The following is a 144,179-nucleotide window of genomic DNA, read 5'->3' as shown; positions in this document are numbered from 1 at the left end:
AAGGCTGCAGCCAAACAAGGAAGTCTCCCTTCGACCACTTAATAACAGACCGGAGGCTTTTTGGTACTTCCTGGTTACGACGTTTGACGTACTACTGTGTAATGAACCTTTTTATCAAATTTGCTAAAACCCAAGTCCACGTCGACGGTGAAAGTACATTTATACACATAAAACAACAGCGAGGGGGTATTACTTGTACGTACTATACGTGTTTTCGTGTAGGTTGTAATTGTACAAATGCACGTTTTATTGAAGCAGGGGTCAAAAAATCCATTCAATCGCCAACTGCTCATTTATTGACCAAAATCACCAACAATGGCTCACGTGTGTGTCCGTTTTTCTGTATTAAATAATACCCTTCAAATTGATCATCTCTTTTGACGCGGAAATTCTTTATTTTTACTTCGCTTCCCTCATTTTTTTCCATTTTTTGCTCCTGTGTTTCGTTTACGTGCTGTATAATCGCGTTTGTGTTCGTTATCGCCGCTGGGACGTAATCGATGTTATGGTGGGTATTTTTTAAAATCATTTTGTATTCGAGATTATGAATTGAAATATCAACGGGTGATAATGGTGCAATTTGTTGTATTGGGAGGTTTTTTTTTCAGATCTTTACCTATAGTTTGTAAGCATCTCGTACTTATTGGTATTTTTTAAAGTCTGATCAAAAATTTCAATCAGATTGATGAGGTACATTTTTCCCCAAATGTCGCGAAATACTAACGAAAATTTCAAAGTCATTCTATACTCGTCCTTATGCCTCTTCGCTGTGTATACTTGAATTTCTCAAATCCCTTCCCTTCCCTTCTTTGCCTTATCCATTCCATTTTACTCGTCATCAGTACCTTGAAAAAATATCGGAAATCCGGTTTACTCCCCATTTGTGATTTTAAGTTATCGACAAATTTACAATATTGACCCGACTGTGACCTTCATGACCGATACGTCGTATCTGAAAAAAATAATAAAAATCGCGAATTACCGCATTTCGAACCATCACTTCGATGACCTGTAGGTTAAAAAAGACAGACGTTGCGTCGCTGCTCCGGGTTCCCACGAAAGGGACTATTTATTCTTATATGTTTGTTATTTTATCGTTCAGTGTACTTAGAAGTGTCATTTTTCAAAAAGAGGGATAAAAAAGAAAGAAACAGGGAAGTAAGTATAAGTAAAAAAAAAAAACTCTCCCTCTGTGGTCATAATATACTCGAAGGATGTCCGGTACATGTAGAAAATGATACTTCATCTTCATGTGTACTTGTGTAAAAGCGTTAAAGCAGAAGAAGCTATCGGATTTTCGACAAAATAGCCCTAGGCTAAGTGTCCTTTTTTTCGCAGTGCATTTTTTTTTCATTTGTAAATTTCATTATCTTTACTCGTGTGTACTCTTCTCGTATTTCGGATCAATATAATCGATGAAAAAAAATTTTCTTATACGAAGAAATACGTGTTTCAGCGTAATGTGATACCGTGAATTACCAGAAAAAGTAATTTAAAACTTGGCATATAGGAAAAAGTCTCCAGTTATTAAGCTACCTTTAGATAAGCCTCTTTAAACCACACGAAAAGGTATTACATACTGAGAGAAGTGAGAAAGGAGTCAATTTGAAATTTAATACCGAAAAAGAAACGTAGACGAGGTGAATAAAAATGGTAGCACGTTGGACGTGTTATTTGAAAATTTGATGATTTTTGTTTGCTGCTGAATCACAACTGTCTGTTCAAATTGATTTACGTGAAAAATTTTTTGAAAAAGTAATTCTTAATGATTACATAAATTATAGGCCTTAATTTAAAATGTTTGCATCAAATCCGGATTTTCCCCTTATAATTTATTAAGCGTATAGGTGAGAAAAAAATAATTAGGCATAATTATATTTGATAATCGGTTAATTTCGGAAGAATATAACTTTTTAACCCTTGACATTCGCTTTTCAATTTTATTTTCTCATTTTGAAGTAATTTTTGAGTGGTAATAAGAAGAGTACGCCGATTGTCAGAAAAATGTTAGCACCAGGAAAAGAAATATCGAAAGAGCATCATTCTTATTAAATACATCCACCAGGCAAAATTTCAGGCGCTGAATTTCACTTTTCAATTTTTGATCATCGCATCCCTCTCTAAAGAGAAAAAAATCAATTCTTCGTACCTACTTGAATTATAATCACATAGTAGGCTAAAATACAGGAAAAATTGTCGCCGATTTTATGTATCATGATTCAATCTTGAGTGTCATTTGTCAATTTTGCTGGGCAATAGCAAATAGGTTAGCTGATAATCTTATGTATTATGGACTCGTATACTGGCGACACAACTCGAGTGTAAAGTTCACTAATGTAGGTAAATGGTAGGTATTACATTTACATTTAACTAAGTCGTGACCCGATACGACGATAAAAATTACGATAAATTGATAAATTCGTTACAAAAGTAATTGTAAACCCATTGAAATTTCCCAGTGTCCGATAAGTTTAGTAAAAATTCCGTGAAAATTTACACGTTTGGTATCAGCTTGACAGGAAATTGGTAAATGTATATACAAATATTCAAAGATCAACTGGAGGACGTAAACCTGTCGTAAACAATAGAATAACGTATAGCTCTGTTGGACAACAATATGATCTAAATATAAAGAGTACATAGACATACGTATTTTTCAAAGGTAGGTATAGAAAAAAAAAGACGAACATTGAATACGCGATTTTCATCTATAATAAACCAATAGGTCTCATCGCTTCCGAATAATGTCGCAAATCGTAAATTTATGCAGATTTTTATACGTCAATGCAACGCTTTAATAAAATCGATTAAAAATTATCGAAATATCGACCGGGGTTATCTGTAGGTATACTTTTTTTTTCAGGATGAATTCAAGCATATGGTCAGTTTTGCTGAAAAACACACGGCTATTGAAAAACCAAATAGGCTTACAGGTTAAAGGTGAAATTGCATTGTGAGTGTATAGGGAGAGAGCGCTACAGTGCAGGACGCCAGGGTGAACCGGTAATAGATTTGCATCCCTTGCTAATGCTGCGACGCAGATACACGCATCGTGTAAAAACCTAGTAACTGTTTTAAATATAAAAGACCATCGGTCTTCTCAATCCAGGACGTCCGCGTCCGGCATAAAAACCCTCGATTTTGGTGTTTTATCCGATCAATGTAATATTTTATTATTCGCACTGGGTGTAATATTTCCCATTATCATCAATTTTATTCATAATTTTTGCATTTACTCGCGACCTACGTGGACTGCCAGCAGAAAAAAAAGATCACACTCCCTAAATGCGGTCTGTCGTGTTTCGTCCACCTCCCTTCGCCTTTCTTCCTTTGTTGCTAGGTCGCTAGCCTTTTTGTGCGATTTTTACGCGTTTTTGCGCGCACATTAAACGATTTAGATTGTTTGCCTTTAAACGATGCGACTCGGTGTAACTCGGCCCAGACAATTCACTATGATGTTAAATGTAAAAAATCTACTCTGCGAAGGTGGTCATTTTTTTCACCCGAGAACAGACTAACCCAACCCTTTAACGTTCTACAGATGAATATCGCCAGGTGAAGTAAGTGGAATGGCTCTATCCTCAAATTTTGAAGCTATAACCGAAGAAAGGTGTTCCTTATATGATCTAAAATCCTCTTGAATACATTTTTAAATCGCCCTTGTCCCCCAATTCCTCCAGAAAAGGATTGAAATTCAACCATCTTTGGCCGTTTTCAACCAAATTTTTTCAAACTTGCAGGAATGTTAGAGCGGATTCTTCAACTTTTTTAGGTGAGTACTAATTGTAAGTACACAGATGGAAGACCTTCAAAATTATAAAAAACTGTGGTCAGCTTTGGCCAAACTTGTTTTTCTTGCAATTGGTACCTAAATTATATGTGTGATCAGAGGTACCCAACTACACTACTAGCACGAGTTTTTCTTTTTTTTTTAGAATTCTGATTTATTTTTATTTTTTGATTTGGAATTGTAAGAAAATTTGGTAGAACACTACAATAATTTGTAACCCTCTTCCTTCCTTTAAAAAATTGATATTAAAATATTCGATTTTTTTTATGTTTTATGATTTTTATTTTAAAAAATTGAATCGAACCATTTTCAGAACACCCGGCTCCTCTTTAGGATGATCTACTAGTCCAAAATTCATGTCTTTGATCTCTCAGAGGTGGAGAGGAGGAGTAAAATGTGTTCACAATGTCAATTTTTCGCGAATAAAGAGAAAATGCCAATGTTATTTTACGAAAAAAAACTGTTGCACTAAAAAAAATTCTCAATGAGATTTTTTATAATTTGAACTTGAACGCCAGCACAATGATGAAAAATGATGAAAGCATAGGTAGCTGTTGACGATTGATGTTTGTATTGTTTTTTTGGGGGGGGGATCTGCGGTCACCAAATCACCCTTCTTCCCCTCGCCAACCATCCTTCGACATCTCAATGCTTTCTCCTGTTTAATGTAGAACCAATTTTTTTCTTAAGGTTCTCTGAAGAATTTATTACTTAAGTACAACTTGTCTTCATCTCCTTGCGAGTCTGAAGTTTCCACCTATTAAAAAAATATAATTTAATCTGGAAACTTTTCTTTCAGTTTTAGGATAAAAATTCTCAATAGTAACGATACCTAATTCAAAGTTGTAAACACGTTTGATTTCACGCCTCCCCTTCACCAGCCTTTCTGCAGCGTTATCTATTCAATTTTCATCAATCATACCATTTTTGAGATTTTTCTCCCATTTTACAGGTACCCAGCCTCATCAATTTTTTTATAAATCATATTCGATTAACTTCTTTGATAACAATTTTCCGAATTTATCCGTTGGCTTATTTTAAGGCGTTAAAGAGCTAATCTAAACATGGCATGCTCTAAAATCTAAACTGAAGCAAAAAATTCACGAACAGCTGCGTACATTCAAATATAGGTAGGTAAGCTAAAATATTATACAAAAAATATGAAAAAATGAGAAAAAAATCTTCGTGAATATCGTATTATTTATGATTCGCAATAAATAACCGCTAATCCAACGAAGACTAATTTTGGTCAAGAAGTTTACAATAACTGTCACAACAAAAGGCAAAGGATAACACTGCAGGGTTTCGTCTCGCAGCGTTCTCGCGTAATCAGGAAATAGGAATTTATTTAGCTTTTTTTTTAATTCAAATCCTCGACGAACTTGTACACTATGGGCACAAGTATATTCTTATCAGGCTGTGTGAAATATGGAGGATGATGAAGGAAAAAAACCTCCAACCTTATAACGGATAAACTTTTTAAATTATTTATAACGCGTATAATCGTCGGTAGATATTCAAAGTTTTTAACGAGTAATTGTTGTTTAACCGCAAAACTCTTACTTGTTTTTTAATTATTGGTCGCTTTGTGGATTTTCAACCATTTTCTCCGACCTAATAATGATAATTTGTATGACCTTAGGAGTTTTAACAATGACCTAATAATTCAAAGCTTCCCGTCTTACGAGTGCTTTAATTAATCGTAGAATATTTTTTTCCTTCCATAATGTTTCAATATCTTATCACGGTCTTTCCCTTCTGATGCCCGGGGGGGCGGGGGGGGGGGTTCGAAAAGTAAAATAACTGTCAATCATCTTACTATACTTATTTCGACTTTTCATATGAAATATTTTCATTTTGGAAAAGACAGGACAAGAGAGCATTTCCACATCTAACTGGAAGATTCGGGCAATAAAGTGAAGTTCTGAAGATTACATATGAGAGGAGATGGATCAATACAGATTTTCAAACACGAAGTTTGATTTTTATTTCAAAGTAACGGATGGTGAAGGAGAAGGGATTGTTCTAAAATTAATTTTCATTTTTATTTTTTGAATTATTTGGGCTTTAAATTACTCGTATATCTTGAAGAATTTTAAGCAATATTCGTACAATTTTTGAAAATTCATCTTTTGAGATCTACATGTGTAGGTATATTAATTTTTACCAGCTTCCCTTCAGCACCATTCTCCCAACCCATCAGAAATAGAATATGTACTTTCTCCACTTGAATTTAAAAGAGACTGCTGAAATTCTAGCATACCTAATCCAAGACTATGGTTGTAAAATGATGTCTGAAAATTGGGCGCATACAGCTTCCCTTCACCTTTTTTTTACACTGACTTTCTTCCGACCTAATTCTCTGAAAAACCATTTCGCACACACATTTTGCAAAAGCCATTCGTAAAGGACGCCATAAACGACACAATTACGCGTATATGGTATAGATATTTATACTATACCGTGGTACGCCAAAATTGAAACTTTTGTTCGGCCAATAAAAACGTTACTAGATGGCAGCTTTCCAAGCAACGAAAGATTGGCGAATAGAAGCCGATGAGCCGAGAGCAGCGTGTAAAAAAGATCATTAACTGCGGGCGAGCGGAATTTCGCTAATGACAATTTGACTATAACGAAAGGAAAATTTCATCCGCGACCCTAACGGTTTTCGGATGAAAATCAATTATCATTTTTTTAATACGCTGGACTCGCTCATTAGCAAAATGAATGTATACCAAGTATGCGATGCAATCCTGAGCCTAAGCCTGTGCATGTATAAAAAAACGTTATGAAATACCCTGGCAGTATATGGGGTGGGTATACAGAGACGAACAGTGTGATAGGTCGAGTTCTTTTTATCACCCTTGACTATTTGTGTACTGTAAGTGTATGGAAGTATGAAAAAAAAACCGAATTGTTATATACGCAACGATTACACTAACAATGAATGGGTGCGTAAAAAATCAACCCTCTGGGGATATTCGGAATACGTAATGGTGTATTTTTTTATACGAGTATTTTTTTTTACGCGATGCGTTAGAGTAAAAAACGAGTTTTTTCAGGTACCTCGAAGCCCTGCTACCTGTGGGAATGTCGATAAAAAATTCGCATAGGTGTATGCGAAATAAACAATATCCAAATTATTGACAAGTATAATCGATAGGTCTTTCTCGGAAGGGAGTCGCAAAGCCTGCAAATTAGTGAGAATTTACGTACCTAAACCGTCATCAAGCGGTCACCAAACGTGTGAATAAAGGTACCTACTACCTAGCAAACAAAATCTCAACAAGGCATTTCTGCAGTTTGATGGCTTTTTTTAAAGATTTCAGTCAAATGTCCTGTTTTTTTTTGTCAGATCACACGATTGCTGCAATACATTTGTACCTATTTATTATTTATTAACGTTGTGAAATTCTCAAATTATTCATTCTGAATACAATTCTGATTTCATTCTTTAAAAAAACGATAGTCGATATCACTCAACTGTCATCAAATCTCGTAATCTAATACTCCTGTAAAAATTCAGCTCCGTCAATTACAAAGTAATTAAACTGTAATAAGTTACTATCGATCGTTATCTTTAATATATTCGCGTCTGTAGATAACGAACTATGTAATTTTTTTACTACCGAATGGACGATTTTTTTTTCTTCAGGGGACCCATTTTTTGTGATAGTTTTTATCGCAAGTTTAACCTGTTTGAGGTATTTTTTTTTGCTATCCCTCGGAACAAAGAAATTATGGGTGAACCACATAAGAGTACTTGATGTACCACATCTCGGTGGTGTCGCCTTAGACACATTAGTTGGTGTTTTTTTTTAATAAAAAAAATGCTCCAGATTGTATTAGTCCGGAAGTACGTAAATTTTTAACGGTTTTTCTTTCTAAGACGTTAACCTGGTAAAAAATACTGCCTCTGGGATAGGTCTGCTTTTTAATCCAAGTTATAACAAAAGGGATAAAAATACCTAAAAAAATTCAAATCGCCAATTATCTCTGCGTAGTTGGTTAATTATAACGTATTTTTCATTAAGTGAGGACTTCGTTCTTATTCATTATGGTTTATTTTATTTTTATATGAACACGTCATTCATGGATATCTAGGGAAGAAAATCAAATGCGTAGAGTACACAAAAAATATTATTCCGAGCATATTCTGATTACATAATTAATAGGTGTATGGATATTTGAATAACATAGGGCAAGGCTCGATGTGCAGCAATAGCCAATGATGCCAAGAAACGAGTAGGTATAATTCGGAAGACGAAAGCGAAGGCTTTCCGGTGAATGTTTCTAATAATTTAGCATCAGGTTCGGGTCGAGATACTTAGTATGGCGAAGATTGAGGAAACGATTTTTTTGAATGTAACTGCATTATAGATTGATTTATTTAATTGTTTTACAAATTTTAGATTTTTTTATCACGGTCAATTTTTTTTTAATGGTAAGATTTTATGTTCTATGTTCATAAAAAAATATGTTTATTAAAAATGGGCTAAGATAGGAAAATTCATTTCAGACTATCTGCGAGTAGGAAAAAAAAACAAAACGCTTGGTTTTTATGTTGGTTTCGTTTCTGAGCATTACATTCACTCCCTTCCTCAATCTATCTTATATCTACATACCTACTATTGCGCTGAAATCCATTCAAAAATTATGCGACCTCAAAAAAAACGAATAATTTTGAAATACGAGGTACTCGCAATGTTTTGAAAATTCACTGAAAATGATTCAGGGGAGGGCTTGAAAAGTTGAGTTGAGGTGAAAATTTTCACGCCATTAGTCAATTTTTTACGGTTTTGGTTAATTCAATTTTCACGCCCTTCCCTCTCCTTTCTCCTGTCCATCGTATGTACTTAATTTTCACCCAAAAATCATACAAATACACATTCTAGAAATTAAAAAATATATAGATATGCACCGAGAGTCAGAACGAGCCCATTGGGGGGGGGGGTTATTTTATCCTTCTTCTCCCCTACATCAAGTTTTAGAAAATTTGATAAGTTGCGTTTCGATATACAATTTTTTCTATTTACTTTTCGGGTGATCGCGGCTTGAAAAAAATTCTCTCATTTCCCTTCCTGTTCTGCGTTCCTTTTGATAATCTCCTGAAAGAAAAATTGCAGGCATCACCCATGTAGGTCTACTTACTCGATTCAAAAAATGTTGAAGCGTTGATGAACTTTTAATATGATTGAAAAATATGGGCCTAATTTCATTAATAACAAATTGTTTCCAAGATCTCCCTTTTTTTGTCGGGTAAAATTTTTTGCGTGAATTTCATCATTTTTTGATTTTTTGCATCAAATTTGATTAGAAATCTAAAGAAAATAATATACGTAAACAATTATGTTTTGTTTCTTTAAACAACTCAATTTTGAAAATTTTCTGCATTTAGAATGCTTTTTTTCGATGTACACCTAGGCATTGATCGCGAGGCCAACTTGAAAAAAAATCCAACTTCTATTCCTTTATGCAATATTTTGTTTGCGATTTGCAAACATTTTTCCATTTGCTCCGCTGGTTTATTTTTATTTTCTCATTCATACGTAAAAAAAAACATAGATTGCAACGTATCGATAAGTTATAACCTGAAAAATACTTATTATTTGTATGCGATAAAGGTAATGATGGTAAGTACCTATTTAAAGTGTCTAGCCAGTTCTTTTCTTTTTTATCTCATTGTAGTGTCCATGTCAACGGCATTTGACAATTGAAATAGATGTTCGATAAAATAAAATACTGAATTTTAAGAAATTCATTCATTCTTGAAAACATTAGATAAGTACATGTACGTACATTACCTATACATACCAATTACCTACCTTAACGCAAAGTTCAATTTTGCCTATCAGGTCTGAATGGAGTCAAATGCCCTCTTCCCTCTGTAGATTTGTTTATGTTAATTATTGGATTAGAGGTATGTACTTTCATGTGTCATTAATTTATGCTGATTTTTCCCTAAAAAGTCACTTTGATTAATGCTTGTCTTATATTCGTAGGTATTTTACAGATTTCTTTCTAAAGTCGTCGAAATAGCCGAAAAAAGTGTACGTTTAAGCCACGAACTAACTATCGATAAAACAAGCAAGGCTCTGCTATCCGGAATGGATTGATTTCCCAAACTAAACTCAGGTAATTTTTCTGCAATAATGGTTTCACAAATAGAATATATGTACTTGGGAGAATAAGTAAATACAGGGTGGTGGAATCCGGACCAGCGAATAGTTTGGATTGTGTAAAACGATCAATGAACCGTTAGCGATTAAAGTGTATTTTTTTTTGTTCCTCAAATACGTCCTCGTACTAGAATGTATAGCTAATCCTGGGTAATGCAACTAATCGCAAACTGCATCTCATGGTGTACCCTTTACAAGTACACTATTGAATTTTTCAAAGGGTTTCGACAAAATTCCAAAAGGTTTTTGTGTATGTGTCGCAGATTAGGATGGCTTTTTTCCATCATCATCCTGTGTTGGCAGAACACAGGTTTCAATTGTACCGGATTTGGTGCTGGTATAATTAAGATGAAGGGGTGATAGGCATATATGTACGAGGAGGAGTATGTCCCGATGTATTTCTCGTCATACAAGTGGTCCATTCTGTAGGATGATTTTTTTTTGCACCAGGACCTGCTACTGATGGTGCTGTTGATTTTTATAAGAAACAGAAAGAGAATGGCAGAGTGAAGGATAAAAAAGGTAAAGGCGAAGACGGTAGCCTTAACGCATATTTGTGTAAAAAGATGGTGTTCCTGACTAGACATACATTTGTTAGCTAAGGCGAAATCATTCATCTTTTGTAGACAGTAAGCTGTTTCGTAAGTTTACCCGATCCACTTTTAGTGTATTCAAACTTGGCTGTAATGCTCGATTTCCTGTAAACAGAGATCGGTCGTTTTGTGGTATTACGTGGATGATTCGACCACCCTGTGCGTGCCAGAAAACCGTATTATTATTATTATTTTAAACGTCCGTCGTCGTAGTTGTACGTACGAGTAGAGAGTGTTTTGTTGTGAGAGTAGAGTGTCGGTCTGTTCACCGGGTATGAAGATGGGTCTTAAGTGCATATATTGTAGATCGATTTATGTTTCAATGATATCGATGTTTTTGGCTGTTTTTCAGTTCCAAATGGTACCAAATGGTACGAAAAATAAAGAGGAGCTTTTCTCAATTTTTCCAATTTATATATCAAATCGGAAATTTTTGTCATTTACTACAATACTTATCTGCGTTTTCGATCAATTTTGCAATAAACTACTATGGAATCAGTCGGCTCTCTCAGTCTCTTTTTTCTTTCCTTACTTTAAATTTGTATTCTCTTGGTCCTAAGTAAGTAATTATGTTTTTGTTTTCGGTAGAGCTATTAAACTTTTGAGTAGGTAGTTAGGTGCCAAATTTTTAAACAATGATGATTTTTGCGATATTTTTCTCATATAGTATAGGTAAGTTGCACAAAAATGTATTTGAGAAAAATAAAATAGAGATCTATGGAACCTGGCTCAGTATTCGTATCACTATACTCTGTAGGTACTTAGTACCTACTTTGTATTGGAAAATGTTTCTCCATATATGCACAGTGGTCTAGTTTATGCTACTGCCTTTGCAGTTATTACAATTCGCTTATGTAATTTTCTTTTTACATGGGTCGTGATCGGTGCTGGCGCTGGGTATAGTGGACTTAGCATACGGATATTTTGAAATCGTGCGCCTGAAACGTTCAACGTGCGATATTCTCATGCTTTATTTCCATTCGACCATACTGTCCTTATTTGCAAATACAAGAAACGTCTTCATCACGCTTTTACCACCTTACACGTAATGCATGTGGATGTTACGTTACACATTTTTAATTTTGTATCTTCGGGGCTCGACGCGGCGACATCGCCATTCGCTATCGCGGACTCGATGTTTTTTTTTTTTTCGTATTTAACGGTACTGGTTTATGGGATCTTTCCCTGGAAAAAATACATATATATGGATGAGAATTATAATGCACACTACAGTTAGCCTTGGAACTTCACGGCCGAGCCGCATTTGTTTCGGAGCATAAGGCGCTAAAAGTTAAAATTGCGTAATAAATTACGCGCACATTAATTAAACACACTAGATTAAGAAAACCCGCGTAGACGTGTTGATGTTCGGTGGGTTAATTTAAATAGTCAATATAGACGAAGAGACCAGTGGCGATTATGTTACATAATGCGGGTAATTATATCCAGATCGTGTTAGGCAAGGTCTGGGATATGTATAAAATTTTTTCACTTTTTAACATTTAATAATATCTAAGTTTAGAGAAATGTTGGAATATTATCGATTAGGTTAGTGGAGCTGGAATCCGGTAAGATAGTTTACACGATGCAACCATAACTTGCATCAAGAGAATAAGATCATGCGATGAAAAGAATGAAATGGCAGCCCATGGAAGTTATGAGATACTTACGTACCTTATAATAAAATTTTATTTAAAAAGTAAAATTTCTTGCTGATAAATGGCTTTGAATTCACAGTTTTCAACACTGAATGTTGGCAAATCAGAGTGGGTTTATCTCATGGAACGATTGACAAGCATTTTTCGTTTATGTAACTAGAAAGGGTAACAAGAGAGGTACCTATCCCAACCAGTAAAAACATTTTTGAACCGGATGCGTACAACTGAATCGAAAAAGCATACCTACAAAAATATGTATGTCACCATCCAAAATTTTAAGTGCTGATGCTTATGATTATTCGGTATTTAGTGAATTTTTAAAAATCAAAAATTTTGACCAAAAATGTTTGTGGAAAAAATTGAAATTCCATATTTTGGGCCATCCGAGTCGATTGGAAACAATTTTGAACAGTTTTGAGTAATTTCGAAGACCCCAGTAGATTTTTGAAACTTGAAATTTTCAATCTTTATTCCTTTTATTATGTTGAAATCAGAGTGAGTATGAATGAAGTAAATTTTAGCTGTTCAACTTCATTTTGTAAAATGTTGTGAAAATTTCAATTTTCAAAAATCTTTTTCAGACTGTACAAGTAAGTAAGTAGGTAAGTACTCAAAGCAGTTCGAAACCGTTCCTGGTCAACGGGAATCGAAAACTGTTCTTTGGCTCCTGAAAATTTGACTTATGGTGTACCTATTTTTCCTTGTTTTGATTTGGTTTTGTCCGATTCAAAGTTGTTTCTGTCAGTGAGTATGTGATAGGTACTTACCTCCCTTCGTGAGAGTCTGTTTTGGGTAGGCTACTTTCAGGTTCTTTCTTCTCTAATAAAATTTACTTGTATTTATTCGCATAAAATTTTTATTTAATCATTAAAACGTGAAAAAAATTGTTATCAAAACTGATTCTGCCGCAAATAAGCTGAAGCTGATTTTTGAATAATTTTCAAATCCATAGGTACCTACTTTGGTTGGCAGGTACTTCGTTGAAAATGAAAGTAATACAATCTTGAAAATTTGGTTGGTAATTTTGTAAGTATAAAAACACACTATGCATCAAATACCTACCTTAGAAAAGCTGTTTTTGATTTATTTAGATTAGGTATATACTTACTCAATAGTTTTTTTTGGTGTGTTTGCAATGTTTTGAAAATGTTCGTTTTTTTGAAAACTGCTTTTAAGGAAATGAAGCAATGCTCAGATTTAGTTTATATTTTTTTTTAAATTTTAAAATCTTCTCACTGATGAAAATTTTTAATTTTCAATACCTATTTGAATTTTAGAGAGAAATGAAAATTTAATTTGTTCATTCTTTTGTGTTTGCTTACCTACCTACCTATATGTATATATATATTTTTTTTTGTCAAATTCGATGAAAATTTTTGAAATGTTGCAAAAAGTTGTTCAAACAATACTCAAAATGTTTTCAATTTTCACATCTTTTTTTTTCACAATGAATTGGAAGTGCTATTTTCAGACTCATTGCAGATATGTATTACTGTTTTATACAAAGTGGTCTGCCTATAGGTGAAAAGGTGCTGATTATTTTTTTAAAAAATATTCTTGATTTTTTGTGTTTTTAAATAGGTAGGAAAAATTAAGAAATTGAATTACAGTAAGTACCTAACAGTATTTTGTGAGATTTTTAGAAACTCTACGCTCAAGTTCTTGGAAAATTTCCTTTGCAGTTTTTCAAAATCGAAATTTTCTCAACATTTCCCCATAATTTTAATTTTATTAAGTTATATAATGTAAATCTATGGGTATTTCATTCAACTTTAATAAAATTTTTTGGTATTTTGAAGAACTGTTGTGATGGCCTATTTTATAATATCTGAACTTGGGTACTAATATTTACGAGTTTGTAGAAGTTTCGTATTGGTCAGCGACTCACTTTTGACCCTTCCTTGTTAAAAGAAGTTGTCATATAAATCTATCTACGTACTCGTAAATAATAAAATGAGAATTTTCAATAATTCAAGTCCCGAATTCAATGATATGCAAACACGAATAGCTAGAATTTTGGCAAAGAGGTATGTTTTAGATCGTAAACTTGAAAATGTAGTAAGGGTCTAGATTAGCGTGTATAGCTAGGCTAGATGTAGGTAGAGGTACATGCTATAAAGTATAACCTCGTGTAAGAAAACCTTATTGTTACTATGTTTGGTTGAGACGACTGATGATACCGATGGAGTTAACAGAGTGTCATCAAATTATTACCGTCTTATCTGGCAGTAAAACACCGTAAGATTCGTTATAATTACCCGTGTACAGATTACAGACACGGGCCGCGATGCCGCCGCGAAGCCAGGTGCTATTTCACAGTCGTCTCTTCTCTTCGCGTTCAGTCTCAGTGCCCGCCCGGTGTGTCTTTCGACGAAAAGTACTTTACGACAAGTACGCGTACAAACACGTGCTTCCGCCGCGCCGCCATCCCACCGCCGCCGTCGTTGTTTCATAATACGTACACACTGCACACAGTGCACACCTCAAGAAGAGGTAAACGTAATTACGCCAATGACCAGCTTCGCAGATTGAAATTGCGACAGCGAATTTTGTCGCAGAGTTGTTGAAAGAAAAAGAAAAAAAGAAACCACCAAGAAATGAAAAAATACGGGAGTTGATTTCATACGTGTTTTTTTTCCTTCTTCACCTCTTCTCACATCTCTTGTTCTTGTACTCTCCGCAGTGTATTCTAAACCCGCTGTAATTAGTCCATGTGCGACAAACTGCGCCGGAAATAAGCCTGTCCGACCGTAAACCTCCTTATAAATCAGTACACCGAGGGAAGTTGTACTTGAGACGAGCCATTCAAACCGTAGCCGTAGAGTACACGTAATTGGTCGCCAAAATTTACATCTTAATTATGTATCGTTCATTTGCACCAAATACAATTCTACTACTGTATTATAGTGTATGGTGCAGGCAGCAAAGGCAGCAACCAACACGCCTCAATTGATACATTACGCTTTGTTAACTACGCAATTTATCGATAAAGAAAAGTAACTAAAGTTAATGCTGAATTTTCGAATCCAGGCTAGCTGAAAGTTTCTCAAGGTCTATTCAGCTTTATTTTTACACCAGTTGAAAAAAAATCGATTCTGTGTTGAACATTTTCACGTCTTTTGTGTCGAAAAAATTAATTTTAATATACCTACTAATTTCCATTTTATTGTTTCTTTTTTTAATCTATCGCTTCAAAGTATTTCAATAAACAGAGAAAATGGATCAGGACGAGTAGATGAGGGCGAATTTCACGTAGGTGTTTTGAGGTTATGGAATTTTCGCCGCGTGTATTGTGTTGACGAATTTATTGCGAAGGTGAGATCATCTTTTCAGGTATCCCCTATTTTTGTAAAATTTCTTTGGAAAAGATTCCAACATTTTGAATAATTACTACCGGATTTTGTGGGAGGAACAAAAGAGAAATTGAATGAATTTCAGATTTCAGTTATTCATCGCATCGCTTGGATCGCTGTTGTTATTGTCTGAAAAGGGGGAACTGGAGACCATTGACCAATCACATTACAATTCACAACGCAAAAATTAATAATTTAGTGGCCAACAATTTTTTTCTTTACTCAAAGACATCAAAACGACTCCTTTTGCTGATACACGATTTTCTCATTTTTGTTTAAAATACAGGGGTCGGCATAAGTTAGTATTCATATTCAAAAACGGATACGTTCTTTTTAACACCCTGTTGTGTGTAATGAGTAGATGGAAGGTCTTGTAGGTAGTGCGTTGTGTTCGTGGAAGTCCCACCAACATTTTGGTAATAATAGTTTCATTCCCCGCTATGTCACTACAGAAAAAAATTCATTTTTATTTGAAAAAAATTTCGTTCGTGCAAATCGGAATACTAACTTATGCCGACCCCTGTATGTACGTTTGCAAATGAGTTCTGGCACCATAAATTTCTTCAATTACTCAAATTCGAAGCATTTAGTTGCAAATTTGAGTTGAAAAATATTCACAATATAAAAATGTCTTATCACAATTTTGCACGGTTCCCCCTTTTCAGAAGTTATGCGAAAATCCGCCAGATGTCAGCCACTTTGCGTGAATTCGCGAATTGAAAAATGGTGATTGGATTTCTCTTGCTCCTATAGCTCAACTTATTGCAACGACAGTTTTTTCAATGTGATAATGTAAAAATTAAATTCACCTGGAGAAGTGAAGAAATTTTAAAATGATCGATAATTAGAATTTGAGTAGCTCAAAATTAAACCTTCGCGATAAAATTTCATTTTTTCCTTATGAGTAGGTACCTACATACTCGTACGACAGTTAAAAATCTATAGGTATGTATACCATGCAAAAATTTGAAAAAATAACAGTGAAGATTTTTTATTACTTTATTTAAATTTTCAAAATGACTCATTTTTACAATCTAAATCCTTATTGATCCTTCCATTAGGGTTCTTGAACATGGTCAAAGGATAAAAAAAAATTGAAAATAACTTGTGACACATTGTTTATTCTGTTTCCGAGGTTCATTGATCACCCCTCCATCACCACATTTTGATGAGTAAAAATTTTTCAAATGAGACGAGGCATGTTTTTACGTAGTTTAGTACTCGTATCTTAATTCGAGGGTACTGGCCAGTTGGCCACTGATTTTAAATATGCATTCATTTTTCGCATTCAAGTCCTCAGCCTTCCACCTCTCCCTTTATTATTTTTGAATTATGAAACTACAAATATCTTGACATTTTTTCAATCTGTAACAAATATTTTTCAAATGGAGGGGAAGGGGGAAAATTTACTTTGAAATAATTTAAGTTCAGAAAGGTTTGATGAAGGTTGCAAATTTAAATTTAAACTGGTGTAGAGTTTTATAAGAATACTTTCACAAATTTTTGAAAATGACAAAAATTGCTTATTGGTTCATTAGGTAAAGTCCACCCTCCCCCCACATCGATTTTCACCATTTTCGAGCTGATCTAGAGTCTACATAGCAGAAGCTGAAAAATTAATATTACAATTTGTAAAAAAAAAGATACATTTTTTAACTTGTCATTTAGAATTTGTGATAATTTGATAATATGACAAAATTGAACTTTCAGTTAGGAAAAAGTCAGTTTTTGCTAGAGACTTTAGATGGGCTCGAAAATGGCGGAAATTAGTTTGAAGGGGGAGGAAGGGACTTATGAGGTAGAAGAAGTTTTGAGTACGAAAATACTTTTTTTGAATTTATTGCCACCTCGGATTTGCTATTCACTTGCCCTAATCAATTTGAAGTGGTCTGCAAAAAAACGTTTAATATCAGCTTTTAATGTTTTTTTTTTCGAGAACTTGGTTAATTTTTAAGCTCTTTTGAATCCGCATGAGTTGAAAAACACATAAAAAATTGATGTGATTTCAAACCATGAGTGTAAAAAAATTATACTACAAAATTTCACTTGAAAATGTACAAAAGTACAATATGGCTATTTCGATACTTTACAATTTAATTCATTTAAAATTGATAAATGTGTTAATGACTCCATCACAGACTCATCTACCTGCCTATATTTCTACAAGGTCGAGCATTGATTATGGTTGAAATACTTATATACTTTTTTTTTTCCAAATTTTCTCTAAAACGGACTGCAGTTGTTCAAGACTCAATCTCAGAGAAGCGAAAATTAATTAAAATCACATCGGGTTATAAGCATCAATTTTTTAGAATAGGTATCTATGTTTTGAAATAAAAATAACTTTATCAAATCACAAAATAATATTTTTCATTCATTATAAAATTTAGGAATATTTGTATTATTTTTCTACATTCTCGGACACTTCAGGCCTGAATTGGGCAAAGGTCACGATGTGAATTTTCAGTATTCACTTTCTCCAAGGTAAATTGGATATCGATTCAACTGGTTTAATAGGCGAATTATACCATAGTGGGTGTTGGTGTGAAGATTTTGTCACCTATATGATTGCATTCGATGTCCAACATCCTCTCTCATCGGTTATTGACTTACAACGACAAAATATTCCCGATTATAATGGCACTACTTTTTTTTTTTTTTTTTTTTTTTTTTGTTGAAAGATGTTCAAGTATCTAAGAGAAGCTGAGAAAAGAAGAAAAAAGCCGCAGCCCTGGCGTTCTATATAAACTTGTATGTTTACTCGTTATTACATATAATTCCCATGCTACCATGCACTCTAATCAAGATCACACCCACATATCAAGAATTAAACATGTGTTAGTAACTACATTTGCCATTGCCGGTACCTAAGTAGACTGTACGAGTACATATAAAAAGATATCCTCTTATAAGCGTTAAAGCGCGATAGTTATTTATCAATGAAATTTATACACTTATAACAATGCCAGCATCATCTCAAGTTACTAACAAATAAGCTATCATTTATAATTATATTCAAAATGTATTCGGCGTTATAAACTCGCAGACGTCAAACGAGTATGAGTATGTACGACAGTCGACAATGTATGTGCATTGTGGTCAAATTACACCACAAGTGGGCATGAAGCATGAAATTCTGTGGGTCATGAATTTGCGCGTGGACTTTGGTCTGATTATAGGACTCTCTGGTATTTTTTTTTTCAATTTTTTTTTTACATAATACGAGAGCTCTTGTAGAGGTAATATAGGTATGTAATGTATCTAGAGTCAGAGTCACGCCGAGCGTTGGCGTTTTCCACATTGCTCTTTTATTTTTAAATAATTAATCGCTTTCCATCATTTACATTCGTTATTTCTCTAATTCTTCTTAGTCTTTGTGCTCGTCTCACGTTTATGTTACGTTTACACCTTATAACTAGTAAACATGCTCTGTTAATGCTAGTTTGCAAGTCTCTATTCTTCAATACCTATATGTGTAATGTTACATCTTCAATGCACAAGTGAGAGCTTTTCAAATAAACCCTTCCAATCTGTAGAAATAATAATCGTAGCATTTGCGTAATTCTTATAGCTAATCATCGTTCGTGTCTCGACTTTCAGAAGAAAGACACGCGGTAGAGGAGGTGGATCTATTGATGAAGCTGTACCAGTACCAGTGTACCTCTACCTACAGAAGTAATTGAAATTGGTACCTACGATCAATTTGATTAATTTTTTCTATTCTCTCCTATGTAAATGAAAAGACAAGGTGTACTTTTCAATCTCAAGAAATCGAATAAGAGTGAAGGGAAAAGAGATGTATAAAAACACCTCGACTACCTAAAATTCGTAAATTAAACTCTCGAATCGATTAGAAAGATTTAACAATAAGAAAACCTCGATTACTTTGCGTGTACCAAGCAGAATGAGTCATCATAATAAACGGTACGAGTGCTCACTATAGTTTGGCCTAATAAAGCGTTATCAGTTGTTCAACTCTTGTATACCTAAATTGCCTTACCTATATGTACGTGCTACGTGAGAAACTGAGGAGCCTGATATCGTGGTATACTGTAGGTAGAGATACTGTATAATGTATAGGTACTACAGGTGTTGCTGTGGTATCATGGTTCATGGCTTTAATTTCCGTCGGTAGCACGTGGATATATGCGCAGGTGGTTGCATAAGTTTTTGTTGAATTTTCAAAGGTATTTTATTGGATTTGTTGTTTAAGTAAGGTATTGGAAATTGGATTGAATCGATAGATGCAGGGTGAAGAAGAATATGAGTGATTAATTTGAAAGTAGTGGATAGAGTTCGTTTTAATCCATGGCTGAAAATGACTTGGCCATTCACAGCCAGAAAAATGATCTAGCTCGTAGGATTTTTCACTGGATTTTTTTTTTTTTTAATGGTGGAAGGAGGCGATTCAAGAGTAGGTTAATTCATTAAACAGATTGGTAATAAGCCACCGGGGCCCATGACTATTTTTTGCTACCCAAACCAGTGGCGTAGCCAGGATTTTCTCAAGGAGGGGGCAAAACCAGATTTTTAGGCATGAAAAATCGAAATGAGGGGTAATTTTCTGGAAGTCTGTTGTAATGTGTGGTGGTTTTATGAAAATGAAGGCAAAATCACTGCTCGAGCGAAGCGAGAGCGAAAATTTTTGGGAAAAATGGGTCCAAACAACGAAAAAACGTCCATTTTTGCATGTTTTCTTTCAAATTTTCGCTCGCAAGGGGGGGGGGCATGGCCCCCTTCGCCCCCCCCTTGGCTACGCCACTGACCCAAACCACTTTCTGTGTCTGCTTGAAAAATTCAAAAATATTGGAAAAATTTAAAATCGTGCTGAAAGCTTTAAAATGGTTGAAAATAACTGAAGAAATTTGGTTTGTGGTAGTTGATTTTATTTCCAGGTCAATTTTTTTTTAACCAAATAGATTGGGTAATAGGTACTCGTAAAATCAAAGATTTTTTCAGAATTTTAAAAATTTTTCCACAAAGCGTAGAAATCAACCAGGGCAGCTAAAAATTGATTCTCGACCGCCTTAAAGAATTTATCCGAATTCAACTCCATGTCCAGGTGAACAACTTGAATTCCTATCTTTGACAAGCATACCTATTTATGAGGGAAAACTTCAAAAAAATCAAAACGTTTCTTTTCGAAGGGAAATCCTTGAAATTCACCTAAATGACCGTTCCTTAATGTTTATGTTTAACCCTCGAATCCAAATTTCACCATTCCAAGCCATTCTGAATCCTCCATCTGCGATTTAAAATTTCTCTAGAATTTTAAAACTTCAGAAAGCAAGGAAATCAATCTGCTCACCTAATCTATCCGATGAATGAATTTGTACACACCAGGTCTAATTTTCTGGCAAACACCTCGAGTGTTTTTTTGACCAGCAATCCAGCATTCTTAGTTAAAGAAACGAACTCAAGGAGTCTGCCTGGAAATGGAGTCAAATGTTGAGAAATCCTTTAAATGGGTCTAGAATAAGCCATATAACTCGATTTTAAACAGACCAAATTGACCATGCCTTCTGGAGAAATTTTAAAATTCTGGAGAATTCAAAAATTGCGCTGGATGCTCCAGAATGTCCAGAAATGGAAATTCGGTTCGAGAGAGTTGATATTAGTTTCAAGATTAATTTTTATAATTTCTTCCGAATGTAATGCATTTTTCAAAAAAATAAATTTTCAAAAGTTCGCTAAAAATCCAAAAACTAGTTTTCCACTGGAATCCGAATTTTTCTCTGCATGTCCCTTTGTAATCGTATTACATCTACCACGATATTTTGAGGGCCACTTCGAACATGAGTTACAATGTACCTAATTGTTTTTGCGCAAGTGTAGTTTCTTTGAAAATTGAAGCTCAAAAAATAGGTACGTACAATTTTTCTCACTCATAATTATGTCACGTAAGCCATGACGAAGAAAATATTGTTCGTGTTCAAGCTACATAAACTAAACACATTTTTAAAGATTTTCACATCTTTTTGAAAAATTTGATCTGATCCTCTCTCATTCCATATTAAATGTCTTCTCAAATAGTGAGCCATGTAATCCTCGAATGCGGGACACTTTTTGGATTTTTACACGTAATATAGTCTTCAACTCCTATACCCTCTTCTTCCTGCAGCCACCATCTTCCCCCATGTACCTGTTTCGACGTGATACTGGACCTATTACCTAATTACACGTAAGAAAATGAGCCAATTATTTTAGTTTGCCCAGCTTGAAACAATATTTCCAATCGAATATGTATTCTTTAAAAGAAGATAAAAATGGTAAAGCTGCGCATCTTGGCGCTGACGGTGCCATAAAATATGCTGGAAACCTAAATTCATACGGGTGGGCACATCGTGTTCGTTACATATACGTACAAGTGCGCGGATAAGGTGTATTCACTCGTTTATGTAATTATCTTTATTTGAATAAAACCATGTCATAATATGTTACCCCGCGTCGCCTTGTGCCTCACTCGTATCCTCACTTTACTCGAGCGTACGAGCGACGTACGAAATATGTACATCACAATAATTACGATTATAATAGGAATTTGCGTCTCGTGTAATTATCGCATGTACGACAACGTGCACCTTAAAAGTGTACACAAGTACATGGTAGAGTGTATTGTACGTGTATGTTGATTTATTAGCATAATGCGAGTACTAATAGCCAGAACATCGCGGAATTGGGATTGAATTGCGATACCTACCAACCTTATTATGAAAAAAAAAAGCAAGCGAGTAAAGAAATGAACTACAATTTTATTTTTTTCTCTTTTTCGAAATGTTGATAGATTAATAAAATCCTTGGAGCGATGAGGCTGCTGCGGCCAGTTAAATCAATAAAAATCTCGTATTCGTACAATGGAAACATCAGGATGGAGTCTTTCTCATAGTTAAAATCTCTACATTTCCAATTAATAAACGCTTCAAGATGACACAAATGTAGTAGTTACAAATTATTACCTAGCGTATCTTCTTCGTCTTCGTATATTAAGTATTATTATAATTTGTGTAAAAAGTATACGAAATGTAGATACGTGTATAAGCTGTTTGATATATACGCGCGCTTATCTTGTGTAAACAGGATGAGGGTCATTTTGAATGGACAAGTTTTATGCACGAATGTTGTCGAACCGGTGGCATCTCGAGATGTCCACCAGATCGTCGCTGATGTATGTGAGAAATATTATAACTATGTGTACGTTCCATTTCCAAGTCCGAGTCATCGTATTCGCGCAATAGTGACCGATGTAGGTATACCTATACCTATTGGTATCTACAACTACATACACGTACAAAATTCACTCGTTCTACCGGCAAGTCCACCTCCGAATGCACGATAATCGATGCGAAACATCTCGATTAAACGCTATGTGAAAATCGCTTTGGGAAAAAAAATGCACGTTCGTGTTCGAGTTATTTAGCGTAATCGCTAATCGACCGACCTCTGGTCCGAGGAATTATTTGTAAATATTATGCATTGGTTCGCGATCACCGCTAGAGCAAATAAATGTTTTTAATTATTCGAGTGCTTGCCATTTAAGAGCAGGGACGCTGCACACTGCGTGAAAAACAGACGCTGCCTACTAGTGCCTGTGCCTGTGCCTATACCAATACCAACCTACTTTCCCCTTTTATTCGCTTCGTTGCAGAATTTTCGGTGTCAAGTTGAAAATTCTGAGTAGGTATTCCATTCAAATAGGTCGAATATTGGTCGCGATGTGGTGTTTATTTGTTTTAATTTTTTTGCTCTATAATTTTTAATATACTGAAATTGCGTTGAAATGTGGATGAAAAAAGGCTAGGTAGTTTTGTTTTTTCTTGACACTTTCGATTTTTTGACAAATTAAAATTATCTAACTATACGTAGAAAATGTTGGTCGTCATCTCATCATCGATGTTTATTTTTTAATGAAAAAATAGTTCAAACGGGCTGCTTATCTCGTTTTCCCTTTTTTGTCCTATTTTTTCTTTTGGGCTTGCTATCCAAATATTGGTATCGTTTTTTACCGAAATTATAAAAAATGACTACTTGTTTGCCATACTATTTTTTTTCTCAATCAAGCTTTTTTGTTTCATTTTTTAATATTTCACTTTGTGTCCTTGAAAGTGGTAAAATTTAATTATGAATAAAATTTGACCCAACCGCTCCTAGAAATTAAAGTCCCATAAGGGCGTGACTGAATTTTTCCAAATTTTCGAGTTGGTTTTGGGCATATGTAGAGCCTTGGTTTGTTACACAAAACGCAATCAACCGGAATTGAGAATCTGAATCTCGATTTCTAGCGTAATTGTTTGATGACACCATCTTACCTTCCCTTTTCAGCAGATCCCATTTAATTTTTTGGTAAATTGAGGCAAAAACGAAATACATACAAAAAAGATCAAAAACATATTTGAAAGCACAACACAGGGACAATTTTTTTTTAAGAATTTCAGTTTGGGATCAGCCACTTGAAGACATCTCTTTTCATTTTTTTCATACGTATTTTCACCCTCCTCGTCCTTCTCTTTGTAAAATTCACCTTTTCATATTCGTGTAGGAGAGAAATAAAAGCAAGGTAGAGACAAATTGAAAAATTCCGTTGTACGTATTTACTAATTTTTCCACACTCACAATGGATTTTCAAAAATAAAATACAGGCCAAAAAATGTACCTACATAAAAAACCAAAATCTCATCAAACACATCCATAAAGTTGAATATTGAATACATTTATTCATTTTTCGACCCCCAGTTTAGATTTATATAAAATTCAACCCCATGAAGTTGGAGAGCTAAAATTTACTTCATAAATATGTATACTTGCCCCAATTTTGACATGCTGAGTCCAATTGAAGATGGTTTTCAAGCCATTCTAGAACCTTCAACTATGTTGTGGAAATTCCAGATTTTTAAAAAGCGCCTTTTTATTTTTCATGTTTCTTTCCTCCCCCAGTAATTTATTTTTTCATATTCGTGTGGGAGATGAACGGGAGGGGGTGGAAAAATTTGAAAATATCATTGTTCTAGTCTTTCCATATTCAGTCGGTATCGAGTTCATCCCCCTCAAATCTTACACATTACCCTCGAAAAGAGGCCAATGCTCCAGAACTCGATCTCCAAAATATTCTCCCTCTCCTTTGATAACTTTACTTCACTGAAGGTAAAGGTGGAAAATCCTTTGCTTCGAACAATAATTTCAGTAACTCTTTTTCATTCCTTTGCAGAAGATTTTTTCCACAATGGTTTCAATGAACAAGAGTTTCTTTCATTGACCTTTCGTTCTTGCCTTCCTCGCCTCCTCTAATACACTATACAATGATAAAACAAATTGAATCATTTCACGGCGCAATTTGTTCTTGTTGGCGCTTTCCAATCAGTTAATCCGCAATTATCCCTACCATTCCCTTTCTTCACTTGTTCACCACCTACTCGACCAATGAGTGAAAGTATTCATCTTTCGGACACCTGAAAAAAGAAGCGTGATAAATATACAAAACGATGCGCGCGTAATTACGGAAGGAATGGAATTCTTTGAAAATTAGCTATATCTATTCGGCAGCATTGGCTTATTAAAATGTTGCAATTTATTCGCGAAATGGTTCGAACTTGACCTTAGAAAGAATTCAACTTCACTGATCTCTGGTTGAACCGCTTTTTCAGAAGCTCGAACGTATAAGATTTTAACACCGTGGCGGCGTTAATCGAAATAAAAAAAAGCGCGAATTGTCAATGTAGATACGCGGCGGTGGCGGCGGCGGCGATGGCGAGCGAGGTGGATAACGGGTTACAAAATGGCGAGCTGATTTTAATTTTAAATCAGCGCAAAATGCGTTTGTATCCGGTTTGGCAATTTTAATTGTGTAATTTTCGATGCTGTTGTTAAGGTTAATCGGTGAGATGCGGAGGCCGTGAGCCTTGTCCACGTATACAGATTTTTTTGCGGTGCGAAACTGACGTCCTCAAAATATCTAGTAATAAATTCTTTTATTTATATTTTTTGACAAAAGACGGAAGTAATACGTTGGTGTTTGGAATTTCTTCTTCTTCTTTTTTGCACATGCTAAAGAAGACGTGTACAAAATTCAATTAAAAAAAAATTTCCGTAGGCATTTTTTTATAGATAAATAAATAGTTATAGAGCGGGAAAATAACGTAAAAAAGCAGCGGCAAAAAGGAAAAAATTGGCACATCAATTTTTTCTTCGGGAATGTGTTCGGATGGACCCTCTGAACCACCAAAAAAAAGCCGACTCTCCTATCCCTGGAGGAAAATTTTTTAGGGGGCTGAAACCGGTTCCGATTCACGTTTTTTGCGTTTTTCTCCGTAAATATTAGGTTTTTGAGAAAAACTACCATGACGAAAAATGTTCCCCTTTCAATTCTCGACAATTTGATGCTACGCTCGATACCCATTGCTCAAGGGGGGTGTCCAAAAAAAGGGGTGGAAAGAGTAGGTGTTTCAAAAAAGGTCAGTCCAATAAATTAATCAAAATTACCACTTAAAATCATTCGTTTTGGCTCAAATTTTTTTTACAAAGTCTACTCACCCAACTACTAATCAAACTATCATTGGTTTGTCTTCAACCCTCCTCGGGGGTTCGTGAGGGTTGCTTGATTTTTCAAGTAACACACTACTGAATCATATATTTGAAAAACAAATCTGGACGTGCGATACATCGAATAGTATGTTTTCGAGGTCGCTGAATACGAATATGAACTCATTTTTTGCATACAACCCCTGAAAGCCCTTCTGTGCCCCAAAATGGGGGTCAAAATTTTGAAAAATCGTGAAAAATCGAGTGATATATCGAATGGTACGTTTTCGAGGTCGCCGAGTGCGAATATGAACTTATTTTTTGGGTCCCACCCCCCAATGTCCCTCTGTGCCCCAAAATGAGGGTGAAAATGTTGAAAAATCGTGAAAAGTCGAGTGATATATCGAATTGCATGTTTTAAAAGTCGCTGAGCACGAATATGGACTTATTTTCTGGGCCCAACCCCGCACAGCTCCCAACTGCCCCAAAAAAAGGCCAAAATTTTGAAAAAATATGAAAAGTCGAGTGACATATTGAATGGTATGTTTTTGAAATCGCTGAGTACGAATATGAACTTATTTTTGCCTACAGCCCCTCAAAGCCCCTCTGTGCCTCAAAATTAAGGTCAAAATTTTGAAAAATCGTGAATAGTCGAGTGATATATCGATTTGTATGTTTTCGAGACACTGAACTGGAATATGCACTTTTTTCCTGCTCTACTTACGATCCCTCAAAATCCCCTTACGCCCCCTAAATAGGATAAAATTTCGAAAAGTCACCAAAAAACGTGTAATACGTCGAATAGTATGTTTTCAAGATCGCTGAATACGACTACAGACTCATTTTTATTATTTCACTCATTTTACTATTCAAACGTCCTACTAACGCCACAAAACTATCCTCAATGTCTTTAGTACATAGGTAAGATGTGAATCTTCTTGTCTATCTCAGTGTTTTCTCATTTCGATTGTTTTCCTGTAAAGTTTTCGATTTCATTTTTCCAATTATCCGACTTTCAGGTTATCCGGTACGAATTTATCCGACTTACTTTTCGCATTATCCGACCCACCAAGGTCGGATAATCCAAAAAACATCTAATTTTTGATTTTGGAGTGTAAATAATAATGCAGTATTCAGCATTTTGTATTCTAACGGTGTTATTTTCCTTGAAATTGATCCAACTTATCTCCAAAAATTATAATTTGAGTCAGTATTTCATTGTTTTTTATGTACAAAAGTACATTATTTTTGTTCATTAGTTATTTTTTCGATTCTTTGTTCCTGTTTTGAGCCAAAACTTGATTTTCTGAATGAAAGCTTGTCGTCTCAAGCTTATGCACTTCATTTTTACGATTAAAACATCAATTTTGGATTATCTGACTTTTTTGATATCCGACCCACCTTACACCCCCGATTAGGTCGGATAATCGGGAGTCTACTGTATTGGCTACCAATCGAAAACAAAATGAAATCATTTTTTTTTTATGGAAGAAAACATCGAAAATCAGTAGTTCGTATTTTTTAAAAAAAAAACATACCATTCGATATATCAGTCGACTTTTCACGAGTCAAAATTTTGACCTTAATTTTGAGGCACAGAGGGGCTTTGAGGGCTGTAGGCAAAAAATAAGTTCATATTCGTACTCAGCGATTTCAAAAACATACCATTCAATATGTCACTCGACTTTTCATATTTTTTCAAAATTTTGGCCTTTTTTTGGGGCAGTTGGGAGCTGTGCGGGGTTGGGCCCAGAAAATAAGTCCATATTCGTGCTCAGCGACTTTTAAAACATGCAATTCGATATATCACTCGACTTTTCACGATTTTTCAACATTTTCACCCTCATTTTGGGGCACAGAAAGACATTGGGGGGTGGGACCCAAAAAATAAGTTCATATTCGCACTCGGCGACCTCGAAAACGTACCATTCGATATATCACTCGATTTTTCACGATTTTTCAAAATTTTGACCCTCATTTTGGGGCACAGAAGGGCTTTCAGGGGTTGTATGCAAAAAATGAGTTCATATTCGTATTCAGCGACCTCGAAAACATACTATTCGATGTATCGCACGTCCAGATTTGTTTTTCAAATATATGATTCAGTAGTGTGTTACTTGAAAAATCAAGCAACCCTCACGAACCCCCGAGGAGGGTTGAAGACAAACCAATGATAGTTTGATTAGTAGTTGGGTGAGTAGACTTTGTAAAAAAAATTTGAGCCAAAACGAATGATTTTAAGTGGTAATTTTGATTAATTTATTGGACTGACCTTTTTTGAAACACCTACTCTTTCCACCCCTTTTTTTGGACACCCCCCTTGAGCAATGGGTATCGAGCGTAGCATCAAATTGTCGAGAATTGAAAGGGGAACATTTTTCGTCATGGTAGTTTTTCTCAAAAACCTAATATTTACGGAGAAAAACGCAAAAAACGTGAATCGGAACCGGTTTCAGCCCCCTAAAAAATTTTCCTCCAGGGATAGGAGAGTCGGCTTTTTTTTGGTGGTTCAGAGGGTCCATCCGAACACATTCCCGAAGAAAAAATTGATGTGCCAATTTTTTCCTTTTTAAAACCGCTATTTGCCCGCTCTATTATGCAAAATGAGTGTGATATAGACACATTTCTGTATGCCTCAGATGAAAGATCGGGATTTAATTTATCTACACGTCGCAAAAAATTGTTTATGAGAAAGTAAGTAAGACATTTTTCTGGATGTACAAAAAGTTCGAATTCAACCAGTATAGATACAATAAAGTTGTTGTAAAATGACCACATCTGTCAAGAGTTTAATCAAAGTCACTCGGTAAAACCCTACCCTCCCACCCCCCCCCCCTGAAAAAATTATCAATCTTGTGGGAAAATGATGAAATTATCAAGTTGATAACAATATCTTCATTTATTTTGCTCGCGACTCGAGAAGAATTGCCTTTCTTGCTTTCTCTTTCACTCTTTGTACGGACTTGAAAATGATCATGCACAAAATCCTTCGATACAAATTTGAGCCATTCAGGTTTATGTTTAATCCTTCTTCCATTTACTGGCAAAAGCTCAGTTCAAAATCTTGCATATTTTCAAAATTAAGTACGGAAAATTTAGATATAGGTAGCTGTTTTTAAAACAAAAAATCCTCGCAAAACCGTCGATTATTGAATTTCAAAAAAAAAAGATAAATGTTCAAAAATTTTAAAAATTACCATGCCTGAGACAAACTTTAATTTTAAAATAAATTCTTCAAAACAAAGAATTTTTCTTATTTTTGAATAAATTTTATTTTACAAGGGAGCTTTTTGAATTGGCACATTCTGGTTTGAACGAAACTAAGATAGATCAAAAGGACAAGTCCAAAAACCCTTGTAACCTAATTTTTAAATACTCAAGTTCATTTCTGGATTGTCAGTACGTGAATTTTGAATTAAAAAAAAAAAAAACTGTTTTGGAGACAATTTTCAATTTTTTTTACGAAAAGTAACTTTTTTGATAAAAGTGAACCAATGTGAATAGCTCCTTCAATTCAACTCCTACACATCAATTACTACTAGTTTTGGACCATTCTAGAGTTTCAGACGACTTTTTAATGTTCTCCGAAAATTTTAAGTCGCTGTGGAAAAGCCAAAAATGAACTTTAGCATTTGTAACTTAGGTCGATGCTTATTGGTCACCCTCTCGACCGTTTTAAGTGATTGGTGCGAAATTTAAGGCGTAGGTACGACTTTAAAAGTAAATTTTAAACCTATTTATAAGTTTCAAAAAAAAATTATGAATCGTTGGATGCTCTATGAATGCCCAAAAGTTAGTACTTTGTTATTGATGTAATGGAAGTTGAATTGAAAGAGTTATTCTCATTAGTTCACTGCCTATTTCTTTAAGAACATAGCTGGAGAAGGAGATGACCGTATCCTTGGATTTTGAAACTAATCAGTGAAATATGGTCTATAACTTCCGTGATACAATTTCCAGATTTGCTATTCCTCATCCCTATTAACGGCAGCGTCTTCAAAACGGCGAAATTGCAATTTCAGCAGCTTCCAACCGAATTTTTTCAAATTTGCAGAGATATCCATACATCCAGCTCAACCAGGATTATTCGTAAGAAATTTTGAAAGTATTTTTTAACTTATCGTCAATTCGTCATGTTTGATTTTTTTTTAGCCATTATAAGTTTATATTTTTCCAAAGGGGAAAAAATGGTTACCTACGAAAAAATGCGACACAATTTTTGTCTAATGTTTAAAAGTGATCGGCGTGCCTTGAAAAAATCCATAAAAATCAAGATGAATGATGCCCCTTAAAAGTTGCATGAAATTGTCCCCTTCTCTACACACTTCGATCTTCCCTGCAAAGAACTTGAGCACGATTTTCGAAGAAGGCACCTATACGATTAAAACATTATCAAGATGTAGAAGCTGACGATGGTGTCGATGTACTTGTACAAGTTATAGGTTATGTATTGACATTGTGATGAGAATATACAAATGCTTCAGTTCAAAGTGTTCGAGTACACGTTCGTCGTTCATATAGCCGCAAACTGACCCTTTAATGAATATATCTCAGCGTGATTAGAGATGCAAAGGATGAGAGGTTATGGCGTACTCGTACGTAGATGGCGCCGCATAACTATCGCCTTATACTTCGACGGTTTAAGTCTTCCTTATTAATATTATCTCCACGATATCTATTGTTACTTTAGATACAATAGCTAACGCCTTTCTTGGTCTACTTTCAAATATTTCACGCCTCGTTTGTAAATAATATATACATAGTCGTATGCTATAGGTACGTACGTACTACGTACGTAGTTGCATCTCTTACTATGTACTATACTTAGTACGATCTTCTATAACAATTCATTGAAACTGTATGGTACGATACGAGATTCTCTGTATGATATCGAATACGATAAAAACATGGCTTTTGTCTTATTCGCTCGTGCCTGCGTTAGGCTTCGGCGTCCTCTGTAGGTACCATAGCGCCGATTATTATAGGTACCTAAACATATTTCAAAATATAAGATCGTTTTCTCGTGTAGGATGTGTATTGATTTAACTAGGATTAATGTATACTCGTATGTATGTATCTACTTCTATTTACCGAAGCATTATAGCGTAATATGTTGTCGTGTTCGTGATATGCCCATCTTGCAGGCAAATAGGTACGCGGAAGCGTGTAATCGAGCGGACATCTGTGTAATCGATTGTGATATGGATGATTAAAACTTATTAGCTGGATAATTTTCCAACACATTGACACACACATACGCGATGATATTATTGGCTGTCAAAAACAAATCATAATCGCGTTTTATTTTCAATTCGAAATAAAAAATGCCTACATGGGTCTTATCGTATCATCCCTATGAGTGCCTTTCATTTATCAATTTATAGGTATACAATTGATCGTTTGAAAACGTAGGCTACTATTACCAATTAAAAACTTTTCGAAAATCAGGTCAAATGATAATGCTCCGCAGGGGGTATGTGGAAAACGTTAATTATACTTTCTATAGGACCTTTTCTAATTAACGCCTCGGTCACACCTCCGTTACACTTGAATTAATTCCAAAGTTGCAGGTAATAGATATAGACTTATATTCCAAGCACCAGTAGGTATAGTCAAAGGTACTTAGATATATATAGTTGCCTACCTGAAATTATTCTAAAGACGATGTACCGAGCTACGCTATAGCAGAGCATCGATTATTAAACAAGGCGACCGTCAACGGAAACAAATCTCCATCTCCCATTTCCCGGTATTTTTCTGGTCAATATGAACTTGTTATATGATCGAAAATTTTACTACATTAAGCGTGAGAACGGAAAAATTAATTTTCGAATAGTGTCTTTTCGAAGGTGAGCTAGTTTGCAGCGGCGCGGCGGTATCTCTTCGAGGAGATTTCATATCAATTAAACGATTCAAACTAATCCGCGCATCACATCTTTCCGCAGGATGTGCTGTTGTGGAAACTTGTTAGCAGAAGAGTTTCCGTTCTTCTTGATTTTTGTTCGATTTCAAGAGATCGTTAATCTTGCATCTTTGTAGTCTTACATACTTACCTAAGTATAATTTTGTAATCGTATATGGACACGCGGGCGATGGGCGAATTTATCGTATCGCGAAAAAAAGTAGATAAATACTGGATTGGGTTTTTTCTGGTTACGAAAAAAGAATACACACTGGCTGCTTTTATATTCCATTAAATTTTCAGATTAACGTAGTATTGAGTCGTGATTGAATGTATAAATAAGTAGAAAGTCTTCCTGGTTTTGTAAGGAAAAAAATCTTCAACTCGAACCGTATTCGTACCTACGAGTAGTAAGAAACTCGTATAGTTCGTGAACATTCTAAAATGGACATTAGATTAGCCATTAAACTAATTTATGCCCTGTATTCTCTTAAACAACTTTTAAAGCTAATGGTTCATCTTATGTACACTTATGTACTATACGTATGAAAAAGAATTATGAAAAAGCTTATAAATTAGGTTTTCACGCTAGTAAGTGCTTCGCCAATAAAATGACCAATTTCAACGAAATTCTATCTTTACGCTTAAATAATAATTAATCATCGTATTCGCATCCATAGTTCCGCACCACCGTCTTGATCGTCAGCGGATTTAAATCTGCAACGAAATTTTTATTTAATAGTCTGACTAACCTAACACTGCATGCGTAGCCAAATAATTTATATTCTAATTTGAATCCGTGAGTCGCTACAGTCCCAAGTACAAGATTTTTTGTGTGATTTTAAAGCAGCCACGATGTGGTACTTTCGATAGGGAGGGAGGTAGAGGTAGAGGTAGAGGTATACACCAGCGTACCTACAATATCTATGCATGGTGAAGAGAGCGTACAAGTTTGTAGTATTAATGCAGTCCACTCTTTAATAATGATGACATCGGATGCGGGTTTTTTAATACATAAAAACGCATCTGTTATGCATTACTTTCTGACTTTGTTGATGTAGCTTTTCTGACGGTGAGAAGATAAGCATTTGAATATGAAAATAAATAAATAAAAATATACTACCTATATTTATGTGTGCATATGCTTGAAATAACGGGGTATCAACAAGTGATTGGAGATAGTGGGATGGACATACACATAGATTGAATTTCGGCGTATGAAAACTGATGGTTACAACAGAAGGATTTATAACGATTTGTGGTGAAATCAACATCAAAAGCCCGCTAGATTTTTGAGAAAATAAGAAAGAACACTGTATGAAAAAATATGGGTTTGTTACTGCTCATTTTATTAAAAAAAAAAAAAAAAAAAAAAAAAAAAAATGTATGGAGACAATTACAAAAACGAGTTAATAACATATTTTGTATACTTACTAAAAATGTCAAAAATTGAAACAACGCTTCTAGTTTCAAAGAAAATCGTCGAGTACATCAGGTGAAATTTCCCTATTTTTGGATATTAAAACTAACCAGTGAAAGTTGTTCTGTCTAAAACTCCCGTGATAAAAATTTAAAATCACCATCTCACCTCTAACCTCTCTTGAAAAATTGATCAAAATGATCACAAAAATAAAAAGTGTTTATTGGGGTATCTTTTTTGATGAAAGAAATTTTCAATAGCGAAAAAAAATACTACAAAGTTGATAGGAAGCTATATTTTTTTGCGATTCCCCTTCTTCAAGTGTCTTACCTATAGAGGCTATTCAGTGACCTAAATTAATTTTTTTGATTTTCGTGCGAATTTTTGAAAGTTCAAAATTGACGATTTTTGAGGATTCACGTTGTTGTTTAAAAAAAAAAATCAATTCAATTGTTTGCAGTCATTTTAGAGCCCCCAGCGCGATTTTAAATTTCTGCAGAAGATTTGGAAGTTGATTTTGGGTGACTAAAAATTGAGTTATGGCATATTGTAGCATCTAGGTCCATATAAAGAGTTATTTCACGACGATGTGCCTAAAAAACAGTAAAATATTGATTTTCATCACATCAAGCCTCAAAAAGTCATACAGGGTCCATAGAATATTTTTTAAGGCGAAAATTTTTGAAAAATTGCCCGAAAATGCTTCTTGAATTTGAGCACGGTTTCGAGATGCACCCAAGAACTTTTTTACGCTTGAAATATACGATTAGGTAGATTCAGTATTTTACTGTTCTAGACAAATTTTGCCATTTTTGTTTTTTTCCTACAAAATGGGCCAAAAATTGCGAAATTTTGAGATTTTGGATCTTTTTTTTGGTGGAATTGGCCAAAAATCGCGAAATTTTGAGACATTTTGACCTCAGTATGGAATTTGTATAGTTTTGAGATTGGGCACTGGGAAGTTACAAATTTTCTGGTAGACTACCTAAGAGGTCCTCTACCTTCGAAAAAAAAATGGGTAAAATCAGCTGCTGCACATTCATAGATTCCCTTGCAAGCTACAACTTAATTTTTAGCAGCCAAAATTGATTTTCACGTAGCTTTTAGAGAAATTGAAAATCAATCTAGAGATTTCAGAATGGTTCAGAAATGCTGAAGTTTGAATTAGGGGAACGGGGTTGGTTTCAGGTAAAATTCCACTTGAGGCTCCAGAATGACCGGAAACGGTGAAATTTCGTTCTAGTAAGGTGATACCTACCTATTAGTTTCAGGACGACTTTTTATAATTTTTTCTGAACATTGAATATCTAATATTATTAGGTAATATATGTTTTCAAAAAAACATAAAATCGTCGAAAATGACCAATTTTGAATTTTTAGGTGAATACCTAGTTACCAAAAATCGAAACACCAATTTAGGTAGCTGAACTTTTGGTTATAGAGGTTTCAGATCATGCTCTTTTCAAAATCGCCGTCCCATTCAAATCAGAGCTGGACACATCGGTAGGTTTCCTTGTCAGATCGCAACTTTTCAAGAGTTCGCGGAGGTATTGGATAAACTACACTGCCCAAAACTGGCAAAACCACGGGTTTCTTTTCAAAAATGACCTCACTTTGAGGACATTTGGTTCAGTCCCCTGTTCGGCTTGAGGACTTATAAGTTTTCATGGGTAGTCTATTACTTAAAGCGAAGTTCCTCTGCAATTTTCATCAAAATCTAGAAAATGTTTTCCCCCACTCCACCTTACTGTACCTGGAGTTTAGATCACCAATCAGTTTTACAGAATTGTTTCTTATTAGCATGTTATCACTCTACTTTTGTGTACTCTTCAGATGAAAATTTACTTAAATTTTACTCTCTATGCGTAGGTATGAGTATTTTTCCTGTGTTCAAGTTTCACTTCGTGAGAATGGAAAAGCTGTCTAAAAATGCCATCCAATATTCGAAATTACGTTCAAAAATTTCCTACAACTGTCGAGCCTTATTTGGCAAAATGTCACGTTTTCTTCTCTTGCGTACGGTACCGCCATACGAGTACGCTCATTCGGGCGCGCTTTCAAAGCGAACACAATCGTATACACTTTCTGCGAAGTAAATTAATTGGGAATAATAATTTTACACGATATGCAGAAAATGTTCAAACACGTTCGTTCCAACAACAATGTATGTATTTCCTTTGCGAAACGACAGCATGTATTGTATAAGTAACTCGCGGTTATTTTTAGACAATTTGAATTCAGTGTAAAGGTTCATTTGAGGAACCTTGAAGCTATAAGGGTCAGGCTCAGGCGGTACATCGCGATACACATAGATTTACCTACACCTACCCAAGTTACGTATGAAATTTTTAAAAAGAGAACATTGTAAATCCTCTGAAACGCTAATTACTGTTAATCCGTAACTAATGAAAAAAGGAAAAAAAAAGAATATAGACGAGCAGGTCGAAAGCCATCGACGGTATAGACAAATCTTTTACCTAGAAGTTGGAGTGTATAACTTCCTCTGCTGAAGCAGCTGTTATACGGATGGTCAGACAAGGAATTGATTTTTTTTACGGCCTAAATGCAGATAGGTAGTTTTTTTTCTTCAGTTGTACAATACGAGAAGGCACAGGATATACAGAATAATACGTTATACAAGGATTTTCAATTGGAAATCTTATTTCCTTTGATTTTATGCTAATCATTTGTCTGATTGAAAGTTACGTAGATGTGATTAATTAATGAAGAAAAAAAAACAATCCGTAGATCAATGGTCGATTTCATTCGCCATTTTGTTTGTTTTGGTTAATTAGTCGCGACTTGGCGTTTCGCTAGGTACTGGTTGTGTGCGCTATCATACGCTTATCAGTGCAATTTCTCTTCTCGTTAACGTGGTTTTTTTCTTTTTTTTTTCGACAGCTAAGCAAGCAAGCAGGTAGGCAGGTATAGGTAAACTCGAAAACGATTAATTGTCGAGTAATATTACGATCGTAGTTTTTACCTATATAGCAATAAATTCGCGTAGTTTAGGTAAAAATCCTTTATTTTAATTGTATCCTGTGAGGCGAGTTTTTTTCCTCGACGTCTTTGAAAGCAATTTCCTCCGCAATGATTTTGAATAATTTATGGGCAAGTAGCTCAATCCGACGGCGACGCGTACCACGTAATGAAATCACATAGTCAATTTCGACTCGCTCACTTTTGCACCTGGTCTTTGATTATAGATACGGTCGACATTGACGGTTTATCTCCAGCGATGATATTGGAAATCGGACCTGTGTAATGAGTCTAGAGATCTTATGATCTCGCAGTTAGTCGTCTTGTGGTTACGTATCTCGTACCTGCAGTTGTGTAAAATGTTGTACAAGTACAGCTGATGTGGCTTGGCGACGCAAGGTGTTTGTGGCACGCTTCAAGTGATATTCGGTGTATTCGAGGTCGTATGACCGTATACTCGAGAAAGACATTTTTCAAGAGTGCCATCGATTAACTATAAAATTAGAATTATCTATGGGTAATAGGTAAATATTCACAAAGAGTAACGCTCGCGACGATGGTACGTTTAGTCAATTTATTATTTCGTCTTGTGTCATTGATCGAGAAGATGTGTAAGGTGTTTCCATAGAGTATCTGATCTAATAGCTGCAGGTTGCACGTGTGATGTTGTACCTAATTTGCCATCGTAATGGTGGTAGATTACCGAGGAAAATAGGATGTGGGTGGTGACACCATGGTTCAATTTTTTGTCATCTCGAACGATTATTTCGAGCAAATCAGTCTTGAGCAACAACGAAGGAACCATTAGAAGTGTCCGGTTCAAATTTCAAGGAAAATTTAAACTTCTGTAAGGTGCGTATTTCAGGAATACCTATAACTCCAAAAAGAATGATCCTTATTAAGTTCTTGATGATCTCTAAAAATCCATATCGTTCATCGATGAGCTAGTGAAATTTTCCTTTCAAAGTGTTGAAAGAGAGAGCCATCAAAAGATCACAGAGACAAATAGGTAATAGCTTGGATCATGGCATCGCACCCATATATCGGAAGTCACGGCTGCGCTGGATGCCCTTCAAACGAGAAATTCAAAGCCAGAACCACTTTATCGCCACCGCCGACCGTTTTGGGATGAACATAAAAAAGACGTCCGACCGGAAACCAGGTCGATATACATAAATCTCTTAGTATGAGAAATTCACGCCAATCTAATGAAAGGATTAATAAATCCACCTACTAAAAATTATTAATTAAGATTAATTAGAGTCTGTTTAAGCTGAAGCAGGCGTTTGGCTGTACTGATAATGACTCAGTCCTTTAAACGTTAATTGACGTGCTACCTGTCGTTACCATGTTCTACTTTAAAAAGCCGCAAGAATTGCGATCGATTTACTCGAAGAGAACCGAGAACAACTAAGAGTAAGTCAATATTGACGCTGCCGTCGAACCAATATATGTACGATTCCTCAAGTGAAATGTCATCGGATTAGTTCACTCGTCGGTAATCCGGTTCGTATAACGCGGCGATCTCGCAAATCCATATTACACCTTGGTCCACTGCGCCGAGCTGTCTCGTAAAAGTAATTCCCGACGCTCCGATACCTCCGCTGAAGCAAATTATTACCGTATAATACTGAATTTTCTTTGCAATCTATAAAGACGATAGCGAGTGGATGTCGCGGAATAATAAAAAAAATGAAAATTTCAGTGCGAAATAATGAGAGGTAAACCTGCCGCGCGTTTGGTATTTTGACCGATACTGGTTACAAGATAATTAACAATACTGATTTTTTTGTCTCTCTCTTACTTATTATTATTAATAACCGTGGACTTATTTTTCTATAACACAATGAAAGCATTAATTTTTCAACACGTCGCTCTCGTAAACACGTAAAAATTTCCGGGAGTGTGCATAATTTATCGACTTGAATCTTGTAGCCAACGGGCGACTGGACGTACAAATTTTGATTTTTTCTTTCTCGCTGGGTATATCGCATACGTCATTTTACTGAAATGAAATGTTTCGATGCATATAGTCGACTAAAATAAGGAACGATTTTTGTATCAGATTTTTTTTGTAGAATATTTTTTCCAAAGTGAAAATAGATGGACAGAGAGGGAGGAGGAGGAGGAGGATGAAACCACCTCCCATCGTTAACGCGTGGAAAAAATAGTATTTCTGAAGAACTCAAATTTTTCAAAAACTGGTAAGAAAACCTCTCAATCGTTCATCATTTTGTCAACTTTGGTTTTTTTTCTTTTTTTTTTTTTACAAAAGTATGAGAATCTGCTGGACAGCTCTCGAAAAATATCTCAGCTATCCGAACAAAAAATTGAGAGTCCTACGAAGATTTAAATTTTCCAAAATAGGCTAAAAATGACTTGAATCAATAAAATGAACAGTTATGATCCAGGAAAAACACAATTATGGCTATTACATCTGGGACCTTTTTCCAAAAAAATGATCTAAAATCTACTGAAATTCATTTTAAAACCTGCTGAAGCAAAATTGAAAGAGTAGTACATTACCAACTAAAATGTCAGGGGATAAAATGCATTTTTCAATTGTTGGTAAATTTTTTGGGCTATAATATGTATAGTAAGGCAAAAAAAAAGAAATTTCACCAAACTGATATAGAAAGTCGAAATTCGGTGTACTATAGCTACCGCATTTTTGACCCCCCCCCCGAACTTAATTAATTGGAAGCGATTCCAAACCGTTTTCAATATACTTACTTCTAGAACCTATTATATACTTCAAAAAGTGCTGCAAAAACTGATTGTGAGTGACTCATTTATCCAATTACTCGACATTTTTTCAAAATCACTTTCTGCAGGTTTGAAACCAATTGGTGTGTACTGTGTAATTTGTCAAGCAGGTGACTAAAAATCATCAATCGTATTTATATGTACGTGCTATAAAGTTGATTTGCATAGTTTTTGTGGCATTTTTTGAAAATCTGGAATTCTCAAAATATGGCTGAAGGCTTTCGAATGGCCTTAAACCAACTCCAACCGACTGCGACTCAGCGTATTGAAATTAAGTTATAAAATGAATTTCAGCTATTCAACTCCATTGAGTAAAATTTGGTGGAAATTTCTTCTCTAAAAATTATGCTAGAGGCTCCAAAACTACTCAAAACGGTTCGAAATCGTTTCTAACCGATTCTATGATTCAAAAATAAGGTGCATGTTAAATTTAAACTTCTAGATTAATTGGTGACATTTTTATTTTTACGTATTTTTGTCCTACATTTGATTTACAAAAATTCTCCAAAAATCAAAAAAGGAACTCCAGACTCTTAAATTTTAGCTGATAATCAAGGTAAATAAATACTATCGTAATTCGTAATAGGTAGTCTGGATCGGCGCTTGTGTTAGTGCGCGTTGCGTTTGTGTTGAATTGTGACGTCAGTGGTTCTAGAAAATCCGCAACTCTTATACGCTTTGTACAGTGTAGCTACTTTTTACTACTTTGAGCTTTATTAACTTTTGAACGGCAAGTGCTAGCGCTTTGGGTTGAAAACTATTCGAAAGAGGATAAAAATCTGAACATTTTGGTTAAATAAAATACCTATGTGTCCACTGAAAATTTCGTGTAATTTTAATTTAAAGTGGGATTTTTATCGCGAGTGGCTTTGAGCTTTAGTAACTTTTGAACGATAAATGCTAGCGCTTTCGGCAAAAAACCATTTGAAAGAGGATACAATTCTGAACATTTTGGTTAAGTAAATAAAATATTCGAAGTTGGAATTTTTTCCGCGAGTTATTATTTTTTTACAATTTTGAGCTTTAAAAACTTTTGAACGGTAAGCGCTAGCATTTTCTGTAAAAACCCATTTGAAAGAGGATAAAAATCTGAACATTTTGATGTATTAAAATACCTATGCGTCCACTGAAAATTTTGCGTAATTTCAATTTTAAAGTTGGATTTTTACTGCAAGGGCTACCTTTTACAACTTTGAGCTTTAAAAACTTTTGAACGGTAAACGCTAGCGCTTTCGATAAACAACCATTTGAAAGAGCATTAAAATCTGAACATTTTGACCTATTAAAATACCTGTGTGTTCATTGAAAATTTCGCGTAATTTTAATTTGAAGTTTTTTTTTTACCGTTAAATTTGAAATGCAACGTGAAGTGATGAGAAATCAGAACCACTGACGTCACAATTCCACTCCCTACCGCAGCACCCAGTGTGTTATACAGTAATCCAGACTACCTATTACGATAGTATTTATTTACCTTGCTGATAATGTATTTTTGTATGTTTTTTAAAATATTCTTTTAATTTAGCTTCGTCCAGTTAAAAAAATTCTGCTGGTGAAAATATTTCAATCATGTAAGTCATGCCCGTTCAGTTACGCGTTTTGAGGGTCTCTTTGCACATGTGTGATAAAGTGTATTTTTTGGCCCCATATTTCTCAAAAAATGGACTAAATCTCAAAATGTGCGCTTGGACAGCTGCAACCTCAGGAATTTTCAACACAAGTAAAAAAAATGCTTTTTTAAAATGACCCAAAATTTTTGATAAAAATGTCCGATTAAAAAAAATTGATAAATTATGAAACTGTGAATTGCGAAATGTCAATTTCCTCTAATTTGAGGTAAAGTTCGAATGTGAGCCCTCATATCGTCAAAATGAAAATTTGGAAAACGCGAATGACTCGGGAAACAGCAAGTACTCTGACTCTAATTAAAAATTCAAAGAATTCTATTCCTCCAATAATTTCAAAATGAATAATTTATTGAATTGAGCAATTTTTTTTTGCAAAAATTCTAATTAAATTTTCAACTTGAAATATTTTTTGAATGATATTTCAAAAATTAATTTGTTTAATTACTCTCGCATGTTCAAAGGTTGGTTATTCATTCAGTTATTGGTCTGCAAATAATGCGGAATAGATCGAATCATCAAACTGCGAACTTCATGAAAACTTGATTGAAACTGCATCGATGCAAATGTTCAGATTTATCGTAGATATTCTTTCTTGTTTTGCTTCTAAAGACTGAAGTATAGTGCTCAGGAAAGGAAAAAAATCTATGGATATCGATTTATTGTATGTTCGTACATACACGACTCAATTATCCATTAAATAGTCAAGATTCCCTGTCAATTTTTTATCTACCATCTACAATAAATCTTGTCGTTTGATTGTATCATTCGAGCTATGAATGGGCCAAAGAAACGTGGACTGTGTTAACGAAAAAGAATCCACGAAAGCGAGGCGACGACTATATGAAATGAAAAACAAAAAAAAAGGCAAATAAACGCCTTGTTAAATCACATACAGTTACGCTAAACAATTACATTAACGACTCGACAGTTGTACGTGGTATGACAAGCTGACCGGCTATCACGAACAATGGCAAAGTTACTGGTAAATTTAACAAGTCTACAACATCTACAACATTTTTATAACACTTATCTAGTGAAAGACATCGCGAAGGCAGCGACGCTTTTAGACGGGTCATAGACGTATAACAGTTCTGTTGCGGTGTTTTGTCACTTCCTTCCTGTAGTGTATGTCCACCTTGTACATATCTTGTACTATGTATGTAGTATGGTATGTTTACCCTGTGTTAGTATTATAGCTTTACGTAGCCTATACTGCCATACACTTCCAAAAACCATACATGTAATAGGTACTCAAATGAACAGGACGTATGCACATGTTGTCTTCATTATTGCATTCGTCGCCGCGTTAAAACTTACATAGAAGGAGTAATATGTGGACATTCATCAGTGCACATGCACTGATATTATAATCATTTTACTTTTTTTCATTTTTTTTTTCTAATGAGGTTGCTACTGGAAAAAATTTTATACCGAAGAAAAGATTTCTCGATATAGAGTTGTTTTTTTTCGTCTCTATTTCGCCTTATGTACTTGCCACAGCTTGAACAGAACTCTTCGGTTATTAATCATGTGTCTCCAGAGTTGGTGTTTTATTTGAATTTTATTTCAACTCGCAAGTGATACGCATATGGATAACGTTTCCGCTGCAGCGAAAGGGTCCGCTATGCTATAATTTTATTCTTCGAATGGAAAATGCTGCCATCGGTTTAATTCTATCCATCTTTCTCTATCGAGTCATATTTATGCCCATTCAAACTCAACGAGCTTGGCTCGTTTGATACAAATCAATGATTCCTCTTTTCACTGTTGATTAGTTACCTTATCGGCTGATTAGTGTACACGGCTTGTTTAACACCATCCGACCAGGTTTAACCTCTTTAGGCATCGCGTCGAGAGAATTTCTTGTATCGTATTTGCCACAGCAGCATAACGGCGATGATGGCGAACGAGATGGTTGCACGTTTATGGACATTATAAATTGCACCGATTGACTACCAAAACCAACCACGAATATTTAAAACTTTATTAAGAGTCTTCGAATTTTCGATCTTTGATCGATTTATGGTAAGCTACATGTATAGAAGAATCGCAAAGGGACTCGTTTGTTTTCCTAAATTTTCCCAAAACCGTGAGTAAACTCAATCAAAATTAAAAATTAATGTAAGTGAGGGAAGTAGGTACTAATTTCGGGAGATTTTCCATTCCGGAGAAAAATTTTTTGAACCGGACAAATATGTATATATAGGTATAAATCGAAATAATACGATCAAACAAGAACACATTAAGTATCATTCAGATTTTCAGATGCAAACGCGCATTTGATTTTTTGCGAATTTTTGAAAATCAAAGGGCCAAAAATTGAAAAAAAAATGCACAAAATTTTACCAAATTGACTTAGAATGCTGAAATTTAGTATGTACTGAGTACTCTATGTTTGAACCCTCGAATCGAGTGGAAATGGTTTCGAACCGTTTTGAGCGATTCATGGAATCTTCAAAAGATTTACGAAAGTTCAAATTTCAACAAAATTTTACCCAATAAAGTTAAACAGCTAAAATTCAATTCATATCTGAATTTTATCTTGCTGAGAAGATTGGAGATGTTTTGTAGACTCCAGTAACCCTTTGAAAATTCCAGTTGAAAAGAACTCCCTGTCTCCCTAAAATCTGACGGAAAGTGATTTTGGAAAAATAGCGAGCAATCGGCCAAGAGGAACACCTGCAACAAGCACCAATCACGTTTAGCTAAAAAAAAAAAAATGAATGAAACCACTTTCAATCGACTCAGCATGTTGAAATTGAAATATGAAGTAGAATTTAGTTTTTCAGCTTCATTGGGTAAAATTTTGTGGGAATTTGAACTTTCAAAACTTGTTTAGTACATATATAGGCTTCGGAATCGGCCCAAACGGTTCGAAATCGTTTTCAATCGATCCGGGGAATCGAAAGTGGGATACATGCCAAATTTCAGCTTTTTAGATAAATTTTGTAAAATTTTGATTTTTTCGCAATTTAGCTCAAATTTTTTTTCCAAAAATTCACCAAAAATCGAAAATGCATCTACTTTATTTCCTGAAATTTCGCCTGGTAATCTATTCTTACATGTTCGGCTCGCCTTTGAAGAAGCTTTTTCCGGTTCAAAATTTTGCTGGTGGTTGGGATATCATTGAGGGTTCTAAAGTGGTCTGAGTTTTCCAAAATTGGCTAAAAATTGTATTAATAGAATGCTGAATAATCATTTCAGAAAATCGTCGTTTCGAGTCACATTTCAACTGAAATTACGCTTCGAGGTCCAATTTTGTTACCAGTGAGAAAAAATTATATTTTAATGGCCAACATTTTTTCGAAAAAGGTCATAAAAATCTCGAGGGAGGTATCCAAATTGAAAGGAAAATTCCTGGTTCAGATAAAATAGGATCGAAAGTGCTGAAGTTTATTTCTACAATTTTTTGGGAATTTGAAAAAATACATAAAACAATCAAAGTTGAAAAAAAAATCAAATGTACCTGGTTGAGCTGTAAAGCTGTAATTTTGAGAGTAAACCCATGTTGGAACCCAAAATCATTTCGAGTCGTTTTGAAAAGTTAATGAGGCCTTCAGAACATTTTTAGGAATTCTTTTTACAAAATTGAATCTAATTACCTTGAAAAGCTGGATTTGTACCAAATTTTCAACCCATCAAATGGATTTAGAGACGGTTCTGAGTCATTCGGAAGATTTCACCGTATTTTTGGGATTCTAAATCCCAGTTCGCCAAAAATTCTTTCACATTCGTCCAGAGGAGCCTCAACTAGGTGGTGTTAAGATCCTATTTTGAAAGAAAAATTACAAGAAAGGTAGAAATGAGTTTTATTGTGAGTATATTATTCAAATTTTTTGTTGGTAAGCTTTGCTTTCAGATTTTCAGATTTTGAAAATCTAATAAGTACCTACCTATTAATGATTTTGAATCTCTCATTTAATCTCTTTAAGATCTGTAAATTTTACTCTATCTATTGTACATTGTAGATCCAACCAATCTTGAATAAAGACGACATGAGCCAAAAAATTGGACAATTTCGTATAAGAAATCGCAAGTGTGTAAAAATTACGATCCCCTCATTCTACTTCCTGGAGGATTAGAATGAAAGCGATGATGATTGGGGGCCCCAATTTCATTTTTGATCCGAACAAACTTATTCGGATAGGGCAGTTTAAAAGTACAATGTAAGTTTGAGTTTTCTGAATAAAGTTTTGGAAACTTTGCAAACGACGTCAATGACTCCAAAATTACTGTTTTTTCCACTCGGTCAATAAAAATAAAAAATAAAAAAATAATTAAAACATATAAAATGTAAATCAACAAAGTTTTATTCATTAAGTATTCTATTTCAATAGCAACCAAATTTTCTGATTTCCAAGCGTATCTCTTCTTTCTCTCTCATTCCCATAACATTTACCACCACATCCACGTACTCGTACCTACTTTATTTAGTTGCCTACATAAACGTAAACACGAGTACATTCTTGCCATTCAATTGGTTCGTGTTCGTAGTATTTTGTTTACATTTTTGCATTTATATTGAGAAGTCGAATTGAATGAAACAGAGCGTAAGATTTACGATTTACTTACAAAAAAGAAGACGATTCCACGACACTCGATTAAGCGCGTAAGCTACGAGCAAATAGCTAATTGGCTCGACCATAACATCTAAACACCTTTTCATCTGTCACCTATTCGCGATCGTCGAGAAAGTATACCTACAAACGAAACCGAAACCGCCATCGACGACCAGTCACAAACACATCACTTTCTTTTTCTAAAACGTTATTTCTTATTCTAAATAGCGTCTCGTTAGCTCATTACAACTGACAAAACCTACTCGAGTAACTCGCAAACAAGCAACAATTCAATCTTCGGCTCATCGTCAAATAACGACTCGCTTTTAAATTATTTCTTTACATTTTTGGAATAAGCATACCTTACGCGAGATGTTTTACGTCACATTTAACTACCTACGAAAACAATGAGATGACGAACACGAGGTAAGTAGATAAATAAGAGATTTTCTCAAATACCACCAGACCAAGTGGGTGTGAATTTGGAGTACCTACCTATTTTAAAACACAATTTTCGAGGTTCATATACATTATACGAGAAAATTTAAAAGCTTGCAAAATGTTTCTGCGGAGTGTGGATCTAATAAAAGACTGATGTATTCGTGGATGATATGAAACATGGGAACGGCGAACCTGTCTAAATAACCCTAAACTGTGATACCGAATAAATAACGCTAATTAAAAACCCATGAGGAAGCTTACGCCACCGCAACGGAGCTTTTAGCGTTATTAGCTACCTAATATAAGATCTATGTGCTGGAAAACGTCGTCGTCGCGCGCCAGACTAAGTATGCTGAATGGGTCAAAGAAACACCAACTCTAAGCTCTGATGACGCAATCCATAAAGGATCTTCGAGTAAAATTGACAAAATAATATCGAATTCGATGAGCTTATAGCAAGTTTTTATTTTTGAAACCGACCGATAGTACATAGTACATACATATTATATGCTGATTACCCTCGCCCCCTCCACTTCACTTTTCTTTTCATCTCATTTGATTATTATTGTTATCATTTTCATCGTCATTTTTTCAGATATGAAAAGAGAAAAGATAACCTTAATAGACACATTCAATGATAACGATGTTGATGAACTTGAGTGTTTAAAATGACCAATTTTTATAATACCTACAATGAAGATCGATTATATCAAATCTACGCATACAGGTGTGATATTTTTTCAAAGGCTTGTCAACTTATTCATCTAAACCAATCTCCCAATCATTGAGCGACCATCTCGACGACGGTTAATCGTGAAACAATAAAAATGCGTTGTTTATATCTACTTACACTGATGTGGTTATAACCGCTGTCACAAATAACATTAAATAATTACCATCTTAATTAAAAGGAAAATATGATCTACATAAACCAGTTCATGTACAATACCTGCGAGATACTTATGTATGAGCATGTAAAGTACCATAAGCTATAGCCACAAGCGGCGTTGGCTCATGGTATAAATATTTATCGAATTATTATCTCGAAAAATGTAAGTATTGTAAAGTTAACCAGTCAGGCCAATCTTTACTTACCTTCCCATTAATAAACGGAAAAGTAATAACCAATACCGGCCTTCGTCGCGTATATTTATCCGTATAAATAACCTTACCGGTGGTTAGTTCATTATGGTCGTTTCTTTAATTTTTACATATTTTTTCCTTTCTGCCAAACAGACTGAACTGATGACTTGTAACCATTGTGAATAATTATAAGATCAGTGGCATTCAAAAGGGGGGAAAAACTTGGTCATATTTTCAGAAACCGGTGCAGCGCCGCCGTCGAACTACCGGGAAAAGAGTAAAAGGGGAAAACGGCGACTCGGCGACAAAAAGTCATTAACACCAGGCGCGAATTGGTTCGACGTTAATTAGATTTTAACGCTAAGAAGCAAAGTACAATGGTGGAGAGAGAAAAAAGCTGCCCAGTGTAGAAATCAAGGTCGATAGTACGAGTAGTATCCCATCGTTCGAAACCGGGTAGGAATGGGTTGGTCGGGAATTGTCAAATCATGTTGAGCCATTGATTTAGTTTAGTAGAAATTGATATATTTTATGAAGAGTTTTTATCATCTGTGGATGGATATTATGAGTGAAATTGCTTCTCATTTTATTGGTGTGATTTAGATCTAGTTTGATCCATTTGATCAGTTTGCTAAAAATTGATGTTATTATTTTAAGTTTGATCAATATGGATCGATAAAACTTTACTTAAGTGATATAAATGGATCAAATTAGGTAGGTGCGAATGTACGATGCAAGTAAATAGGCATTTTAATTTGAAGCTTATAGCTAACTACTGGAATCGATGAAAGTGATGGAATTATCTCAACTTTGATGTACCTATTATGATTACGTTGAGTGAGTCTCTAACCCCACTGATACAGGATGTAGCAGTTTACCCTAATTCAATCACTACGAATTTTGCTGAATTTATTTCATATTTTTAAATTTTGCTTGTACCTTAATCAATGGATTAAAATGAATAAAGCAAAAGCATTATGCTCTTGTATAAGATCTTAAATTGATTGATATCATAAACTGAGTCGAAATCTATTCCAAAATTTAAAGAGACAGAGTCAGAAAAAGTTAATTCAACAGTCAAAATCCCGAATAAAAAGAAAACTGGGACAAAATTGTATCAAAAAGTATATATCTTTGAAAGTTTGGACATAATTATAGCAATTCATTACTTTTTTTTCCAATTTCTGAAAAGTCAGGCTTGATATCAAAAAGTCTAACTTATCAATTCACTGCAAATCACTTGAAATACACCTGACGTCCAGCTCCGGTCTGACGGTCCAAGTAATTTAACCAAAATTTAATCTGATCAGGACGGGTCTGGTCTGATCATCCTGACCAGGTGTTCAGTCTATAAAGCCATTGATCCATTTGTATGACTTTGCAAAGTTGTCTGTCTGTCTTCTCAAGGTCATTAGCCCGTGTGTACGGACTCTCGAGGTTGCTGATCTACCTGTCTAGCTTTCCAAGATCGTCTGTTTGCCTTTCTGGCCTCTTAAGGTCATTGATTCGTCAATATGGCTTCCTAAAATCGTCTGTCCACCTGTCTGGCCTCTTAAAGTAATCGACTCTTGAGAGGCCAGATCATTTGTTTTCCTGTTGAGCCTCCCAAGGTCGTCTGTCTGCCTTATGAAATTCAGACTTCCGCTGCCCTGGAGATTCAGAACGATTTGGGAGATCAAAAATAGAAGAATAGTCAAATTTCGACGGGCTAGGTCCTTCAATTTCATTTTTGGTTTGGTCTTTCGTGGGAAGAGACGATTCTCGTAATTTCACTGTTGGCTGTTTAAACTAAACTAAATGATGACATTTTTCAAAAAAATGTTGTGCAAAATTCAAGGACTAACTTACTACTGAGGCAACTTTTTCAATTCATTGTTTTGGTTTCAGTTCGTGGTTGAAAAGTAATGAACATTTTCCAAATGAATTTGAGTTCTGAAATTCGATGTGAGAATATGGTGACTGTGACTTTTTTTCATCTCAGCCTATCATTATACTTACCTACTTTGAAAAAACTGAATTTAATGTTATCTACACTAACTAGATGTGATCTATGTTTTAATAATATTTGAGATTGAAATATTGGCATATTTAATTCTGCAGGTCTATTTTGCAGATAATTCAATCTGAAAAATGTCTGCAACAAAATTGATTAAATCTTGTCGATTGAGTAAGATTTATCCATTGAAATAGATAGAACTTTTCAAAGTAGCAGGTATCATTCGATCAAACCATTTTCTCTGGCAAAGGTGGATAAAAAAACAAAGTACATATATAGAAAGCTAAGCACATCCTGTACACATAACATAAACTTGATAGCCAAAGTTGAAATTGAAATGATTAATGTGACGAAATGAGTTGCAAAATTACGGTCGAATTTCCGACTATACCTATTGAAGGTAGGTAAGTAAATGCTAACGGGATTGTTAAGGTATGTTGACAGACTCCCGAGGCGATTCCAATAAATATCGTGTAAAATAAAAGATTTACTCATACAGTGCCAGTGATCTATATAAATAACATTTACAACAATTCGTCAGCACAGGCGGCTGCTGCTGGTTCGGCGGCGTATGCCTCGTGCCATGTCCGTTCTAATGACAACGAAGAATAGGTTAGACTAACGCTGCCGGTGAAAATTCATCTCGAACGTGCCAAATGCAGCGTATAGAGTAGTTCGAGGTATCTCATCTCAAACGCAGCAGTATACTGACTTCGTATGTGGTAAAGACAATGCACGTGGTCATTTATGGAATGTTGCCAATGGCTCGATACATACACGAAATGACCGACCAAAGCTCCAAGGTGTCAAATGGCCGAAAAAATTAATACACTAGGATTCTTCTGCGAGCTGTGTTCGTCTTGTGTTGCGTTGCGTTGCTTGTTGGAGGATCTGGCTATAGCAGAAACCATATTGGTACAAGTTACATAATCAGCTGCTGATGCTGACGCCATGAACCCGGCCAGAGAAAGGTTCACATGGAGTCTTAGGTATTGTGTGATATATCATCGTTATCGCAATCCTCTCGCGTTCATATGCGAGTCGAACTATGAGAGCTCTGTGAGCTGTAAGCTCTCTGTTGTCTATGTTTTGAATAGATCGGTCATGAAGAAGTTATCTCGCTAAAGTTTGAGGTTAACCGATCTCGAAACGTAATAGCCGCTTCTAATAGCCATCTTAAGCTTGATATCTATTCATTCATTTATCACCTCATTATAAATTTTACAATGAAGGCGCTCACTCTCACGGACGTCTGCCCCTGTCTGCCTCCCTCGCTGTTTCATATAAGCCTAGGTACTATGTCCGTTGGTTTTTTTCTCTCGCTCACTAGGTTGCCGTTACTTTGACCACCATAATTAATTGAATGGGTATTTGAAATTAATATCTTAACATCAATTAGATCACGAGTTCATGTACCTACTCTGCTTGCATTTTCGCTACGTAGTTTCGGTCAATGATTGCTAATTCCAACTGCCGAATGCGGTTTCAACCTGGCAGCTGGTTCTAGTCATCGTACCTAGGTATACCTAAACCCTATGACTTGCACGAGCTGATCAAAATATAGGTATATAGCGGAAAATTGGTGGAAAAAAATCATCTTGCTCTTCTCCATTCCTCCCACCTACCAGTGAAAGAGCAATCAGCCGCTAAATTAGCTCGCCATATGCCACATCAGTCAATTTTTTTAGCGCGTCAATCGAAGATCTACGCGAGCTGTAAAAATCTAACTTATACGTCGTTATAAGTACACTAGCTCGTTGTCGTATAATTAATGCTTCAAAACCAGTTCTCTTCTATTTTTTTAGGCATATCTTCCTAATACAAACGAATAAATTAATTACATAAGCGCTTATACGCGTCTATGCGAGTAGGTATATAACCAGGTGCTTAGGGAAAAGGATAATATAGGCAAATTAACAAGGGATGAAATTAGTGGTGCTGTTTTTTTTTACTTCACTTTTCAATTGAGAAATAACGTCCTTGGTGGCGTCCGCCGCCTTCAACCCTTTTCACACACAAGTCTAACCAGAACATATTAGACGCGTGCTGCGTAAAAACTGACCTCTTAAAGAGCTACCCTTCGTGATTATAGGGTTCGCTATACGCATTTGAAGTCGATATGTTAAAGAGACTTTGTTTTTTTTATACCCCCCGATCAAACAGCTGGTCAACGAGAATTTTTTCTCCCAATGACGAGGGATGATTATATGGTTTTGTAATTTGAAAATTTTTCATCGTATGCTGATTGTAATCGCGATCAAAACGAGGCATCGCAAATGGCCATTTTCGTTTGGCTGCCGGCATGTGCTACGAGGTTGGAAATTGGTCCGGTGATCAAAGTGGTGGTTGGTGGTGTAGAAAGAGGTGGTTTTGGTCAAAGGATCAGGTCCTTCGTGAAAGCAATAAGCAATAACTCGTGCCTATTTACCAGGTGTAATTATTCGTTTAAGGGATGTTTGATTAAGTTTTGATTTTTTTTCTTTACTTATCTATTGGTTTAAGTACCTAATAAGTGTTTTATATTAATTTGATTTTTTTTGTTGGTGCTTTCCAGATGGACTATTCAGATTTTTATATTTTATTGAAACGTTTTTATTTAGGTATCTGGTAAGTTTGAATTTTTCCTTTCTTGAAATTTCTTTTTCAAATTTGAATCTTATGAGAGAAAAATCAATTCTTTAAACAAATCACTTACTCATTAGACATCGAGCCTACGAAAAAATTGTATCCAGTTCTTACCAAGACTTAAGAAAAACTGAAATTTACGATAAATCCTAAAAATTTAATTTTCTACTTTTCTACTGATCCTTTAACTACTTTTTGAATTTTCTTACAGAGGAGGAATCGAAGCTGGCAGAAAACTTTTCGAACCGAATAAACCTGAATCAACAGAGCATGCAAAGGCGCATGTATTGATTTTTGGTGAATTTTTGAAATCCAAACTTGTGCTGAAAATGGAGAAAAAATTAAAATTTCACCAAATTTTCACAGAGAGCTGAAATTTGATACATGTACCTAATTTTTGATTGTATAAGTCAAGTCGATACAGGTTCAAACCGTTTTGAGCAGTTTTGAAGTCCTCAACAGATTTTTGAAGTTGAAATTTTCACTAAATTTTACTCAATTAACTTGGAAAGCTAAAGTAATCTCAGCATGCTGATTCAATTGGAGGTGATTTCCAGTCGTTCTAGAACCTCCCGTAATATTTAGGAAATTTGAAAATTTGAAAAATATACACTACGATTTTGAACCGGCAGAAACAGATTTTGTAAAATTGGTGTGTAATTAATCATGTGGAGCAGTTTATATCTACATTCTAAAGTTCATTTCCACGGATTTTATGACATTTTTCGGGATCTGAAATTTTTAGAAAGTTGCTGGACGCTCCAAAACGACTTGAGAATCACTTTCAATCAACTCGGCATATCGAAATTAGGATTTAAAATAAATTTTACCTTTTCGACCCCATATTTTGGTAAACTTATGTGAAAATATAATATCCACTTTTCAAAATTTATTGGAGGCTTCAGAACTACTGGGGGAGGGGGAGACATATGTGGGGTTATAAGTTTTCTGCCAGATGGAATACCTTCCACGTCAGATCTTTCCTTAGAACTGTTTTGAGAACATTTTTGTTGTTAGACAATTTTTCAGTTATTTCACATGACTGAGGAATGGAAAAAAGAAAGAAATTCATCAGGGGAAAGGAAGATTGAGGGGAGGTTTACAATAATTGTATCTCTTTTATCATAAAATCTGTTAATTCTCAAAACAAATTCCAAAGTTTTGAATCGATTTTGGCGATTTTAGTTTGCATTTCTGAATTTAATTGATTGATTTTTTTTCATTATTTTTTTGTGAAAATATTCTAGGTAAATTGAGGATTTTTGATGAACTTGGTGGTCTTCAATGAATTTCTCGATGACTTGAAACAATAATTTATCGACGATGTTAAACCGATTTCAGAACAAAAATTTCATTTTTTAAATAGATTTTCAAATGATTTTTCATCAAATTTTGAACATTTTTTCTAAATTATGGTATCTGGTACTTCCAAAAAATTCATTCATGTTTAGTTAGACGTAAAAACTCGAATGGATCTAAGAATAACAAATGGATTTCTCAATCATTCAAAAAATTGGATAGGTAGGCAATATCTTACCAATTTTGCGATGACTTTACGTTTTTAAAAGAATTTTGTGCAGGTAATTTTAAAATTAATTCAAGATTTTTTTTTTACAGATTTCAAATAAATTCTTAAACAATTTTGAAGCACCCCCCCCCCCATTGAAAGAAACTGTTTCATTTTCATAAGAATTTTAGCCATTTTTTGAATCAATTACACCACAGGCAATTTTGAGATGATATTTGCATTTTTCATCAATTCCTAAAGAATTTTTAGAAGATATGAAATGATGTTTCTATTTGATACTCGCAACTCGTCATTTTTGCTTAGAAATCGCTCAATTGTTGACTGAAATTGCACAACAGAAACAAAATTTGTTGCTGTCTGTGGCACCCAGAACCGCCTAATCCATAGCGTGAGAATTTGAAAACCTTGGTCTTATGGTCTTACAAATCAGCAAGTCAATTTGTAAACTGAAAATTGAAGGATGAAGAAATTCTGCGTATCAAACGTTTAGATAAGTACTTTCAACGCATCAGTCACCGTCATCAGTTCGAAGTCGTCAAAAAATAATTTTCAGTTGCGTGTTTCTTTTTTGAAAACTTTCTGCTACCGTAGCCTGGTCTTCTGACTAGCATCTGACATCGTTAAGCATACATATTTGATTTTTCTCGTAGTTTCCGTCCTTTTACAAAAGACCAGCTCGCCGTTTTGTCTAACGATGTTGGCGCATTGACACCTAAAAATAATGCAAAAAAATGATACGAAAATGCGAAAAAGTCGACGTTAAACGATAATCAGGGTGGACACAGTACGATGACTTGCAGAATTCCGCGATTTTTATTTATCAAAACCTAGGTTTTAGCGATAACACGCGGATTACGTAAATACTTTTGTTATGCACCACCAGCATCATAATCTGGTGTAAAAGAAGGAAGAAAAATATCTTGCAATGAACAATACGAAATGACTAGTCAACTTTTTTTTCTGTGCGTTTGTGGCACAAAAGACCATACGGACTTTACCATGTACCCTCTTGGTCACCGTATTAAAGGCTCAGTTCGAGTTATGTCGAAATGGACCGCGTCATTTAAATAAAATGATTGATCGATATTTTCTACTATTTTCGATCTATAGGTATACCTATATTACATCTGCGTGACCATAACGGCGCGTTTGAGTTTGATTTTGAATTTCTACCAAGTATTTGGTCAATGTGAAATTTCGCATTCGCTGTTGCAAAGGTACCTAGACCTACTCGTAGTATGATGTATCGATGACGTCGTCTTCGTAGTTCGTCCACATCGGTGAAAAAACATATGTTAGAATAGGTGTTCTGTTCGTCTATTAGGGTCTATTTGACCATCTCATCACGATTGAATGATTGCTTAATTACCTGCGAAAATTATTCTGATTGAGTACTTATTTTTCAAGAGCCTTGTCAGAACAATTCTATTCCAAGTTTTTTGGCCCGTTTCCATAATCTACTTCTTTATTGCATCTTTTCATGCTGCAAGGCACTGCTTTAACGGTTCTTAATAATCATTATAGTACACTCTTGAAAAACATCTGTCTTTTCCAACAAAGCCATTTTATTGTTCGGTCATTCTCTTAACTTACCAATTATTTCCTATCAAATTCAAGCATCCGTGATTCAATATCAATATAGTATGCGGAGAGTACCTATACCTACTTTCTTCGAGCTGACTATATACATTAGTATGTTATACATACGTATAGGTATTGAATTACCGAGCTGCATACGTATGTACGGTGTATTGCTGTTTCTAATTATTCCTTCACATCTTTTTTGCCCTATCCAGCCCTTAACACATTCCTGAGATACTTTTGTCCAAATTTTTCCCTTTTTATTGCTCGACCAACTTCACAAATCTTCGTTATGTATACAAAAATAATAGGTACATTTATAATATTGCATGCAGTCACGGTAGGAAAAAAATTACGCTACAGTAGTCAAAAATAACCCTACGTTAATGAGTTTACTTTAATGATGAGGCTATTGTACAAATGTAAGTGTAGGTATCTTAGTGGTGCGTATAAATGTCCTGTTCAAAGGACTGTGACGCGTTACTTTTCAATAATTTTTAAATTGTTTTTTTCCTTAATAATGGAGAAAAAAACACCTGCGAGAAACCTCCAACATTATACAAGTCCGAGAGAAAGGTTGGTGGAAGTTTTTCATTTTTTTTTACATTTTATTGGTGTAGAGTTGAGAGAGATGAATTGTAAAAGTGCCAGGGCATTGTTTTCATTTTTGAAGCGAAATTTAGTGTTGCATTCTTCGAACCTCCACCGAGGTCTCACTACCTGTACCTAGTCCTATCTCAATTTCTGTTATTGGGAATACTTGATGACCAGCTGATTTATGGTGCATACAGGTCCATTTCGATGTATTCAAAATTATTCTGAGGGGGGGGGGGGTCTCCAACTGTTCTGAGGGAAGCTACTTCAATTTTCTTATCATACTATGGGTCTAGAATGGATTTTCCTACGGGAAAAGGGAAGGGATTATGCTACTCCAATTGAGATCAAGTGAGTTTTGAAAACAGCATCATAATTCCTAATGGTGACGTTGGATAGTTTTCCCCATACAGATGTACTTGTATCTACGTTTTTATACTGAATCAGCCAATGTTAAGATTTTTTGAATAAGAGCAATTTTTCAGAAAAACTGATGAAAATTCATTTCTAAAGTAAAATCGACCTCCCGAATAAATCAAAATTGATCAATAACAGTTTTGTAGCTTTCATGGTGAATGTTGATTTTTACGACAAATTATTGGGAAACCATGTTGATTGGTTTGAACAAACGGAAATTCTACTTCCACCCCCTTTCAAGTTGCCTTCCCAAAAATTCATTATTTTAACCAGTTCCAATAGAACACCTCAACACCTGAGGCCTGATTTTTCGGATTGGTTCGAATGCACTGAAAATGTAAATTTTTGAGATGAGCACCTCGAAAACGAGTGAAAATGAAAAACGTCATTGTCCAAGTCAATTTTCACATTTTAATTGGAATTCTAAATTTTTTGGTGGAAACCAAAATCTTGCTGTAGGCCCCAGATTGACTTCAAGATATGAAATTGGTTTCAATTCGTCAATATCACCAAAAAATATCTTATAAAAAAAATTACTTTTTTGGATACACTTATTGAAAGAATTCAACACTTTTTTCGAAATTGAAACCTTACTCCGCTATGGATTTCTTCAATTTCTTTGTTTCAATTTGAGAAAGCATGAAACACAGAAAAATTCACATTCAATTAGTATTTACTATTCCAAACTACCCCTTTTTTTTTAGCCCTCTCCTCATTCGCAGCATTACTTAGTCATTTATTTTATTTTGGTTTATTCAGCGCACAAATTATACCTACCTACTAACAAAATTATCACTGTACCTATTTGAGGTATTTTGCAAACCAACGAACTTACAAAAAAAATTGACCCCGGGACTTTGTAAAAGTAATTATTTTAATAGAACATTCTCGCATGTAAGTATTCGCGATACAATTTTAGGAACATCCACTATATTCGAATAAGTTTCATTCGTTCAGTATTTATTTGTTTCCACTCGGCGAGTCGACGATCATTTAAATTGTAAAAGCGTCCAAAAAGTTGAATATACGATGAAAGTAAAGAAAGAAAACGAAAACACACGTAATGGTGATTTTTAAAAATAGATACATTTAATTCGCGAACCTAACTTAATTAAATGAAAAACGCAGCAATTGATTAAGGTCAGTAGCTTTTGCGGAATACCGATGGGCGATGTTGCTTAATTGAACAACACGTCGCGTATACTTTTGCATTTATTTAACCACGTGGTGGTTGATATTCCGTAGCTAGAAATTTCTACCCAAGATTACCCTAATCAGGCAAACTTTTCTCATCGAGGTGGATTTAAAGAAGGATACCTTAATTTCGCACTGTTTTGGATTACTCGCTTGGCAGTTGATGGTAGAGAAAGGACGATAGTTTGAAAAATAAAAAAAAAAGGGTAAGGTCGTTTTGCCCAGTCTTGTAATCGTTATTCACGAAACGTGTTGAAGTAAAAGTTTTTCGAAATTGTCAGAAAAGTTTGCGACACAAAAGGTTCGTTCGTTTTATCTGCGAAATGTTTAAAACATTTAGGGAGCTCTCTGCGCCGCGCAAAAGACGACGACGCTCATCTGAAGTGGACAACTTCACAAAGCAAAAATGAAGGAAAACTAATTAAAGTTTTACACTAAAGGTCAGACTTTTCGTGTACGCTTATACGTGGTACAGTACGTTTTCGCTTTGTGATGAAAGTTCTGCGCTTTCTATTAGCATTTCGTCGTACTCGTACAGCCGAGCTGTGTAGAGTTGAAAAAGATTTAAACTTTTGTCTCTTTCTCGAAGCTAAGTCTAATTTAAATGTCATCAAATGCCTCATATCCGTCCTTTTATCATCTTCATTTGCTTTCTAATTGCGCGAAATTTTCGGCTGTAAAAACTTTTACACTTTGAAGTATATATACGTTTTCGAGAAATTCGTTGGAGTACTAAGACGACGTGCGGAACTGCGGAGCGATGCCAGGGACGTGCTTATGAGAAATCTGGAGCCTTAGGCATGAGAATCGAAACACAAATACGAAAGGTTCTGTTCCTTTTTTTTTTTTTGTAATGAACTTAAATAATTCGATGCTGCGAATGATGGTTAATTTTTTCTTAATTTTTATATTCGAACGAAGCGAAATTTTATTGGTAAAAAAATACGTAGAGTGAGCCTATTTTCATTACTTGAAAATAACCTTTATTAAGGAAGAACTCGGACTCTAGTCTCTAACCTCTAGCTTCACTATTTTTATGAATGTAAGGACCAGGAGTCCCATCTCATGCATCGAAAGTGCTATATGATGATCAAGAGCACAACTCCACACGACGACAACGGGTTTACATCATGGAATTTAAAACTTGAAAAGAATCCAGAAGCACGACGTGTTGGCAGAATGTTGATCTATTTCAATGAACGTTCTTTCGATCAATTAAAAATCATTACGGTGTACAGATCAGCGAGCGGTTGGCATTTGGCATGGCGTATAGGTACATTTTTTATTTTTATTTTTTTCATACGCCAGATTAATAACGATGATGTATTCCATTGTGTTAGTTTTGCGGTTTGCTACGATGTTCCGATCGAATGGCTCTAACAATACGAATTTTTAGCCGTTGGTTATACGGTACACGCTCGTTTTATTCTAAAGAAATACCCCTCCCGTGACCGCCCACCCTCTCTGCGTTATCATCTTTGCGTCTCTCGCTAGCTTGAAAAATGCAGCCGAGAATTTCGTCTTATACTGCATACATACAGGGTGTCCAATCAAATGTCTGACATTCTTTAGATTTTGTTATAGTACTTATATGTATTAATCAGTTATCTTTTGTTCAACATATGTACTTACTTAGACTTACCTATTTAGAAGCCTTTGATGGGGAAAAATTTGTTCCCCAAAATACATTCAAAGAATAAAAATGTGGATCTGGTCACTTTGTACTCGTAATATCATTTTTGTGTTCATTAGCGAGAAATATTTTTTGAAACCATCAAATTTAGTCATAATACGTATTTACCAAAAGTGTTCAGATATTCTTGATCGAAAATGTGAAATTAGCAAATTCGTATATGATGAACGGAGAACTTATCTTGACATTATTGTAGGAGCTGATGTTTTAAAATTTTCAACTCAAAACGATTTTTTGAACATTTTCAGGAACAATTACTCAAGGCGAATGAAAAAATTTTTCACACAAAAATTGCTTTATTTTCAAAAACGAATTTTGATATAAAAATCAATTTTCACGTGACGAAACATTTGAAGATGTCTATAGTAGGGGAGTCATTTCAACTGATTTTTCCAAACACATTTTCAGACCAGGTAGAGAAAAATTTAAAGAGCAGCCAAAAGTACGCAGGTAAAGTGAAATTGTATGTAGGTGCTGAATTTCATTTTCCGATTTTTAGGAAACTTTTGAAAATTGAAGGACTCATTTCCTTCAGAAAAAATTCAAATTCATTCTTTAGATAGAAATCTGAAATTAGTTTGCCGACCATTTTAAATCCTCTTTCGTCCCTTCCTTAAAGCTATTTGTTGTAATTTCGAGCTGCCCCAAAGTTTCCTGGAGTTTTTTGAATTTTCCAATTTTCAAAAAAATAATGAAAATGTTTCAATTTACCAGCTACAAGTTCAGATTACACATTGACTTGAATCTTTCAACAAATTTTGTTACTTATAATTTTTTCAAAATCTTTTTGTATTGGTCCATACTCCAAATCATATTTTAGTCAGACGTGGAAAATTGGTTTTATGTTTATGTATCAGCATAAAGAACTTCGTAAGGGATGGGGATGAGGATGGAGATTCTTCTAACACGATTCTTCGATACTAAAACTAAAGTCAATTATTATGTATTTTATTTTATTTTTTTATCATGTTTCCGTTACTTTTGTGTTCTAATAATATATCTGAATGATTTTTTTCAATTTCCACGAATGCAGTCGTTTTGGTACCTGAAACACTGAAAATTTCAAGACTTTCATCGTTGCGCCATTTGCTCCAAAAATTATGAAATACCTATTAAATATGAATAATAGATATGAGTTTTTGAGAGCCAAAAACGCATTTAAAAAACCTCTCCCACTTTGGCCACTTTTACGCCGAAGCATTATCATCACTGAAGAATGAAAAAAAAATCAGGGGAAAAAGGGGGTAGGGGTGTAAATTAATTGATTCGCGACATTGGTCTAAAACATTTTGAAAAATTAGATGAATTGGCTCAAATGGGACTGAGAATATTTTTTCATAGTAAGTAATTTCAGAAAAGATGAGAAACTTCGATATCGAGAAGATGGGGGACCGGGGTAAGTCTGAAACTTTCCTGACGAAGAGTTCCCGATTGTAACCACGATTGTGTTGTGGTTTTATATTTTCGTCGTCTTGAGGGATTTACTGGACTACTTTTTTACCTACAGATTCATGAATTTTCCAGTTTAAAAAAATTCATTAAAATAGATCAAATGAAATTCATAAACTTCAACATAACTTGAATTAATCGCATGCATACGAGGTCCATCTGTCCAGTTTGAACCCATATTTTCCAACATTCGCTTCTGCAAGTGCAAATCCACTTATATTTTTTCAGAACTGTAAAATTTAAAAACCTTTAGGGGCTCGAGAGTGTAAACTAAAATTCCAGCTTTCTTTTTCAATTTACTTAATTGAATTTTGATTTTTCTAAGGAAATTTAGGTCTGGGTACAGAATTTGAACGTATGAAAAAATTCGCAAAAAAAATCCAAAAACGCTGGCAGTTTCTTTAAAATGAGAGGTGGACAGAAAGTGCAGGTGAACTTTTTGTTTTTTTGTATCCATCTGGCTATATCTCACCTACGTAGACGTGGACATGCCCAAATCCGAAATGTAACATTGATTTGATAGGACACCCTGTATTTGCACATTCACTTCAAATTTTCGTTTTTATCCAGTTGCGGGATATCGTAGTAAAATATTCGTGATCCCGTGTAAAAAAACAGATTAACTAGTTGATCGCGCCCCGGCGATGTTGGTATACGTATCGATTACAAATACGCATCGAAATTGGTCACTGCTGTAAAAAGTATTACTAACGAATCGCCATTGTCGAGAATTGCTCACGTGTAACCAAACAAACAGAACTTTGTATTTTTAGTTTATTTTGCGGGTTAGGTGAAACTGGCCCAAAATAGCCGCAATTTCAAATCCAATAAATGTAATCTCCGTAACGTGGATTTTTTTCGCGCGCGTTCGATTCGCCTTCAGCCTTCATCCTTTGCCAGGTACAGTTGCTCGTCGTTTACTTAAACGTTAGCCGCATTTATTAATACCGTTTTACGCTCGTCTCGTACGTCCTGATATCAGAGACGGTCTCGCTAACTGGATTTTTTTTTTATCCAGAGGTCAGACCTGCTCGTCTGATCAATTTATCGAAACGGTTCCGCGTTTTATTGTTGTACTGCAGAAAGCGGTGCGTCGCGTTGCGTTGGTGGCATATGCAGGTGATGGATTGATACTTATCCATACTGTAGCATAATGTGAATGCTACCAGCGTTGCTGCTCTTCTCGCGCCTAATTTATCCGCAGGAGATGGCATCGTTTTTAATAAACGTTCAATTCAATCGTACGTGTGGCTGGAGTTGTATGTATAGGTAGGTATACATACTGTACAGTGCGAGTGCTCCTTTTTTTCTCAAATATGGGGTATCCAAGTAGAGCTACTTGTACTTACATGCTCTGTACGTGATCCATTTCATAAAATCAATTAGGCTATAACTCGTACGAAGAGACATGTGCCACAGTCAGTTTCTACCTAGTTTTCGGCATCTTCTAAATGATAAATTACAATATTAGATCTACCTGCTCATCACGCGCTAATCCCTGCCTCTTTACTCAGTCATCTTTTTATTAATGTTTTCACACTTCGCATTAATGCTACGCTCCATCGCGCTTTCATCCTATTGGTTCGTCATGGTTTTATTTTAATAGAAAGCTTACGATACGGAATCAGATTGGATCGCGTCCGAGCTGGTAGTTCAATCGATTAATTAAAACTGTTATCATTATGAAGTGTAGCTGTGTAAAAGATGTGGCAAGAGTGGCATGATGATGTTCAAAGAGAATAGATAGAAACCAAAGAGACTTATGTTGCCAGCCTTCAAAGTAGTTATGGTTTTATGCAGATCAAGGAACTTGAAATATTGAGACCATCGAGTTGCAATCTATTTTATGATCTGAGATCAAGGGATACTTTTCTCAACATACTTGGCCATTCTGGAAGGCTTTACTCCAGCTGTCCAGAAATGTTTTCCAAAACCCAAAAGTCAGCCAGTGCTCTCTCATTAAGACCAATTTGAATTTGATGTTCTCCAGCAACTGTAAGTGCTGATCCCCAAAATCTTCAGTTTGAATGTACCCAATATCTTGAAGACTTGTCCTTACTACTTACTTACCTTTTTATCAACTTGAACCATATTGTTAGAATTTATCCCCCTTTAGTAGATATACCTACGTTATCAATGCATGTGTATTACCATAGCGTAGCGAGCTGGTCTGCTGGACAATGTCCTATTGTCCTGCCAGTCCGCGTTGGTCTACAAGAGGGTATAAATAATGTGTACATTTTTTACAACACGGGTAGGTAATTGATCCCACTGTCACTTTACCTGAACCCCCCGTAAAAACTACCTGTTGATCATATCATCAACGTAACACCTGAACTGATGAAATGCTCGTACTCGTACAACTTGACGTATAATCGATTCACCTTGAGAACATTCCTTCCATACCCTTGAATATTAATTGGCCATAATTTACTCGGTATTCTGTGCGGATACCTTATGCAGAAGTATGTACTTGGCAGAACTTTTCTATACGTGAAAAAAAACGCAACACAGGCACGAAGAAGAGCTTGTACATTAGTATCATAGTGTTCGCGAATGCTCCACCATATGTAAGCTTTGGTGACAAACCGCGTTATCGTTGGATGGGATAAGGGTGACCAGGGGAACTGGGGGACAGTATATATGCATACGACGTAGGTAAACGGCGACGCCGACTATGTGAGTACAATATCTATGGTTGTATGAGCTAATACGACGATGACGACGACGAGAGAAGAGAACCATAGCATAGGCAGAGGTACATACAGTTGTTTTCATTGTTGAAAAAAGAGTAAAGAGAGAGCGAGAGAGAGAGAGAATACGAGTATGGATAAAAAAACGGTACGACCGACGCGTTTACGTTCGGTGCTGGTTCGCGTATTATATTGTCAGCGTACATGATCAGGTAGAATTTATGAGATGACACGACGGCGCTTTGCTCTACATACAGCGCGTGCCATGCCATACCATGCTACGGCATGTTTTACTCTTCATTTCCAAAGAATATCATTATTCATCACACGCCGTCTACATATTTTGACGTGCGTAGCGTCCATATTTTTAACACAATTGTTTGTTAATGTTATCTTCGCACGGTAACGAGAGTGGCGCGGTAATGGCAATGGCAACTGTGGATTTTACGCTGTAAATTTTTCTCTCCTCCCGTTACCATATGCTCGTCGCATTCGTACTTATTGCTCTGCGATACGTTGTATCTAATAGGTTCGCCATGTACAGGAAAATTTTCAAAAAAACCAAGCCGATAAGTGTCGTATGCGATGGATGCGATCAATTACACATCGCGTGGTAATTGTTTCGTGTTGAACACCGCTTAGCCAAAAAGACAGAGCTGTATGCATTATAGCGTTTATTACAGCGATGAAAGAAATTATAGTAGATTCGTCTGCGAGTAGTTTTTGAAAGTACCTACCTACTTGTATCTACAGCTCTGCGTCGTCGTAGCTGCATTGTCAATTTGTATGGTGACTTCGCTGATGTGACATCCACTAGCGTGACTTTGCAAACCACAAGTTTTAATTTCAACAATTGAAAAAAACGTTGATGCTGTCATATGTGGTCATATATGTATGTTCAAATTGTCCATGTCATAAAAATTACCTCCGGACTATCATTTACTTATACTTGAGAGCAAATCTCAAGAAAGATAATCGGATTTGGATCTGATCAAAGCATGGATCTAGTTAATGACTGGATCTGATGTGATATCATTCTTATCATCATCATCAACAACAACAACATAACTATACAATCTCAGAATTGAGGCGTAACAAAACGATCCGTCGGGAGAGGGGTGGGGTGACTGAAATATTTACAACTTTTTACCCCAGGTTTCCCCCTCCCTCTCCGCGATTTTTCCAAATGATTAACCAGAGGTGGTTCAAACAAATTTTGAAAGGGTGAGTTTTGGAAACAAAAGTGTCAACAAATTTTCAAAACCGATGCTAATTAGGTACTATGCAAAAAATTTGAATTTTTTTATTGATTTTGTTACATCTCTGGAATTTCCCTAGTCAATTTTTCCATTCTTGAACGTAGCTTCAACATTTTCAAATTCTATAGTTTAAACAATAATTTTAAGGAAATGGTTTTCGGCGATTCTTTGATTTTATAAACTTACACAACTTCTTTTCAACTTTTCCCTACTCACCTAACTTTCACAGAAAATTCACAACTTTTTGCCAAAGTTTTTCTGTCTGTAGGTGGTCAATTGACCATCACTTAGTAATGACAGACTAAAATTGCTAAAGTTGAAACTGAAATAAAGAATTTGAAACTAAAACTGAAACTGAAATTAAAAACCAAGAACTGAAACCGAAAAAAGCAAAACTGAAACTGATAACTCCCGAACAATGCAGAATCATCAGCATACCAAAGGTTCTGTACTCTGAAGTCTCCTGCCATTGCAACAGAGATTCTATCTGGCAATCCTTCTGGCTCCTGCGCTCGTCGCATGATGTGTAGTGTGTACCTTCTAATATGATCAATTGATCATGATAGTTGATCATGTCCATATATTTTCATTAACTTCCAAAGCGAAATTTTTTCACACTATTTTGGGGACACTAAAGCATTAATGTTCAAATTCAGCTTCTGCAGTGAAATTACTACGACTCTCTCTTAATAAGAGTAAACCAAATTCATAACGAGTCAAACGTATGTAGTTTAGAACGTCTTCGAGTACATAGGTACCTACTACCTAGTAGTAGAACCTAGAACGCAACTCCCAGCTCTTACTTGAATTTCATCTGCGCAGGAGTTTGCGTTACCGTAAATGAGCTCAAGGTGTAGCGATGAAAATAAAGCCATAAAGAAATTAAATTTTTGATATACTCATTGTCATCGACCGACGCGGTACCTTTATGATTAAACGTTCCGAACACTTAGTAACCACTCGAAGGGTATAGGGTACTGAAACATTTGGCGAGATTACAAACTAACCCCTACAGTTACCAATACCCGTACACTATCCGTTCAGTAGGTATAATTTTTTATTCACCCATTCATCTCTTATATACCTGTCCAAATTCGGTATTAAAAAAAAGAATAAGGAGAGACAGAGAAAAAAACGCTCACCTAACAGTTTTACCTGAGACCTGAGACAGAAAGGAAATGAAGCTAGGATTGCAAACGCGTTACTATAATATGATCATACTCGCGCTCTTAAGACTACGCACCATGTTCGCTGTTTCTCTTTCTCTCAGCCTCTCTGTTTATCTGCTCGTATAGGCAGCAATGTACCTTCACTACACGGTTTTTCTTAATTCTATTTTTTAACCCCTCCTTCTTCCGTTCCTTTTTTATCTAACAGATTTTTTTTTCACTAAGACGAAACAGTCTCTCTGAGGGGTGACCTCGAATTGCGAAAGGCTGACCCTGGGTAGAGATCTGCCTGGTAGCCATCTGTTTTTTAACGTGTAGATGCCCCTAAGGTTTTTTATCATGCGTTAGGTTCAGTTCAGGGGTTTCCGTGAGAGAGCATTTGGACGATGCAACAACCATCCATCCAGCCATCAGCACATACCGTCTTAGCCTATCGTGTATAGCAAACCTCTTACTCTATTCGGTGTTTTGCTATTTTTAAAACACAATACGATCGTACAACCGTAGAGAAAATTAAACGGCGCGGCGACGCGAAAATAACGTGGACCAAAGAGTAGGTACATAAGGGTTTTTTCTCTCCCTTTCTCTTTCGGTACGGATTTCTTGAAAGAGTGTGTATCATGTGGTCGTTGACTTGCAGTTAGTTATGTGTACCGCGTAGATGAGAGTACATATACGCATATATTTTTTTTACGAGAAATTTTACTCAAGTTATACGTTTACCAGAGGTGTCGAGGATATTAATAGATAACGTTGTGTGGATCGTAAGTCTCCGATACTTATGGTACGTCTAAGTACTATACGTACCATGGTGTGGTTTAAAAATGGAAATCTAACGACATGTTATAAAGTGTAAGCATTAAAAGGGCGATTTAACCGAGTACTTTTGGAGAACTCGTGTACCTACTCCTAAATTTTTATATGATGAATGATCTCTACGAAGAGTCGAGTAACGCCATAGGGTATCCGAAAGTAAAAATATCCTCTTGTAGTCGAATCGTCCGATCTCCCAAGTCATCAGATGCGCTGTGAACGTGTAAGTTAGGAGCATGAGATGGGAGTGCATACTCGCCAATTTACCCACAACGTAGATGATCTCTACATATGTTAACGTGATGATTTGTTTATCTGTATCTCGAATGTATGTAGATGAGCTCGAACAATTTCTGAAAATATTCGGAAGAAGAAGAAGAAACGGGATATGAATCCGAATCTGACTCTAAAAATGGACGACGCAGTTGTAGCCGCTTCAATCTTTTTTTTTTGCTTTCAATTGATTGCCTAGGTATTTTAATTGATGAAATAATGTAATATGAAATTTCATTTTGGCATCATTCAAAAAGTGTTATGAAGACGATTTTTGACGTAGGAACTTTTGCAACCCTCAACTCCAATTGAGTTGAGATTTGGCTCACTAAAAGAGCATGACACCCAGACCTCAGAATCAAATTTTGAGCCACCGAAGTTGATTTTTAGATTTTTGGCAAATTTCTTAAAATGGAGGAGAAATTTATTGAAGTAAGACAGTATTAATTTTTTTACAAAAAGAAAATGCAGTCACGAAAATTTTAAAATCGATTATACTCGTATATACATAATGAAGTCATTGAAGTCGAACCCTTAAATCAATTTCTATCATTTTTGAGCCGATCCGGAGCCTCCAGAAAAAGTTGATTTTTCTCCAGCAATTTTAAATCGCTCCAGTAAAAGCGTTTTAATCAACTTTCGCAGCTGAAAATTCGATCTTGTCCTAAGTTTGACGTTCTGAATCGATTGGAGCAGGTTAATCACAAATCCGAGGCGACGGGTTGAAAAGTGTATTGTTTTCAAGTTGCGAATCTTAAATTTGTTTTAAATTCCAAAATTGTCAATTTTTGCGAAAAATTACTGAAAATTTCTTCAAGTCTCTAAAATTGGCTCTCTGAATTGATTGCCATAATTTTTGAACCGGTCTGGAGCCTCCAGAAAAAGTTGACTTTTCCAGCAACTTCAAACTGCTCCAATTAAATCATAAGTTAGACATTTCGAATCGATAAAGTCAGGTGAATTGCAAATCGTAAGTGACAGGTTGAAAAGTGCATTTTTTACGAATTTTTGAGATTTCCAACTTGTGAAAAAAATTGATAATTTTTGGTCACGAGCTCAATTTTTGAAACTTTTTTGTTTTCCAAAATATTTCGATGGTATTTTTTTAATACTCATCCTGCCTCATTAAAAAAAAACAAAAAAAAACCATTTCAGTCTGAAACAAGTATTTAACATTATGATGCTTACAAAATTTTTAAAATGCAAAACATGATTTTTATACCCGAATTTTGGCTCTTTTTTTTAGAAATTAACTGCCAAAAAGTGGATAATTTGTCAAAAGTGTAAAAATGTTGACTTGATATTATCGATATTCCGAGGATGCTCGACTTTTTTTGCATTTATATATTTTTTTTCGACGTGGAAGTTGATGTCACCGATATTCCAAGGATGCAAATGAAATAAGTAATTTCGCTTTTGATGTTTCTTAAAAATCCAATTTTCACCTGCAAATTAATTTTATCAAAAAACAGCGTGTCAGTGAGGGGGAAGTGGGAGAGGGATACTTTTCGGTGCATAACACCCATATGTTGTCGAAATAAGAATCCGTCAAGTATCTCCTACTGAAAATGAATCCATCTGTCTTAGACCACCTGTAGATCTGCATCCTTTCTCAACTCGAAAAGCAATTTTTGCAAATTCGGGAATGGGAGGACTTTTTCCTTGTGTGATGTGATGTGAATGTGATAGCTACCTACGTTGCTTTGTCAATTTATCTGCTAGATATTCAATAAATATGAATAAAATATGGTCAAGATCGATGAGGTGAAATTTGATCAAGATTTTGAGGAAAGGCAGCGGTATCGTGAGGATTTTTCGGGCTGATGCATTTTTCCGCGATGAAGGTGACAAACTTTTCTATAAGTATAGCCAGCGACAGGAAACTTACCTATCATTTATTTTTGAATCTAACCACAAATTTCTGTTTACTCTGGATTCAGGAATTACAACTTCATGAGCGCTGAATGTTTTACGGAACTTATTTTTTAAAGTTCAATCGTGATTTCTTTTTATAGAACATGGATTTGCAGAAATACCTACTCATATAATCATGATTTTTGTTATTGCTTGTTTCAGATAATGATACCGAAATTAGTTTGAAATGACTTTAAAACGGTTTTAATCTTTGAAAGATCATCAGAAGAAACCACGAGTAAGAATCAAATTATCAAACATTTAACGCTATCATTTTCCTCAAGACTATGGATGAAATTAACTTTAGCAGCTGAATACGTCAGTTTGAGTATTTTGACATGTTTATTCCTCATCCACTATACGTACCTACTTGGTTTTATTCAATTTAGCAAGTCTGCGAAGATGAGGATATAAGCGCTTTCCTTTGTACACATACGAACATTTAATGATATCAACGAGTGCAAGATTTTGAAATTATATATCTCCAATTCTTAGCATTGATATCCGGTTTGCACTGCGTCTATGAGTTTGTTACACTGTAGCACCAGCACCAATATGTTCACCATATTGGTACAAAGGACATACAGCATACACAGTTGGCGTTTGCTAAATACGAGAAAATTACAAGTACGTCTCATTACATGTGCGATGCGTCTTCTTAAGAGTGAGAGAGTGCAGTAAAAATATCTTATCCATCTGGAATATCTTGAAAATAAAACGGAAACGTCTAATTCATCAAAGAGCCCCCTGAACAAGTTAAAAAACATAATACAGATTGGACACGCGTCGGTAGAAATAAAAATGATTTTTTTTCATTTAATTAAATTCGCCTCTTTTATATGAAACCTACTGCAGTAGATATAGGTAAGCGCCAATTGATAAATGATACATAGATACGTGTAACGGTTCCTTTCCCTTAGGTGTGCCTTCTTATATGCATTACAGGGTAAGAAATTTCTAGAGAAAGTCGATTAGCATGACTGAAAAAATTTTCCTAGATCAGAAAATTACTTCAAACCGTACAATAGAATTAATCAAAGTAACCTTTGTTCGGATTCTTTTCTGTGCCTGTACGAGTAAAACGCACCCATACCTACGCGAGACCGCGTCTCTCATACAAATCGTCCGACAAAAGGTTCGCAGGATTGTCTTCTCCTTTTTTTACCCCAAAATACTGTAACATCGATGTTAGTCATTTTGCAGACAATTATCGACTTTTTTATTATTTTTTTTTAGCCCGAGGGTTGTAAAAAAATCGCCATCACCTGTAGATTGGCGAAACTCTTCGTGTTTTCGTATTGATAAATACTCGTGGGAATATGTACCTATTTACAAAAAGGGCAGTTTTTTAGGGTGCGTGTAACAGAATTCTTGAAGTAACCCTCTTGATAAAAAAATATTGACCACTTATAACTTTCCAAGTGATTCTTGGCCGTGTTGTAAAACATGTAAAAAGCTAAACCCTCCTTGTTCGACGTTTATTTTTTTTCATCGATAACAATGTTTCTTTTTTCCTTTTTTTTGTAAAATCCCACTGATTTTTCAACACAATCGCTTCGATTCCTTTTTTTTTACCATCGAGTTTTTTAAAATCTGCTTTACCTTACTGTGAGATTTATGATGATTTTTTTTTTATACATAATTATGGGTGTTTTTTTTGGCGAGGTCAAAACATTCACACAGAGCGAAGGAATTGAGCGCATCGTTTAAATCGAAGAGTCGGCAAGTTGGTAGGTACCTTCGAATGAATTATTTTTTGAGCCAAGGTATGGTAAATTCATTCTAGTAAATATGCAAAAAAAACAACAAATAATGATTGCTTTTTTTGAGAAAGGTTTTTTTTTAGATAAGTAGGTCTGGAAGTTTTAATTCTTAGCTGGCTGAAAAATCGTTTTGATTTTTTCAATTTATCCCAAATGAAGCACTTTTGAAATTTTATAATGTCGTATCAATTTTGAATGAGACAAATTTGACATCAAATTTCCGAAAATAGTTCGCTTGAATGCGTTGATTGACATGTTGAGAGTGGAAAACGTAAGCGCATACAATTTGAAATTCTTAAATGAAGACGTGCTCTGACCCTCCTAATTCCTCTTCTCAGAATTTTACACATGTTTCATAAAAATGGGATTAGTTTGGGAGCTTATGATATTACACATTGCAAATTCAAATGCTGCTATAAAAATTGAAACAATCTGGCGTAGTCTTATGGAAAAGGCACTACATTGACAAACCAATGTGTTATGCAATGAAATGCATTTCACTCAAACAATGGCCCGTTATTCGCAGCCAGGCTACCTATCGAAATTCTTGCATCTCGCATAAGATACCTACCCTATTCATCGAGCATAAAATAAGAAAAAGATCAAAGCCAGAATCCCCTGCCTGACCAGCGCAACTCTGCGTTCTTTCTCACTTTATAAAAACAGCACGATGTTATCGAAGAATTTATAAAAATTAATCTAAAAATAATCTCGCAACAAGGCAGCATCCCGTTACACGAAAATTCACCTATCCAAAGTGACCAAACCAGTTTGAAAAATTGACCTTTTGAGGGATGAAAAAACATTCTACCGTATACTATGTTGGTTTGGTATGCAATAATGGCCCGAACCGGTTCCCAACGCTAGTCGGTCAGGAAAAGAATCAGATAAATAACGCAAGGTGCATTTTTCTACCTGTAACCCTCGATCTACTACGGTCGTAGAAATACGGACCGTGTAGATGACCACATGTGATCCTCGAAGGATACTATAACAGGATAACATAACAAATATATCAGTGTAAGAGAAGAAAGGAAACCGTGCGGTAAACGGGGGTCCAGATCTGTAGGATGAACAGCGCAGAGAACCTACAAGTTACCGCGAAGAAAAAAGGTACAGTTATGCGTGCAGTTCTCACACACAAAGCAACAAAAATAAATGACCCAAGATGACCCGATATAATAGAAAAAAGAGGGTGGATGTTGTGTCTAGAGACTGTTAACAGTCTAGACAGTGACCATCCCTAGCTTGTTTCGCCGTGTGTTTCGTTTCGTTAGGGGTGCTCAATTACGTCTTCGTGTGTAAATGTCACAATTTTCATTTTGCCTTATGTTTAAAAATGTTACGCGTTATAAATTATAGCCTTTGGTTTTTACCCCGGTTGCATCGAGCTGCCTTCGGTATGTTTTTTCTAATAGCGCAGTTTTTCGACCTTCTTCCCAACTCCGGACTTTTATGTTTTTGAAATGGACTGGCGAGGCTAATCTTGTCTCGATCAATTGTTTCTCATTCCCGACTAGAAGATGATCGGGGATGAAGGATACATCGACTAAAAAATATTTTTGTTTCAAATGTCAGATATATTTTTTAATTATTTTTATACAATTTCATGTGGTAGAAAGTTCTCTCCAATCAGTTCACCGCTACCTATGTTGGAGTTTAATCCTAAAACAGAATGTTGTAAAATTGAAATTTGTTCACATTAGTGTGTAGCAGGTTTGAGAAATAAAAATCAACTACATACGACGTGTTTGATGAATTTTTTAGGATGTTGAAAAAATTAATGAAAGTTTGAATATGTACCTACTTAATTAATGAATATTTCGAGCTTTTTGGGTGTTTTATAAAATTTTGAATGTAGATTAGTAAGTAAACATTTATATGAGAGATGCGTGCCACAAAATGTGCAATGAGCCATTGAGCCTGCTACAGTTTCATTTCTGGATGTTCATGATAATTATTACACTGCATGAATAGGTATATACAATGTAAGGGTAGGAAGTGCTTATATAGTTTTTTCTATTTATATTTTTTTTCCTCGGTCAAGACAGAGCAAGGGTGGAGAAAACCCTATAAGAAGGCTAGTTCGATACCATACTAAAGCAATAAATAAACACTAATTTCGAACATGTTCTATAAATCGTTCGATTTTTATGTTTTGGGAATGTTATGAAGTGGCCCTGCGTTGATAAATGTTAACCACCCTCTTTGCATCTGTTACAAAAGGTTCATGTCTAAGGTGGTCGGTGAATTCATTTTTCTCCAGAAGCCAAATGTCCAGGTACAGGTATCAAGATACATACCTACCCTCTTTTGCAGGTAGAAATTATGAAATATAACGGTACAGGTTTACATTTTAGTCACGGTTTTGTGATTTTTATCCAGGATAGGAAAACTATTAGTCAGTTATAATTTGAATTATTGCCATGGTCGAATTTCAGTAGCGAAATTAATTAATCGAGAGCTTATTAATAACGTGAAAAACTACCGGTTCCATGTTTGATTTCTATGTGCCTACGGTTTTTCGTTCCTAGATCCTTCGCATGATTGAACCACGAATAATCTTTCTTCAAACTTTTAATCGAATCTTTCCTAAAAGCAAGTGTAATTTTTAGAATTTCTCGATCTTTCTTTTACCATAGACCTACTAAGTCATTTTAGAAAAAGTTCAGTGAAAGTATTCATTTTTTCGTTTGAATGATTTGAGCTCAATTTGAGATTATTCGTTCTCAATTTTTCCAGTCAATTCAAAAGAATATCATTTTCAGTTGAAGGATGTCTATTTTCAAATATTCATGTTGTAACTTATGCAGAATTTCGCTGCAGATTGTCAATTTATACAATTTTTCAAATTTGAAAATAGTTTTTAGTGAGTTTTACAAATTCTTCGAATAATTTTGTGTGAAATTTCACTTTGTTTATTTAGTTTTTGTTTTTATGTGATCAAAATTTTGCTTTACGCGGGGCAACTACTCGAACTGAAACGCTTTGTTTACAAACTAGGTAAACCGTAGATAAAAAAAGTATGTCCTAAAATCTTCATAATGAAAATTACCTGTTGGTCAAAAATTCACTTTTGAACTGACATCCCTGCTCCCAATAAGCACTATCTCAATTATGTACCTATAATAGGTGCTAAAAAGTTTAATTTTAGGCATTCCTGAGAAATTTGAATTTTTTTAGAAAAATAAAAATCCAAAAGACTTCAGTTCCTAAAATTTTGGTTGCATAATTCGAAGGTACATACGATGTCTTCGGAATAATCGAACACTTCATCAATGAAACCATAAAACAGAAAGATCTACATAGATAATTATAAATTTTTTACAAGAAACTACCAAAATCTTTTACGAATACGATAAAAAATAATCCATCGAAATCCTGCACCAAATCACATCCTAGAACAATTAACTCCACAATAAACCTCACCCTCCCCTCTATTCTTCATTTTTTTCGTCCATCATCAAAATGAGAGAAAAAAAATCACATTAAACCCGACTATTTTGAAAATAAACCCCACCATAAAAACATCCAAAATATAAACAAATACCCCCAGCACATCTACAAGAGCGAAGAAATGCTGCACACACTGAACATCTTGAATCAATAAAAACACAAACATCCGCCGACTCGTACGAAGTCTTTTTTTTTTCTTTCTACATAGTCGGACATTTAAATAAATTAGATGTCCATGGTTGTCGTATAACAGAAGGTTTCTATTACGTATTGTCGTGTATAGTTTGTTATTCAAGGGTGTGCTTTGTTATATACCATGACACTGAATGACCACAAATCCTTTCGTCCGGTTCTTCGCCACCGCCACCCACAACACGTTTGACAGACTGACAATAATATACGGAGCATTGAGCGGAATTTTAAAAAGGCGAGCACTTGTGAACTTACTTCGGGACGAACGTCTATTGAGAAAAAAAAACAACAACTGAATACATGCTGCTAATTTGTCAGAAGTCTTAAGGTATTTCCTTCACAGATAGGTAGGCAGGAGAAATATGTCTTAATCTTGATCGGCGGAAAAAAAAAATCTTCGATATTGAGTTACATTTGCTAGTCGATATTCAAAATAATATTTTTTCGGCTGTGGCGAATGATTTTAAAAAATAAAAAAGGTGCGTATTTTCAATAGACGCTCATCTCGCTGTTATACGAAGCCTGTCTGAAGCTGAGGATATATCATTTCCTTGTTCTTAGTTGTATAACGGTTCCGTATGCGCGTATTTCGCACAGGTGTCCTTTTTAAACGCTGCTAGGCTGTCTGAGAGATTGGATTTTAGTCTTTCTCGGCTTGGGTAGAATTTCAAAACGGTTCAAACGTCCGTCGTCGCGGTACATGGTATATTAATTAGTCTCCAAGGGTAAGACTTTGGTCATCACTGTAGCCCGGCAGCCATGGGCTGTGTCTGTCTCTGTATCCGAGTGGAGATTTTTAAAACAGCAAAAAGCCCGCTAAAAGAATACTACAAATGCATATCTGCACCGTAACATTACGCATGTGTTAGCAGACATATGACGCCGTCGTCGTCGTATAAGTTAACAGCTGAAGATTTTCGTTTTCGTCTTGGTTTTTAAAATGCATGCACATCTTATACTGTATAGTGTATACGGTCCGAGGGTGTATTATTTTTAGCTCACTCAAAGACAGACTAATAGGATACCTACCTACTCCAGCTCAGCTCCAAGTTATGTGTGGGTGATTCGGCGAAGAACTGTGCTGTACACAGTGGTAACAGAAAGTCAGGGAACTGGGAAGTGTAGCGAGCAGACAGATTGGGTACCAGATTATCAGCTTAGAGAGACTACTGCCTGCACTCGTATGGGGTCAACGAGACACATGAACATTGAACGCAGGACTGTACGTACTAAAATATTTCTTCTCAAGAGCCGTAAAATTTAACGAAGTAAAAGAGTTACAGAAACGCGCGGTTAGATCTCCTCATCTCTTTTGGACGCATCTGTTTTAAATATGTTGGAAATCGTTTTTATAGGCAAAAACGACGCACTCTCATACTCTACACTACGTTGCCGTTGGTCCAACATGTGCTATACTCCATCATCCTTCCATTAATGGTGACCAAGTGTTGAAAAAGTATCGGTGGTTGAAAGTATTAAACATTGTAATGTTGTACCACACATACGCCGTACGCGATACCCATTGCTTTGTCTTTAAGCCTTCCATGCCATGCCGATGATACAAATAAATCGTTAAGAGGTTTTTTTTCGCGTGATAACAATTCGATATGCTGATGACAATGCTGTTTACGATGTGTCAACTCGTAAAATCCGAAAGAATTAATTTCCTATTAACAAGTTGTTGATTCCTACGATTAATGGTTTGTTTGCTAGTCCGGAAGACATTGAAGACATTGTATTGTAAACTTCAGTGTTTTGGATTTCTACCTCTTCTCTTCTTCCCTCTCACTCTTAACACATGCTTTCTGGCAGAGATCTTCTCAACAAAAGAGTTACAGAATGATGATGATGAAGACACAATGACACAAATGCCCATCGCGATGTGCTGTTTTCTTAAACAAACCCCCGATTATAAGTTTTGTATTTCTAAGTTCAGTGTTTGAGTGATCAAAATAAATCATGGCATTCGTGGACCAGACAAAAAGAAATTCAACGAACAAACGCTGAATTTCGTTTTTCGAGTTTTGGCAAATTTTTGAAAATTCAAGGATTCATTTCCACTGAAACAATTGAAACTTTATCAAAGTGGAAAGAAAGCTGTAGTTCGACTTATACCCCTGTTTTCGCCATATCAAATCGATTGGTGCTGCTTAAAGATGGGGAAAGAGTGTCACAAAAATGTTTGAACTGGACATAAGTGAATCGATACAGGATCCTAAAATACACCTCTATTCAAAATTTCAGTGCTGGAATTCATTTTTCGATTTTTGGCAAATTTTTGAAAATTGAATTTGGGTCAAAAATGCGGAAGAATTAAAATTTTACCAAACCGATCTAGAAAAGCTAAAATTTGATTTGTACCCTGTATTAGAAGCCATGAAGCCTTCAGACGATTTTGACTTTTTCATTTTTATTTTATTTTTTTTACAAAAATAATCTCTGTACAAAAAATTTTGGATTTTAACCGGCTCAAAAATGTTTTTTAATTTCATATGATCGGAAAATGAGTAGTTTCCTAGACAGTTTTGTGGTTGGAAAATACGTCTTTAACGCATCTATCAAAACAAGTGCGGAAAGTAGTTATTTTCCTCCCTAGGGAGGAAAGTAACTGTTTTCCGCACATGTTTACAAATTCGAAATTAGCCATTTTTTAAAATTTCAGCATTTATTTTCCTCTCATATGAAATTAAAATAGTATACGCGACAGGATTGGACAGTAACGCGATTAACTTTCCGCTCCTGTCACGTAATATACTATAAAATACGAGAAATCGATCGGAAGAGCCACAAAGATGGTTACCGAGTCGATCGATGCTAAATTCAATTTTCACCCTGAGTACATAATATTATTTACAGCATTTTTACGAAAACTTACGTAAGAATTCGAAATCATTATGGAATGTGAACACACAGTACCTCAGAAGTGTAAGTTTGAGCAAAAAACCTCCAGTTTTTTTAAAAATTGATTTCTTGTGAGAACATGTAGATATTTCTTCACAGTGGGACCACTGTCCGGGCTAAAAAAAAAATTCAGGGTAAATTTCAATGAAAATTAAGATTCTCATGTAAATTAATTGAAATCTTTCAACTATTTTCCTGCGATTTAGATACCGTGATTAATACATAATACCCAAACATTTTGTGAAATCTATCATGGCATACCTACATCCTCATTTTCTTTGTAAGAAAAGTTAAAAAATAGATGCCAATTCAAAACTCGCTTACAAACTGTGTAGGTAATAAACACGCGAAAAAAATATTCGTCAAAAAATTAATTTCATTCGCCGTGCTGGATACGTAATGAAATCACTTGGTCGCGTAATCGCGAGCTTATAACTCATGGTGAAAATGCAGCCATCCATCGTCGTACTCGTAATTTCGGGTATTCGCGAAGCACGCGACTTCGCGAATGAAACACGATGAAAAAAAAACACGAAAAAACCCCGATGGAAATGGAAAAGAGAAGTGTGGAAAAAAAGCACGCGAATGAAGGGTAGGTGCGGAATGTTTGTTCATTCATAACGCTCGGCGACGGCGCTGTAAAAGTGAAATTAAATAATCCTCGTTAAAAAAGAAAATAAGATCCAATATCTTCGGAGATAAATGTCTAAAGTTTAGGACGGCAGCGGTGGCGGTATAGTCAGCGAGGAGGAGGACGCGGAGGAAAAAAAATCGTCGAGACAGGCAACAGGGTGTAATAAAGAATTTCCTCTGTCTGAAAACGATGATGAAGCAATGAAACTCGGTACAAATAAGGGTAGCGTGGTACAGTACGCGCAGGCAGAAGGGCGAAGGAGGAATTCGCGGTTGCGACGCAAAATTTAAATAGTGTTAAAAGTCAATTTAAATAATTTTTCTGAAGTAGAGATGCTTTTCTTCGCAAAATGAAGCAACAGGTCCTCGGAATTAATGTTAGCAAAGCGTGCTAACCAACCGCCCGCACCTCGGCCCTCCTTCCTCTGTGTACTTTTTTTCATCGCGCCCTCCGCCACTAACAACGCGACGAAGGGTGAGCGAGAAATTGATTAATGGATTAAAAAAGGAAGAAAAGCGAAAAAGAATACAAGTAGAAAAGAAGTGAAAAAAAAACTAGCGAAAAAGACGATTAACTTTATCGTAGTTTTTATTTAATTGGCAACGTTAATTTAAATTCGCGATGAATGAAGTTCTTTTTTACATCGCGCCGCGCCGCACCGTCAAATTACAAATATGCGCCAGCGTTAAATTCTTTCGGTCTTTTGGTTACTCTCGCTTACCTACCGGTGACGCGATAAATTCGCAATAATGCGCCAATTTTTTTAAACGTTTTTTACTCTTTTTTTTTCGGCTTTCATCCAAAAAGTTTTGTTTACAAACAACATTCTTTCAATGTTTTCTTTTTTACTTTGTTAAAACTTGTTCCATATATGTAAACAATGCCAATGGTACTCTTTACGACGATTTACTCTTAGTGATAACACCACCAGAAAACCGATTACGGTGCGAGGAAAAATATGTGTACCTAGAATTACCTACTCGTACTCGTACATGCTTATTACTGATGTACCCAATGTTCGTAATTCTACTCTATGCTCATTGCTCATGCAATACGTATAAATTAGTATTTACCTACGTCGCGTAGGTAGGGGTCTAAACGTACAAATTTAATAAGTTTACGTTCGAATACCACTTGTACGTATGTACATAATGTGCATGCGCAGTAATACGCACTACATTGTACATATATTGTACATATATTGTAATCGTACCTAGGCACTAGGCAGGTAACTGATAAAGTTAAATCAAACATAAACTTAGTAGGTATATTGTTGCTATAATAAATCGGAAACAACGTGTAAGGTGATAAAGCAACATACTACTAGGTAGATATAGGTTTCGGCTTGTACTGTACATTGTACAGTTTACAATAAATTGTACATTATTATCTACGTACAAAGCGATTTTGAAACTCATTAAAATTTACCATATTTTTGACACGATTCGATTACAAGTAATTATCAGTCATTCTTTTTAGTTCACCACTATACGTGTCTAATAAAAACAATACAACGTTCTCGAATGTTTTCCTCGCTATAGGGGAAAAAATTAACCCTTTGTAGAATGAAAAATCTAAATATAAGAGGGTTGAAAAGTTTGTTGCAGCTTACCTGGCACGTTCCAGTAACCAGCACTTTATACATGTAGATAAAAGCCTGCTCATTTTTTGCTCTTATATGTACCTCTACCTACATCTACGAGAGCATGATACCAATAACACGTTCACTTGAAAAGTTCGTTCCTTTTACTTTAGCCTATCCCTCTTGGTTGTCTCACTTGAGAACATTTAATCTTCATATGTATATTTTGTACCTTACCTACCTGTGATACGTTAGCAGGGCTATGTTGGTTATGCGTAGGTGCTGAAATATTTTTATATTGAATTTTCTCATCTTGGTGAGGGAGAGAAGACGAAAAAGTCTATATCGAAAACAGTATATAGGTAATATGTATTTATGTGTATGGAGGTACTTCCTAATATCGAAAAAATATTAAACGTGCATCTGAAGCAAGTGAATTGTTCGGACAGTTGAGATCATTTGCTCAAAATCAGGAGAAAATTAAGCTTATAATTTTTCAAAGTAAAAAAGAGGGGATGAAATGAAAAATGTTTACCTAACTCGCCAGTCAGTTCTGATTGGGATGAAATTTAGTGCACTGAAAGAACTACGAGTTCTCGATACCCGAGTTGATTTTGGCATGAAATGTTTTTACCCCAGAGGCAGACCCCAATTCGTGTCAAGTTGACTTTCTATAGAAGAAAATTGTTGAACTCTTCATGTAATTTTAATGGTTTTAAAAGCTTTGAGAAAAGTTGATCGATTTTAAGTAATAGGTATTTAGAGAGTAGGTAACAATCTTTTTTTTTTGGAAAAACCACCCGTTTCTCAAATCTCGAAGTCCGAAGAGTATACGTATACATACGTACGTACCTACTTACATAGGCTATATTTATTTATATCATTTTTGAAACTTGGTTTTTAGCTGGGCCTTTTTCTAAGTAGGTACATACGAGTATATTGTCTACTGAGTTTATTCTTTAAATAATTTGCCTCCAATTTTGAAATTCCTTCCCATTATACGTAATATTTTCAAATAGATAGGTATGTATTTCGATACTAGCATCCATATATTTCACAGACATAGTGTTCTGGAAGCCTGAAGGAAACGGGTAAATTGAAAATTTTTCGTTTATCGCGACTATATTTTTCAATTTCTGACGTTTTAAAGAACGAATTTCGTCTATTGCGATCCTGTCCCGTAGCTATAGTCAAGGTCAACGAAATTCGCAAAAAAATTCGAAGAATTTTGCTTCGAGTTATGAAATTGAAAAATTCAAGAAGAAAAAGACACCGTAGAACAGAAAAAAGAGAGAGAAAGAGAGAAGAACAACAACATGGAATATTTCAAAACAAACACTTGCATATAATCACAAAATAGGTAATGTTTACATATCGGAAAGCCTTGGTGCGCGATTACGCGCGCATATGAGTACAAATATTGATACCCATCAAAACCAAAACCCCGTTGCCCCAACCGCCGTCCTGATCCCCGCGAAATAATGTTTTCACCTGCTTGGTGATTCGTCTCACCTATGCGTCATTTTTTTTTTTTTTTTATGTCGCGCGAGAAAAACATATCGTTGTGGCTGGCTGTACGTTTGTACGTAATACGTAGGGCTCTACGTACCTAAAGCTACACAATCGAAAAATTTCCTGTTGTGTACTTTGCAGAGTAGGTAAAGAAAATTTTCGTGAAGTACAGAGTGTGCAGAAATACAAGTATCGAGTACCCCAAAGAAAAATGCAGGTTGGCAACGTGAAATTGATGCATATGATTGGTGTAATATTATTGTCACAATCCAACGACCAGTCATGTACTATCAAACTATCATTATTGTTATTCACTGTGACCAACTAAAATATATTAAACAATAAGCATAGATAAAACTTTGGGGGTACCTAACTCTATAGTTAATTCTGCGCACCCTAAAGTGTGCCTACTTATATCATCTGAGCTTTTGTGTTGCGTCAAAATCTAAGAAACTTTTAGAGTTCTACGCGGTTAAAAATTTGCAAATCGCGTTTTTTGTTTTTTTTTTTTTGGATAAATTCGTGTTTCGAAAATTTTTTTTTAGAAAATATTTCGCATTACTTAATCATGTCAAAATATTGAAAAATATCATTCCTAAAACTGAGGAAATAGATATTAATTTTTGCCAACTTCAAAAGAAAAAATGGCCAAAAAGTTTTGATTTTTTGATTTTTTGAAATCAAAAAATTGATTTCAAATAAGTATCATAAAACTTTGGCCCGTGTTTATTGGGTACACCCTTGATCGTTCAAGAGTGTCGGTTCAAAATTTAATTGTTAACCAATTTACTAAGACGTAATTCCAGAAAGTACAAAAAAAATCAAATCCAGAAAATACAAAAAAAAAAATCAAATCTTCATAGAAGGTACTTATATGGTATAGGTAAGTAAGTATATATCACGAGCAGTTTTTCCTGTTGAGATAGGTACCACCTCATGAGAAGGTGCCCAATAAGTGTCGACCAGAGTTATGGCGGCTCAAATTCATTTTTCACTCTTTCAGAGCGGAGAAGTTTTAAAACTCTTTGGAGGCTGCAAAAGTCAGATTGCGATTGTTTTTGAGTTGAGTGATCGTATAGATATAGACACACTATAACGATATCTATACCGAAAAAATCGCTTGTTATAAATGAAAATTTGATTTATTTCACTTTTTTCTAAAATTTACACATTGGCCAAAAATTCACTTTTGAACTGACTTTTCTGTAAAATAGTCGAGAGGGTGCCCAATAAGCACCGGCCAGATGTACATACCTATATGTGTCGAAGTTTATTTCTTAAAACAATTTTTAATCTACCTAATATTTTTTTAAAAATTTTCCAAAAATCCAAAAATGAATTTCAGGGCCTGAAATTTTGGCTACGAGGGTTTTGGGACATGATTTTTCGATCTAGTTTAGGTTAGTTCAATTTGGGAGACGGGAGAGCCAGTTTAAGAGGTTCCCGTGTAAGTAAGCAATAAGTATAAAACTAAGTCTGTACAATATTACATCTTGCTTTGAAGCTACGATTTGATTGGTGAAGCGGGTGGGAGAGGAGGAGGGAAAGGAGAAGGCAAAATTAAGTGTAAATTATCCACTATTGTCAATTTTTTTTCTCAATGTTTGTAGGTAGTTACTGCAGTTGAGTATTTTCCGTTTTTCTATTAGAAACAAGAAACAGCCTCGCCCAGATGGGTACCTACTTTGGAAAATTTCTTCAAGTTTTCTATACATACGAGTAAGCTGTTCTACTCTCTCTCCGCACTCGGTATGCACTTTGAGCAACATACGTATCTCACCCCAAAAAATGAAAATAGGTGTATCTGCAAAAAATTTGATTCAATTTTTGTCGGTCATTTCGGAACTGATTGGTTGTTCTCTCAATACAAACTGACCAATCAGATTGAATTGAAGTATAGGTAAATACCATAGATGTAGCTATTTTTTTACGTCTTGCAAATTCGTAAGTACGTAACCATTTCAGATCTTCGCTGTGAATCTGTGATTGTCAGCCTAGTGCGTCGATATGTTTCTTTTACGTAAAACTACGTACGAGTAACTACATTAATTTGTCTAGTCTAGGTAAATTAGGCATAAGTTATGTAGTCATGCAGATACATACGTGTGCATTCGATGTTGATATTTGTTGTACGTAGAGCTAATTAGAAGGCGGGTATCGCATTATTTTATGGCGAATAAACGCCCAATTGTTATCACTCGTTTAACAGATTATTTCCACGCTAAACAATGACTGATTCATTGGATACGGTCGCCTGTCGAGTGAAAAAGTAGCCAGTAGAAAGGGTACAAATGAGGCGGTCAAGTGGGCCGTACTCTCGTACGTATGACCAATACTGGACACTGGACTGATTGGTAAATAAAGAGTGTACGACGACAGTGGCGCTCCGTCGGACAAGTACGGTCTGTCGGAGAACTACTAAATGACGCTTGCGTTTCCGACAGACACCGGTAGCGTCGCGTAGGAGGGCTGAGTATCCGCGTGGTCGCGACGCAGAGGAGTGTGGTCGTTCCCCCAACTCGACGTATAGTATACTTTTTCCCCTTAAATGCGCCGCATCGAGGGCCATACGGTGATACGAGTAGGCAACCTGGTGTACCAAAGCATCAAGTTTGACGAGATTTTTGGAGAAGATGGAAAATTTTTCATTCTTCGAGTTTGAAGATGCTGTGTCACTAGAATAGTACTCGATGGTAGAATTAAAAAAAAAAATTAGAGTGAAACTGCAGACTGAAAAATTGAAAGCGAAGTGAGCTGCAATCGAAAGTTCAGTGGTGTAAATCCTTCGCACGTATAAATTTGGATCAGGTCCAAAAAAATTGTCGTATCAAAGAGTTAGGTATAATTATCGCTTTTCTAGCCGAGTAATTTAAATCCTCCAGAGCTCCTTGTACTCTTCGTATATCGTTGCGGGTTGCCTATAAATCGCCCACGAAGTACACCCCGTACACGATTCCGAATTTGCGAACCGCGAACCATCATCATCAGAGAGGCGTGCGAACACGAAGATCCTCATCGCGAGACACGGCGCCGCCGCGGTACACTCGTTGTACTCCTCGGAATCGTCGTTATCGTGGTCTTTGAGCGGACCGCACCGGCACCGACCCTCCAGAACAGCGCGGAGATATCCGATGCGACCCGACATTTGCTCACAGTCCAAGCCGGCTATCTGGCGAACTATCGGGTTTAGTTTACGCGATGGTCTTGTTGTATGGTGGAGGTCAATTTTCGTACTCCCAACATTTTCTTAAAATCGTGGACGTAGCACGTTTTTTTATTTTAAATAATCATGTCGCAATTTAAATAATTTTTTGTCGATCGTTTTTTTATGATTTTTTGCTAGTTGAAAAATAGTAATTTTTTCCACTATTTATCGAGTTAATTTTTCGCTTTAATTTTTATTTTGTTTCGATTTTTTTTTCGCGTTACAGATTTTTTTCGTACGTGTTTGCTGTTTTTGTTTTGGAATTTTTATGTCTATGGTTTTGCGAAGACGTGCGTGACTTATGCATTAATGTATAGTTGATGATACATCGATTCTTCAATTCTCCGTTTAGTTATGGAATTTTATTGCTAATCAATTGTGTGCACTACGTGACAGAATTTCAATCTCGAATATCGGAGCCGACCACTAATTAATGGTTCAAAATGCGAATTAAAATGCCAGCCGTTCGAATTGCTCAAGGTAAGATTGATAAGAAATTTGTTTCCTTAATCTTCCCACGCTTTTGTGTACCTACCTACATAATAGATAATTGCATCGCTCGCGAGTCAAAAAGAAGACCTTTGCTTTGCGTGGTGTTTCTCGTCGCCGTTTATCCGCAATACGGCTAATTTGGCTGAAAAAATTTTCCTCGTCAAAGTTGGTCGCGTACTAATTAATTAGAGGTATTTTTCCGTCGTCGAGAGCTTTTACGACGACGGTAACGACGACGCTATGGCCTGGTAATACTCGATATTAAAATTTTCCAACTTCCGCTCACGTTATTTCTCTTCCTTCGGACGAGACGACGTAACAGTGTAAAAACTTGGTCGAGTGTTTGAAAGATTCTATGCCATAAAATGCACGTTAACTAGTTGAAACTCGAACTCGAAAAAGAGCCAATTTTCAATCAACCTCTCTCTCAGATACACCTTTCCGAACCTAGGAAACCTTTCAAAACACCTACGACTGTCCTGCATGATGTTGGTTTCGACCCGTAACCGATGGTCGATGGTCAGTGTAAAGGTCATGTTTCGAAAAGGGCGCTCTGTCTCTTATCACTTGTCGTTTTGTTTGACAAGTTCCTTATTCGTCATACCAAACCAACCCAAGGTTTTATCGTATTACGTTTCTATGCTCATTCGTGGGAGATATTTTTCTACCCTAAAACATGTCCTGTATATGAGCGATGCGGTTTGAAAAATATAAACTGTGCTACATATTAGATAACAATTTTACCCTCCTATTTATGGTCTCGAATAATTAAACCAAGACGGTGCCAGTTTTATGCTCCTTCTTTCATACTAAACGTAGTATCAGTATTGCTAGATAATACATACAATAGAATGCATGCATAGCCTATTTTTGCTATATGGATTTGTTATCTTTACTTAACTTTTGGATCGGAATACATCAAGTGTTCGCTGAAATCAGGTAGACGCACGTGAAAAATGAATTCTTGATTGTTGAAAATCGTTCACCACCATTACCACCAAAATAGTTGATAATTCTGAAGGTAATGTTGGTAGATATTCGCATGTCCGTATCATCGATGAAATTCATTTGTAAATAAAATTATGAAGTGACCCATTTTTAATGCAGAAAGGCTTTCTCATTACCTATTACTTCAAATACATTGTACCTACTGTAAGTAAATCATTCGAAATTTTATAGTTGAAGTAACTGAAGATGAGTCAATTTCACTTCACGTATGGACAGATACCTCATTGTAATAATTATACCTATCTACCTAAGAGGAGATAACCTAATGTAAATGTTCGGACGATTAGTTGAAATAAGCGAATTGAAAATTCTTTTTTTCATAAAAATGTACCTGATAAGGAGGTCTGTTTCAAATTACACACGTGAATGAACTTGTTACTTTTCGGAAAATAGTTATATGGTCGTTTGACCAAGCTCATTTGTCTGGATCTGGCAAGAACTAACTAGGTATACGTGTACTAATTCGTTGATTGTTACTGACAATATTCATTTCATTTGACAAACAAAAATGTCACAGACAGAGAAAACAATGTAAAAAAATGTGAACCAATTTTCATAGATTTGTCTTCGACCGATTTCACTCTAAAATATCTCCTGAAAGCAGATCGTTTGTTTTTTTCTTTATACGTGTTGGTAATCTTGGCCCAAAAATGAAGTGATGCTGGTTTTGAGGTTCGTAATGATGGATTTGATGAGACGTAAAATAGATATACTATAACTAATCATGAATGTAATGTAGGTCCAGGTAAGTATATGTGCTGATGTTATTCGAAGCCATATTTCGTACTCGATTTTCCAATGTATGAATTTCTTTTGCTTCGCCGAGTACGTATTAAAAGGGTCAGCATATTGTATTTTTCAAGTTCTGAATGTGACAATTTTAATAAGCTGCTGTGTAGTGGAAAATTTCAAATAAAAAACCTGCATGAGATGTGTGAATTAGGTAAGAAAATTATTCGTAAAATGTTAACTAATGTGTAGATATGTATTTGCATGTTATTGTTTTTGATGTGTTTTTCAAAACAGATTTATAAGGGTAACATCGAATTACGCAATTGTTGAGATTGTATACCTCTCCTCATAAAAATACTTTTTGAATTTATCTCGTTTAAATCTTTTCCTTTTTCAAGATGTAAATACATAGAATTGAAAATTTGTAAAATTCGTTGAATTTCATTTTTTTTTAAAGCGGTTTGATAAAAATTTGCAGTTATTCCGATGGGAAGATATTTTTATTAATTGCTTTGGTTTGGTATTCGACTTGAAATTATTTTGAGGGAGAAAAAACGAAACAGTGGAGTTGAAAATTAAAAAAAAATACAATTTTTGTGAAAGAAATAAGATGCAAAATACAGTACAAAAGTACATTATTGAATTCTTTCACAGTTTCATGAAATTTTGAAAATTGAGAAAAAAATTGATCAGAAATTTCTTCAATATTTTAATTATCATTTCATTCGAGTAAAATTTCCCGAAATCTTTAATTTCATGGAATTTTGTGTGTTCGATTCTTTCAGTTAAATTTTTTCATGATAATACATGTGTACTTAATAATTAATTTCATGCCCTCTTCTTTATTGAAAAAATTAGAAAAAAAATTATGAACCGTCAATGGGGGTGACTTTGAAATTTTTTCGTTTTTGTTCATTGTGAAAGTGGGGAAACTAGTTTCAAAGTTACTCTTGAAATGGGATGAATTTGAAAGTTGGTGTATATCGAACCATTTGGTCTTGGTGACAATAAATACCGAATGATCAATTTAATTTCAGTCCACCCGGTGTTTTTTGTCAAGATTTTGTGGGTTGGTAACATTTAATCTGTATATTATGTTTTGAATGAGTTACCTACATGTTGCTGACTTACCTACACAAATTTCAATAAAACGTACTGGGTGGACCAAAATCCAATCGATCACCCGGATATATAATTTTTACATCTTTCCAATGGGAATTGCGCAGGAATCAGTAAGAAACGTGCTATAAATATATTTAATCTAGTTTATAAACAATAAAATTGAAGAAAAATGAAGAATCTACTTTCAAAGACACTTAAAAACGCGTTAATATCTTGAAAACAAAAAAAGCAGCTTTTTGCAAACATGAGTATGGCATTTTCAAATTCAGAACAAGGCGAGTATCAGGGTTTCTCTGAGAAAACTGCGCCACATTACTTTTTTGAAGTTTTCTTTCTTTAGGACAAAACTGCCATTATTTTATATACACTTTTGGAACGAAACTAAATGAAGCTTTGAAAACTTCAATCACTGAACAAGGATAATTGAACCTTTCCAAATCGAATTATGGTATCAGTATTGCGATAGGTACCTATTGTTACTTATACCGCTGCTAAAGTGCAGCAAAGATGAGAAAATTGAAATTTTGAAATCAGCCCTGGATTTCAAAGTCACCCCTTTTGACAGGATAATATGATTTCAAAATTACACTTTTTTCTTTAAAACGAGATAATATGATGATACGATTTGTATTTTCAAGTTTTGTCAAAAATTTTAAAATCCAAAAGTGTGACAAAAAATTGTTGCCTTGAATTTTGAGATTCTTTTAGACACTTTGAAGTATGTTTCCAAGTCACCAAGGAATAATTTTCTGAGCAAAATATCCCTCAAATACCGCAATTTCAAATTTTTCGATAAACTCATAACAAGATCTGATCAAAATATGTAAAAATCTGTGTAGAAAAACACGTGAAATTTGTTTTTTTTTTTAAATATAAAAAAAATTAGATTTCATATTTGTCATCTTTTTCAATGGTACCTATATTTCTTTAAGCTCCTATTCTAAAGACAATTTGAGCATGAAATATGTAGGTATTTGATTTGAAAATTCTCCTCCCATACACCATGAAAAATAAAAATTTGATATTTAATACCTAATTTTTCGAATTTATTAAAAATGTTTCTGAAATAGAGATTCTAATTATCGCCCGGATCAAGTATCACAAGTAAAAGTTTATTCTTCTGTTTTACATTTATAATAATCATTGTGAGGAAATACTATCTATTAAGAATAATATTTTCATTTTCCTTGTAAGATGACGTTGAATTTGAATTATGGTAGGTACTAGGTGGTAGGTACCTAATTACCTAAGTGGATTTTGTTCATTTTTCTCCTTTAACACTTGAAATGGATTATTGCTCCAGAAGACGTTCTGATCTATTTTAGATAGCTAAAAGTTTTATTTTTCAACAACGCGAAAATATTCCATTGTCGTGCATTTGTGCTGCAGCGAGCTTAAAATTTGCTCCAGATCGACTCAAAAACGTTCTACATTGATTCGATGAGAAAAAGATAGGGGTAGGGCTGATCACTTTTTGTATATGAGTCAAGTTTCATGTTTGTTCCTTCGTGATTTATCGTTTGCATAAAAAATTTGCTCAGGAGTACTACTTATCAATATAAGTACTTAGGTGGTAATTTTCAAAAGTTGGCCAAAAGTCAAAAAACTAACTCGAGTAACTCAAAATTTGATTCTATAAGGTGTAAATGGTGTGATTTTTCAGTGAGCCAAATCTCAACTCAATCGAACCTATCACGGTTGCGAAGTTGGTAAAACCATAATTTCTGTTTTAATTCACATTCTCGTAGTAGAACTGTTTCAATAGCCCTGCCTGCAGTGTCATGCTTGGGGAACTTTAGCACCAGATATCGTAAAAAATTGGTAGAAAAACTGGTATTATTTGTACGTGTACGTAATTTATTTGGCAGGATCTGATTAATACATCTGTTTACATCTTACAAAGCCACGACGACAACGACGCGCGTGTGCATCTGGTATCGCTCCTGAATCAATAAAAAACGCCTCGTCTTGATTTTCATTTACCAGTAATTTATTGCATTAAAATGTACGTTAATGACGACTATGCCGTCGTAATAGACATATTGTAAAAGTTTACATAGCTAGGCGAAACTCTATATGTATGGTTATAATATGTGTAACGTACAAAATACAAATCTACAAATCGCTAGAGATCGAGAAGAAGTGAGGTGAGGGGTAAAAATGCAAAAGATGCGTCATCTCGTCTTCGTCGTTGTGTTGTCATCGTGCTTATGCTCGTGTAGTACATCTACATACATAATAATCTCTTAGTTAGGATGTACTTTTTATTTTATTTTATTTTTTTTTACATATTACTATTATAAAAACACGAGCCACGTCATTCTTATGTCGTCTTTGTCATTACGTTGAGGATGAGAACTGGGAATAGGGGTGAGGGGGGAGGGGAGCGAGAGCTATAGCAAAATCAACTGTATTATATATCGTAGGAACTTTTGTACATCTACCGCAAAATCGGACCACATTTCGTCGACGTTAAATGATCGCGAGCAGTGGCGCGAGTACGACGATAAGTATTGAGAAATGAAGCAAAGAGAGAAAGACCGAAGGCGAAAGAAAGAAGGAAAAATACCTAAACAACCGACGACCACATTCTCACGGCACGTTTAATCGATATAGTTTAGCCGGATAATGCGGCGATTAAATGGCGTTAAAATTGATTGTAGAACGATGGGTTTATAAATTAATTAACCATTTCGGACTTTTCAAAAGAGGGGTACTACTGGCCATTAAACGGATACGGCGTGTTTTTAATGGTCACTCGCAATCGTAAAACGCCAGACGTAGACGAATTTCACACCTCGCGAATTTCGTCCTCGTTGGTTTGTTTTTTCGAAAGGGTCATTAGACCAGAAAGACGTTGAAAAACCAAGTCGAAATTAAACACACCATTCATCTTACGTGTATTTTGTACACGAAGCTGTCATATATCGAAAAATATTAATAAAGTTGTCGAATACCGAGTAAGTAGGTATAATAAGTCTTAAGTATGTGTGTACAGAGAGTCAGAGAGCGAGAGAGAGAGAGAAATAGAGATAGTTTGTTGTTGGTTTTCGACTCGGTTGGTGGAGTTGTTAGGTGTACCTCGAAACAGGAAGACATTTGGAAAAACAACCTTTAAATAACCACATTTATTGCGGTTCTTTGAAAGAGACTGATTAGCGGTTCTCCGTTATGGCAATCGGGTCAATGGAGCCAAATATTCGAGACTTTTTCTTGTCGTTAATTATTAATCAGTGGACAATGATTTGCAAGGCTATAGGTGCTCGTATAATTGTCGGCGGCTAGAAATAGAGAGTGTTTCGTTTTTGTGTGTCTATCGTATGCGTTGTCTAGATAAGCTATGAAGACCAACCAAACACATACATATACAAATACATTGTGGCCAAATCAGTGCTCAGTGATACCTAAAATCGATGTTGAGCTCATCTTGATAAATGAGATTTACAATCTCGTCTATAGTTAGATGTCTATCTCTGGCTATATAATCGTGTTACTTAGTTACAGAGATTGATACTAACTGTGCCTGTGCGAAATATACCCATACCTCGCGCCAAAGACGCCGATCCAAGAACGAGTTTTATCCTACGTCACATTCGTGTGCTTGTGACTTGTGCTGCACACTGCACAAGCAACTTGGTAGTTCTACAAAATCAACTTTTTATTCGATGTGATTTAGTTAATATAGGTGTCAACAACGTGTTGGAGAATCCCCCCCTCTCTCTCTCGTGTACCATAGCTACACATTCTGGACGATTGTAATTTATCATCGGAAGACTCCACGTATTGTTTTTTACTTTCACTTTCGCGTGCCTGCTTCTCTACGTCGTCGTGTAGATTCTCGACATTTTCACCAATTTGTCGAGAGCTTTTTTTAATTGACGTTGAGGTTTTGGGTTGCGGTACAGATGATGAGCCAAAGCCCGAGGCTGGCCAAAAAATCGTCAATCGCGACTGCAACGAAACGAGTCCACAATATTCGCGTCCGAGTATTTTATGGATGTTACAAAAAAAAAAAAAAACGAGAACTAGCCTGTAGAGTTAATTAAAAAATATTTACAGCGGTGAAATTTTTAACGAGCTGGGCCACCGTGGTTTTGCGTAAAGAAAAAAGTCATCGTAGTAGAAAACTCATCCATGTACGAGAACGTTATTCGTTGGCCTAGGCATATGTGACGATAAAAATGAGAGATGTTCTCATATACCATGGACTCTTGCTACTACGCATAAGTACACATACACTTTTAGATAATATTGTAGTTACAATGCATCTATATCTCTTTCTTTCCATAGTACCTACGTGCTCGACCTCTGTGTACCTGAAAAAATTGTCATCCGGTCGATTTTTATCTCGTATTTGTTATGCAGTAGTTTGTAAGAAACAGAGAAGTATAGCTGGTCATTTGTTAGATATCTCGGACTTGAAGGTGAACGCAGATTTAGTTAAGGTCGACCCGACGACGTCGAGTTTACAAATTTTTCTGTCGTGGATTTGACTTCCTCGTGTAGTCTTTCGTGTATTATATTACATGCATTTATTTTGGTGGCATGTTAAATTGGACAACGAGAGTCAGTTTCATGACCGTGATGAAGAGAGCCAATTTTTTCCAAGTGGATCGATCGATTGATCGTAATAGTACGTTATATTTGGATGCCCTAATAGAAGTTATAAAATAGGATCTCATTTCAGGTGAAAATTAATTTGAGAGGAATTAGTTGACGTAGATGGTCAGTCTTCTGAATAGATTTCCAGATTTGGTTGACCTTTGCTGCATGATCACAACAAATCAAGAATTCTAGGCATATATGTACTGTACCTACATTTCAAGCATCTCAGATAATGTGTTAGGCATTTTTATATAATTTTGAAGAAATTTGTATTCGGTTTTTGAGAAATTTTCGGAAGATTTTACTGATGAAATGAGATCAGTTTTCTAGATTTTGGTTCAAATTCGCCGACCTCAATTATTTTTGATTCTGTTGATTAAAATTAATTTTTTGATTGGTTGTGAGTGAATAAATTTTGGATCAATTTTTTCGTGATTTTCTCTTCACAGTGTTGGGGATCTTTCAATTTCAAAGGAACATTTTATGGCTCATGGCTCTGCTGAGATATAAAAATTAATTATGAAACCTGTTCAATTGATTGAATAATTATTTTGATGACAAAAGGGGCAGGTTTCTGCTTATAGCATAGAATAAAATCTATAATCATAATTTTGATGGAATTCGGTATAGTTATAATGAAAACTTAACGTACCTATACCTACCTGCCTATTTAGGATTTTATTTGATCTGAATCACTGAAGTTCATCCAAATGTAATATGTTACAGTCAGGGGATGAAGAAGTCCACTAGTACGAATACTTTGCGATCTTATATCAAATCACACTCTTATGAACCGTATTTTTATACGAATAAACCAGGAAAAAAAACGGGGAAAAATGGCGATAACGTGACGGACACTCGATATAAGCGTATATTATAAAGAGAGCATCAGCGGGCGGGATAAAAGATGCATATAGCATATCAAACGTGTTGGCTAAAATTAATGGAAGTTCTTATATTCTTAAAGGGAGAAGAAAAATGGTTTTATGGACTAGCGCGTCAAATAGATAGACGAGTTGAAAGGTTATATTAAAAATTAATCTGCATTTCCACCTTATATACATATATACATACCATAGAATTTCATCGATACGCCATCTTGTTGATCTTTTAATAAATAATTCGTCAAAATTTTCCACCACCTACCTAACATATCCATTTATAGGTATCTGAGTACCTGTAGTTTGAAAATTTTCATTTCCAGCATCCCGGCTCCAGCGTACCCTTTACCTTTACGATAATCTTTATAATATATTCGATACGACGAGTAATAATATTATCTTTACTTATTGGATTAATTTTTTCTCTCTGTTAACTTCATCGTGATTGAAATTTTCATTTAATAGTCGATTAAGGTTACGTTATCTGTGGTATTCGAAAGGTATACATCTCTAAAACGCGAAACGCTGAGTGAGTTTGATTTATAAGCATCGTTTTCTCTCCGTAGATAGGGTTTTTGTCGTCCATTAAAAGCACGTTTTTGTGTCGTATTCGCTTGGCGGACATGTGAGCTCAGAGGCTTCGTTGTGTGCTGTGTGGTTGATTTTCGTCGTCGTGATCGAATTATCCTCATGAGCGAAATCGTGCCAGGGTACTGGTAAAATAACTGGACTGGACTCTGTATAATATAAGCTTACACAACATTGACAAATTCGCAGCATTATACCTAACTACCTACTTTGCAAGTTCATCGATCCAAGTACATACCTATTAGGCATCTTCTATATATATAGCACAAAGGCATATGGACAAAATCACATTTACACAGTGATTCATTATGTAGCCTGCTTCGAAGATTTGATTTCTTTTGAAGCCACATCGGCATCGGCGCCCTCGAATAACGGAGACGTTTCGATAAGTATTCAGACGATGAGACGAAGACCATTCATTGGCGAACTTTGCCCTTTGCCGATTCATTTGCGTGTTTTGTAACAATTCATTTTATGGTACCTCTGCGTTCTACAGTGTATCTAAATATATTTGTATTCTAAATAAGAATGAAAACGAAGACGGACGTGTTTCAGTTTTCTAGACAATTCGGAGTAGTATTAAGATATCGATAATGAAAGATGTTGGTATACTTAGTTGTGTTCGGACTAGAATGGACGGGAGTTTTTTTCTTGCCTTTTTCTTTTTTTATAATATTTTCAGGATTTAGCGTACGAAAACGAATATCCTTTGTTTAGATTTTTGCGTTGATTAATGACTTTTTTTTTCATTTTTGTGATATGTAACTACTCATTGACCGGTCGTTATAACGTGGAGTTTTTTTTTTGTTTTTTTTTTTTTGTATTTTTGAATACTTTACTCGTACCTCTACCTACATATTCACAAGTTACAAGTCTCACGTGTTATTTCTTTTATCGTTACTTTTGTGTTTTCTGCTGATAAGATGAGTGATCTATCGACTGGATAACAATGTTAATAATTATCAAGTCCATAATCATAAGTCATAACGGCTCTCAGTCGAGTCGTGGTAAGAATAATTTTAAAAATAAAGCGAGTAATATGCTTATCTGTTTAAAAAAATTTTAAATTTGAAAATCACTTTTGTTTGTTTGTAAATTCGAGGGGGCTTCACTTAGATAACTGAAAAAAATCTGTAAGCAAGCTCATTCTTCTTTTTTTCATCCGGTCCTCTGTCCGTTTCAAAAGTCGACTTTTTAATAAAAATTGGCTGTAAAAAAATTCTGAAAAAATTAGGATCTGCAAATGTATTTTACTCAAGTAGGTACCTATATGTTCATTATTCATTTTTGTAGATGATTGCTTGTTTGATTCAAAAAATCGACTAATTACTTTCAAAATGAGCTTTTGAAAAATCTAATGTTTTGAGTACCACTGTAATCATTTTTGAATTCTGCTCCTATACGATGGGAGAAAGGTAAGGATCAAAATCAAATCTACCTTTGAAAATTTTACAAATCCAAGTTTTTGAGTAATGAAGAAGAGCTCTAAATCTTTCTAACTACTCGAGTCATAATTAAGGGGAGGGGCGAGAATTAAAAAATTTTGTGGACATGGTTTTTTATATTACCCCCCAACATTGGAACGTAAGGAATTGCCTTAAATAAATCGAAACGTGAAGTCATTTGATTGATATAGTTATTTATTACTCGCCTTTTTTTTCTGATGAAATTTCCCACCATTTTTGTAATAGATAATGAAATTTTCGATAATCATTTCAAAAAAAACTCTTTTTGATAACAGAATTCACCCGGAAAATCAATACATTTTTCAGTAAAATTCGTGTAAACTAAAATTAATTTTTATTTCGATTACCAAATCTATTAAGTGTTTCTCCCAAATTATTCTGTATAATGATTGTGCTTACCTAACAGTAGCTCTTTCGATCTACATAGATAAGCTCACTTCTAAAATTTAATAAAATAAATTTGAGGAAAATTGAATGCGATATATTGAAAATAAATTAGCAATCAGTTTGGTACCTATAAATCTAAATACGCTGAAATGATTCAAATAATTCGAAGCTATTTTTGCACGGGACAGCTACCAGTGTTGGGAAACACTGAATATTGCGGTGTATGTCTATGCAAACGTAATACACCTTGGTCAAAGGTGATTTGTGTCCGGAGAGAAATCTTTTCCCAACTGGCACCTACTATTGATGAGTTAACGATCCGTCTAAATCTGTTTTAAACTGCACTATTAACCAGATGCTGAAATCATCTCACGTCATAATTCACACCTCGGTCTAATTATCGAGATTCTTACAAAATTCTCCACTCGTCAAATGAGATGGTCATCTTGAATTATGTAGGTATAACTCGGATTTGATGAAGCTATAAATTTACCAAATCTGGTGAGTAGATAGCCTACCTATATATAAGTATAAAAAAATACCTATATGATCTTAATCGCGTATCTACGATGTGTTAGTAGGTATATAAGCATTATAAGATTACGTATATCTTACCTACATTCACGAATACCTTCTGTATGTGCATAAGGTATCATAAAACAAGATTTGGTTTCCTTGTCCATTTTGCGTATTCGAGAGATAAATTAAAGTAGTATAAGTACGATTGGTAGGAAAGTGGCAAAAACGTCCAATTTTTATACACCGATATTATTTTTACACATTGGAACGAATTGTACATAAGTAAGTATATTCGAATGGTGCGATGGTGGTGTTAATTTAGCGGCTGAAAATCCTAACGGGTTTTTGTTTTTTGGAAGAGTGGAAGTGACAAATAGGAATAAAAGTAGACAGGTCAGTCTTAACAAGTTTTCGGATTTTTTACTGACCGATCCACCTTGAAAATTATATGTTAATAAAATGTATTAAAAATCGTTCGCCCTTCACATATTAATAAAAATACACTAAACGCGATTTCGTCTCGGGCATGTTTCGTTCTCCATCTCCACAGTCTAGATAGTTAGTAGTAGATACATTTGCAGAAACAGGGAGAACATGAAATTTATGCTGTACGAATGGAGGTACCTACTATACCTATCTCTGATTTTTTCCGCACCTGTACCTGTATAATCTCAAGACTAAAGAGAACGCATGTGGCATTTATGCCTTTACTTACACATTTTATAAACGCCCTGTGCCAGTGTGCTTGTGTATTAAACGGCAGTTTGTTATCGCTTCTGTTTGTAGTAATTAGGCTCGAGTATGTGTGTAGTTTGTAGTGTACCTCTACATATACCCTACTCTCATCACCAGAGTATACTAAGATGAGCAAACCGGTTTCGGTGTGTGTCTGTTCTTTTTTTTTTTTTACTCATAGTCTAGTATATAGTATATACTTACGTATATATTTACATTACAACTAGTAACGTTATTTAATTTATTAACGTGTAAGTTAAGTATATGTATAAAGTCGTCGTGCGCCAAATCAAAGCCTCTCTTTTAATTGCTCTCTCGCAGTCGCTCGACAGTTGAGATTCTCTTCATCGTCGGTCTCGCGACTTGCAAACAGACAAAGTATCGTATAGGTACTCGTACAATATTATATAAGTGCACAGAGCTGTATCGCATCGTGTACCTTACCTATAAGTATATCTCCATCTATCGCAGCTATTGTATGATAATATTTGGGATGGACAGGACACGTCATCCGTGTGTCGTTATTACCAAAAGGAAATAGGCCTGACAGACTGGTGGTCATCGGCCATAGGAAACTCTTAGGGTTTTCCATGACTCACCCTAGAGTAATTGATACGCCGCTCTGTCGAGATAGCCGGGGATGGGAATGGGATCCTGTGGGCTGTGTACTAGTCTGTGGTACCGTACTTGTAATTTTTACTATTTTGGGTGGAGTACCGAGATTCGAAGACCCATTTACATAATTCGTTTGTTCCGTCCGAGCTATATAAGCAATCACGTAGTGGCCCATCCGAGAATATAAATCGTAATTAATTTCTTCGGTCGCGTGTTAATTTTCGTGAAACTGACTATGAGAAGAAAATGCATATTGAACGGTTTGTTATATGCATTGGATGGATGATAAAGCAGACTTTTCGGAGGGAATGAGGAAGTAAATATAGAATGGGGGATATTGGATCAGTGTGGTGAATTGATAATTGACCAGATATTATATTGAGTTTCGATGTGAGGCACATCTTCATCATTGCATCTCCCCACCCCCTCACCCCTCCCCCCAAACTTTGTGATTTTGAATGAATGGGTAAATATTTTACTGGTTGCAATGTTCATTTTTTTTCTGTTTGAAAAGTAGAAGGCTAATTTTCATGTAAAGTATGTAAAAGATTTAAATTTTGCCTTATTGGATTTTCGACTACTTACCTAATTGGTAACTTTCCATCTGCAGTTGCCAGTTTTCATCAATTCGTTTCGGTCATTTAAATGTATTTTTTGCAAAAATTGGATGTTTCTGAAATAGTTGAGATTAATTTTTTCAGGAGATTCTATTTTAATTCAGTTTGAATATTAATTCGGTATAGCTTATTGACGCAATTTGTATTGAAAAAAATTATGCAAATTAATGATTTTTTTTCTGAATTGAGAATCGATAATCTTCATCATTTCAATTCGGTATACGGTTATAATTTTTCAAACGAGATTTTTTAAAACAATGTTGATGGTTTTATTTTTCTTTTCCTGGAAATAAGTTACAATTTTAAGGAGAACTAAAAAATCGATTAAATTTTCAATAAAACGAATATAAGTGTCTGCGTTACATATTGATCATAGTACCTAGGTACTTTCTGCGTTCTTTTTTCCTTCTTCATCGTGAAATAAGAAATAGAAATTTAAAGACTTGTTCACCTTTGAAAGAAATTCAAGCGATTTGATTAGAAAATAATTGCAAAAAATGAAGGTTTTTGAGTTTTTTTGAAATACAAGTAGAACTTTTCCTAATCAAAAAGAAGAGCAGAGGGGCGGAAATGATAAAAATTATCATGCTCATGCAAAAGCCATTTTTGAATTTTATGTTTTCAGATTTCCTGTTTGACTTTTTTAGTTAGGTACTCTCAAAATATTTCCTAAAAACTGAAATTTAATAAAAAAAATTGTTTAAAAATTGCTATATGTAATTGCTTTAGTATTTGTCATCCAGATCTTCTGTTACCATGGAGCTGTATCTGTAAGCGGTTTAATTTGGGAGTCGATAATTTTCCTCTTTCTCCTCTCACCCCTAATAATTTTGCTTTAATTTGTCCCTGTAAAAGTCTTCGAAGGAAAAATTCGTCTATAATTCTGAATTGTACTTTCTGTACTCATTTCTATCGAGAGCAGATTCCAAAAACCCAACTCCTTGTTCCTCGTATGAATCTAATCGAAGCTTTTGAAGCCTTTTCGTATCAACTTGACAACAATGTAGTAAAATAGGTAGAATAAGAAACGCCGTTTAAAAAGTGTGGAAAAAATTGACATAAGATGAGGAGTTACTTTGGTATAGCTATACAAATATGCAAATGCCGGACATGTTTTACTTTTTTGGTCGCCTTATGTCATGTGATCCGTATACAAATTGGTTGCTAAGATAGACAATATGAAAATATCTGTGTACGCAAAACCGAAGGCATAGATATTCATTCTGGTCCGGACCACAGTAACGGTATGGATAGACGAAGGTTACAAGGCGATGCGCTTAAAAGAGCTGAAAAAAGGAGCCGACAAGACAACGCAGATGAAGGCCGCAATTAACAAATAATTAGAGTAAAATTATACCGCTCGAAGGAGTATAAATCCGCGCGCGTATATACACATAAAATACGCCGGTAATTACCGCAGAAAATGTCGTCGATGAAAATCAAGAAGAAAAAAAGCTACCGAACGTGTATATAGAGTAAGAGCTATAGATATAAATACGAAAAAAATCGAATTGAAAAAAAATTCGTAAGGGACGAATGGCTATCGTGAGAACACGGCGGTGTCAGAAGTTAATGAGTGAGAGAGAGAGACAGAATGATGGGTAAATTAGTCGTGCATCGCAGGGGAGACCATAGTTTAATAGGTGCAGAGGTGGTTGGAGTTGGAATGGAAATATAAAGGGGGGAAAAACTTCGTCGATATATATGTCAATGATCTTTACTTTCGAGTGATTAGTTCTTCGAATCTAATGAAGCGAGCCTAACGAAGCCGAGTTGCGTGACGTCGGTATATTTGTGAAAACAAGCAGCACCAAAACGCACCTTCCTTGTCTTAAGATAGTGTACAAATTAAGAATAGTAATACAGGAATCATGCATAGTTCCCATCTTTGCTGGTCGTCCGCGGCACAGTGAACACTCGCATGTCAACACCCAGTAATTCTCACTTCTCGCGCCCGAGAGCCTCGCTCTTTGGAAATAAGAAAAGGACCTTTGACACGCCCGATTTCATCAATGGAACTCTTTTGTTTCGCTGGCGTGTATATTTGTCGACTAGTATTCTTACGTTGTTTCTTTTCTTTCGCTTCCTGCCTCCCGTTTCCTCTTTTAACGACGCGTTCGCCAATCGAATGGCCCGAGCCGAGACCGATTCACCAATAAATGGCAAGTATTTCATCCATGTACCGAGCCAAAAGGTGAGTAAATCGGACATCGAACTACGTTCGCCACGGTGTATCGTATCGCCAAATTCTCCATGTAAAAAAAAAAATTCACCCGGAACGATTCGCATTCGTTAATTTTAATGCTATACCTTTTTCTATAAGGTTTCAGTTTGTTTTTTCTACTCGTACTCGCGTATACTTTTTCTCTACTTCGCAGCTTCCGTCTCTCCTCACAAGACCTCTTCCTTGTACTTACTGCAGCTATTTCTATTTGATTATAGCTGCAGTTTACATGTACTTTATTTGTTTTATCTTCCCTTCTCACCCCGACCATCTTTTACAGGTTTCGTCTTATTCTCGGTGTAGATTTTTTTCGCTGTTTTTGTTCATCGCTTTTAATAATGACAATAATGATGATACGAAAAACATGCTTACCGTTGGTTTTTCTCGACGATGTTGCGATCTTGAGATCTCGTCGCCATTTTCCGCTAAATTATGCTTAACTGCTGCTATGGTCTCCGCGAACAGTCTCATCGATTGCATGTTTTCAAATTAACCCGCAGAAGTTTGCAGGTAAATACGGATGTTCTTTACCGTTAAATTTGTATGCATCTTTTGTTTCATTATATGTACTTAGTATCTCGTTGAATCAATAAATTTATCAATTTGTAATTATGTAAGAGAAGTAAGATACACACAAACGTATCTCATCAATTGAGGAGGACGGAGGTAAAATGTCAATCAAGAATATGCATGTAATTTCAATGATACGTTTGTTGTATTTTGGCTTTTTCTTGGGAAAGAAAAAAATACTAATACAAAAAGTCGTGAAATTGTAATTTTTTGGAATGTTATGAATTATGATATTAAAAATCGGTTACTTGATCCCAAATCGAAAAAATTCATTCCAACCTTTTCCTTAAAACCAAAAGTGCAAAGTAGGTCTCAACTTTTTGTTCATTAAATTTCGAAAATTATTCATCACGTGAACTTCAATTTCTTAGCTCGAAGCATATTTTTTTCTTATGGTTACCTATTTATTTTTGATATGGAACTCGAAAGAATGGATGAAATTTGATGACAATATTGAATTGAATGAGGGGAAGGGGACAATGGAACAATTTTTGTAAGAAATATAATATAATCTGAGTTTTCTCAAACACATTTCAGATTTTTCTTCTGTGTTTTGTCTTTTTATAAAACAGAATACGATCGATGATTAATTTTTCACAATTTAAATTTGATTGTTCAAAAGTGAGTCGAGTTAGGTTTCTCTTTTCTATTTCTTTCTTTCTTTCTTTTTTTCTTGAAGAAAGAATGAAACCACCCTTGATGTGGTTTTCTAGCGTTTTTTCTGAAATTTCATTCATTCATTTTTTTTTTTTTTTTTGAAATGCAGCATTTGAAATTTAGCGAAAATGTTTCCTCCTGTATAACTATTGTCCATTTTCGAGAGAATCATGCGCCTTTGCTCAGATGAATATTTCACCATATCTTAGGTATATGATGCTATTAACTCGATAATAATCTCTAAAATGCCCCTATAAAAGTGTAGCTCGGCACATAGATACTTTGGTAGGTCGACTGGCGTTAAAAATTTGCCCATTTCCAAGTACTTTGTACGAAACTCGAACTACACGTTGGAAAAAGGCGAAATTTAAACTCCGTGTTAATTAGAAGACGCTTATACGTGGCCTAATGTTTAATATTTAGACATAAAGTTTAAGATAAAGTTTACCACGCGTATACTATATCCCATCTTTTCTCTCTTTTACCTTATACTCTGCGTATACTACGCTCATAGGTACTATAGATATTATACGGTGGAAAAGTATATATAAGGCAGCAGAGAGTAGAAGAAGAAAAAAAGAACGAGTCAACAATTAAGTACAACTTGGAAAGGGTTGAAGCGCGAAGTGGCACGTTTGTACGTGGCTCGGGCTCGGGCTCGGGCTCGGGTTCGGCATCGTCACCGGGGAAGACAATGCGTAGGGAGATTCTTTTCATAGGCGGCACAAGTATTGGAAAACATCCCTTTACAATGGCGAAATCGTTTGCATTTGTTTGAAGGCACGCGAACTACGTACCAGCATTATCCTTTCTTAAATGTTTGTTTTTGTTTTAAAAGATATTATCTATTCCTTTGTAAAGGTATATCTGCGCCATAAGCCAGTGCCAGTGCCGCGATGATGTTATTGTTTGCTTTACAAATAGTCTGATGTATTTCTGCTATATGCTATATAGGCTACACTGTGTATTACACAACGCACACTCTTGAATGAACTAAAGGCGAAAAATAGTTTGTCAGGCTGATTTATTGCCAAATGGTCAAATACTATATATGAATCGAGTCCGTTGACCCTTTCGATGTGTACGAGTATAAATAAAAATATACTACTTAGTTAGGGATACTGGACAGTAACGTCGTCATTTTGACGGCTTCACCTGTGATGAGTTTAAAAATAGTGTGATGTTGGTGTGTGTTAGATTCGTATTTATGTGCGTCTGTCTTATACGAGTATACTATGAAGAGATGTGTAATATGGTTTTTGAATCGTCTCGACGCCAGCTTGGAATCGTACGTATGTATATTACTATATACGGAATTGATTTTTTATTTCGGTTTTGTACACATATGGATATTGATACTTTGCATGGTATAAAAATGTACTTATTAAAGAATCGTTTACATTATATCCACAAAATGCAACAATATTAATGGAAATGACATATAAACGATTAACCTAGTTGAGGCGACAAGAAGTCTTGGCTCGGGTTTTCTAAATCTGCACCATACGATGGCGATGGCGATGGCGATGGCCCGGTCCTCTGGATGTTGTTTGACCAGAGCCGGTTGTGTATGGCTATTTTACACTTTTTTGCTGCTATTTTGTAAGGTTTTTTTCCTCTTCTAAACGATACACGTATTCGTTTATGTTTGTTTGAAATGTCTCATTAATTTTATCCGCGTAATCTATCGAATGAAATATTTTTCGACGTGGTCATAAAACGATTGTATGTGTATCGCGCGCAGCGGGCTTCTCGACAACTCTTCCTCTTCATATTCGATGGTTAGTCGAGCATCTGGACGAGTTATACGCCAATATGAACTACCTGGACGGATACCTGTAACGTGATATCGTTTGATGAGGTTTATCGATTTTCTAATGTCCGGAAGTATCGTTTTCGATGTTAACTTCCCCATTACCTTTACCCATCTATAGCTGGACGACTACGAGCATATACGAGCTAACGCGCCCGTACAAATTTGACGCGCACGGATTTCATCGTTTTCGGTCGGTTTCAAGTACACATAATTCTAATACACTAGCTCCTAGCTGTATAGTGCATGTTCATTACTATGATCTGGGTGATGGCGTGGTGTGAATATAAACAAGTGCGGGGTGTAAATAGTTACTCGTAGTACTACAAACGTTAGGGTGACCCTTAAAATGCAAAAGTAAATATTTTTTCGGTCTGACCCCCTAAATTTTTTAATTATGTCATAAAATTCTCGAATACAAAATTTTAGCCCATTTGGAGGTCATTAACCCGTGCCGAATGGCCTAGAATGTTTAAATGGGATTTAACATAGGTTTTTAAGTGAAAATTGCATTTAAATTCCTCTTAGGGGCCTAAAAAATAATTCCGAGGGTTTTTTACAAGAAAATGCTACAAAAGCATGTCAAAGACCATATAAAACAATAACAGGTTCATGGGGACCCCCTACCCTTCCTTCCTGCCCTAAAAATATAGGGGAAAATTCAATATTTCCAGGGTGGGAAGGAAGGGTAGGGGGGTCCCCATGAACCTGTTATTGTTTTATATGGTCTTTGACATGCTTTTGTAGCAATTTCTTGTAAAAAACCCTCGGAATTATTTTTTAGGCCCCTAAGAGGAATTTAAATGCAATTTTCACTTAAAAACCTATGTTAAATCCCATTTAAACATTCTAGGCCATTCGGCACGGGTTAATGACCTCCAAATGGGCTAAAATTTTGTATTCGAGAATTTTATGATATAATTAAAAAATTTAGGGGGTCAGACCGAAAAAATATTTACTTTTGCATTTTAAGGGTCACCCTAACAAACGTATTAAGACGCCTTTAATCGTGGGTATTGAGTTGTAAGACAACTTATGTGTGTAGTAATACAGTGACAGTGTATTGTTTACGTGTAAAAAGAGAAGATGAGGGTGGATTAGGTAGCATTACTGCATTGTGAATGGAATTAGGTACTCATCGTGATTTATTCTTCATCATTTTTAATCAAATGCAATGATTTTAGAGTAATACGTATAAGCAGAGAAAACTAGTAGGTAGCAGAGATGTCAAAACAAATAATAATTACGAGTTAGCCATGGCAAATTGGATTGTAAAGCTGAATTATTATTTTTGTTTTTAAATCATCAAACTTATAAGTTTTGTTGAAGCATTAAACAAACTTTAAAATTATAGAAAATGATCAATAAAATCTTGAAATATATTTAACATGAAAAATTATTTTAAAAATTGAAACACATAGACACTTTTTTTAAAACACAACTTATCTAGGTATATTTTGATGGGAGTTTCAAATTAAAAAAAATTGAACGCTGTTCCAATAGATAGATAAGTATTAGAAAAAAAATCAACTCAACAATTTTTTTTAAATTAAAAAACGAATGCTTGAAAAAGTAAGAAATTATTCAAAGTAGGTACTGGTAAAATTTAAAAAAAAAACGCACAAATAATTAATTGAAAAATGAAAATTTGTTTGTACTTTTTCTATATACCTTGATTATTTTAGGGCAGTAAAGGTAAACAAGATCTTCGAATTAGATTTTGAGAACAATAAAATAATTTATTGAATATTTCACTCGAATACATCTGTCATTTCTAACTGAGGGAATATAATCGATTCCATACAGTCATATTTTTCCAGTGTCCATGTTCACTAATTATTTCCAAAATGTTAAGCATTTGCCAGCTGACCCGGCTTAATTCGCCAATCACGTACATACGTATAATTCTTCGTAATTTCAAACTCACACAGATCTACTACCAAGTTACGGAGAAAGATGAGAGAAAGAGAGATATAGAAAAAAAATAAGAAATATAGGTCAAAGGACATCACATTCGTGGGAAAAAATCTCGAAAAGTTGTAGCCTTCGGAAGAAAGGTTAAAAACGTATTCATTCACCTGATAAGTATACACAAAGAAGGGTTGCCGCTATTTTAGCGGGTGCATGGTGCATTTACGGGTAAAAGGAGTGAAGAGGTATGGATGACGGCGGCTATCACTGGAACGCGGTGAAGTTTTGACCAAAAGTACCTTCCACACCTAATACTTATTTACCGTAGGACAGATGTGATGCCTTGGCCTAGTTTTTATCAAATCTTTTTTGGTCCATTGTGAAAAGCCTTATTCCTTATTTAATAATTTCACCAGATGCGTCGACTCGATGGTAATTTTGGTCTTCACTCGAATATTTCGCATTGTAAAACGATAAATTGGAGAAAAAGAACTACACGGATGACAATTGCGATGACGATGTGGACATCGGCGATATTGTGGGAACCGCAGACTTCACTATCACCTACGCGATGCGAAACTTTTCCTTGTGCTCGAATGTAAGGCTTACTAAATCAGGCTTCGGCTTCGTATATGACACGGAAGGAATTTTTTTCTTATTTTTTGGTTGTTAATCGTTGTCCCTATTTGGGAATATAAGTTCGGCGACGTCGACACCGCATTGGCCGCAGATCGAATTTCGTATTAATGATTCATTTTTACTTTCGTTAGAGTAAAAGTAACCAAGTTATAAATTTTACTATACGCGGATGGCGCTGGCGATGGCGATGGCGGGTCGCACATATCTATCGAATGGTAAAGAGTATCTTCCTCGTGTGGTGTGTCGACTGTCGAATATATCTAATCCAAATCCGCGCCAGTGAAATTCGCTAAACCTCAATTAATCCTTTGGAAATGACAGCTTAAACGCGTTCTAATAGATTTCGTATTAATACGCCGCGCCGCGATTATTCATTAAATACTTTTAAAACAACATCAGAGCGCAGGCCCGCAGCCCGGACCGCCGCAAATTAAACAGTCCGGTTGAATTATGCGTGCGAAGCGGTTCCAACCAGAATATTTAATTTAGAAAGCAGTTATTTTGTATACTGGAATAATTTGTTTTTTTTTTTCTACTACTCGAATATATAAAATAAATATATATAAAAAAAAGAACCCAGCTGTATTATATATTTCATTTTTAAACACTAAATAACCTCGCTCGCGGAATCGCCATCACAATGTCCACGATGATGATGACGATGACGACGACGACCAACGACAACGTTCTCTGCGAGCTCGTTCTGACCATCATTTGCACTTTGAAAACGGCGTAATCACCATTAGAACCAGTTCGAGTAACTTGGGAAAAGAACCTCGAATACGTATGAATACAGATTGCTGCATTTTTTATCTGCCAGCCAGCCACATAATAAAAAGCAGAAAAAAAAAAGGAGCACGTAATAGACCATCGTGTAAAATTATTAGCCACGAATAAATTATACTTATAGTGCGAGTATACTTGGAAAAAATTTCATTGATTTTTTTTACGTTCCTGAAATACAACTACCAGTGTAGTGTATATTGTTGTTTATATGGGCGACTTACAAAGTATTCGCCAATTTAACAACTCGATTTGGTACCATTTCAGCCGTCTAATGGCTAATTTTAATGCGACGACAAGGTACACGACGAGTAACTGTTCATTTTACTCCTAGTCCAACAAATTGATTATGTATAAATTATTATTTATACGAACATTTTAAAATGCATTTTTTGTAGAAATCTCAATTTCGCTGCCAATACCGAAACTTCTTCTTAGCCCCACCTCCCCCCTCTGCTCTTGCATATGCAGCTAGCTTAAGATTAGATATATTTCCAAGTGTCAAATCGTCATCCTTGGTTGTCGTCGTCGTTGCCAGTTCACACCCAATTAAAATGCACTTTCTTAAAACGTTCTGCTGAATGCGATTGTACATAAATTCGCATAAATAATACGTACCTACGTAAGCTGAGAAGAAGCAACCGTTCGAACAAAATTTATCGACTGAAGTTCCACGAAATATCGCAACTTTGGTACCGGAATGATCACGTGGTGTTGCTTCCGGAAATGAGACATTTTTTTCGGATGTTTTTCTTTTTTTTCATCGAGAAATTTAGAACATATGAAGCGAGAGTGATATCCTCTGATTTGAAACTTGAGAGACTTGAAATGGGCTTGAAGAGTTTAAATGCTATCAAATTTTTTCAATAGTTTTAGAGCACCGCACTGTCCTACAATCGAAAAAGTAAATACGACAAAAAAATTATTGAAAATAAATGAAAAACTGATTTTTCATATTTTGGGTCACTTCAAACACCTCCCCCTCCTTCCCAACTAACCGTGGGTCCAAAATGTCTCCATTGCCTCATCACCCCATCTCGATTTTTTAGTCGAAAAAACTGCCGAATTAGGCGAATTTTTCTCTGTTTTCAGAAATTGACGATATATCCATTAATTTTCTCGAATTGGGTTTCCTGAGGTCAATCTTATTTTCTGATTGAGGTTCGGTTTTTATGTATTTTTTGTTTTTTGGAACAAGGAAGTCATCGCGATCCTAAAATATCCGAAAATTACTGATATGTTATTTTCAGAATTCTGGGGGCATTTAACCCCCTCCCCCTCAGTTCGTCACAACATAATGATACCCCAAGTATTCAATTTTTAGCTGGAAAAATTCTTGAATTGAATGAAGTACGATTCATCTTTTGAAGACGACATTTGAAGTTTGAAAATGTACGAGCGACCCTTCGGCTTCCCCACCCCTTCCCTGGGTTCTAGCTTCACAAACGGCCGGCAAAATTTTGTGGCTTTTTTTGAGTGTTGTCGGTGTCTGAAAGATCTAGAAAATTAGGAAAGTTGATTTGGAAAACGTGCAAAAATCAGGAAACAGCATATTAAAAAAATTGGTCAGAGTTAGCTGTACTAACAATCGCATGTCAAAACTTATTGTGACCATTTTTCTCGAAAAATCTTTTCAAGTCAATGAAAATAATCAGATGAAATTTTGATGTGCTTAATTTCATCTCAAATTTTTTCATCAAATTTCCGTTTTTGAAAATGAAGTGCAAAATTCAGATACACACTTCTCGAAGTATACTAAATTTTTTGTTATTTTACCCTCCCTCCTTCCCTCCATCTTTTCCTGGAAGTTGAACGATCATCACATAATTGTTCCTTACTGCATAATTATTCGAATACCTAATTGTGGTTACCCACTCATTAAATCATTTCGAAAATTCTTCTCGAACTTGATAATTTCCTTTTAAAAAAGGGGCACTACGACGAAGATGATATTGAAAACAACAAACAATAACAATACTAACAATAACACCATCGCAACCAAAATAACACCCTTTTAAACCTTGAAAAGTAGGTCTATATAACCGTAAACTTGGTAGCTGTATTTATAAACTTAACCCAATTCCGTGTGTTGTGTACATCTGAATTACTGGGCAGGCAGGCAGGCACAAATGACAGATACAAATACAAAATCTTACAGCTACGAGTACCTACCCAGAGACGGGTAGTCACTGAGGGGACAAGTGAGAGGGTGAAAGACTGAAGAGATAATCATATTTCTTATAATAGTATGTGGGGTAGTGAGAAGATAATATTAGTCACCTGTGGTTTTTCAGTTTTCGATAATATAATATCGAGAAAAAGGTAGGTCGTTGTTGAACGTTTCGATGACCGTGTGAACCCAAACGGCGCGGAGATTCTTTTCTTATTGTGCAATTGTTCGGAATGGATTGAAATTATACACAAAAGGGTCCTCCTGCGTACTCCTTCTGCGTCTTAGCCGATATAGTAATTTCATCGTTTACTGATTTACGTTCGTACCAATGTGGATAACGGGTTATTCCCTTCGAGTTCCTGACTCCTTGAACCACCCACAAGGTATCCTACGAGTATTTTTCGCTGATGAAATTTTTCCTGTACCCGGACGTGGCCAAGAGGAAATTTTTCACGGCGTGAATTTTTTTCTTTTTGAAAAAGTAAAATAGCCTTTGCGCCGTTTAATTGATATTTTATGTCGAGTATTTTTGAAACAATACGAGCCCGGTAGAAAGCTCGACGTCGAAAATCACGTTAAGTGGAAGAAGAAAAAAAAAAGCTCGAAAGAGCACAGAGAAGCGAGAAAAAAAAGCACGCTGTGCAAATTCAATAATCGCGTTTGCGAGGACTTTATTTCGTATTCGGCGCGTACGAGATTGACAAATAACTTTATAACCTATTGATGATCATTCGACTATGAAAGACGGTTAAGCGGAAAGTCTGTGCGCGATTCACGTAAAAAAAAGAATAAAAAGAGTCAACATAGTAGAAATATATACCAACGTCCGGTTTGGCTGGCGTGAGAAACTTGGCCCACTATTACCCTTTTTTCTCCTTTTTTTCCTTTTTTCACTTTCATCTACCCCTTTCATAAGAAGCGAACCGATGGTGATTTTAGAATGACCACAGATACGAGACGGTAGCTGTGTTTACCTGCACGGACTACAGGGTGTTTCACACGCTGTAGTGAGTGACCTTTCTCCAGACACCTGTATTTTTTGCAAAACCATTTGTGTGTTAGTCTGTGAGATAAATGGACCATTTATTGTACCTACTCGTAGTGCAGAAAGAGAACCATATTTGTGCACTATGTAATAAAAATATACATATAAGTTGTAAATACATCGCCGCTGACGAGTTGCAGTGCACTCTTGAGGAATAAAAGGCTATTTCTAGAAGTTTTTCTCGCGCTGGGTGATATCTGTTGGTGACGGATTTATTGCGAGAGGATATTACTGTGTTGCCTTTAAAGATGTTACGCACTTGACCGCGTATACCTATTACCAAATTATACAACAGAGGTGCTAAATTTATCATAACCGAGTCATTCAACATGCGTTTTAACCGCATAGGGTATTTTCACTTTCGAGAGTCATTAATTAGAGAATCCATCCGCTTCACATGCTGTCAACATCTATTGAAAACATGATGTGGATTTTAGTCAACATATCTATCATGTGAAACATTTTGCACGAGAGTCGAGAGAAGCTACTGAATGAGCACAAACCACGTGAAAATGTAGAAACTGGAATATTTTTAAATTTCAATTTAAATAAGTATTGGTATGTTCAAAAAGTACGTAGGTTTCTGGCTGAAAAAGTTGGTAATTTTATTCAGCGAATCAAAGTGATCTTGCAGCATATTCGTAGCTAAAGATCATCATTACAAAAATGTAATTAATTACCTGCTCCCCTCCTCTCTCGCCATTTTTCAAGTAAATCAAACATATGTAGATATATATCAAAATTATGAGATAATTGATTGAAATAAACTAATTAACATTGTACTTTTTTTTCTGTTTTAGGTGAGTACGAACAAATGTTCGAAGTAAGAGCAATAGAATAAGTAATGCATCCAAGTACGAGAGTAAGTAAGTAAGTCATTTTAAAGGTGCGAAAAACAAAGATTATTCATCACCTCTGCATAATAATCATCTTCAAAAATTTCAATTCATTTTGTATTTTTTGTATCGAATATGATAAATGAGTACGAAATATTTTTGGAAGTTTCAATACAAGTAGGAAAAAATTCGCTTATTCAAATCACTAAATTTATTCTCAATGAAAATTTCTTGTCGATATGAGAACAGGAAGATGGATTTGATTTTTAAGTATTAGGTGTTATATATTTTCGTCAAGTTTGCATATTTTTACTTAAAATTCAAAAAATGTTATTACTTTTGTATTAGGCATACATTTTTTCAACTGTGGTTGATTTTGGTTTTTCGGTTATCTGAATTGTATACATTTTTAAAATTTCATTTTCAAATTGATTTTTTATATTTTTAGGTTAGATTAAAATTTTGAATCTTGCCAGAACTAGCTGTTTTCGAGCTGTTTTTTTTTGAATTTTTTTTATTTTTCAAACAATATCTATTCAATTATTTCAATCATTTTTAGCCATCTATACGAATTGAAAATTCAATATTTTGTAATTAAAGCTACCTACCTAGTACCTACCTATTGTTTTTTTTTTCAATGTACGACTCTTAAAATATTATAAAACTTGACACACCGGCAATTTTTCTGAGGTGTTCTTAGACAGTTGAATGATTTTAAGTAATTTTCAGCGGTGCTGATAAAATCATGCTCATGACTCCCATTTTGCCATCGTGCAGAATTTTTTTTCTTCAAGAATTCTGTTTTCGTTTTTCTTCGAACAATAGTTCAATATTTTTGTCGTTATTATTCTTCACCTGTGCGGGTTTTTCATTTTTCAAGTCATGTAAACAAATTTCAAATCTTCAAAAATAGTTCAAACCGTCAGCAATTATTTGAGATCCATTTTGTTTTTTTCAAACGTACCGCTGTCTTCCAAAAATGACTGAGGTCCTCCGTTTGCACTTCTGAATAAGTTGTAAAAACCCTTGAAAAATCCTCTTGAAGTGCTGCTTTTTGATTTCGACCTACTATTAAAGTTCTTGGCCATTCTCAAAATAACGATTAGTATTTTTTTTGGTTTACAAAATCTGTTTGTGGCTTTTTCAATTCTCTAATTGGTCCAATAATCATTTTAATTTTTCATCTTGAAACAGCGTTTGCACCTTCATTTGTTATGGTAGGCAACATGTTCGTCATCCTGTATTTTATTCAGCGATTCTCGTTTACATTTGTATAACTACATTTCAAATTTTTAATTTGATTATGATTACTAACTTCTCGAAAGTCATGTTCACTTTTCAGAATGAATGGGAACTGTCTCATCACTTCTGGCTTTCTGATGACCAATAGTTATTCTGAAAATGTTGTTTTGAATCTGATCTAGAAATTGTCGAAAATTGTTACTATTTCCTTAAGAACATTGAAAAATGTATCCAGTGTTCTTTTTTCATTATATAATGACACTGAACAGTTCTCCCCTCCATGCCTTCAATTTATGGAGACGGCATTTCTGAGTTCAGCTGATTAAATGATTAGAAACATGTCCAAATTATTACTAAACTATTAATAAATCAATTTGTGAAGGAACTTTCAAAACTTTGATGGATAGAAAAAGCATGTCGACCCCCTTCTCCTCTTCCTCTTTCTACTTTCATCAAATTTTTAGTTTCTGAAATCGCTCTTCCAATTTTTGTAAATTTTTTGTTGGAAATATTTGCGACTTCCTTTTTATCCATCAGATTTTAGTTCAAATTGATATGACGATGTTGAGGGATTCTGTTTTAAGTTCCTGAAATAGGGACCATTGGAAGTGACTTGGAATTTGATAACTCGAGGTGGCCAGTGACCACCGTGCACTGTTCTTTCAAAGGTACTGTATATGAGTGATAAGAAGATTAGTACGCTAGTCCTATTCGGCTATTCGTTGGCAGAGAAGAACCTTATGTCGATGGCCGAGTCGACTTTGGTAAAAAAAAAAAAAAAAAAAAAACAGTGCACATGGCTCGCGGACTGTAGCACATTTTTTCTCATTTTTATTACGATTAAAGCTCGATGTCCTGGGGCGAAACACCCATATAACCCGCGCCTCGTACGCGTACATACGGTATAATCTAGATGGTCATGTTTACAAATGGATGAGTGTTATCAATGTTGCACTATGTGTTGGTGTTTATTTAGTCACTACCTGCTGCCATAGTCGTTTTCAGCGCGATATACCTACTTGGTATACCGTAAACTGTACACATAGGCGACGCTGCCGCGGCTCCAATGTCCTATACTCGTTCTTGTAAATTGTTTATTTTCTCTGGGCGTCGATCAAACTGTGCAAATACCTTGTCGGTGTACAATGGGTTGGTATAGTAGGTATAGGTAGAGCTTGGTACGGTTTTAAAAACCTGTGCGCCGTACACGCCACAGCACCCATAAATATCTTTGAGCTGTGACCTAAGCACCTAAGCGCGTTTGCGTCAACACCTGTTCGCCACTATTAATACATTTATCGGACGCGTTTTAATTGTTAGAACGCAGAAGCCACACATATGTATAAATACCCATAAAGCGCCTGCCATTGCCTGCCTGCCTGCTTGCCTTATTTACGAAACACTGGCATGGCAGCAGGCAGGTATTGTGAATAACGTGATGCATTGCTATGTAACCGTATACGCAACATCACGACTCGCGACCAAATTGTGTAATTAAAATTTGAAAAAAAAATACTCGAAAATTGCGAAAAATGTATCTACATTTGTACCATGAATGTGTTGAACGCTCTTCGAGTCTTGTGGATGGAGAAATTTTACAAACACCCAGTCCCGGTGCCCTTTGTTTGCGGCGCGTTAAAGATATACGACGCATTTTTCAGTATTATAGCAAAAAGCGTTCGGCTTTTCTCGCTATTAAGAAAGTTCGACAATCCGCAAATTAAATTATCAGTCAGTTTTGGCCATGGGGTCATATGGTACCGCCCGACGCACTCTAAAAGGCTACTTTGTCCCTTGCGCATTTACCCTTCGTCTTTTCTCTTCGTATATACCATATCGTCGCCAGTTGAGCCACGAAACACGACTTCTTTCTCTATGGTCGGCGCGGAGTTTTTCTTCGTACTTTTCCTTTCTTTTTTTCCCTCTTTCTTTCCTTTTTTCGTCGTGTTGTAAAGCGTGTCTCGTGACACCGCATAGTCTTGTTTATCGGAGCTAATTCGATTGCCAATGTGTTGTAATTCCCGAGCGACTGCTACCAACATCTTTAACAAGAAACAATTCCAGAGTTCTTTGTTTTATCAGGTTAAAAGTGCTAAGATGATCGGTGTCCAGTTCTCTGTAGTTTTATACCTCGTTTGTCGAAGTTTCCCTCTGTTCCTCTGCGTCTGTACAGTGTGTACCTACCCTTAAGGCTTATGTTACACTTCGATTGGGAAATTCTTCACTAAAGATATGGCGAGGGATCGAGGTCGACTTTTATGTACTTAATGATTTACAACGTGCGAATTGTTTCCATGGTGGTTTTCTGTGCGATTTTCAAAGTGGTTTCGATTCAGAGCAGGGAGGGAGACATGCGAGTGTGTCGGATTGGAGGTTTTATAAGTGATTTATCTCGCCGAATTGTGCTTTAGTTAATCGATGTGAATTTTTTATTGCCAAAGTTTTCTTTCGTCGATGAAGGGATAATACGCGTAGATAAATATTTTCAATTTCTAAATTGACTGAAATTTTATTGGTACGAGTAGATAATTTTTTCGAAAATGTTGCGTTATGAATATGATGATTGCAGAATTTTTTGATCGAGAATATATGAAATTCAGAATTCACATTCTGTTTGTATGGAATATTCGTATTTTACGACTTTTTTCTGTTGGAAAAAAAATCGCGAAATTCTTATAGTACTCGTAGTTTGAGGAAAAGAAGAAGTAGGAAATGGAGAAGCGGAGAGAAGATAGCAACAGCAGCAGCAGGTGAGATGATCAGAAAAGGAAAAGGGAAATTTTTTGAATTTCGTAACAACCAAAAGGATTTGATTTAGAAAATATTTTTGAATCTAATTTTTAAAAAACGTGAAAATTTTAGTGAAAATATTCTAAAAATTCAATAAAATTTGGAAAAAAATTCTACTTCATTCTTCAAAATAATTAGTAAATGTATCTGAATGTACTAAAAATTATTTTTAAAATTATAAAACTTATCAAAACGTAGTAAAAATTGATCTAAAACTGATGAAAAATAATCAATGCACATGTATTTGTGTGAAAAATAATTGATTGAATTTGTGCATAAGTAATGTTTCCAAAAAATTTGCAATCTTTGGTGAGTAGTGAGTACATTTGTGATTACTGGTACAAAATTTCCAGCTACTTTATTGAACAATTTGAAATGGTTTTCGATACAGCCATCGAAAGCTACAGTTGTCCCAAAGCAAACAAAAAATTCGTTTAAAAAAAACATCAAAGGTTGATGACAGTCTGAGGAAATTCTTTCAGAAATAGACATTTTTTCTTGAAAAATTAGACTGCAAATGTTATAAGCCATTCGGAGGAATTGATTAATTAAATGAGATGTATTCTGACTGTGAGTCAGAATTTCGAAGACCGATTTGCTCGGAATTTTCCGAACGTTGCTCGACTAAAATTTCCCTGATTGTTTTTCTATTCTTATTACTCTTGAAGTCATTAATGATCAAATACATAGAGCGCTTTGATTAGTTTCTTCATTTTCCCCTAAAACATGATGAAATTCTCTTAGTTTGAACCAAGTCTGGGGCGTTCGAACACTCGAAAAAAAAATAAAACTAGGTCATTAAAGTACTGTTACGATGGTCAGAACTGAAATCAAAGTAAAACGAGAAACGGAAAAATGAACGTCTTTTGAAAATACGCCCGATTCTCTAGAGGTCATTTAATTATAAAGTCGAGCTTTTTTATTACGCGTAAAAAAGCCGTCGGATTTCGAACTTAGCCTAGTGAAAAACTCGCCAACGATTATAACATTTGGACGACTTGTAAGTTTTCAACTCGTTGACGGTGGCGATGGAGGCCAAGCAATCCGACAAAGTATGAGAAAACGGTCGAAAGGCTGCAAAGGCTGTTCAGCCTAAAGAACTTAAAATTAACGAGAATTTTATAGCGCGACAATCCCAACCAACGAACGCGACAAAAGATTTTACAAACTTGTGTAAATTTAAACGCGAGAAGAAGAGAAAAGGAGCTCGGTGCGGGGTATTTTTCATATTTCCAAAACAACAAGGAAACGTGCTAGGAGAATATATTTTCCACAATAACGGACTCGATGGTCGCGGACGCGGTGTACTTTTTAATGGTTTTACAGAGAACGCGCGACGACGACGGCGGCGGCGACGACGTCATTATTCTCATCTTGTTTATTATGGGAAATGTTGGAAAAGATGGCCTGGCCGATTTTATATTCGATATTTTTGATGGATGAGTGTTTTCTAGCGAGATGGGAGGCGTAATTTCCCGTTTCCTGTACCAGGACCCCTACGGTATATCGCGGACAATGGGTCTCCTCTGCGTCGAGGGTCAATACAGGACATCGTACTCTCTCTCGCCAAGCCGAGCCGGGCTGCGTTTTCATTTCTTATATGTATGTACGTTTACGTACTACGTATTCATTGCCACCAGTCACCAGGTCACCCTATATGCCGATTACAGGAAGCCAATCGCCGATAACGATTTCATACTCGGGTATCTATGTATCTGCGGACTGCGGCCAACTGTCAAAAATCAATACGCCAAAATACTGTCGATAAGTATATAAAAAATTAACCGGCCCGATATCGTCTCGTAATACCGTACGACGATTTACCAATTGTCGTTTACTTCACGTATATTACTATGTATTATGTACTGTATTACGAAGAACCGTACGTAGCTGCCTATACCAGAGACAAAAATACTCGTCGTTTGCTACACAAATAGTACATTCGATATTTCGTAATATGAAAAATTATGAAGAAAAATAGACTTTTTGTAATCAATGAGAAAATATAAAAACCAAAGCTAGAACCAGATGAACGGGGGCGAAGTACGAAACGAATCTATATCGTAACTTGTAAGATAAGACATACACCCTATTAAGATAAGTGGGAACAGTGGTTTTGATTGAGTAAATTACTAACCCTTATTCCTCGTCGTGTTCCTTCTGCACCCAGTCAAAAAATCCGCACGCTATTTCTTATTTCCAAATGTCAATTGACTTCGCCCTCTTCTCTACGATTCCAATACCGTTTCGCAAAAACTTTCTTGGCAACATAACGTTACTTTTGCCGAACACGAAATATCCACTTTTTGTCGTCTACACTCGCACACGCAGCACATCCAACTAAAATATAAAGGGTCCGGTAATAAGCTATAAATTGGAATGGTAATTTACAATTACACCGAAAATATATAACTGCGGTCTATTAATCGTGCTGTGTGCTCCTGTTCCTGCTCCTCTTTGGAACCTCTCTCTATCTTCATATTAACTCGTTTATATATCATCGAGTACCGATATTTTCCCTCCCACTGCCCTTCTATGGCACTTTAGGCCTCATTTTCTTGCAGTTTCTTTTTTTCTTTCTTTCTTTTCATTGCTTGTCTTTGTATAATGGAAATTAGATCGTGTGTTTGTCAACAGGTTCTCATCTTTTTGTGTTTTTTCTCCCTTAAAGTTCTCTTCAGTTTTCAAAATTGCAAATTTTTCATTAATTCTCGAACGTCTCTGTGTTCTTATCATCGTCGATGTTGTTTAGTTTCAATAGAGGCTTTTGAGGTGAAACATTTGCAAAGCGAAATTTTCAATCATAGTATTTCAACAAGACTTCTGCGAGGAATAAAAAAAATACCTGCATGGTAAATTATTGACATTTTTTAGTTAGCAAATAAACAACGATCTGATTCAAGTCGATTTTTCTCTGATAGAAAAAAGAACGAAAAGATATTTTAATGGATTTTTTTTTGTGTTTTAATAAATACCTATTTCATTAATTTGTTTAATTATCGAGGATGTCTTTTTCAAGTTTTACTACGTTCGTGACATCGAATTCACTTTACTCGTGCTCCGAAGTAAAATTGAAATTGTGTTTATTTTCAATTTGGCTTTTGTAATTATGTACTCGAATTGAAAAGTAGAATTTTAGAAAGAAAATTTGCAGAACGATGATTGATGAAATAAAGATAAGACGTAGTTTCTAAATTGTATTCGGGGCGATAATTTTTTCAAAGGTTTTTCTAACCTTGGTTTACTAAATTGAGTGAATTTTTTTACATCTTAGAATTTCTTTTAATCATTCTACCAAAAAATAAACAAACAAATGGCTGTCGGTTTTCTCGGCTTTTGACCCCGACAGTTATGTTTTAAGGGCATAAAATTCAGGTTAAAAGGCGAACATTACATTTTTTATTGGAAAGATAAGATTTTTTACCCTGTAAATTCTTTTATTGTTTTTGTTTCTGTTTTGAACCTCCAGATCAGTTTTTCGTTTTCAGCTTGGAAGAAAATTTTGATATTAAAATATGAATAACTAATAAGTACTTACTTACGTACTTGCAAAAAAATGTACTTACCCTAAATTGCTGAACGGTTTGAAAACTAAATTTTGGTTTTTAAAAAGTTCAAGAGCTGCATCATTTTATTGAAAATGTAAGTCAAAATTCGGAAAAGTGTTTTAAAAGAAAATTGAAATTTCCTTCCCTCTCCAGCCCCTCCCCACCCCCAAGAAGTCTGCAACCATGGAACAATCAATAATTCAGTTTTGAAAATTTTCCTGAAAATACTCATTGCTCGCATCTATTTCCACTGATTCAATTTTGAATTCGTGAAAAATCATTGAAATTCGGTGCAAATCGTCAAGTAGGAAAATCAGTGAAAACGAACGAATAATTTTTTGGTAAATTATTGGTAATTTTTTTGTTTTTTGGAAATTATGCTGACGATTTGGAGTATTCGAATTTTTTTAATTTTAAAAATTCATGGCTCTTGGGCCAAATAATCGACCTCTCGGTTCTAAGCACCATCTTGATAAAATAAAACACCAAACCGTCAATTTTTTTGCTATTTTTCCATGATGACCAATTGACCATAGTACCCTAAAACTTGAAAATGCATTATGAACTTGTTTCCGGCTTTTTGTCCTGCATGTTACGGCGTCATCATCATAACGTCAAATGATCAAAAAATGAAATCAATAGGACATCAAATTAATTCGATCGACCCTTCCAATGACCGATGGCTACTCAAATGTAGAGTATTTCATATCGATATTGTACCTATATTTGGGAACGTGATATCGTTTTGAGTATTTATACATTCGTTATGATCTATGTATTACGATCGTGTACTAAATTAAATGTCAATCAAATTAAACAAATCAACAAAACAAAACTCAACGACAACAATTATACACGCAGCCTCTATGACGACTCGAGTCCTAGCATACGTATGGTTTTTTTCATCTGTAAACCGCCACCGCCTCGTATATGTTTACAACTTAAGAGAGAGGTCTATTTTATTTTATTTTTTTAAATCGAAATAAACAGCTGTCATTAACAATATGCAAAAAATTATTTCAAAAAAGCCGAGCCTCGTACAAAGTATCCAGATAACATCTCGCCTTTGATTACATCCGCACAAACCTCTGTGGTTAAATTAAAGGCCACTTCAAAGGGCAACCAGCGCTAAATCGCGATTAAAAAAACATTTAGCCTTACCCTGCTCCGCTGCTATGGCCCTGCACACTGCATCCAATGTCCTACTAAACTTTCCAGCGCAAATACTGCACCGTGGCGACGAGAGAAAGGGGTGAAAGGAGGTACATGTATAGGGTATGATATGTACGTATATCCGCATAGGCCGAGATATGTGATGTATGCACAATAATAACGCAGTCAGCATCAGAATAGCTGAGAGCAGATGTAGAGTGCGGGAAAAAGGTAGGTAAGGGCTACTTAAATCGCATATTGGCCGAATTCGGCGACGTCGTCGACGGATAGCAGCGAACGGGATATGGCAAACAAATACATACTCTTCATAACACGCTGTAGACAGTTGACTCGTGAAAAGGGTCTGGCAATTTCCCTCGTATATTCGCGAATTCTCTCTCTGTCTCTGTCTCGCTTCACATCGAGCTATTGTTTGAATTTATCATACACATTGGCGCATTTTAGAGGGTTAAAACCCGGTCGGCAACTGTCAGCCATGCGTCAAATATACCTACTTTACACCAAAAACCCATTCTCGTCCAGTATTATCTGTGTTTTGTTAAATTCACGTCGCTTATTGGCCCGTTAGCCAAATGGACAGTGGTCATTTTGGCAAAAAGTGAACGCCTACTCGGACTCTCTCATCTCTCTCAGTTGTGCACAAGATACATTGTCGCGGAATAGCTCGTGAAAATGGTTTTTCAAACTCGCCCGATACAATTTATATAGAACTATAGTCTCAGATATGTAGTACTCTGTACTTGGATATAATTTATTACACGAGTATATACCTAATAAATCAATAACTCCTCATTCTTATACATTATATCTATGTTATTTAGTTGTTCTATCTATCTACAATAGATACATCAAACCTGGCGACGTAGTATGCTGTGGATGATAATTATATTCTTCGGTTGTTTTTTTTTCTTACTTTTTTTCTACTTCATCTTATATACGTACTCGTGCCTTCGCAGAGTTGTCTTTTGTTTCTCTTCAACTCGTTCCAGGTATACCTTTTAAGGATCTACAATTACCTATACGTAGCGTGTGTACACGCGTTGGCGCGCACACGACACTTTATATTCGAATAACGTCAGCCCATCAGACGAATTCCACCGTCTGCATTAATTTCATACCGCAGATACTCTATAAATCTCCTATGTGCTAATTGCTTCATCGCGTATTGTGCATTTCTATGCGGCAGCTTTATTCGAAATATACTGGTAGATCGAACAACAAGTATTGCAGATATGACGAGTGGAATCGAACCCAGTAAATCGACGTACTTGCGGTCATCGGTTTCGTATTGAGGCTGCATAGTTATCTTGCTTTTGTGCCAAAATTTAGAGAAAATATTCACGTTGCATTTTTTTCAGTGAGAGTGAAAAGAAGGGCGGAGGGAGGAAAAGGGGGAAAAGTCCGCCGCGTAAATATATCGCGAGTTATATGCATAGTGGAAGGTGTTAATAAAATGTTTCGTTCGAAAATTTCATCAATTTTTTCGTGATTAACTATGGCCGTGAATCAGAAATTCTTCGCAGGTTGTAGAATGTTCTTGACCATCTTTTTATAAATCTGTCAATTTTGGCGAAGCATCCCTTCCTTTGTCCCCCCTCGCCTTCCGCTTCCATCCTCTCTCCTCTCTCTCTCACTTGAGAAAAATTTACGAACAAAAAATTTAATATATGAACCTTCGTTATTGGATTTTTATGCTTCAAAAATTGTAATTTTCTTTACTCAGCCTTTCCTCGATTATTATTTTTTTTTTTTTAGTAAAATTCATCAGTTTTTGGGAGGCACTTCCTCCCTTCTTTCCTTCCTCCTTTCTTACAAATTATCAAAGATTTGCGAACGAAAATTTTAATGAAGTAGGTATCGATGTATGACATGTATTTTAATGCTGTAGAAATGTTCTCTCTAGTTTCACAAAATATGTGCATAAATCTATAAGTATTTTGGTTCATGAATTTTTAAAAAGTTCTCTTTCATTGATTATATTTTTCAATTTTTTGAAAAGTCGTTTGAAAAAAATATTTGCTTTCCAAAAAAAACGGACCAAAAAAATTAAAAAATGTGTGCAAAATCAATTTTTTTTTGTGAAACGAGCATAAAACAATGAATTATTTTGGAAATTAGGTAGTATTAGGTACTATGAAAATGTCAATTTTTTCCGCTGATTTGGTGATCGTTAGTATGGAAATGGATTTCATTTTAGTTTTTTGTGAGTATTTTATCGGGGAAAGATTCGGGGTAGTAATATATAATAATCATGCATCTCACTGCAAAAATTGATGATTTTTTTTACCAATTACCTAAATAATATAAACATTTTTGTATTCAATTATGCTGTCAAAAAAAAAAAAAAAAAAAAAACTTTGAAACGTTATCGATGCAAATTTTTTGCGAATACCTACCTTTATACTTCTGTACACTATCGATGAAAATATCTACAATTTTCTTCTACCGGTTTGTTTGTCGGTTTTTTGATATCATCGACTAAGTATCGAAAGCACATGTATCTGATATACTAATTAATGGTATGTGTTTTTTCTTGCTATGTTACAGCGGACTCGGATACTGGCCAAACACATCAGGATATACTGACATGCGGCGTTTGCCAAAAACCATTCGCTTTAGGTGATATTAACAAGTTCATCCAACACAAAGTACACGCCTGCAATAAAGAGAATTACGCTTTAGAACAAAACTCGCAAGAATCGCCAGATAACGATGACACCGGCTGTGGCGGTATACCTTTGGCTGTGGTTAATACTAGAAGGCCTAGCATATCGGCGCCCATTAAAAAAGGCATCAATGCTACCGGCAGACTTACGTGCAGTTCGCCTTTGCAAATGGACGAGGAAGCCAGATGCAGTACACCTAAACCGCGTACACCCAATAGTAGTATTAGTCCGACACCTATTAAAGATGAATTAGATGACCATCACGAAAACTGCACAGATGACGACGAGTTAAAACCTAGAAGAATTAAACAAGAATTAGATTCTACCAATTCGTCGCCCGATTTGATATCCAAAAAGAATAGAGCCGAGGTGGCTGATGCTGAGTCAAATACTACACATTCTGGTGAGTACCTTACACTCGTATATTTCTGCTTACGTGCCTTTTACATACCTATACTTATTGCTGCCTGTAATGTCTTTTACGTAGTTACGATGAGTGGCGAGTGCAAGAATGTATTAAATTTATCTATGTACCAGTTCGAAAGGGCGCGTTCACTTTTTTTTTTTTTAATTTTCGGTAATGAGATTCGTTTGTACGTAGACGATGTGTAAATTGTGATGGATTACGTCCGGACTCCATTTATTGGCTTTGTCGAGTAGCCGGGATATGTTTGTTGAGGATTTAATTTGTTCACTCTATGGCATGTGTGGAGTTTTTAATATGTATATACGTTCTTCGATACTGAATATTGTTTTTGTCGCGAGAGACTTCCAGCCGGACGTTTGTACCGATGACCTGTGTCAAGCCATAGCAGGGATGTGAGGGGAAGGGACAGGCTAATGTTGTTCAGAAATTGTGGAAGAATATGATGCGGATTCGTCATCGAACTTGTGAAATAAACCCATCAAAAATCGCTGTCATGAAATGTGTTGTCCCTTCAAGATGCCAAGATAGGCAACTTGTTTAGAGGGTAGCTCAAGTTTGGAGCATGTATGACATTTGAATGGGACACCTTGTATGTATAACTATGTTGGAGTATCATCTCTCGATTACCCTCCTCCTCATTGTAACTTTTATTTTATAGGTTAGGTAGATCATTGGTCGTATACGTATACGTATAGGTAATAGGTATGTCGTACTACGTAGACGTATACGCAGATTATTCATACTTAAAAGAGACTTAGAGCAGGCGGTGAAATGTACCTAATGGTAATGAAGCTATAACATCGTAGTACGCATACGCGACAATATACCGAGTACCCATAAGTAATCGCGACCGTCTCTCTTTCTCTGTCTGTTGGCCGAAGAAAAATAGCGAATAGTTGAACCTCGGTTTCGCACAGAATTATGTAAGAAGTTTTCTGAGTAGCCACTGGAAACGTGCGTGTCTTACATGCTAATCGGGACCAGCATCTTTTATAGGGTTTTTTCTTCTTCTTCTTCTCTCTATCCAGCTTATAATACTTACAACGAAGACAGCGACGACTACACAACGACCAGAACACATAAAAACGTACGGTACGGTCTCGGGTCTTGGTCGTGCGCCTCGTCTCGTCTCGTCGTTGTCGCCGGAGAAATTTGTCGTTGAAAGTTCAGCGATTTTTACACCATATTACGAAAGTGTGTCCGTGTATGCGAAGAATCAAACGCAAGAGAATCGTGAAACACGAATTTAGTTCATATATACAGAGTCCATTGGCGAGACTCGAACTCGATCGAAGAACTATAAGAGTCAGAGTCACCGCTGACGCAAAATACAGATAGATAGGTTTTGTACGAGTAGGTACGGTACGTATCGCGCTGCCCTATACGCTGAGGCTGACGGAGATCGACCTGTTGTGTAAGATCTTTCTCGGTGAAATAATCACTTGTGTGTTGGGCCTGCCGTGTCAGCGTTCATCGAGTTGACAGCGGAGAATATATTGTAAAGAGAGCCTGCACAGTCGTCAGCTCGTGTAAATACGTCATGTTCGTCGATGTAAGGCTAATAAAGATCGCCGAAGAAAGGGTTGCAATTTAATTGTAACGATTATTGTGCACGCAGGGGTGGACACACAAGTACCTAAAGGACAGCACAGCACAGCAGCTGTAGGGTACACGTAACTGAAAATAATTCTTTGTACGATGACGTAACGTATCTTTCTCCTGCGGCGTTCGACGTTCGGTGTTCGGTGTTCGGTGATCGACGTCAAATGACGAGCTGCCCGCGATCCCTGTCCACGTATAGCAGATTTTGCCTTCCAAAGGGTTGACCCTTTTTGTAATTATACTGACCTCGTTAGAGGTGATGATAATTGCCAGTCCATATGGGTAAACTCTCAGAGCTTCGATCGCTGAACATGTGTCCGGATCGGTTTTTTGTTGTTGTTGTCGTCGTTGTCGTCGTCAGCGTCATTGTGGTCCGTATTGTCCGCGATTATATTTTTGCTCGTAGCGTGAAAATAAAGCCTTCGAGGTCGTGGGTTGTAGGAAAATGAGCTGAAGGCTCTGGAACGACTCGAAACCAACACCAATCGTTTCGAGAGGTCAAAAATATGATATTTTTTTCGAAATATTGCAATTTTCGCGATTTTTTCAGTGGGGGAGGGGAGGGGAGGAGGCAAAAAAGTTGCCAAGCTATAAAGAACAATAGCTTGCCATTTCTAATTGGAAATTTTTTCAATTTTTCTCGCATGCTGGGAAAATTTTGAATTTCCGAAGTTCAAAAATTTTTAAAAATTGTGAAGGGGGTCAATACTTGTGAAAATTGATTGAAAAATGATCTTCTGTTCACGTATGTACCTAGATGCATGCGACGTGCATATCGGTGTGGTTTAGTTATTTATCGTCAAAACTGCGTATATTAATAATTAATCACCTCGTGAACCGCGAGGCGTTTAAATGGTGGCTGAGCTCGCCTTATGTACGTAATACGTATTTTTTACTCGATATAAAAATATACCCATCCAAGAAGTTTACCAAAGAGGTACCTATCCTCTTCTGGAAAAAAAAACTGCCGGTCGTGTATTCAAAACATTTTAAATAAGCAGCGGTATATCGACGGCTATAAAACTTGGCCAGAACAGAAATTTGTACCACGGCAGCCTGACTGCGTATAGGAGGCGGGGGTGGGGGTGCGTGAAATGTACCGTAGTTACGTACAAAGAGGTAATTTTTTTTTGATAAATTAACGCAATTAATTTTATTGAATTCCGAAATGAAAAGAATGTTTTCTATAATAGTCATTATTCTTTTATACGCGCGGTCCATTCTCCAAGTGACCTTTCTCGGCCATATACAAACGATGGCTCGTTTTAAATAATAAATCTATTTATCAAAAACCATGTACTACCTATACCTCTTTTACACCGATAGATTTATGACACGATGCAGTAAAAAAATAAAGGAAAAAAATTCCATCCGAACATTTAAATTTTAAATACTCCTATTACGCGAACCGAAGCATCTAAAAAGCGGGGCTCATTCACCCTTAATTTTGTCGTAGTCGCGCGCCTTGAATAAACACGCAGCCCTCCGCTCGTCCTTCCGCCCTGGGTTGGATGTCGCGCCGCAGCCAAATCCACCGTAATAATTAACATTATAAAATTTCAACGTGTTCTTTTTTTTTCTCGTCTTCTTCTTTCCTCTTTTACAAACTTTTTAAACGATAAGCTCGTAAAATCTGTTGCAAAAATTAATTTCGTGAGCCGCGCAAATTGACGCTAATTTTTTTTTCTTTCACCGAGCCAGTCATCGTCAGTCTTGTACTCGCTAACAAGTTTTATTTTTTTGCTTCGGCTTTTTAACGTGAAAATGATATTGTTCGCGGCGGTGTTTCTTGTAAGGTATATGTCTCATCGTCTCATCGTTTCATCGAGCTTGGTTTTTGCAAAGTGCACAAATGAGTTTTATTCGTCGAATTTTTCGTTTTTTCACTCGTATTCGTCAAATTTTAGGTTAGGTTGCTTAGGCACCTAGATCAACACGTATTGTGATTACCTGCACCTGTAGAAAATTTAATTCCACCTTGTTTTTTTCTACTTTGCCATCCCAGGATGTGCGATGTATTAAAACAAATAGGTAGGTTCTTGTGCCTATAAGACCAAATACTACGTGTACAGCCCTGAAAATATATAACCTATATTTTTCGATGACACTTTGATAAGAAACTCGACGAAAGAGACGCGACGTATGTGGCTGAAGGGCGGCGCGCTCGTATCTTGGTGTAATGTTCACGCGTATATCGTACCTAAATGTAATATAACTTACGTACACAGTGTACACATGACCGAAAAATAAAATAAATACAAGACAGAACCAATTAGAAACTAGAACTTGTCAACAAATATACGCCTAATATATGGAACGTGAATGAATTCAAACGTAATGGTGTCGGTGAGCAAGACCTATATTTTCGAGAGAACGTAATATCTTCGAGGTTTTAGCAGAAAAATAAATTTCAAAAATGATCTAAGTAAAACCAAAACGTTGCCTAAAATCATAAGAATGAGTTCACTTAGGTTAAGAGCAAGTGTTTTTACTGTACTTACCTATTTCAACTTTAATTTTTTTGTACTCGTATTATTGCATTCAAAAATTAACGTTGAACTTCATTTTTATGAATTTTCATCAATTCTATTTCAATATCGGTTATTTGATTCAATTTACTGTAATTACCGGTAATTCGCCCAAAAATGTTATAGAATTACTTGTAGGTACCGAGTAATTTACGGTAATTTTTGTGATATTTTTGGCTGTATTTACTGAGGTACCTACATCGTAATTTTCAGTTGGTAATTACTTTACAATATTATAATAAATTTTAGAGGATTTACCGAACAGTCTGAAAAGATTATCAATTTAATTTTGAATTGAATAATATCACCTCTTCGAGGAATAAAATAATTTTCGTTTTCTTATAGAAATCTGACGCCTTCTTTGTTGACAATTTCAAAGATGGGTATCCATATGCGACCTTATATATGTATTGCAAATTCCCCACCCATTTTACGGATCCTGTAGCACAGTTACCGCTGTGAAGTATACGAAGTAGAACTTGACAAATTTATGAAAATTTTACTGCATTATAGAGAGAAAGTTGCATCGTTTCATTTTAACCTGAAAACTTGGCAAATGAAACGTCAAAACGATGAAACTCAAATATTGAGTAATTATCTCTATACGTTGAAAGTCTCGAGTTCTTGTATCAAATTCACCCATCGATGTTGTAGTTGAAATGCATCGAATGTTACAAGATTAGTGGAAAAATAAGACAAGATGAGGAAAAAAGAAGGATATCCCGTTAATTATAAATTAATTTCGTATTCCTCCTCTCTGCTGGCCTATCATCGAGTCGTAATCTGGCGTAAAATTATAATACGCAGAGGCTAGATAAATTTTCGCATCATCTCGTCACGTAGAAATGATTCCCAAATGCATAAAAAAATATAGAGATGTAATCTTGTTAATCATCTCCTCCATGTCCCCTCTTCAGATTCCGTTTGACACCCGGTTCTTTTTGGCAATCCTTTAGAACTTGTAAATAAACTAGAAAAAAAAATTCTACTGGGAACTGGTTCGATTAATGAAATTTTTTTCGCACTATAGATATAGACTATACGCTGATGTTTCTCTTAACTCGAGTTATATGTATTATAGCAGCAAGCAGCTACTCGCTATACTACTTGCAAAATCTATACGTTTGTCAGTTTCAATTTCCCATCGTGATTAAAACCGGACCGAGCTGAAGAAGAATTAGATCAATGGAGGCGATAACGAGGTGCATATAATTGCATTAGATGCTACGTGTCTGGTCTTGACTGTAGGTCTAAGCTGTGTAAATGTGTACCATAGGCGAGATTTAGATTTCAACACATAGTTGCACATCGTCACTGCGCTATGCGGTAGGACGAATAATTTATGTCGTTTAATTCGTAGTTCGCGCCATAAGTGGTCTCCATAGGTACATGGAAATGTTGTAGATACGCAAAAAAAAGTAGAAACTTATTCGAACACACACCGGTTTCCATCGTTGTCGTAGCAAAAGGTAGGTAAAAATCACGGCCACGTTTATTTTTCCCTCTTCCTTCTCTAATTATTATTAGGCTCGTGAAACTCTTATATAAGCAGGAACTGAGAAGGGAAATAAAAAAGAGGAACTGTAGCTATATATACCATATACACACACAGACACAGTTACACACCTGTTAATCTAGTTTTTGTCATCTCCATCTCAGTAACATAAAGTGACTCATCCCTTTTCATTGATAAGCCTTCGGGATGGTGTAAAAAAATTAGCACCGTTGACATGCCTATCTGTTTCCACGGCTGCTGTGTCTCCGGTGGATGGAGCTGGAAGTGGAGCTTTTTTCAATGAAGATTTTCAACAATGACCAAGTCGACTAACCGTAACATGATTCTATTGTCCGGTTTGTCCATCGTGACGGATAAGGCACGCGTATCGCTAATCTGCTGCGTCCACCACAGATGGGCATCGGAGGATACTTTTTGTGCATACAGAACCCTTTCACTTCTTTTTTTTTTCACTCTCCCGGTGTATTACGAAACGAGTTTTTTTTTTCAATCGTTAATAACTAAAGCACCCTTGACGGGCTGGTTTGGTCTTTGTTCGTCACTTCATTACTGACAATTTCCGCTCTAACAAACACACATTAAGTCTATTGTAAAAATCACTCGTAGGGATTTCTATTTCCAACTAACGATTACCACCTACTTATGCGTGCAATATGCGATATGTATATAGGTAAAACAATCTTCCATAGGTACTATAAGGTATGGGTAAAGGCGTAAAATACGATGAGATTCGACAACGATGATGCTGCCGCTGTTACCAGACAGGGATCGGATAGGAGAGGAGAAAATCACTCGTATTGGGCTCCATACGAGAGTATACCATATTATTATTGTGCAGAAGAGAGGAGTAAGCAAAAGAAAACGCAGGGAGGGAAGAAAGAGAAAAACTTATAAAAATAATACCGAGGTAGCGATTCTGCTAGATGATAATATTTTTTTATGAAAAACTCGTCTTCGTTGTTGTCGAACCCTTATGTCATGGCTCTCTCACTGCCTATACCAGCGGGTTTGACATTTACATTTTCAATCAGTTTTAAGGAAACGTCCGTAACACGATCTCAAATGAGAAAACAAATATAAGAAAAAATGTTGACAGATTCGCGCCGCGGAGCTACGCCATATAACAATATTCTTCCATTCTTTCTTCTTTTCCATCTTTGTTATATATTTTACTATCTATGTTTTATAGTTCGGCTGCTGTGCGTGTGTATGCTGTATCCTATCTCTCTGTGTTACAGCAGAAGCATTCTCATTTCACGTTGAAAATCAATCGTACCTTCGAGCGTCATATTTTTGTAACTGTTTTTCTCGCTACTCGCTGGCGTGTTTCGTTTTCTGTTTCTGCTACAGCTTTTTCTCTCTCTTTTTCTCTTTTTCCCTTTTGCCTTTTTCTCTTCTTCAACGTCGTCGAAAATGTATCCAAGTGCGGGTCAAAAGAAGCACAGTGACAGGGGGTGAAGAGAGCTTGATTATGTTCCAGAGAGTACCGTGTTACTTATTCGTGTATTCTATAGTGAAATGTCGTCTAGGTGCTTTTTGTCGTATACCTTATAATATAAACCGCGCTGAAAAAAGTACCGCAAATTAAAAAAGCCAACAGTTTGCTCGTTGATGTTAAAACAGCTGTAGACGAATTTTTTTTCGTTTTTTTCGTTTTTTTTTTTTTTTTTTTTTTTTTGGATGCTATGAATTTTAAATGCTATTGCCGAGTACTTCGATACCATGATTTACATTTTAATGTTTGCAAATTGCAGTATAAAATTTTGCGAAGAAATTTGCTTTCTTACTAGAAATTTTCACGTTTTAAGGCCTCGAGTTTGCTCTTTTATATTCGTTAAATAAGTGGTTTGGGTGTTTTTTTTTTGAGTAAGGAGGTGAGGGGGACAAAAAAGATTTTGAAACCAAAATTTACATGTCACGTAGACCAAGTTTGTGGTTAGAACGAATTAACAATTATTTCAACTCGAAGTTCAATTTTATTTACTGAAAATGGCCAGCTCTTTTTGGAAAAGTTTGGAAAAAAAATTTAGATTTTTTTAGGAACTTGGATTTCCCAAAATTGTCCGAGAATTGCGGAACTAATGAAAAAATCGAACAATCAGTCATTATACCAGAAAATAAAACCACATTTCTGGTTACATTTGAATTACTATCACATTTAGAGACCCAATTCTGACATACGTGGAGGTAACGATATCTTAAAATATCAAAATGGGATTAGGCAGAACTTTGGAAATCTTCCTATGGCCACATACGAGTACTCAAAAGTTTCAAGGTTCACTTTCAACATAATTGAGGAAAATCATGTAATTTTTGGGAAAAAATTTGAAAAAAATTCGTGTTTTTTTTTAGATTCGTGTTATTTCTCCAAAGGAAATAATCCTTTGATTTTTTTTCTGGAGAGTGGGCGGAGTAGTGTCTATTTATATCACATTCGAGTATTTTTTACAATTTTTTGACCAAGTATCGAACGTTATATTCTGTTGCAACACTTTCAAATTATTGTAGCCAAGATTTGTATGCGCCAGTGTCTGTACACACAAGTATAAATTTCGACGAAGAAAAATTACCCGAATGATGTAACCGGTAAAATTGATAGGTGAATTTAACCTAATTTTACCTCCCTGCTGGCCTTCCTTTCAGCATAATATGTAAATTTTTCACAAAGTATAGTAAAGATGTACCTGTACCGGGCACGATGCGATGGTACCGAAGGTGTATGGATTCGATTGACAATAGAATGATAGATATTATGGAGATACGTTTACGTACGTATTACATTAGTCATTCGGAGCTCTAGGCGATAATTTTCAGTATAGACGTAGGATAGCCTATAGAAGGCGATTAGTTCATATTTTCTAGATTATAATTAGTCTTGTGTTGACAAACCGACGACTTAATCGTTTACCAAATGGTCGAACTGCAGCATGTTCAATGATGAAATTTCAAATTGCGGAAAAATTGCACTCGAGTCGGATTTTTACACAAATATAGACGACAATTGTACCAAGAGTCTGGCCGTTCTCGTATTGTATGCCTATAGTATAGTGTCATTTCATCTCGAACAGGGTACAGGGGAGTACCGCAAATTATGCAAATCTATTCTTCGAACCGTAACCCAAAGTATTTTCATAATGATTCGATACGGCCGATAGATGGTGGTGGTGACGGCGGCGAGACGTTGACGACAACGTGTTTACGCAACCAATCGATTATCGAAATTGTACGTAAATCTAACTTGTGTACCTCTTGATTAAATGGTCCAGAAATAATGAGTCTTTTTCACACACCTTTCTTATATCGAGGCTTGCGAGCTGATCTCTATGTGAGTACCTAATGAAATACCTAGGTCGTACGAGTATGAGCCTTTTTGGAAACATCCGAGTACTATACGTAGCGAAAGTAGGTACCTCTACATTATCTCAGTGGCTAGTGATAAAAAATTTTTAATGGGATGGTAAGGTACGCACTAGTCGTAGTCGTAAGTTGTGTGGCAGTGGTGCGGTGCAAGATGAGGGCATAGTTGTGATATGTTGTGTAGCACCTACGCTATCGTATGAATTTTGCATAATGTCGCGTCATCGGTCATTGTTTTAGAATATAATAACAATGTTTGACCGGTCGAACAATGTGGGTGGGTGTTCGTATATATACACGTTGCTATCGTGTGTAGAACCCACATATTTTCAATAACCACCCGCCAATGCTTCGGCGTTAAATGCAACATGTACTTAGCGCTGTACTCATTATGAATATCGTATTAGCCGATAGTAAATAAATTATCGCCACAATGACTCTCGTGGTCAGGTTTATGAAACCGTAGGCTTCGGATAAGAACTTACAGTGCAAAGTCCGATATAGGCTATGAGCGCAATTGGAATCCTTATTGTAAAATTAACAGCCACGAAAGGTGGTAGTGGTCATGGATGGTCACCTGGGTTCGTCTTCGTGTTGCAGAACATCACAGACTTATGCTAAAGACTCGAATCGTTGTGAATCGAGCCGTTTGTAGGGGACCTGAATCGAATACCAATTTAGAGATCCTCGTGGTCTTCTCTGTGTTCCCTAGAATATGTTGTCTTTTTTCAAAAATATGCTTCCAGGCGTCATCAGGGTTGGGCAGGATCTGAATTCTTCTCATATTTTGAGCGCAAATTATTCGACTATTGTTGATCTTGAATTTTAGTTGCTTATTCCTCGGTGAAAATTTGTGTTTTCTACAATATCTCCTAAAATAATGACTTTGAGCAAAAATTGCTTTGGTAAAGCTTTACTTTCGTCTACAACTTTTATCACGATATTAAAAAAAGTACACGGCATTGGCCCCAACTCGAGAAATAAAAAACGTAAGTATATGTAGTTGCCTACAAATATCTTGAAATTCTGTACTTAGAAGGTACCTACCTACCTACTGGTGATGAGTTTGTTAGAGAGACTTCTATTTTCACGTTGCAAAAAATTAAAAAATGTCATTCTGAACTCTTCCATTTCCGACGATATTTTTCGTTTTTCCTTCAGCGAGGAAATCGCTCGCAATTTTTTTATAGTTCCTAAATGATTTAATGGGTAATTTGATATTTGAAAATGCTCACGTGTACTCGAAAAGATTACCAAAGTAATAATTATGGCGGGTACCACAAGTAAAAAGACATAGAGTACGCGAGGGTAACACGCATTAGACATAATACATCTTAAGCTAGACCCATATCAAGTACCTGCGTCATTGCCATCGAGCTAAGCCAAAAAAAATTCCGTGTCAATTGCCCAACACGTATACGCACTCGAGCACACCGAACGAGCCACTCGAAAATTTCTTCTTATTTCAATCAGTGATTCTCAATTTCCCATAAAGTCTAGGCATTGTTAAAGTGATACTGTCGAGGATTCGATCACGTTTTAAGGTGCACTGCTGCGGGTACTCGATCCGGCCATATCATCCGAGTTTATTTTTTAGCCGATGACTTATTGGAATGGCGAGAATTAATCTAATTTGAGTACCATAGAAGGCTATTTAAAAGTGTCAATTTGTATCGTTCGAGTTATTTATTTTAAGCGGTTCGCTGTGCTGACGTCAAAGACGTCGCGGTATGTTATCTCTTGTCAAAGATTTTATTATGTTTGATACCGTTGTTGACAATAGTCCGATGTAACGCTGCACCTTTTTAAGCCCCCTGTACTACTCGAGGACGCCATTAGGAGCCGAGTGGTACTTTTTGAGAGGTTTTTTAAAATATGTATGGTCGTATTATCTTCCCGAGAGGTGAGAGTTATGCAATCGTGTCATTGGTAGAGGCAATAAAATGGCGTGATAGGATAGAGAATTTGCTTAGCCAAGTTGAAGATTGGGTGTCGGTAGAGAGCTTCTTTTAGGTACTCGGTTTTCCTCATGTTCCCTGAAATGTTCATAAATCCGGTTGCCAATTTTAGAATTTGAAAACATTTTCAAGTAGGTACTTAGGTATTTTGTGAAATTTTGATTCAGCAGATTCTTGGAATGATCCCTTCAAATTACGAACAAGAAAGTAGAGGTGAAAAAGTATTCTCAAAATAATTCACATCCCACATCCAATCAATTTTCAGAATACTAAAAGGAAGATTACAGACTGGGGCAAGATTTAGTCAACATCCGATTTAGATTCGAGGCCGAGGGTATTTTTGACTTCATTCCAAGAACGAGTTTGAATTGAATTTGTATTAAATTTTTTCTCGCTGAATCTCAAAATTTCTAAACCCAGAAAAATTTCCATCAAAGTTTGAACGCAGATTCAGAATATTAATCGAGGCTCAAAATATTCAGATTCCAGATTCCAAGAGAATTTCAAACATCTAAATAAATTCTGGAAAAATTCAACCAGGAAGATGGTGCGGGGTATAACGAGGCTATCTCCAAATTGGCACTACATTCGAGTCCGAAACCGCTCTCAGCGAGAAAAAAAAATATGAAAAAAACAAAGTTTGAAGAAAAAAATAAGAGAAAAAAACGTCGACGATGTTGCAAATAGCCTTATTATCTATTCTAGAGTCGTAATAGTTCGGGGTCTCTTTTCACATGTTGGAAACTGGCGATGGTGGGGGCGTTGGGAGCGTATTTGTCGAGATGGCGGTGAAGCTATAACGACACGGTGCAACCTGGTCTTGTAGCAAGAAATTGCCGCTTGAAAATAACGTGACCGTTGGTAATGTCCTTTCGTGGCGATAGCCGAAACGATATACATTTTTTAACGGCTTCATGGGCCTGAAAAAAAAGCTCACAAAATTTTCCCAGTACTGGCGATCAATTCGTCGAATATAGTGAGCCTTTTTGCAAATTAAATACAAGAGTATTATACGAGGACTTTGATATTTTTTATTTCGATTTGATATTTTTTCACGTCTTGGGGCATCTCATCTTTAATTTTTGATAAATCTATGGGGCAGATTCGCATTTGTGGAAATTATACGTATTTTTTGGTTGCTTTTTCATCTCCCATGTGAAATGTTTATCGAAATACCATACGCGAGTCTGATAGAAGTGTATAAAACATTGGTGAAGTACGAGAGATGCTTTTGTGGTATCGCTTTATCGAATGAGTATTACTGCACACGTTTTCTTTATTGTCGATGGTCTGCGGTGCAGGATTGTTTGAAATTCGTAATGGGCGTAGTTCACTTAGTCATTGAGTGTAAATACGACTCTCACGTAGGAGTTTATTTGCTCGCAAAGAGATAAACTAGGTATTTGTATGAATGCTTCGTACCTCCGTATGAATATGGAGAGAGGATCGAATGTCCGTCTTGGCGTGTAATTTGTCCGAGCAACGAGACAACGCGATTTCACGTATTAACCGATGACCGCAGCTTAACAGGTAATTTTTTTCACTATGATTGATAACTTATTGTTAGAACAGCTTCCTTTCACCGATGGTCAAAGGTCACTAATGTCCAAAAACTGATTAATTTGAACTCTATTAATGATACTTCACACGATCGAATCATCGGTGAAGGCGATGATTTCGCATACGACTCTCTGGCCTCAGACTATTTCACCCGAAGGAAGCCTTAAAGAGATGATGAAAGGATCCACTTTTGGAAAACTTCTCAATGACCACATCATAAGTAAATTACTGGCGTTAAAATACACTTATACCTTATGTACCTATACAAATATGTACGAGAGAGGGAAAAAGAAAGAGATATAGGAATGATGTCGGCGGCAATGCTTCACCGTGATGATATTACAGACAAGAAATTTCAATAAAAAAGGTTACTTGTTTGGCACGCGGACACATGGTCCCTATCTGTTTAATATTCAACGCCTAACCACGCGGCTATTATTTATATTTATTACAAATCCTTCTTCGGGTTCGAGAAAAGCAGTAGGAAAAAAAGTTAAGGGTCCGTTTCACTCTTTACACGTACTAGACACTTACCTATGTTAATTTAATAAAGGGATGCGTGCCACCTCTTTTCTTTTTCCTTTTTTTTTGCTCTCCTCCACACGCGTCCAATCTGACAAGGAGGTTTTTATTAAAACAGACTCGTGCTTCGCCACTATAACGCAGGGTGCCAGGTTTTTTATCCTATTTTTCTTCCTTATACGAGTCTTTCGGATGACCAGGGCGTGTCTTTTTATCAACGGTCAGCTTATGTAGAGTCTACTTACGTATAATATGTACCATGTTATACGCATATGCGTAGAGTTAATTCTATCTCGTGTGTCTGTGTTTTCTACCCTTGATTTTTTTTTTAAATGGTCGCGGTGATCTGTTTGAGTAATTTTTCTCCAACTTTAAAAGGGTAGTCTGGTGTACTGCAAGATTTCGTCACGTCTGCTGCGAAGCCCTCACAGCCTGACAGTCTTCCATTTACCATAGACGTATCGCTTTCATCGTACTTTAATGGGAAACCGGTGTAATACAGGAGGCGAAATATACGCGAATGAGCATCTGTTTTAAAGAAACCGAGAAATTTTTTCGGAAAAGTGTGTGTGCATGCTGCGTACCTCTACCTATATACCTAGCCACTTACATTTTGACAGAACACTTGTGCTATCGATGTTGTTGCAGTCACCCAGTATGATTCGTTTACGTGTAAGTATGTGTTTAAAGAAACCCCAACTCTCGACTCTGTTTTGGGTTTTTTCAAGTCTATGGTATAGGTACCTATACCTATTTGTTCATTAAAATCATTTACTAAAACACGCGTTCGCCTTCGCCTTCGCCATCGCCATCGCCATTGGTCTGGTTTACCGTATGCCTAGGTACAATGGTTAATAAATTATCATTTTTTATTTTCAAAGAACAGGAAGCCGCGTACTTACCGAGTGGCGATAACAAATCGATAAGTTTTCTCTATACGGTAATGAACGCTACTGGAGGTGATATTACGACGATGTGGAAATGTAATGTAGATTGTATAGATCCTACGAATAGATTGTTGCACGTGTGTGGGAGTGGAGGAGGCTGTGATGTTTTGAGTTGACTTTTTTATTTAGTCGTGTTTGTAGGATTTTCACATCTATGTGGAAGAAGTAGGTAGGTACATAGGTACAAAGATTTGCATTATTGAAGGCAGTGAAGCAAAAATTTCATGCTGCGAAGGTAGAAATAATTTTCTAAAGAAATTTGCAGTTTTTCGAGCCACGTAATATTGCTCAATTTTCCAGCTGAAGATTAGTCCTGAAAGTAATGGGTATAAATTATCAACTCGACTGAATCGAATATCACCATTTTCAGAATCAGAACATTTATCGAGAAAGACGCAGAGCCGTAGAAATTAATTTGAACAACTAACATTCTCAAGGTGTTCGTCTGGAGGCTCCATTCAGTGTGTTTACACTGTTTACTTGCTAAATGATTTTTTTTTTTTTTTGGTGATAAAAATGAAAATAAAATTAGAATTTTTGAAAATGGCAAACTTTTGGATTTCAAAAAAATTCTTTAAAAATCAACAAATCAACTCGGGTTGCTGAAATTTTCCAAAAATTATAATCCTGAGTTGTAAAATTGGAATTTTTTATCGCAAAAATTGAATTTTTGGTAAAACTTAAGGGTCTTTTGAAAAAAATGAAGAGAACTAGAGCAGAATTTGAAATTTCAGGCAGTGAAAAAAATTGAGTGGTTAAACTCAATTGAAGTTATGAGAAGAAAGATCATTGAAAAATGCCAAGCAGGAATGGATTATTTCTGGCTTTCCAAGTTTCCACGCACACAATTTCTTTCTTCTCAACAGGAGCCGTCCATCACATGAAAAGTTGATCCATTTTTTGAACATTTTTCAATTTAAATATCTATTGAATTCTTAGTACGAGACTTCGGAAATTCCTGTGTCTCGTTGACTTTGTTTTCTGTTAGCGTTCTCTGCTACCATTTCAAAATCGGCAGTATGCCCATCTGGAAATTTTTTCACGAAAGACTCGTCATTAAGAATTTTGAAGGACCAATTTTCGTTCCTCTTTTAACAGACTATTTCATGAACACCAAAAGGATTTGAAATAATACATTCATACTATAAATTCAATTCGTGGATTTTTGCTGAAAATTTTGAAATTTTACAGAGCACTCGATGGAATGGATAGGTAGGTATATTTTCACCCCAAAAATTAAAACTGTACTGCCAAGTCGATTAGGTATTTCTATCGACGATCTGCTTCTATGTACAACCGATAATGAATAACTTCCAAACTCGTTTTACTCGTACAAACAGGAAAACACCCCAAAAAATTAATTCCAACTACCACCACATTCGTTACAACTCGGTTTTAAAAAAACAACCTATCTGTACAGTTTATCACTATCACTAAAAATACGCATACAGATGGACAAAAGGTTTCATGCATCGTTTCCGTTCGATTACCTGTCCAACTATCACCCCTTTTTACTCCACTTCTCTGCACGTATTAAGCTTATCTAGACTACGGTTTAATAAACGGATATTTCCTATTTGCGGTATTTTTAACCAAGTAAATCATCCATCCCTTGATATAGGCTATTATAATAACTTCAACCCATAGGGATATAAAACAAGCCTCCTCCTGTAAGTACGATGGTGATCTTCTATATATTGGCGCAGTTAACACTCGTCTGTTTCTCTCCTTCTGGCTTTCTGCTTCGCTAAATCACAAATATGTGTAAATTTGTACACGACGAGTTGTAAAATTACGTAAAGTATAGAAAATCTGGCACATTTGTACGAGGCGTGAAGTACCATATCATGTCGTCAGCGTGGTATGAGGTCTAGGTACAGTTGGTTGGTGAAAAAATAAAAAAAAGGGCTGAAAAAAGGGCGATTTACAACATGTTACATAGTAATTCTGTTCCAGTAGCGGTTTTTTTTTGTATTTTAAATTTCATAGCGGAGGCCGCGACGACAACGATGGATTATATTACGAGATTTTTTTTTGTACTGTACTTCTTAGTTCACGGTATTCGTATTTTGGTCGTTTTAATAACGAAGCATTTATTGCGAGATACGATACGAGTTTAGAGACACACACAACATATATGCCTCCTCCTACGATTTATGAAATAAAAAACTCTTGGAATCGTAAGAGAAAGAAGACAAAAGGCAACGATGCAAAGAGTCCGTTAATTACGAAGAGGGTTGAAATACAGAATCGTACATAATCTTGATTACGTTCGGTGGTGCTTTTTTGTGTCTGAGCCGTATCCTCTGCGCGACAATACCTATAAAACTTATGCAAACGTATACACGTTGTCGTTTATGTATTTGGTTAGACAGAGAAAGAAAAAAAACACATACAAAAGGGTCATACTGGACAGATCGCCGTTAAATAGTGGCCCTGAAACAATACGATCGAGTAAAAAGAGCTTTTTTGTTTAACCAAGAGAGTCTGGACCAGCTGAAGGTACTCCAGTCCTATACGATATGACGGATAAAAGTGGCGATCTCGAGCTCGACAATGATGCTTGCACCGCAGCCTATTTTTTCCTTGCTAGAAATATTTGCTTAATTGTTCGACACGACTACGTATAAGTGTCGTGGGCTGCTTGGCAGTTTTTTTTTCACTTTTAATTTGGTAAATCCGCAGAGGTATCGCGTTTCTCTATCGAAAAAAATGAAAGAATCACAAACAGGGGGGATCAGTGTGTACTTGATCACGGTCTCGTGATTAACGGGCGCTGAACTGATATTTTTTTTTTGCGTCGAGACAATCTTAGCTTCGGAATATGATTTTCCAATGACGTATTGTTTGACAGAAAGAGAAGCGTGCGACAATAAAACGGCCTGTTGGAAAAAATACTATATAACGAAGATGCAGTCAACTATTATTACCGTATGTTTACCGAACCGTAATATCATTGTCTGATTACGGACACACCCTGCCGCTGTCTTATAACTTAACCTATTGTTATCTGTATGGCACACGATTGTGACCATTTTTTCAAAAAAAAAAAAAAAAAAAAGTAAGAAATAATAATAAAGTTAGGGTTGATTTCGCCGCAGCTCATCGTACTTACTGTTCTACAGTAATTTTTACCTTCATCATCATCATCTTCATCACGACAACGACGAAAAAGACCGTAGAATCCAGTGTGTGAAAAGAGAAAAAGATTGCAATCGCGATTACTCGTATTTCACTCGCAAGACAAGACCAGGGTAGGGCGCCGCGCCGCATCCATCTGAGGTGGATCGCGGCGCGACGACGTGATTAATTTTCTTACTTACTGCCGGAGTATACTACACTTTTCCGCATTGTCATCGTGTTAATCTTATTTTTAAGACCGAATTTAAGATAGATATAGTCTACGCGATGTGTATAAGTTTTGATAGAGGTAAAAATCTGCGCAACTGGGTGCTGGGTAGTAACTATCTAACGGTATCGCGTCCATTCTCCGATCATTTGGGAGCCTATAACTGTTTCTAGGTATGGGTACCTCTTTTGGAAATTATTAATGGTAGATATAGCGGTCCGCAGGCCGCAGCGAAAAAGGTTTTGTATCCGAGTCGGTCCTTTATAGCATATTGTTGGACCTGGCGAAAGGGTCAGATACGAGGGTGGCCTGCCTTTTTTTACAATTCAACCGTATCTTCGACGTGTTAAATATTAATTACAGCTGTGCGCCCTGCAATATTATCGCGTCGAAACGATGATGTTGTGTTTCGATCAAAGGTACCTATATCAAAATGGCGTAGGCTATTATAATTTTGATATGTATTTTGTTCGGTTGCATGGTCAGAACTTAGAACAACGCAAGATTGAAAAAATTGTCGGATTAAAGAAAACTTATGAACATTTGAAAAAAAAAACGATCTGTTTCAAAAATAGGTAGACATGAAATCTGATTTCTGAAAATTATTCTGTGATTATCTAGCAACAAAAAAAAAAAACTCATTTTCTGAAAATTGGTTCTTTTGAATAATATTTCAGACATTTTTAAAAAGTTTATTGAATTTTTAGAACTTCCGATCGTTGCTTTGCTTTTAAAGATAAGTGAACTACCTAGCGCACATTGAGAGTGAGACGTTCGCTCGGGCTCTATTTATACGCTCGATTTTTGCGGTTATTTGTCTCAGAATCCTTCAGTCTGATTGAACAGAAATTCGAATATAATTTTCTCCTCCAGAAGTTGAAAACAACCGCTGGAAATTTTCAAAAAGCTGCAGTAAAGATGACGACCCCTTTTTAGTCTATTTTCGGTGGACTATAATTTTCTGGTACATGGATAAGTGCGAATAGCAATCCCATCGAGGAATGTCGATTCATCAGTCACGAGCCCCCTCCTTCCCCTTCCTGCTCAATGCTCATACATGTATTCTTTTCATTTTGCGAACACTGACGCTAATTTGGGAATATTTTTTTGTTTTTTGTTACAGAACCAAGTTACTATATATGTTCAACATGCAAACAGAGACTGCATTCGGCGTGGAGGCTGGTGCAACATTGTCAAAACAGTCACGGTATAAAAATCTACCTAGAATCGTCATCGTCAGCCGGTTCCAGTCCATCGGCGGCGAATTGCGCTGCTCCGCCGAAGAATACGAATAGTAATCATCATTCGTCGTCGTCTTCATCGTCGTCGTGTTCACGATTCTCGGCGTCTTCGTCGTCCAACTGCTCGGGAAATTCGTCGAGCGGCGTCGGCGTCGGAGGCAGCGTACCCGGAGTGGGTGGCAGCGCCGGTTCATTGGCGGCGGCATCTTCGTTACCATTACCGTCGGCTTCGATATCGTCGCGATTACCTTTACTGCCGCCGACGTCGACGTCGATGGTCGACCCTCGTAATCCTTTCGGCGTTGGAGGGCTGCTGCGTATGCCTTTGGGAGATCCGACGCGTCATCATCAGTTCGCCAGCTCGTTGGGCGGACTACACGGCGGTAGCGGTGGCGGCGGCAATGGGGCCAATTCGCCGGTATTCGCTAGGCCTTCATCTAGTCATCAGGATAATCATTTCCGTATGGAGCAAATCGTTTCGGAGCAGTTTCGTCTGAATCCGCACCACAGTATGGGTTTGGCTGCGGCCGCGGCCGCGGTTGCGGCCAGCGCCGCTGCCGGAATACCGCCTCCGCATTCGCCTTATCCGCCGCCGGTCGAAAGGCCTCCTAGCAATAGTATGCATACGAATGGACCTCGATCGATGATTCCTCCGCCACCTTCGTTGTCGTTACCGCTCGAACCGCAGCTGGATTTTTATTCTCAACGGTTACGTCAGCTGGCCGGCACCACTAGTCCGGGCGTTGCGAACGGGCCGAATTCGTTGTCGCCTCGTAAGCTGACGCCGCCTTTCACGAGTCCGGGCAATTCTCAGCCGTTACCCGCGAGCCGATCTTCGTCTACCGATAACTCGGCCAACGATTCGTTGGACTTGTCGTCGAACGCGCTGAAATCCGAGCACGCGTGTAACGACGAAAAAGCCGCCGATTTCTCGGTCAACCACCATCACCACCATCACGATAAACAAGGGGCCGCGGTCGATAACGAATTGAAATACAAATGCGAATTCTGCCCCAAGAGGTTTAAATTCCAAAGTAATCTGGTCACGCATCGGCGCGCGCATACGCGCGAAAAACCCTTCAAATGTACGCTTTGCGATCACGCCTGCACGCAGAGCTCGAAGCTCAAACGACACATGAAAATACACAAGAATCAGGCCCGGGGAAACGGGCTGACCGGTGGCGAAGCTGGAGTCACGTCGACCAACGGAGATGGCAGTACAACTTCGACACCGGAGCAAATTTCTAACGACGGATCGGACGATGAAAGAATAGACGACGACGACGAAGAGGTGGTCGCCGAAGAAGAAGACGAAGAAGTTGACGAAGACGAGGAGGAGGATGACGAAGACGAGGAAGAAGACGAAGAAGAAGACATGGAGTTGGACGAGGAAGGCGACGAAGATGACGATGGCGACGCACCCGAGGACTTGACCACCAAGTCGACCTCCTCAACTCCGCCGACAAATAACGCCGCCGAAGAGAACAGTAAATCGATGCAGTCGCCTCGACCGACTCCTTCTCAAACACCGCTCGATAAGACTCCCTCGGATAAGGTCTCCTCGTCCGGGTCGCTAGTCAGCGAACTAATGGATAAGTTCGGATTAAGCAGCAATCAGTTGTACAGCGAAGCGTACAAACAGGCTCTGCAAGAGTCCAGCCATAATCCGCATATCAGAAAGAAAGACGACGCTATGCTCGAGCCGGTCGCGCCCGACAACAACAACGTCAATAAAATGCCGCCGGCTCCGGTCCTAGAAAACGGCATGAAGATGAAATCCTCAGCTGCCGCCGCCGCAGCCGCTTTGAAGCTCAAAGAAGATTTCGCCGCCAACCTGATGGCTAGTCAACCTCCTTTGGATATTCTGGGCGCTTCGCACGGCTTCTTCGGTACCGGACTGCCGTTCGAGAACCTCCTCGATGTGGCCACTAGTAAACGAATGAAACTCGATATGGACGGTCGCCATAATCCGCTGCTGGGTCGAGGTAACCTGCCACCCGAAGCCGATGGCATCTACCCCGGCCTTTGGCTACCCGGTCTGGCGGCTGCCCACCAACGCGACATCTTCGGCCGCAACGACGTACCTTTGGATATGTACAAACCGCGTTCCAAGTCCAACTCGGAGAACCGCCACGGCAACCACCACCACAAGTCGCACAACTCCTCGTTGGCAGCAGCGGCCGCAGCTGCCATGAACCTCCGGCTACCTAATCAGCATCTGAAGAAGGAAAGCCGGCGCAACGACACCTGCGAATTCTGCGGCAAAGTATTCAAAAACTGCAGCAACCTCACCGTTCACAGACGATCTCATACCGGCGAAAAGCCCTACAAATGCGAATTATGTTCCTACGCGTGTGCCCAAAGCTCCAAGCTCACCAGGCACATGAAAACGCACGGTCGAATGGGCAAAGACGTGTATCGTTGCCGATTCTGCGAAATGCCCTTCTCCGTACCGTCCACCCTAGAAAAACACATGCGCAAATGCGTCGTCAGCCAAAACATCAAAGACAACGGACCGCTCATGCCGTCCATGCTGATCAAATGCGAAGACGATTCCAGCATATCGTCGTCTAAAGATAATACTTGACTCTACCCTTGGGGAGGATACCGGCCGATGTTGCCTTTACAAAGTATTTACTAAACGCATCGACACATCGCAAAAAGGCCTCTATCACTGAATTTTTTGGTACCTCCCCAATTTTACGTATACCTACTCTGACTCGTTCTCTTCATCCGTTCCGCTGCAGAAGTCAATATACCACCTAAGTAATAAAACTCTATATGTACCTAGATTACTATTTATACCCTTTTCCCCTCCCCCCGCGCCCTATACGTGTATATAAAAGTTAGATAATTTCATCGTTCCCCTCCCATCCCCCACCCCTCCCTCATCTTCTTCCTTCTCTATTTTTATCCTATATACTCCTGATCCTCGTCTTATATCGTATAACGTATATTTTTAATTTAATATATAAATATGTTGTACTTATTATCCTTTTTTTTCTTTTTATTTTTGCGGAGGCGACGTTTTGTGTTTTTATATTTCGTTGTCTTCTCTCTCGTCTCCCTCACCTACATCTTCGTCATCGTCGTGTCGTGTTTATTATTTTTATCTCGCGTAATTTTCTTTCCTCCATTTTCATTTCGTTTTGTTTCTTCGTTCCATGTGTGAACTACCTAAATATTGTTGTGTACGTGTGTATCTCTTATAATATATTTAGTATTATATTCTTCTACGTGAAATCCTCCGTCTCTCCCTTCCCACCCCCTCGTTTCATTCCTTCCTTAGTTCCATATCGAGGAAATCTCTCAGTATTTAGATACCTACCTATACCTACACTAAGCGTAATATGTGCTCACATTCGTGTTACGATTGTCTTTTTTTGTTTTGTTTTTATTATAGTTTCTAATTGTATGTTTTTTCCTCCTCCCTGCGTAAGGGATGGCCATTCAGGGTGCGAATGGCAGCTTCGAAATAAGAGCAAGTGGAAGAAGAATTCGTTTGCTCGTGTTTCGCAAAATATTATACCTGAAATTTCTTGAAAAAACATATAATTTGTTGACTATGATCATTTTTAGTACCTAAAAATGAAAAGGTATTCGAAGCTTGTTGAAAGATTTGATTTTTTTTAACGTTTTAACAACATTCCAAAAGAAAAAAAAATGTTAATTTTATCGCAGATGTTGATTCATTTAATATTTTACCTTAAACGTCGATTACGAATATAAGGATAAATAAATTTGTATAAATTTGTAAATTGTGATCGAGTTCGCGTATTTTTCCCCTCCCCCCTTTTTAGTACATATTTATGTATCGAAAGTGTATAAAAGAATTGTCCACTTTATTGTAAAGTAGTTACGCATTATTAGTAATTTTTTTCTTTTTTTTTTCAAATGTATATTTTTTTGTTGTTTTTTTCTTGTGTTAGTTTTCTTCTTGTTTGTTTTACCTTTTATTCTTATTTTTCCCGACATATCGAATTAAAAATACGAGAACCCGAATGTACTATAGAGATAATGATGCTGCAT

General features: G+C 36.1%; 1 protein-coding gene across 1 annotated transcript; it reads left to right on the top strand.

Moving 5' to 3' along the window:
• The first annotated feature begins 83,094 nt into the window (after nt 1-83,094).
• Cph (Chronophage) lies at nt 83,095-143,739 on the top strand. The gene is made up of 3 exons (XM_065345738.1): nt 83,095-83,786; nt 121,025-121,546; nt 140,033-143,739. Exons 1-3 carry the CDS (start codon nt 83,750-83,752, stop codon nt 142,735-142,737), a joined length of 3,264 nt encoding a protein of 1,087 aa, XP_065201810.1. The 5' UTR covers nt 83,095-83,749; the 3' UTR covers nt 142,738-143,739.
• Nucleotides 143,740-144,179: the final 440 nt, after the last annotated feature.

Source organism: Planococcus citri, chromosome 1 (assembly GCF_950023065.1).
Source record: "Planococcus citri chromosome 1, ihPlaCitr1.1, whole genome shotgun sequence".
Taxonomy (NCBI): domain Eukaryota; kingdom Metazoa; phylum Arthropoda; class Insecta; order Hemiptera; family Pseudococcidae; genus Planococcus; species Planococcus citri.
Note: the sequence above shows the minus strand (reverse complement) of the source record. Positions and strands in the feature narration are given on the sequence as shown.

Coding starts and splice junctions, on each gene's coding strand:
- Cph (XM_065345738.1), top strand. CDS start 83,750: ATGCGAATTAAAATGCCAGCCGTTCGAATTGCTCAAG. Junction 83,787..121,024: donor AGCCGTTCGAATTGCTCAAG/GTAAGATTGATA, acceptor GCTATGTTACAG/CGGACTCGGATACTGGCCAA. Junction 121,547..140,032: donor GTCAAATACTACACATTCTG/GTGAGTACCTTA, acceptor TTTTTGTTACAG/AACCAAGTTACTATATATGT.